The sequence below is a fragment of the Neovison vison genome, chromosome 4, assembly GCF_020171115.1.
Source record: "Neovison vison isolate M4711 chromosome 4, ASM_NN_V1, whole genome shotgun sequence".
Classification (NCBI taxonomy): Eukaryota; Metazoa; Chordata; class Mammalia; order Carnivora; family Mustelidae; genus Neogale; species Neogale vison.
Window position 1 is genome coordinate 137513124 of NC_058094.1, and position 116010 is coordinate 137629133.

Sequence of the window (116010 nt, forward strand, 5' to 3'; positions counted from 1 at the left end):
TCCTTCCGTGTATGTCTCGTGAAATTCTGAAAACGTTCCCCCTGAGAATCACCGTGAGATTCTCACTGTGACTACTCAACATTGTTTTAGGGAGTGTAGCCAGCACAAAAGAAAATGTAGGAAAAAAACAAAAGTCTAGGAAGGAAGAAATAAAATCGCCATTACTTGCAGGTGATATTATTGTGTACATGGAATATCCCCTAAAATTTTAGGCAATTTACTAGAACATGTGAAATTAGCAAGGCCTCTGACTATAATGTCAGTCTTTTGAGAAAAACTTTTTACACGTACCAGCAACAATTATAAATATGCTAAGAATTATTTACAATAATGGGGTGCCGGTCTGGCTTGGTTGGTAAGAGTGTGTAGCTCTTGATCTTGGGGTCATGAGTTCAAGCCCCATGTTCAATGTGGAGTTTACTTAAGTAAAAAAAACTGAAGAGGAATTATTTACCATACTATTTTCAAACCATCACATATCAAGTAATAAATCTAACAAAGACATGCAGAAGGTCTACACAGGAAATTAGGAACTTTACTGAGGTAAAGTGCAGTTCAGCTAAATAATGGAAGGGTACATGCCATGCTTATGGATCGGAAGACTCAGAACAGAAATAATTTTAATTCTGTATGACCTGAGCTGATTTAGTGCATACTACTTCCCCAGAATACTGGTGTGTGTGTGTGTGTGTGTGTGTGTGTGTGTCTACATGACAAGCTGATTCTGGAAGCTACCTGATATTGCAAGGGACAAAGAACAAGTAAGATGAATTGGAGGATGAGGAAGAATAAGAGCAGCTTAGTTGAAGGCCTTTGGCTGGCAGGCATCACCCAGCAAAGCCACAGTGATTCACGAGGTGGCACTGGTCCTCGGTCAAGGAGAGACAATAGACCATTGGAATGGAACCCAGACATGGCCAAAGTTGACACTTGATTATAATTGGGGGAAGAAGTGTTTTTCACAAAATTAGGAGTACATATGTGGGGAACAATTCTTGAGGCCCACTCCTACTACACGTGTGTGTGCGTACCCACACGCACACACATGCGGGCACACATCTCGTTCCTAACGGTCTTAGAAGTCAAAAGGGGGCACAAACAACAAAAAGGTAGGGAAAACACATAAGAGACCATCTTTATGACCTAGAGGGCAGACAGTAGGTCCGTAGAGAGAATATACAAGCACAGTGCCAGTGAAGAAAACATTTGTGAATTTGATCATGTTGAGATGAAGAACTTATGTATGTCAAAAGACGACCGATCGTGTGCAAGCTGGTGAAAGGGCCAACCACAGAGCTGGGAGAACCATCTGCAGTAAACACATCAGACAAAGGTCTCTTAGCCACACTATAGAAATAACTTGTACCCATCAATAAGAAAAAGGGAAATGGGTGCCTGGGTGGCCCATTAGGTGAATGTTCAACTCTTGATCTCAGTTCAGGTCTTGATCTCAGGGCCTCAAGCTGGTGTGGAGCCCACTTACAAATAAGAAAAAAAGAGAGAGAGAGAGAGAGAGAGAAACAGCCGGTAGTAACTCCACAAAAAGGCTCAAATGGTCCAAAGCCGTGAGAAGGTGTTCACCCTTGAGTTATCGGGGAAATGGAAGCTGAGACTACCATGGGACATATACTTGGCTGGATGTCCCAACCTGGCGCAGTGCCAGGGCTCATGGGTCAGGCGGTGGGGCAGCTGGGACACCCACACTGTGTTGTGGGAACATAGCCCCATGCTGCTGCTTTCTGCTGGGTCCCTGAAAGGGGAGCAGACTTGTGCCCAGTGACCCTGACATCCCACTCCCAGGTGTTTGCACACGTGTGCTCCCTAAGCCGTGAGCCACGATGTTCCCAGCAGCACGGATGGATGAGCATAGTCACACGATTGGACACTTTACACCAACAAAAACGCTGCTGCTCCTAGACGCAGAAACACGTTTGCATATCACAGCATAACTTTGAGGAGGGAAAATGCAGTTCCAACTGTTTAGCTTGGCCAGACCAGACCAGCGGGAGGAGGGTCAGTGACTTGTGCGCTTGTCTGTGGGGACTTCGACCTCAGCAAAAATACTTCCCCTTCTTTGGCCCCTATCCATTCTTTTGCTTTCTCTTCTTCCTTCTTGCCCCAAGGAAGCTGCTGTCTTCTTTTTGAAATAATCTCAAATATATAGAAAAGCTGCAAATGCAGACAAGCTTTCATATGTTCTTCCCACAACCCCACCAACTGTCAACATCTCCCCACATTTGCCCTACAAATCTTTGTCTCTATTGGTGAGCATTTCTCTGACTCGTCTAACTGATGGGCTGGGGCACAATGCCCCATTATTCTCTCATGCCCTCGTGCGGGCCAAGGGTCCCTTCCCTTATAAACACAGTACAAGTGCCGAAATCGGGAACAAATCTGGCTCTGTTCTCACCGTTGGCTCCGCAGACCCCACACCAAGATCTCTGTTGCCTTCACTGTGACCTTGACCCGCTCAGCATGCAGCCCAGGACCCTGCGCTGCCAGCGGCTGTCCTGTGAGTCAGCAGCTGTCCCGGCCTCATGGGCCTCACGGGCTTTGAGGGGTGGAGCTCAGCTGCCTAATGAATGAGTCCTGTTTCACGTCCCCTGTGTTTCCGCCTGGTCAGGTGGTGACGTCCATCTGTCCTGCTCCCAGTGGAGTTCCTTCCTACAGGTGTACCTTGAGCCAGGGCCATCCACAGTGTGGACCGCACTGCTGGGTCTGTGCCTTTCTCTTAGTTTCCTTTATGTCAGCCTTGCTTATGGGGGACATTTTTACTGGCTGAGGACTTGGGGGACACTGGGAAGATGCCATGTCGTCGCCATCTGGCCCTGGCGGCTTCTGGTGGAAAGTCAGTTCTGATTGCTACGGCTCCCCTGGGAGCGATGTGTCTGTACTCTCTGGCGGCCTCCAGGATCTTCTCTGGTTTTCGGAACTTTGTGTGACTGTTGTTCTTTTATATTTATCCTCACTGTGGCTTGTGGAGTTATTGGAAACGTAAATTCATGTTTTCCATTAAATTGGGGACGTTTTCTGGACATGATGTCTTCAAACATTTATTCTGCCTCAATTTCACACTTGGTCTGGAGACTCCAGGGTCCCATGCAAAGGACCGGGTGACCTTGTTTTTCAAGGTCAGGCTGTGTGTTGGTTCCAGTGCAGGTTGCATCATTCCCACTCTATCTGTGTGGTCACCGAGACTCCTGTCCATTCACTAAGGCTACAGCTTCTCCAGTCTTCGAATGTGTTTGTAACAGTGACCTTAAATTCAGCAAAGTCCAACATCTGGGTCATCTTGGGTTAATGTCTCAGTTTCTGTAGACGACTTTTTTCTTGCCTGGGGCTCCCATCTTCCTCTATCTTTGTATTCCTAAGTGGGTTTTTTTGTTTTTGTTTTTGTTTTAATTGAACAGTGGATGGTTGGTGTGGCTAAGATGTGAAGTTCAAGGTTCTGTTAACTTCCTCTGAAGAATGTTGACTCTTGCTCAGAACTTGAACTTGGCTTTGTGCTTTGTTAGCACAGATCCTGGAAAATCTGAGGTGCTCCCTGGGCCCTGTAATGGGGCACAACCCAGACCTGTCCCGTGTGTGGGCAGCCGAGGACCCGCGGGTCCCTACACAGCCACCCCTTCTTTGGCGTCCTGTCCCTCACATTCCAACTGCTGCCGAGGCCCCTCGTCCGGTTCACGTGACCTCTGACCTCCAGCGCTCCGAGTCACTGTCAGGGACTGCCCCCAGGTGACAGCCAAGCCTTTGTAAGTTGTACCCCCCACCTCAGGGCCCCCATTCTGGCATCGTCTAGCGTTCATGTCTGAGAGCGGGTGTCTCCTGCATTCTGTCCAGGTGGAGGTTCCCTCCTGCCAGAGGGTGGTCTGCTGCCCAGGAATCCATGTCTGTAAGCCAAAGGCACGCGTCTGCTTTGTGTCCAAGGGGGAGTGCTCCGTGTCCACCCCCTGTCCCTAAGTGCTGCACCCCAGCACCCCACTGCACGCCAGCAATGGCCCCACCGCCCGGAGACGCCTCTGCCTGGGCTCCCAGTGCGTGTCCTTGCTGCTTTCTTCATCCTCAATTTGCAGCTTCCTGTGGTTCCAGTCAGCCCTCCTGCAGCCTCCCCTGCACTCCAGCTTCCCCGAGAGCCCCCCTCTTTTCTCTCCTCCTGGTAGCACTCACCGCTGTGGCTCCTGCCCCCTGCTGTTGGTCCTGTCTGTCCCTTTGGTTCCTGTCTTCACTGCTCTCACCACCCCGCTGCGCAGAGCAGGACCCCACACTCACTGCTCACCTGCATGGCCCCCAAGGCCTGCTTCCAAAGTGCCCTTCCAGATGAATCCTTCTAGCCCCCCTCCCCGTTATTAGTCTTTTTTTTTTTTTTTTTAAAGATTTTATTTATTTATTTGACAGAGAGAGATTACAAGTAGGCAGAGAGGCAGGCAGAGAGAGAGAGGAGGAAGCAGGCTCCCTGCTGAGCAGAGAGCCCGATGCGGGACTCGATCCCAGGACCCTGAGATCATGACCTGAGCCGAAGGCAGCGGCTTAACCCACTGAGCCACCCAGGCGCCCCCGTTATTAGTCTTAATATCAACAACGTGAAGTGGGTAGTATGTGCAGTTTCCAGGCTGGGACCTCCGCCTGTCGGTTTCTCTTGGGCAGGGGAGGGTTAGGGAAGGGGGGGAGCGTTCAGGAGGCCCTGGGTCCCACAGAGGTCAACGGCCTGGCAGAGAGCCCTGGCTACAGTTACTCTGATGGGGGCCTGAGCGGTGGGGGCTGGGGCTGACCGGGCCCGCCAGGCCCAGGAGTTGGGGTGTTCCGACGGCCGCTGGCTTGCGGGTGACGACAGGTGGGGTGGCCCATAGGATGGTCACCCCTGGCTCAGGTCCTGCCCTCCAGGGAGTCCCTCTTTTTGCAGCAGTGCTGTGTGGGACCTGTGGGTTGGGGGGGTGCAGTTGGGGCAGGGCCTGGGGACTGGGACAGGAGGGCCGTGTCCATGTGGGAAGCGTCCGACAAACCCACGGGGAGGCTGACTGCAGGTAGCAGCTAGCAGAGGCTGAGACACCTTGGCAGGGGTCCTCCTGCCACCCCTTCACCACCACTGCCCTCAGGGCCCTTGGAAGGACCCAAGGGTCCAGAAGCTGGGAGTACCTGTGGGGAGATGGGCAGAGCTGGAAATCCGAGCGTGGGGAGCACCTCAGAGGAGGGGCAGTTCCAGCAGGATATGTATTGGGGGAGGACCCCCCAGGGGAGCTTCAAGTCTTACCTCCCCTCCTGCTCCTGCGGACCCGCCACCCCCATTGCCAGTGGAGGTGGCAGAGAGCTCAGAGGTGGCCGTTGCCTCCCTGGGCCAAGGCCCAAGATCTTTAAGTCTGTTTCTATCGTTTGGAGCCCTGGCCAATGGCACTCTGCACGAACGGCTTGCTGGCCTGCCCACGGGCCCTGCTGGGGGTGCCCAGGGCAGACCACCGGCCTCCCATACCCCCCCGACTCTGCGTCAGAGCTCAGTGTCCATGTTGGCCAAGCGATGAGGGGACAAGGTCCCTGCGGGCCAAGGGCTGCCCCTGGGGCTGCTCTGGCTGTTTTCCGCTCAGCCTTGGCCTGACACCTGTAAGTCAGTGCGAACCCGCAGTGTCCCGTAATTATGGTCGCTGTGTGCAAACTGCATTATATTTGGCTCCCCCCACGCATGGAGCTCCTGTCGCCACTGAGCTCCCCCTCCCCACGCGTCACGTGGCCAGTATCTCCTTCCCCTCCTCTGTGGATCTGCCAGGCCGGTCCCTGTGGGGGCGATTTGGGTTGATTCCAGTTTTCTTGGTTATAAATAGCACCTCTGTTCATGTCTTTATTACAAATCCTTCTTTCCTCTGAAACCCTGAATAACTTGAGCCCCAGTGCCCAGGACTCAGCGAGCGCGTGCAGCTGACAAGACCCAGCTTGCTTCCTGGCCCAGCTGTCCCTCCTGGCCATGCGGACCCCTCACTCTGCTGGACCGGGGGTGGGGGTTGGGGTGGGGCCAGAGTGCAGATTCATGGTAGTATGTGACCCTGAATCAACAGGGAGGGAGAAGCTCCTGGTGTGTGCTGACTCGTCCGTTCAGGAGAAGGTCACGGCCCACGGTCCCTCATCCACACTCTCCCCTTCCTACAGATATAACACGTGAAAACGTTCTCGTTGTGCAAACTTCAAAGCTTCTACATTCTTCTATGGCATTTTACTTTTTTTGAGTTGATATGAATACTTATATTTTCCTAGAAAAATGTCCATTTCCACTGTATTTTCCCCATTTATTGGGAAAATGCTGTGCATACTGTTCTTTTATAATCTTTATCTCTTTGTTTTGCTTTTTTTGCCCTTTCCTTACCTACTTTTGGGTCTGACCCGACTTGTCAAAGATCTGTCTGTTTTACTGCTAGAAACATCTCTTTTCAGGGGCGCCCGGCCGGCTCATTCAGAGGAGTGTGCAACTCTTAATCTCAGGGCCATGAGTTCAAGCCCCACATTGCAGGTGGAGATGAATTAAAAAAAAAAAAAAAAGAAGAAGAAGAAATCTTAAAAAAAAAACAAAACTTTTTTCTCCAAAGATCTAGCTTTTGTCTCACTGATTGGTTGTGCTATTTGTTATTTTTCATTTCACTAATTTCTGTTCGGTTTTATGAAACTCCTCCCTTTAGCATTTTTGGGGTCCTTTTGTTATATGTTCCCAGTTTCTTCATCTGTAAACCTTGGTTTGTTTTCAGTCGTGCTTGTTTGCTGCTAAGTGGAGCTGGCTTCTCGCCCTGAGCCGGGCGTGGCTGCGTCCCCACCGCGCATGATCCTGGTGGTCTCGCTCCGGTCCGTTCCTAAGCTACATCTGGAGAGCTTCCAAAGTTGGAAATTTAAATTTCCTGTTGAGTGGGTTCCTTTGGCTATTTATTTTTTATTTTACTGCATGGTTGTCACCAATGCCTGCTTTTGTAGGGTTTTGTGAGATTGCCTTTGTCTCCTGATGCCGGGCCAAGCTCAGAGCCTACCCCCGCGAGACTGTGGGCAGGGGTCCCCAACACTGGCTCGCGTGGTATGGAAGAGCACCCATTGTGCCTGTGGGGCGCGCTGGGGATTTGACAAACGTGTCCACCTCAGAAATATAACACATTTCCTCCCTTGTGGGGGAGTCAATCCCGGCACAGCCTGAGCCCCTGGTGGGCGCGGCCACTGCTCCCGTATCAGCAGCCATGGTTTGTCGTGGAATTCTGTGGCAGTGGGAGCCTGCAGCTTGTGGTCTTTGTGTCTGCATCCTTCGAAGGCTCACCCACGCTGTGGGGTAAGCCGGGAGCCCCTCTCTCATGTCCACATGCCGATCTGTTGAACTGCAACAGATGTTCCTGACTTCCGCGTGGAGCTATGTGATTGTTTTTATACAAATTCCTTTTTTTTTTGGATATATGTTTTTACTTCAGGTAAATTCTTTTTTTTTTCCAAAGATTTTATTTATTTGACACAGAGAGATTACAAGTAGGCAGAGTGACTCAAGCAGAGAGAGGGAGAGGAGGAAGCAGGCTCCCTGCTGAGCAGAGAGCCCGATGCAGGACTCGATCCCAGGACCCTGAGATCATGACCTGAGCTGAAGGCAGCGGCTTAACCCACTGAGCCACCCAGGTGCCCCAGGTAAATTCTTAAGAGAGGAATTAGTGGGTCTCAGGGAAGGTATTTGTTTAGTTTTCTAAGATACAAGCGAGGGGTTCCCCAGAGTGGCGTCCCATATTGATGCACTTTTCCTTACCATGTTTTATGTCTGTCCACAAGAGTCGATCCTGACAACGGGGGTCTCCTAACTCAGGTCAGGGTCAGAGCCCAGCCCACTGTGCCACCCTGCCTGTTCGATGAGAGGGCAGCATATGTGTGTCTGATCAGCATGGGGCGTCTGTGTTGGTGCTGGGACCCCCCGGCCTGTGGCCTATGTCCACAGAGCTTGAGGGGGGATGGTGAGCAGGTGGGCACAGGAGCCTCATTCATGCCTGGAGACCGTTTCCACAACAAGTCCTGGTGTTCATGGTGAGGAAAACAGTAGCTGGGGGTGACTCCCTGGCCTCTTCTGGCCATCGGGGGCACCAGTGCCATCCTGCCTGCCCCTGTTGGCCTGAGTGGCTCTGCTTGTGGGGAATAAGTGTGCAAGCCAGATGCTGGGTCAGGGTGCTGAGCAGGGAGCATGCCGGGCCTTCTGGGTCCCGGGGCCTGAATTTCCAGGAGGCTGGCAATGCCACCCACCAGAAGAAAGTTGGACAGGAAGGGCCACTTGCTGGGGGCCAACCAGAGGCCTGGGCGGGGTGCTGGGGAGTGGCAGGAGCCGGGCCAGTCCCGGGCCTGGGAGTGGGCTCAGCAGGAGCCCCCACAGGTGTCTGGCAGAGGGATGACCTCTGACCAGAGAGCGAGCCCCTCTTGGACATACAGTGCCATGCACCTTGTGCTCAGCTGCCTCTTGAGATAGGAGCTCTGCAGGCTCTGTGCTCTCCTGGCCTTGGGCAGGATATTTGCGCAGGCCCACAGGCACTGCCGGCTTGCAAGGTAGCTTTGTTTCCTTGTTTGTCAGTTGCTCAGACAGCTCACACTCCCTCGCAGAGCTCAGGTGCTGAGCAGAATGTGCAGACGGACAAATGGCGGGACGTGGGTTACCTTCGCAGCCCCCTCCTTCACCTTCTTCATTTCTGGTTCCAGCCACAGGGACTTTGCTCAGCTGCTGCTTCTGCCTGCAGTGCTCTTTCCCCTCATCCCTTCTCTGTCACTCAGATCTGAGCTGAAATGTCACCTCCTCAGAGAGCACCCCCCCGCAGCACCCACTCTGAAGTTGCTGCCCTGTCAGAATCGAGCCAATCACTTTGTTTTAAATCTATATAGAACAAAAATGACTGCTCGATGGCTTCTGGTTTATGTCTTGCTGGTCTTGGGCATAAGCCCTGCAAAGGCAGCAATTCTGTCCCCCTCCGTCCCCGGTGTCACCCAATGCCAGGGCAGTGCTGGGCACAGAGGTGCTACATGGTGGCCACACCAACAAGGCCATTGGTCACCCACGAGCAGAGCACAGTGGTTAAAGCACTGGCTATAAAGACATGTGGATCTGAATGGCCAATATTGGCTTTACAGAATCCTTTGGTGCCTCAGTTTCCTCACTTGTAAAAGGAGGATAAAAATAACCCGTATCTTGCCCGGCTGCTATGAGGTTTATATGAAGTGGTGGTGTAGAAACTTTAGAAGTTTCCAGCATGTAGTGGGTACACTGTGAATTGTAGCTATGGCTCTCATCATCACCATCACCATCACCACTATCACCATCATCATAATCACCCTCATCACCATCATCACCATCTCCCTCATCACCATCACCACCATCACCACTATCACCCTCATTACCATAATCACATCACCTCATCACCATCATCATCATCATCATCACCATCATCACTATCACCACTATCACCATCACCCTCATCACCATCATAATCATCCTCATCACCGTCATCACTATCACCATTATCACCATCATCATCATCACCCTCATCACCATCATAATCACCATCATCACCATCACCACCATCACCCTCATCACCATCATAATCATCCTCATCACCATCATCACCATCACCACTATCACCATCATCACCATCATGATCACCCTCATCACCTTCATCATCACCATCATCACTATCATTACCATCATCATCAATAACACCACCATCAGTATCATCATCACCACATTCATCATCCCTATCATTGTCACCATCATCATCACCATCTCCACCATCACCACCATCATCATCACCAACATTATCATCATCACCATCATCACCATCACCATCATCACCTTCATCACCTTCATCATCATCACCATCATCATTACCAACACCACTACTGTCATCTCTCCACGTACCTGCCTTGATGTCTTGCTGCCATGTCAAGGGCCAGGTGATTGGAGACTGATGGATTAGGGTCTTCCTGTTTTGGGGAACCACAGCCTGCTCCTCCAGGCAGATGGCTGGGTCTGGGAGAGGTGGTGGCACTGACATCCATTCTTGGAGGTGAGGGGGACAGGAAAGGCTGTGTCTTTCCTTGGGAGAATGAGCCCCACGTGCAGCACTTTTGGCTCTGCAGATGTGATGCTTGTTGCCATGGTGACTGTCCTAACAATAACCTCCCAGAACTGATATTCCCCACACCCGCCCCAGCTGCCACCTGGGAGGGAGAGCCCTCCTTGCTGATGAAAGTCAGCTAGAGAGGATAAGGTGGGAGGCAGAGATGATGTGGGGGTGCGGGTGGAAGAGGGCCCTTCCTGAAGGAGGGTTGGGGGGACGGAGCCAGATGACAGGGCTTCTGGGGCCTGGGACTCCAGAAAGAGTCATGGCTGGCAGCCCTTCTCCTTTCCAGCTTTCTACTCTGCTGGGGAGGAGTTCTCTGAGTCTGGAGGTGGAGAGTAGGTTGTTCTGTGAGTGGGGTGCAGGAACAGTCTGGGTCCCCTCAGTAGCTAAGCCTGCCCTGCTGGCCTTCCTCTGAGTCCTTCTACATCATACCTTGAACATTCCAGCCCAAACGAGGGGCTGCTTGGGCGAACCTCAGTTCCTGACAAGAGTAGAACAGGGCCTTAAATCAAACCCTTTAGTGATCCTGACTTCTTGGGGAAACTTGGTCTTAGGCAGCCTCCCCAAGCAGAGAAAAGAGGGACTTCAACACAGGCCACCCAGAATGCTGCTCTGTCCTTGCCAAGGGCTGCAGGAAGTGTGTGTGTGTGTGTGTGTGTGTGTGCGTGCCCACATGTGCATGCATGGGTGTGAAAATAAACAAGACAAGGGAGGGTCTCTGGGGCAGGGGGGTTCGAGTCCCAGCCACCTCTTGGCCGTGTGACTTTACCTCTGTCTCTCCATTGTCCCATCTAGTGAAATGGGAAGAATAATAGTATATGCCTTGTGGGGTTGAGAATTAAATGAGGTAGTATATGTAAAATGCAAGTAAGCAAATCAATGCCAGCTGTCTCCATGATTTTGATGCCACTTTATCCTGGCCTGGACTCATCCTGGCAGGAGTGTGTTTGACCTTGGAAGCACACAGGGTCTAGCGGCAGCCTCAGGAGAGGTGGACTGGCCAAGGGGTGCAATTTCGTTTTGTTTGTTTTGCTAATTGTATTCTATTGTGAGGGACTCTCAGAGGGATGTGGATGGCCCAGCAGCGCTTGTGAGGTTGAACACCCACAGCGCCTGCTGCCCCAGGAGGGGTGGCCATCTGCCTGTTACCAGGCGCCAGGCATGCTCGGTCCTGGTTTGTGGCATGTGAGGGGTCTCCCCTCTGGCCTGGCACCACTGAGGTCAAGGTCAGACCCTCCTTCCCCATGGGTGCCCTGCTCCAAACCAGCGTAGTCCTCAGCCTCTGGTCACCTCCTGGGTGCCCTTTGGTTCTGCAAAACCAGCCAGAACCAGAACTGGTTGCCACCCGCTCTGCTCCCCTGCCTGACAGCCTGGTGCCAAAGGCCCCTGGGGTTGGATAGGCCCTGGCTGCCCCACCCCAGAGTACCTTCATTTGATCTTTGACTCAAGAGGCACTTGCTATGGCTTCTGGGGTGAGCCACAGACCAAGGTGACCGAGATGCGCAGGTCAGGCCCACACCCTATGCCTGGGAGCCCACAGCACAGTAAGTAGCTCACATCAGGGCAACTGCACGACCTAAATCAGGAGCTGGCTGCTGGAAACTTCTGTCCTCAGAGCCTGCCCAGGACAGACCCCGGCTCTGTCCCCTCAGAAGAGTGTAGGTGCCAGAGCCCAGGGAGTCCTCTGCCAGCTCTCAAGTCCTGGTTCTAGACGGCAGCCTGGGTGTGGCCCTAGGGGAAGGCTCTTTTGTGGGAAATGGGGTCAGCCCAGCCTCTCCTGCTCCTCCCTCCTGCTCTCTCCTCCTCCTCTGTTCCAGGGTCACTTTCAAGATGGACCCTCTTCTAGGCCAGAGCAGGGGCAGGCAGGTGGACTAGGCCTGAGAGGAGAGAACGTGTCCCCCTAATGGGGCACAGGGCTGGGCATTTGGACTCCTGACTTACCAGAGCTGGAGCAGTCCTGTTCCCCTGACTCAAGGGCTCTCTGCCTTTCCGCCTACACCGGGACACCCCAGTGCGGAGTCTTCAGGGATCCAGGGAGAGGGCCCTGGGACCATGGGGAACAGGCCGTCCCCACACTCTCATCCTGCTACCCACTCTCCCAGTGTGTATACTGGTCTGGAAGGCCCCTGGGCAACTGCCAGGGGGGACAAGGCTGTGCAGTGTGTGTGGAGAACTAGAGACAGGACAGAAGGATCCTGGCAGCATCTCCTCCTGGTGGTGTGAGGAATGTCCTCTGAAGAGTGACAAACGTGCCCCATCCACCCATGTGTGCCTGAGTGTCCTCTTGCGGTTGGGGTGAGGTGGGCATTCAGGGGACTGGGGGCGGGGTTCATTGTGTGCAGTCTCCTGTGTCCAAGGGGTCTCCCTCAGGGAACAGAGAAATTGACTTAGGTGGCTTCTGGTGCCTGGGTGTGTGTGTGCGCGCGCGCCCAGGCACGGGTGCGGGTCCTGGCACAGCGTAAGCAGGTAGAGGACCTGGGTGCAGGACACGTGTGCGGGCGCGTTTTCTGGAGTGGTGCAGGTGATGTGACCCGTGTGTGTGTCAGCGTAGGGTGCGGGTGCGTGTGCATGTGCGGGAGAGGTGTGGGTGCGTGTGCAGGGCGAGGGCGAGGGCGCGTGTGCGGGTGCAGGGTAGGGGTGCAGGAGTCGTGCGGGTGCGTGTGCAGGGCGCGGGAGCGGTGCGGGTGCGCAGGGCGCGTGCAGGGGCGGCGGGCGCGGCGGCGGCGGCGGCGACAGCCGCGCTCGCGTTCCCCGCGCGTAGGTGTGCGGCGCGCTCCTGGCGGGGACGGAGCGCGCAGATCTCGCGTGCGCTCGCTGCCCGGCGCAGCCCAGCCCGGCCCCCGCCCGGCGCCGCGAGCCGAGGTGTCGCCCGCGCCCGCGCCCGTGTCGCCGCCGTGCCCGCGAGCGGGAGCCGGAGTCGCCGCCGCCCGAGCGCAGCAGAGCGCACGCCGAGCCCGTCTGTCGCCGCCATGGCCACCACGGTGACCTGCACCCGCTTCACCGACGAGTACCAGCTCTACGAGGATATTGGCAAGTAAGAGCCGCGGCGCGTGCGGGCCGGGCGGGGACCCGGGAGGGCGCCGCGCGCGGAGGGCTGGGACCCCGGAGACCAATACCCTCCGCGACGCTGGTTCCCGGCGCACTGCGGCCCCGCGCGCCCCCGGCTCCTCCGGGCTCGGGGCCCGAAGCGCACGGCCCCGCGCGGCCCCGACCCCCGGGCCCTGGGCCAGGCTGCTGGACCTAGGCGCGCGCAGCTCTGCCCGGCCCTGTTCAGCACCGCAGCCCGGCCAGAGGCCGTGACTCCCGGGACTCGGGGCGCGGGGCTCGGCGCCGCGGGGGCGGCAGCAGGTGTCCCCGGAGCGCCGGGCAGACGTGACGCATTTGGCGGCGGGAGGTCAGAAAGGAGCGGCGCGCGGGGGCGGCCGCGGGGCCTAGAGCGCGGGGGAGGGGGCGGTTCTGGCCTGAGGGTCGCTCCTGGCGCGGGCCGCGCTGTCCCCACCCCCACCCCAGCGGCCAGGCGCGGGGGCGGCGGGACCTGCTAGGCGCCTGCTCCTCCGCGTGGCTCCATCCGCGCCGGGGGTGCACGCTGCGCTCCCAGCCGCGTGGGAACAGCCTCTGCTGCGGGTCCCTAGTGGAATCAGGGTTTTGGAGGATTTTCCCCCAGGTTCTTCTGGAAACACGAGACAGGAGAGCTGAGGGGCTGAGGTCAGGAAGCTTGGTAGGTCCCAGGGGTGGAGATGAGGGGGTGAGGTGGGAAGCCGAATGGGCTCCTGATTTCAGGGTCATCGAAGTAGGCGGGGGAGGGGTGTGGGGGGGTGGATTTCGGAGAGTTATTGACGCGCCTGCGGGGAGGGGGGAGGGGAGAGGGTGGGAGATGAAATGGGGAGGGGCTTCAAAGGCTCCGTTCAGGTAGGGCCTCACCCCTGGGGAACAGGTGGCTCCTGGGCTCTGGTCTGCAACGTGCTCTTGTGGGGCACCCGGACTCCGAGTCTCTCAGGGGCTGCTCTCTGACCCCTGGGTGAATCAGGGTGGCTGCCCCCCGGCATCCCTTGGTCGGGCTCCAGAACTCCTGAATCCCTGGGCTCCATCCTGGCGTGGCCAGAGCCCCGCCGTCCTCACTCCTCCTCCAGCCCTCCGGCGTGGTGGGGGCGCTGGCGAGGTTTCCTCGTACACATCCAGCCGCCGAGCCTTATTTTTCTTTTTCTAAAAATCGTTTGTGGTAGTGCTTGTGTTGGTGAGATGAGTCCCAATCTGGGAAGACTGAGACGCCCTGAGGATTCCCCCTTTCTCCCTGATGTGGGGGAGGATGCGGGTCAGGCCTGAGGGCTGGGGAGCTGGGCTGGGCGGAGTGGAGGAGTCCCCTGGCCTGGGGTTCTGGGCAAGGCCGTGCCCTGCAGGCCCAGAAACTCCCTTCCATTCCTTGGGTGGGTGCTCTTTGGGTCCCTGGCTTTGAGGCTGGGGGCCTGGAGAGCTGAGCAGAGGGATGGGGAGGGTCCAGCACACCCTCTGTGTGTCCCCCTGGGGCCCTGAACACAGCCTGAAAGAAGCTGGAAGGGGTAGTGGACTGGGGTCCTCAGAGGAAGGAGGTAGTTCTCCTAGGCAGAGGGTGGCGATGGGAGGAAGTCACTGTTCTTAGGGACCTTCTTGTCCTTTCTGTGCTTGCTCAGGAGCACGCAGACCCTCAACCAGGCACCCCTTCCCTCAAGCTGATGCTGCCTCTGCTGACACCCCTACAATTTTCTGGGAGCTTCTGTGGGTCCTGTAGGGCATAGGGAGGCCCACACAACTGGGGGCCTTTGGTTCCAGCAGCGACTGTTCATCCTGGCCACTAGCACCCACATCCACACCGGGGAGTGGAGGTCTCAGCTACCCTGGGGAGGGGCTGAGAGGGGTTGGCACAGCAAAGGCCAGATTCCTCCTGGGCAGGAGGAGTGGGAGCAGCTTCCAGAAGGGAGCCACGTGTTTGCCTGCCCTGCGGTGGAGCTAGGGCCCGGAGTGGGAGTGGGGGAGACATTCGCGGTGGGCAGGGGCCTGGGAGGGGAAGGGAACACACCCCAGGACCTGGGGCCCACCCTCTGGATCCAGAAAGCTTTCTGCTAGGCCCAACACACCTTTGCGGAGCCCCCCAGGTAGTGGGTCCAGGGAATGACCTCGGGTGGCCTTTCACAGCCCTGCTGGGGTGTTCTGGGTAGGGGAGGCCGAGCAAGTGCAGGGTGAGCTGTGGCGGGGCAGGCAGCAGAAGGCCCGCACCTCTGCTCAGGGCTGGGTTCCAGGTGGCCATGGTGCCCGCTTGCCGCTTGTTGACAGCGCCTGCACGAGGCAGTGGGTGTCCCTTCCCTGGCCCCAGGTGCATGCGTCCAAGTTTATTTAAAGCTGCAGCCCCTGGCACCAGTCAGAGGACGCTGAGCTCTCTGCCCGGGAACGGCCGGGCCATGGGCCCGCAGCTGCCTGCGTGACACGGCCTCCACCGCTCCCCTCCCTGTCCGGCTTGGAATCCTTCTTTGGGGAGCAGGGTCTGAGGGCCGAGAGAGGCTCTTGTCGGGGGCTCTGCCCTTTCCGGCCTGGTGGGGCACGCCTGCCCGGAAGGCCCAGGTGCCAGGTCGGGAGCCACCCAGAGCGGGAGGGCCCCAGTCCGGCGCCCAGCAGGGGAGCGAGGCACGGCCCCACGTGCACTGGGCAGCCGTGCGCTCTCCACGGCGCTCATCGCGGATGGCTTCCAGACCTGGAGAGTGGCTCCGGAAGTAACCCTTCCGCCGAGCATTTAGAACTCCGACTCTTCCATCCTCTGGCTTCGGTTGTTTGTTCTCAGTGAGAAGAAAGCATTACAAACGGACGGTCGGTACCCCAGTGGCGGCTGGCGCCGCGGTTCTGGGGAACCGGCCCACGCGCTACACTTGGAACCTGCTAAGGGAGCGGGTCGTCGACGTTCTCACGGCGCACGCGCCGCACTGCGTACACGTACGTGCACGCGCAAGCACACACCTGCGCGCGCATTACGCATGCACGCCCGCTCGCACGCACGCACGCACGCGGCCCTGACCTCGTGAGGCGGTGAACCGGTTGGCGGTGACGGGGTCGTCATCTCTTCACGCCGCGCACCTCATGCTCCGGGTCTTGCCGCGCGTCCCCGCGAAGCGAGAGGAAGCGCTGGGGAACCCCCGCAGCCGCGGCCGCTATTTGCCGGTTCCTTCCAGACTCTCTGCTTCCTCTACCCACGGGCGCGCCCGGAGCCAGCGGGTCGGAGCCTCTGGCCAGACTCGTCATCACTTTCCAGAACGCTGGGACTGCGCGTACACGCGGCTGCAGGCCAAGCGCACCTATCACCTGTCGCGCCCTGACCTTGATGCTGTGGCTGCTGGCCTGGGCCCCGTGGTGCCGCCGCCCCCCCCCCATTCCGTGGAGGCCTGGGGGCTCTGGGTGCCACGCTCTCCGGTCGCGCGGGAGCTCGGCGCCCAGGTGCAAGGCCTTCTGCAGGGTTGGTCCCGCGCGGAGGGGCTGCTGGCAGGCCCGTGACTCCGTGTGCGTGCGGCGGCTCCCGGCGTGCTGCCCCTCGGTGTTGGCAGACCTCCGCCGCTGGACAGTCGGTTGTGTAGGGAGGTTTTCATGTTGGGCTCCCGAGCCGGCTGCTTGCGGGGCTCTTCTCTCTCCTTTAAAATGCGGGTGATGTCCCCAGAAGAAAGCTCCCACGAGGGCCGGGTTTCAGGGGTTCCAGACGTTCCTCCGGGGTAAGGTGGCCCCGTTGGAGCCACCTCTGATGTGCAGGTCACTTGATTTGAGTTGACCAGGAAGCTGCCCTCTCGTCACACTTTACAGACCCAGAACCATGGCTCAGGGAGGATGCGCCTTGGGCACCCCACCCCTGCCAGCTCCCCCTGAACTTTGCCAGGCCCAGGGCTGACCTTGGTGTGTCCTTGACTGCATCCCGTGTTCACCGGTCAGACGGGAGCAAGCCCCATCTTGGGGTGCAAGCCCTCACTGACCATGGGCTATTCCGCTGGTGAATGACCTGCTAGGAAGTTAATAGATAAACAGGATATTCAGAGCAAATTGATGGTTGAGTCTCCCCAGCGAGGCAAAGCCAGGTTGCCAGGGAAGGAAGAGAGGACTGTGGGGAGGAGTCGTCAGCTGTTTGCTCTCTCGCCCCCTCCAGCGAGCGCTTTCCTCCCCAGAGCCTTATGCCAACACTGCCTGCTGCCCGGGCTGCTCCCGCAGACGCCCCCCCATCCGCCCAGGGCCCACTCCTCCCTTGCCCCGCTTTTGGCTGGCCCTAGCGCTGGGCCCCTCCGACGTGCAGGCAGCCGCCCGCTCGCTTGCCGGCAGGGTGCAGGCCCCTTCGGGGCCCGTGGGGCTGCGCGTTCGAGGGAGGGGTGAGCAAACTGGCCCCAGAGCTGGAGTCCCATCCTTAGTGGAGGGTGTTTGGGGAAGAAGTCACACACGCCGAGGCTGCGGCAGGATGCACATGAAGGTGACGCTCCTTTAGTTACTATTGAGCGGTATTTTTATACCATAACCTACTTTGCTGGGAGCTAAGAATATACCTCGCGCTTGCTACCTGCACTCTTTCTCTCCTGGTAGCGGTCCCAGCAGTTAAGTGGTGCTTATTACATCAGCGTGCTCCATCCCTGAGATCCACACTGTGACCATTCCCAGTTCATGGCACAGGTGGATAGAGGTGCTGAGGAGCTCCATTTGGGGCCAAGGCCACGTGGACCTGGATTCAAATCCAGGTAGTGGGCTCCAACATCCACCTTCTGCTCCTCGTGGCAGCTCATGCCCCCACTCTGTTCTTTCCACCTGCTGACTCACGGCCTGCTTGTGTTCGACTCTGACCGTCGGCTTTTCGGGACCCGCCTGCCCTCAGCCGGTGGCTCACCATGCCCGCTGTGCTTCCCCGGCCCCCACCCCGTTCCTCTCCGTAAAAGCCTCGTTTCCTTTGGTTGTCCTTCCACGACAGCCAACACTCTGCCCCTGTTTGGACCAGCAAACAGGGATTTTATTGCATTAATTAAACAAAGTGCAAGGACAATATCTTCTCATAAAGGGAAGTAAATATACATGTGTGTGCAGTGAAAGTGACTCTTCGATGGGTTCCTCAGCCAGAGGAGCCCGGGCAGACCAGCATCGGCGTGAGGACACACGTGCTCATGTACACACAAGCAGTATGTGTCATGCATGTATCTGATTTTAAAAATACAGATGGAATCACCATACATGTGATTCTGTAGTTTGTTTGCTCCTGGCACCTGTTCACACCCGTATTCCTCCAGTCTGAGTGTTTTCCTACAGCTCAGGGCCCGTCCGTGCCTGTCCATCGCACACGGGGTGAGCTGGCTGCTGTTTTTAAGCCGAAGATGGAACCCATCCTCTGATAAGCATGATGAGGGATGATACGCAGGCTCCCATGCTTTCTCGGAGGGCGTGATCCCTACACAGCAAGGAGGATGGGTTTCGTCTGTTGTTGGCTGGGCACAGAGACCCCTTTCAAAAAGAACCCAAGACCAGATTCCTCCCCTCTTTTATCTCATCTAACGGAGAGAGATTTTTTTCTTACACCTAAAAAGACACTGTTCCCATGCGGGTCCCATGTTGGATCCACTGGGGTTTAACAGGTGCTGAACAGGACCCACAGGGTGGAGGTGACGGGAACGGTGTCTGCTCCTTGGGTGCATCCTGTCCCTCCCTCTGCTTTCCAAGGCCACCTCCCTGGTTCAAGGCAGGAGATGTGGCCTTTCTGGAGATTTCAAATATATTTTCAAAAAATTTAATTCCCTTTTTCTCTCCCACAAAAATGGAATCTGATTTTTAAAGCATCTTTCACAGCTGCGAGTCACTTTGTTAGTGTAGAAACATAAAAATGCATTATGTATCAACTTGGTTTTCCAAAAATTATCATATTGGCATATTACATAGAAATGTATACTTTATTCCTATAAAAGTCTGAATCTATTTAAAATAAAAACATCCTTGTATGTTAAAGTGGCAGGACTTGCTGCCCAGTCCCGGGGGCCCCTTGTCCCCTGGCATGTGGCGGGCTGCTAGCTTGGCCAGTGGCTCTGCCCCCTCCACACGTCATTCTTCTGCGCGGACATAATGATCCTGACATAACTAAGGCTGTGATTCTTTGTTAGGCCAGATACAGGCGTTCGTTGAATTCTGCAACAGATTGGCAATAGCTGGGCAAAGATTTAAGAAAATTCTATGGAGGAAGCATAAACCGCTCTGTTCCACGGGGGGCGGGGCAGGGGACTAATTTCAGAGCCACCACCTTTCCCACTTGACGAGCAGCTCGTGGGGGCCTGATCTCAAACAGCAGAGTGACCGGGTCCCCCCTGAGGTAACACTCTCCATGGGGGCCAGTTTCTTGGCTGGTGCACATTTCTAGCGGGAACCATGGGGCCGCCCCGCCTCTCCGTTCCCCAGCCCACCCTGAATTCCAGGGCTTGGAGCCAGGCACCTGGTTGGTGCCCAGCGCAGTGGCCTCGAAGGCTGCGCGTTGGCACCCTCGCCCTGTGGGTGGGGGGAGGCGGGAGGTGCTTCTGGTCCCAGGGGCGCTCAGATACCTGGCTTGCGGGGCCACCGTCTTGTTACCTGGTGAGGTGTGGCTGCAGGTTGGGCTTCTCAGAGGCGCCTGCTGTGGACTTGACTCCGAGGGTTTGCAACATTCTTTCTGTGTCTAATAAAGTTCTTCATGTAGCTCCTGTTCTTGTATGTTGAGGTGCAGCCTGGTTCTCAGTCGTTGGTTTGAGCCAGGCCATCTGTTTCTGTTTTCTTTCTTTTTTTAAAAAAAGATTTTATTTATTTATTTGACACAGACAGAGATCACAAGTAGGCAGAGAGGCAGGCAGAGAGAGAGGAAGGGAAGCAGGCTTTCTGCTGAGCAGAGAGCCAGATGTGGGACTCGATCCCAGGACCCTGAGATCATGACCTGAGCCAAAGGCCAAGGCTTAACCCACTGAGCCCCCAAGCACCCCTGTTTTCTTTTTTTTAAGTAGGGTCCACACCCAGTGTGGAGCTTAATACGGGGCTTGAACTCACGACCCCGAGATCAAGACCTGAGCTGAGATCAAGAGTCAGATGCTTAACTGACTGAGCCACCCAGGTGCCCATGCCATGCCATCTGTTAAGGGCTTTCTGGGTAAAGAGTGCTTGTCTAGTGAGGAGTGCACCTGCCAAAGAGGTGGCCAACACAGCAGTTGCCAGCCCTGGCTGCACAGTGAGGACCCCACCCCAGACCCGCTGGGTCAGACACAAGGGGCATGAGGTCTCCAGTGCTGCAGCGGGCTGCGCAGACACAGGCTCAAGGGCAGGCCCAGGCTCCTTCCCCCTCCCTGCGCTCTGTGTGAGCCTCTCCTGACCACGGGTGGGGAATTGGCCTCCTTTTTCCAAACACGCAGCCATGTCACTCCTGATCCTGTTTGCCTAGAGCAGCACTGTCCAGAAGAGACACAGATGTGAGTCACATGTGTCTTTAAAATTTTTCTACTACTTAAAGTAAATAGACACAGATGAAAGGAAGTTTAATAAGCAGATGTATTTAGTTCAGTGTATCCAGAGTATTATTTCAACTAAATCAATGCAAACGTTATTGTTAAGTATTTTATATTTTAAAAAATATTATGTATTTGAAGTCTGTTTTGCATGTTACAGCACATCTCCGTTTGGACCAATCACAGCTGCTTGTAGGCTGTGGTCACACACTGAACAGGGCATGTCTAGGGCATCAAGGCCATCATTTATTTACTTATTTATTTGGCAACTTTTCTGGTTTCTTTTGCTTTTCTGCAGACTTCCTCAACCTGTAAGTCTGCTAGCACACTTAACTGTTTACGAGACTCTCTAGGTGCAGGGGAAAAGTCGTGAAAAAAGGTACTTGCTCCCAAGGAGCTTATACTGGTTGGGGAGGCAAGTCACAGACATAAACACTAAACACATTTTATGATGTGGTAGAAGGTGATTAATATCTCTGCTCCAGGAAGAAGTACAGAGACCCGGAAGTTCCATTTAGGAGGAAGACTACAGCTGTAAAAGGGGTGGTTGGGGCATGTCAAAGGAGAGGAAACGCTGACTGCTAAAATCAGGAATGAAAAAGGGACAATACAACTGACCCTACAGAAATGAAAAGATGATAGGGAGTCTGTGCAGAAGTGTGTGCCAAGGTGGATAACTTAGATGAAACAAATTCTTGGAAGGACACAAGTAACTGAAAATGACTCAAGAAGAAACAGAAAATCTGAATAGGACTATAACAATGACAGACTCATTGATGAGCGAGAAATTTTGAAATCTCCCACAAAGAGAAGCCCAGGCTTCTGGTCAATTTTGTCAGACATTTAAAGAAGAATTAATAGCAGTCCTTCACAAAGTCATTCAAAAAAATAGAAGAGGAAGGAATTTTTTTCCAACTCATTCTGTGGAAACAGTAATACCCTAATACCAACACCAGAAAAGGACCCCATAAGAAAGAAAACTATGGACCAATATGGATATAGATGCAACATCCTCAAGAAAATATTAACAAAATGAATCTAGCAACATAGAAAAAGGTTATAGATTATGAACAAGGAAGTTTATAATGGGAAGTTGGTTCAACATACAAAATTCAGTCACCATCATAAAGTATATTAATAGAATAAGCAGAGAGATTATCTGATTATCTCAATAGATGCAGAAACATATTCGACAAGATCTGATATTTTTTTCTGGTGAAAATACTCAACAAACTAGGAATAGAAAGGAATGTTCTCAACTTGATAAGGGTCGTCTATGAAAAACCCACAGCTGACATATTGCACGATGAAAGCTGAATCCTTTCTCCCAAGGTCAATGTCAGGTCAGGACAAGACAAGGATATCTACGCTTTCCACCTCTGTTAACACGTGCAGGACATTCTAGCCAGGACAGCTGGGCAAGAAAAATGAAAGCACCCGTACTGGAAAGGAATAGGTAAACCCATCTCTGGGTTTGCAGTTGACATGGTCTTATATATAGATTATGTTAAGGAAGTCCCAGGAGGATGATTGGAACTAAAAATGAATTCAGCAAAGTTGCAAGACACAAGATGAAGATATAAAATTCCATTATATTTTATTACACTAGCAATGTTTGATCCCAAGATAAAATTAGGAATTAGGATAATTCCATTCACAATAATATCTAAAAGAATAAAATACTGAGTAATAAATCGATAAAAGGAGTGTAAGAACTTGAACACTGAAAACTACAAACTACTGTTGGAGGAAATTGAAAACATAAGGAAATGGAAAGACATCCCATGTTCATGGACTGGAAGATTGAATGTTAAGACAGCTGGACACTGCAAACTGACCTACAGATTCCATGTGATATCTGTTAAAGTTTCAGCTGCCTTTAAAAAATCAACAAGTTGATCCTAAATTTCATATAGAAATGTGAGGAGACCCAGAAAGAGCCAGAATATTCTTAAAAAGGAAGAACAACGTGGAAAGACTTACACTTGGTAATTTCAAAATAGGGGTGCCTGGCTGGCTCAGTCGGGGAAGCATGCGACTCTTGATCTCTGAGTTGTGAGTTTGAGCCCCACATTGGGGGAAGATAATACTTAAAAAAAAAAAAAACTATACAGCCACGGCAATCAAGATGGTATGGGTACTGGCATAAGGGTAAATAGAGGGGAATAGGACTGAGAGTCTGGGATAAACCCATGTATCTTATCGTTGGATTTTTGGCAAGGACAACAAGACACCTCAATGGGGAAAGATTACTGTCCATTCAACAAATGGACAGCTGGGTGTCCATGTGCAAAAGAATGAAGTTGGAACCCTACCTAACACCATAACACCATGCTCTCAAAATGGATCATAGACCTAATTGTAGGAGCTAAACCTATAACATTCTTGGAAGAAAACAGGAGTAAATTTTTGTGATCCAGGATTTGGGAATGGTTTCTTAGGTAGGACACCAGGAGCACAAGCAACAAGAAAAAGAGGACATAATCAGCATTAAAAAGTTTTGTGTTTCCAAGGACACCCTCAGGAAAGTGAGAAGACAATCTGCAGAACGGGAGAAGATATTTGCACATTACATATCAGATAAGGAGTTCGTGTTTAGACTAATCCAAGAATGTATTGTCTAACAGTAAGAAGACAACCCAATCAGAAATTGGGCAAAGGACCTAGATAGACATTTCTCCCAAGAAGATGTCCAAGTGCACGAGGAGTGCATGAAGAGAGGCATTTGGGGAAATGCCAGCGAAAACCACAAGCAGACCCCACCTCACTTTCACTCGATGGCGAGTGCCACGAAGGCTGACAGTGGCCAGCGTCGGCGATGGTGTGGGCTGGAGCCCTCACACTGCTGCTGAGGACGTGGAATGGCGCAGCTGCCCTAGAAAGCCATTCTTCCAAACGTTCCATTCCTAGACACGTACCCAAGAGCAAGGAAAGCACAGGTCCACACAGAATCCTGCTCCTTGGAGCCAGAATCCTAACAGCCAGAGAGTCGAAGCCCCCCCGAATGCCCATCGACTGATGAATGGGTGAGGAGAACAGGCCGTGTCCACGTGATTGGGAAGCCTTGGCATAAGAAGAGATGAGGTCTAGTGTGTTCAGTGCACGGCACGGCAGCACGGCCCGGGGAGTGTGGAGAGAAGCCAGTCTGGAGGCCCACGTGTCATATGGTCCCTTTATCTGACGCATCTGGGGCAGGCGGCTCGTGGGCACAGAGGGCAGCGTGGGGGCACAGCGCGTACCGGCTGATGGGAATGTGAGCTTAGCTTACGCCATCCGTGGTGACGGATGGACGGTTCTGTGCTGTAGTAACAACCATTGAATTATACACTTGAAGTGGGTGAATTGTTTGGTCCATGAATTCTATCTCAATAAAGATGTTTAAACCTAAATAAAACCAATGTAGAAAAAAAGAGAGAACTCTAGCATCTGGCTTTCAACCCCCAAATTGCCAAGAAGTGAGATTTGCAGTGAGAGCGGCTTTGGCTCGCAGCTCCCTGGCGCTGTCCCCGCCGTGCCCGTGTGGGGCCGTGGCCCAGCCGATGTGAGCCGTTCCATGGCCCTCTGCCCGCTGGGGCGCCGGTGGAGGCAGCGGAGGCCGGAGCCTCTTGTCCTCCGTGTTTCTGAAGCCAGGCCCAGCTGGCGCTGGTCCATAGCGGTCTCAGAGCAAGCAGAGCGGCGAGACTGGGGCCAAGGCCCACATGCCTTGGTTCTGGAAGGCACCGTGCTGGTGGGAGGCCTGTGCTCCTGCCTCTGGAGGGCAAGGCTCCCTGGGGAGCGGGAAGAGTGGGTCCCAGGGGGTGTGGGACCGGCCTTGGAGAGGGGATTGCTGTCAGCAAGGTTGGCCATGACGGGCCCAGGAGGGCTGGAGTGGGGGCGGCACGGAGCCCAGACCCCAGGTCCTGTTATTCCTGATGTATGGTCGCCTCTCTGGGTCCTCAGCAGGGCTTTCTCCTTTCTTTCTCCCTTCCTGTACCTCTCCTTACCTCCTCTCTACTCCCCCTGCCCATCCTCCAGGCTCCCACTGTCCCCAAGCACCTTCCGAGGTTTCCCCCAGCCTCCCCAGAGCAGGGCCTGAGCTGGGGCGCTCTTGTCTTGAGTGCAGCTGCCAGGTGGACGCACGTGTCAGGGAGGGGTCCTCTGAAATACTTTGCCTTCGGGGTTCGTCCCGGGGCTCCAGTGGCTTCTGTCCTCCCTAGCCCTGGACTGTGCCATCTGGGGCTCCCGGGCCAGGGCCTTGCTCCTCAGGGACCCTCGTCTGCACTCCCCCCCCACACCCGGCGGGTCTGCTTAGGGTCCTGTGGCAGCACTGCGACTTGTGAGGTACACAACTTCGAGGTGCCCAGCTGGGACGGCACGTTTCACTTCCTGGAGGACATGAGCAAGCGCCTGTCTTGACTGCCTGCTGGATGGTCTGCCTTGTGGGGGGTGTTCCCCTGTCTCTTTCCACAGCAGTTCAGAATGTGCCGACCAACGGACTGGCGTCCCCTCCCTGCTGGGGGCTTGGGGGCCGGGTTTGTCCCTCTGTGTCCCTCCCCCTTCCCTGCCTTTGAAGGGTCCTTCGGGGTCCCCCCTTGATGCCTTCCTAGGGACCACGGCTTCTCCTCAGAAGGGGTGTGGCGGGCTTCCTGGCCCCTGACCTCGCGCTGGGCATCAAGGGCCCTCCGTTGGGGCTGAGCTGCTGTTCCAAGTGTCAGGATGTCCGCTTCCCGGCCTCATCCGAGTCTTCTGTGATGTCCCATGTTGGGAAGATAGGGTGCCAGCCTCCACCCACATAGCAGTGTGTCCTGCCCCATATGGAGCCGGCCAGGTGCCCGGGCCCCCACTCTGCACAGCCGTGGGTGTGTGGGCCTCACGGGGCTCGCACAGGCTGGCCGTGGGGCCGTGAGTGGACAGGGATGCCTCAGAGCCCCAGTTGTCGTGAGGGTGGGTCGCACAGCATGCCAGGAGCTGGCCGTGTGGCCGCCTGTCCCAGTCCAGGCTGTGGCACGTCCCAGGTCCTGAAGCCTCTGGTGGCGGCAGCATTTCCCCGGGGGCTGGGAGGAGGAGCTGGCTCAGAGCCAGAGACCCCCGGCCCCCAATGAGTGTGGATGGCGCTGTAGACCGGCCGCTCCTCTGTGCCCAAACCGGGGAGCTGATAGGGCCCAGCCGCCACCTTGCCCGTGCCAGGCCCCCACAGATGCTTGCTGCTGTCCGTCCCCTCCTGGCCTTCTGCCCGGACCCCTACCGCCTTCTTCCGATGCGTGTGGAGGGAAGTCTTCTGAAAAACCTGGTTGTCAAGAAAGCGTTACAAGCACTAGCCTCTACCCTCCCCCTGATTGTTTCTCGGAGACCCAGCTGCGCACAGCTCGAGGACAGTCTATTGTGAGATGCTTGCGAGGTCACTCTCCCCGTCCTCACTGGCTCGAAGCGCACGCTTCAGTGGCATCGAGCACATCCACTCTGGGGGGCGGCCACCACCACGGTCCGTCCCCACAACTTTCTCCCCGGCACTGTCCCCCGCGAGGGAGACACTAGCCCCCATCCCCTGCCCCTGCGCTGCTGCCTCTGTCTGCTCTCCGGCCCGGTGGGTTGGATGCCTCCCAGCACCTCCCGGAGCTGGAACCCTACAGTGTGTCCTTCTGTGTGCGGCTCCTTCCACTCAGCGTGGCGGCCTCCGGGGTCAGCCACACGGGAGTGGGCCAGGGGGTCCTTCCTCTTCCAGGCTGGGGATGGACCACATTCTGTTCATCTGTTGCCGGATGTTCCGGTTGTCTTTGTCTCCCAGCTGCCATGAACAGGTTGTGCACAGGACATGTTTAAAAGATATTCACGTGGTCTCCTCCTTTTGGCCACAACTGTGTGACACTGGGCTGTGTGGCCCTGGGTCTCCATCGAACGTCGCTGGTTTCAGTCCCCCTCTACAAACCAAGAGGGTTGGGGCAGGGACTTTCTGGGGTCTCTTCTGACCCCGTGTGTTGGTTCTGTGGAAACCCACACCTTTGCTTCGAGACCTGCCACAAAGCTTACCTGTTAGAAGCTCAGGGCCCCTAAGCCGATCACACGGATGTTTGCACCCTTCGAGAAGAAAACTAAAGAGGGTTGACTTCTGCTTGACCTGAAACATAAAACAAAAACAAGTCCCTAAAGCTTTAATTGAAACACACCTTGCTGGAAAAAGCCCAAGTCACTGTCAGTCCCCGCACCCCTCTGGCCTCTGCTGCCGTGCAGTAGACACTGGGCAGCTCGCGGGGCTCGTGCACAGCGCGCAGTGTGTCCCCTGAGCCAGTGGAGATACTGGCCATCCCTGTTGCTGTCCGTTCTCTGGCGGCTGCTGCAGGAGTGACCTGGGCAGTCACTCGGGGCTCTCCAGGGGTCTGGCTTAGCTCTGTCCCTGTCCCTGACTGCCTGGCCCTGTGTTTTTGGGTGACTGTGTCTTGGCCCCTGCGGAGCCCCATCTAGAAGTCCCGGGTGCCGTTTTGTGGGGAGCCATCACTGTGGCGGGCCTGTTTCTTCCCGGTGGGCTTCTGCATCTGTCCTTGGTCACACTAGTGGGGCAGCGACACAGACCCCTTTCAAGGGAGGGTGCCGGGCCCATCCCAGGGCCGAGGACATGGAGCCAGGCTCAGGCACTGTTGGGGGCAGCCCCTGGGCATGCAGTGGGACATGGAGGCACAGGGTGGGCTGCAGGCCAGGGCACCCTCTCTTGAGATTTCAGTAGCTGGACGTGTTGTCATTGTCCCCATGCAGGGCAGGCAGCCTCAGCATCTGCTGCGCAGGACCCTATGCACCTGCCCCCTCGGGGCCTTTGCTGGACCCTCCTGGGCCCACCGGGCCTGATGGTCCATGGAGGCCACAGACCATGGACAGGTCCCTCGGGGTGTGCGCCTTGCCCCACTGGAGTTTTCCTTTTGGACTAGGATTCTGAGGGGGAGGACCTCTCGGGTCCTCGGGCCGTGGCCAGAGCCTACACCCCCCCCTTTCTCTGCATTTCTCACCTGTCCCATGCCTTGCAGAGTGGACATGGGGACAGGCCAGGGCGGGGTGTAGGCACCCTGAGGCAGGGCGAGGGCCTCGGTAAGGCACAGAAGGGCCGTGTGGTGGAGGCTCCAGGCCTGGCTGGGCTTACCCGTCCTGTCCCAGTGTCACTGCCTCTGTGCCTGGCCCACAGCTGATGACCAGTTTCCACAGCAAACTGGAATCCCTGCCATCTGGGGTCTGGGAGCAGACGCAGTGTCCAGGTACACTTTAAGGGACAGCCCAGAACTCACCTTGCTGCTTCCCTCCCAAACTTGTGAGGCACCTGCCCCCTTCAGGTGGAGCTGTGAAGGGGTGATGGCCCCCCACAGAGGGGCTGCTACAGCCTCCATCCCACTGACATGGGGCTGACAGTGGAAACAGACCGCTTACAGAGAAGGAGGTGCAAGCCCCTGGTGGCCCGTGGACACAAGGACGCCATCAGCCCCAGCCCTGCTGCCTCACCCTGGGTCCACTACGGGCTTCGGGCCCACAGATAATTCTTCCTGTTGGCCGAACCGCCAGCCTCCAGGCTCAGCCCTCCTGCTGCCCGGGACATGGGCCCTGGGAGCCGGCGGGGGGGGGTGGCTGGATTGGCCAAGGCCTCCCCGTGCCCACAGGAGAGGAATGCCAGAGACGAAGATCTGACCTAGCCAGCCTGGGGGGAGCAGCGGTCCTGGGTGGTGCTGGGGTTCTCCTGCCCTACCTCTGTCCTGATTTTGGTCTTGGCTTGATGCATCCCTGGCGCTTGGGTTCGGTCCGTGGCTTCTGCGAGGACCCAGTGTGGTTGTCACTGGAGAGTCCTGGAGAATGTTGGTTACTGGAGAGAAGGGGGGATGGACAGCGGGGGACAGTGAGCAGGCAGCACGCAGGGTGGCCGGACAGGCTGCACGGAGGGCAACCTCAGCAGGGCCCTCTCTCCTGTCCCCTGGGGGTGTCCCCCTGCCCTCCCTCCCTCACCCTCTGCCTCCACAGTGGCAGGGGCATGGGCAGTCCTTTGGGTAAATACCCAGTAGTGCAATTGCTGGACCCTATGGTAAGAGAGTGTTGGTGAGAAATCCCCAGTGTCCCCCAGAGCGGCGGCACCTGTCTGCACCCCACCAGCAAGGAGGGCGCTCCCGCCACTCTGCACCCAGCACTGGACATTGTCGGGGTCCTGGATCTCGGGCATCCTAATCGGGGCATAACGGAGTCTCCTTGTCATTTTAATCTGCGTTTCCCTGACAACACTGGATGTGGGGTGTCTGTCCATGTGCTTACTTTGTCTTGGACGAGGTGTCTGTGCCTGTCTTCGGCCCATTTTTAAACCGGAGTGTTTGTTTTTCTTACTGTTGCGCTTCAGTAATTCTTTGTGTATTTTTAATGCAAGTCCAGTCCCAGATGTGTGTCTGGCAGATACTTCCTTTTGTTTGTGGCTCATTTTCTCAGTGTCCTAACCTGTCCCGGAGCAGAGGTTTTATTCTGGTGAAGCCCATTTGGTCATTTGTGTCCTTCATGGAAACGTTTGTGGTACCGTATCTGAGAAAGTCATTGCCAAGGCAAGGTCACGTAGATTTTCTCCTACAATGTATTCTAGGACTTTTATAATTTTGCCTTTTACATGTAGGTCTACAATCCGTTTTGAGTTAGTTTTTTAAAAAAGATTTTATTTATTTATTTGACAGAGAGAGAGATCACAAGCAGGCAGAGAGAGAGGGGGAAGCAGGCTCCCTGCTGAGAGCCCGATGCGGGGGTGGGGTGGGGGGGCCGATCCCAGGACCCTGAGACCATGACTTGAGCTGAAGGCAGAGGCTCAACCCACTGAGCCACCCAGACGCCTGAAGTTAATTTTTGTAATAAATGTAATGTCTGTGTCTAGATTCTCTCTCTCTTTTTCTGGCATCTGGAGAGTGAGTCGTTCTAGGACTTGGTCTGTTCAGGCTACCGTGATCAAAATACCACAAGCTGCGTGGCTTATGAAAAATGATTTCTTACGGTTTGGGGGGCTGGAATTCCAAGGTCATGGTGCCCACACATGTAGCGTCTGGGGAGAGCCCACAGCCTAGACAGCTGTTGTCCCTGTGTCCTCCCGCCATGGAAGTGTGGCAAGATCTCTCCGGGGTCTCTGTTCTAAGGCGCTGGTCCCATTGGTGTGGCTCCAGCCTCCTGACCCCCTCACCTCCCAAAGACCTAAGACCTCACCTTGGGAGCTCAGATTCGAACGTGTTGATTTGGGGAAACACAAACATTCAGACCACAGCAAGCACCATCTGTTGAGGTTTCCTCCGCCGGCCTTTACTCTTCGCCAAGAGTCGGTTGACTCCGTGTGTGGGTCCCTTTCTGGACTCTCTGTTTGCTTCCATTGATGTGTTATCTCTCTTTCCACCAAACCACGCGGCCTCGATTACTGCAGCTTCTTACTAAGTCTTGAAGCCGGATGGCATCAGCCTCCGACTCCGTTCTTCTGTGGTCTTGTGTCAGCTACTCTGGGTATTTTGCCTCCAAATGGACTTTAGTAGCAGTTTCGGTTCTTTCTGGGATCTTGATCAGGACTGCGCTGAAGCTAGGCTACGTGGGGAAGAACAGACGTCCTGACAGCAGGACGGTCTTCTACCCATGGATGTGATACGTCTCTTCATTCATTTCGTTCTTGGATCTCGTTTGTGGAAATTGGGAGTTTCTCTTCTGTCGATCTCGCACCTGTTTTGTGATACCCAAGTATAGTTCATTTTTTGGTGGTGATGGAAACAGTATAGCATTTTAAATCTCAGATTCCATTGCTTGTTGCTGGTGTGTAGAAAAGCAGCTAATTTCGTATATGAATCTTATATCCTGCAACTTTTTTATAATCGCTCATTAGTTCCAGGAAGATTTGTGGTTTTTGTTTTTGTTTTTTTAACCATTTGGGAGACTTTTTACATAGGTAATCATTCATCTGCAAAGAAAGACAGCTCTATTTCTTTCTTCCCAATCTGTATACCTTTTATTTCCATTTCTTGTCTTAGTGAATCTGCTAGGATTCCCAGTACGATGTTGAAGAGGAAAGCATCTACTTTCTCCAAAAGTATGAGGTTAGTTGTAGGTTTTTTGTAGGTTCTTGCTAAGGATTAAACTGTGGCCCGCCCCTCCAGATTCATAGATTAAAGCCCTAGCCCCAAGTGGGACTGTATTTAGAGATAAGATCTTTAGGAGGTAATTAAGGTTAATTGAGGTCATAAGATTGGGTCTTTATGAGAAGAGACGCCGGAGAGTTTACTGGCTCTCTCTTCTGTGTACCCACTGAGGAAAGGCCCTGTGAGCATTCAGGGAGATGGTGGCCACTTGCCAGTCTAGAGAAGAGAGCTCACAAAAGAGCCCAGACCCTGAGGGACCTTGATCTTGGACCCCCAGCCTCCAGAAGTGTGAGAAAATAAGTTCCTGTTTTTAAGCCATCTAGACTCTGATATCTTGAGCCAATGCAGTGTTCTTCATCAAGTTACGATAGCTCTGTTCCCAGTTTGCTGAGATTTTTACTACGGATGGATGTTGGATGTTGTCAAAGGCTCTGCTGCATCTGTTGATACAATCACGTGATTTTCCTTTTAAATCAGTGGGTGTGATGGTTATGTGAGCTGGTTTTCAAATGTTGAACTAGCCAGCTTTGCCTGCTGGGGAGACATTGCTCCTTGGCCGTGGAGTGTATTGTTGGACTCTGCTAGGATTTTGTTGAGGATTTTTGCATCCGTATTCATGAGAGATGTTGGTCTGTAGTTTCCTTTTCTTATAATGTCTTTGTCTGGTTTTGGTTTTAGAGTAATGATAGCTTCACAGAATGAGTTAGGAAATAGTCCCTCTGCTTCTTTTTTTTTTTTTTTTTTTTTTTTTCTGGAAGAGATTGTAGAGAATTGGTATAACTTCTTCCTCAAGTGTTTGGTAGAATTCACCAGTGAACCCACTGGAACCCACAAGAATATCCATTTGGTGTTATGCCAAACACCACTGGGCCTGATGCCTTCTGTTTGGGAAGGTTATTAATTGTTGATTCAATTTCCTTAACAGATATAGGCCTCTTCAGATCATCTGTTTCTTCTTGTGTGAGTTTTGGCAGATTATGTCTTTCAAGGAGCTGGTCCATCTCATCTGTGTCACCAGATGAGTTGCTCATCGTATCCTTTATTATCCTTTAATTTCCGGGGGTCGGTGTTGGCCCCTTTTCATCTCTGATGTTAGTAATTTGTGCCCTCTCTCCTTTTCTCTTATCCTGGCTAAAGGCTTATCAATTTTATTGATCTTTTCAAAAGATCAGTTTTGGTTTCGTTGATTTTCTCTATTTATTTCCCGTTTTCAAGTTCATTGATTTCTGCTCTTTTATTATGTCTGCTGCTTTCTTTGTATTTATTTATTTTAAAGATGTTATTTGTTTATTTGACAGACAGAGATCACAAGTAAGCAGAGAGGCAGGCAGAGAGAGAGGAGGAAGCAGGTTCCCCGCTGAGCAGAGAGCCCAATTCGGGGCTGATCCCAGGACCTTGAGATCATGACCTGGGCCGAAGGCAGAGGCTTAACCCACTGAGCACCCCAGGCATCCCTGCTTGCTTTGTATTTAATTTGCTCTTCTTTTTCTAGTTTCCTAAGGTGGAAGCTTAGATTATTGGTTTTAAGTATTCTCTTCTACTATATACATTTGATGACTTGAATTTTCTTCTAAGCACTGATGTTAGTAAGTCCTGCAAATTTTAAGTTTTATTTTCAATTAACTAAAATAGTTAAAATTTTTTCTTGAATTTTTTTCTTTGACCCGTGTGTTTTTTGGAAGTGTGTAGTCTGACCTTCCTGTGTTAGGAGGTTTTCCAGCGGTCTTTCTGCTTTTGTTTCCAGTGTGATCCCACTGTGATCTGAGAGCACGATGTGTATGACGTCTCATCTAACAAGTGTGCTACAGTGTGTTATGGCCCAGAATGTGGTCTGGGTGCATGTGTGTGTGAGCTTGGGAACATGTTCCGCTCTTGCTGGGCGAAGGCGCTGTCGATGTCCCATAGACCTAGCTGGCGGGGGTGCCGGCGAGTGTGGCGACGGCCTTTGTGGTTTTCTGCCTGCTGGGTGCGTCCGCTTCCCACGGAGGGTGGTGACGTCTCCAACCGTGAACGTGGACTCATCGACTTCTTACAGTTCTGTCAGGTTTTCCTCATGCGGTCTGATGTACTTTCAGTGTCCACACTAAGGATTGTCGCGTGTGAGGCCCCTCTTTACCCTGATAACCCCCCTCGCTCCCTCTGCTCCCTCTGAAATCAGTGCAGCTGCTCCCGTGTTCTCCATCCCTTTGTTTTTTCTCTTGTGGTAAAATACACATAATATAAAATTTACCATTTAAACTGATTTCAAGTATCCGGCATCCGTAACCTGAGGACATGTGCGGTGTGCACAGCCATCGCCACCGTCTCTCCAGAACCTTCTCGTCTTCCCACAGTAGCTCTGTCCCAGCGTGTTCCTCCCCCTCCAGACCTCACCGCGTCCTCTGGGCTGATGCCCCTCTTGGGCCCGTCATCTCTGCTGCTTGGAGCCCTCCAGGAAGCTGCTCGAGGGTGTCTGTGGGCCGCAGGGGAGCGCAGCCGTGGCGGGGGATGGTGACGGTGTAAGCTGTGAGACTGAAACCGGACGCTGCGGACACGTGCCAAGGTCAGGCTCTTCATCTGTGTGGGACTGGCCGACCTTGGTGTGACTGCGGAAAGTCACAACGATTAGTCACCACTGTGCACACTCACACCCAGATCTCCTCAGGGCACCTGGCACAAGTGGTCGTGCGGGGCCCTGCCGGGGTCTTCCTCTGAGCTGCGCCCGCAGGACTCCTGGGGAAGCCGTTCCTCTCTCACATTCGGGTGTGTGTCTGTGGCCGGGCGGTGGACGCTGGCTGGCGGCGGCGGTGTTTCTGCCCTGCGTCGCCGTTTCCTACTTTGTAGGGGGGCTTCATTCAGCAGACATCTGTCGCTGGACTTTGGCGGGCCTCATAGGGTTTCAGAAAGGGGTCAGGATAGAGGCCTGGAGACTCGAAGTACCCTCTGCCCCCATTCCTGGCCCTCATGACACTTCTTGAGTAAATATTTCTGTGGTGAAATAATTAGGTTTCAATTAGCAATAATTGCACCTTGGATAAACCTCATTGGCTACGATACTGCCACTGCTCAAAGCTGTGGTGAAATAATTAGGGAGAAGCTGCACCTCATGACTCCCTAGATGGACACTCCTAGCACAGATGACCATATTAAAGGCTCTGAGAAGTCCTGCAATTAAAAAAAAGCAAGCAAGCAAGGAAGGAAAACACCATTTAACTTACTAATTCTCAAACTTTGCCTAAAAAGCCCCCTTTGTACCTACCATCTGTTGACTTCCTGCAGAGGTAAAGTCTGAGGAACATCATTTGGGAAATGTTTGTCTTGTGCACACAGTGGCACATCAGGTGGAGCTGAGGTGAGGGCCCGTGTGTGTTGGGGGTTGAATTGTGTCTCCTCAGAATTCATATGTTGGAGTGCTAACCCCGGGATCTCAGAATGTGACCCTTGTTAGGGTTGTGGCAGATGTAATGAGTTAAGATGAATCATCCTGGTGTAGGATGACTCCTCATCTAACATGACTGTGTCTTTCTAAAAAGGGGAAATTTGGACAGAGACAGGCACATAGGGAGAACGCCATGTGAACATGAAGGCAGAGGGCAGGGTGATGTTTCTACAGACCAAGGAGCACCAAGGATCTCCAGCCAACCCCCAGAAGCTGGGAGAGGCTGGAACAGACTCTCCCTCATGGCCTCAGGAGGAACCGGAACCTTGATCTTGGACTTCTGGCCCTTGGGCCTGGGAGACAATACCTTTCTGCTGTTTAAGCCACCAGTCTGTGGTGCTTTGCTGAAGTGGCCCCAGGACATTAGCACAGCAGGGATGGTGCAGAGCTTTAGTTTCTTACAGGGGCTCAGAGGACCGGGCTGGGAGCCACCGGGATTTCAAGGGCCTGGGAAGGGCCCGGGTTGGACACCAGGGCAGCCGAAGAACAGGTGGTTTTCATCACTGGTGGTGTGGTAAGTTGTTGTGAATCGCCCAGCTAATGTGCCTTAATAACTCTATGGAAATAACCGAGATGTTCATGGCAGGCCATTTCTGAGGAGGGACATCGGACACATCCCCAGTGCCTGTCGGCTGAGAAAGTGCTCGGCGACCCCTGGAAGGAATGCTGTCTGCTCCGAAGAGGACAAGTCGTGATCTAGGTCAGAGCGTGGGGATTGTGTGTGAGGTGACACTCGACACAGAAGGCAGTCCACAAACCAGGCTCTCGCACGCGTGGCTTGCGTGGACACTGCCAAGGCCACAGGGATACGGGTGTTCACAGATACGGTGCAGTGTTATCCACACTGGTCTCCAGTCAGGCTTCTTCAGACCTGCTTCCCCGTGTCCTCCCTGGACGGTGGTGGGACGCGGTCCCCAGAGGGAGAGCCATCCTGAAACTGGGGATTGGTGGCCCTTGTGGGCCTGGGCTCTGCACATTACTCCTACAGCAGGACCCGGAGGTCCTGCCCAGTGGGACACATTTTTGGCCAAATCCTGCTGGGGACCAGCACACTCTCCTCCCTGGCTCCAGCCCCAGGGCCGGGGAGGCCAGGAAGGCCGGGAGGCTGACATTCCCTCCTGGCGTCCCCGGGGTTGGCATCCTCTGCTGGAGCAGTTTGCAGCTGCCACACGTGGAAGGGTTGTTCAGTGTGTTCGAGAGGGAGGGGAAAACAGAGTGTAAACAGGTGCGGGTCCCCCAGCGGGTCATGAAGGTGGGGGCGCCTTCCGCGCGTTTTTCCAACTACCTTGTTGGTTCCGTTTTCTGCCAGGAGCATGGGTAATGCGTACTAAGGTCGCAGTAGTCGTAGCATAAGCAGGAAATACATAACAACAATCGTAGCCCTCCGTTTCATGTAGAAGTTAATGTTTCCTGCCCAGTTACCTAAGTCGATCGAAACCATAGAAGGACCCCTCTCTTCCTTCCCCAGAGCTAGTCTCAGTCAGAGATAGGAAAAGGGCATCCCGCTAATACACAAATAGCAGCCTGATTCAGTTTAAACGAAGGGGAGGGAACAAGTGAAGGGCGTCCCTGGCTGGTTCTACCCGAGCCTGGCCCGGACCCCCTGAGCTGAGTCTATCTGGGCCTGGCCAGTCTGGGGAGAACGGGGTACCGCTCCGGCTGGTCTCAGCACCGACTGGTGAGTGTGCAGTGGGGAGACTGGAGGAGCGGCCAGCTGCTTCTGCTGCCCGCCCAGCCTGTTCCAGAAGGATCGGTCGGCCTGCCGGTGGCGGGGCGCTCAAGAGGGCTGTTCCCATCCAGAGCAGACCTCCTCCCCCAACTCCGTCCCCAGCTGCGGGGTGCCTGGGCCAGCAGATGAACCATGGTTGGGTCCTTTGCTTTGACTCAAGGCTTTGGTTTGCTCGGCTGTGAACTCTGAGACCTGCGGGAACACAGCGGCCTCCTGCAGGCACTGCGGCGGGTCGGACCTGGGCCGCAGCCGGGCTCGCTGCGGGAAGGCCCGCCCCCGGGGCGCTGTGGGGCACCTGTGAGGTGTGGGCTGGACCCAAGGACTCCTTCCCAAACCTGGCGAGTCTGCCGCTCAGCAGAAGAGCCCCCGCGTGGAGGGCGGGGTAAGGCGGGACGTGAGCCGGGTGGGGGCGGCCGGGAGAGGGGCCGCCGCTGCCCCCCAGGGTCTGCCAGGAAACCGGGTGAGAGCCGAGCTGCCCAGCTGAGAAGCAGGGGCAGATGCGGGCTGGAGTCGCAGGGGCGAGTTGAAGGGTTGACGGGGACAGGGGGCGGGGCTGCAGGGCCGGGGGGAGGGGCGGTGTGGGATTGACAGAGGGGGCAGAGCCAGTAGAGGCGGGGAGGGCGGGGCTGCAGGGCGGGGCTGGGGGTAGGGGCGGAGCCGACAAGGACGGGCCTGCGGACGGGGCGGGGCCGGCGGGCAGGTGGGCGCGGGCGTAGAGCGGGTGGAGCAGGGAGGGGCGGGTCTTCGTGGCCAGGTGCAGCGGGGAGCGGGCGCTGCGGCGGGCGCAGGTGGTGCGCGTCAGGGGCAGGCTCCCTGTGGCGTTGGGTGGGGGGCGGCATGTGGGGGCCGTTCAGAGACTGGAGGAGAGCGCAGGGTCGGACCTTGCTGCTGCGGCCACAGGTTGGGCGGGCAGCAGCGGGAGGTGAGTGAGGACACGACCCCTGAGCCCCTGCGCTGGCTGACAGGGGCCCTCACGGCCTGCTGGCTCGCTGCGTCCGCCCCGGGGGACGAGTGGGCTTGCCTGTGCCGCTGGAGGGGAAGGGGCGGTCCCCAGAAAGAGCGAGAGACTGGGATGGGGCGGACTGCGGAGAGTAGGCCGCAGGAGGGGGTGGGGGCATCTGCCGAGGGTTGGAGGGTGTTTCCTGAGGGGCTGAGTCCGTGGGACCCCTGAGCAGAGCAGGAGGGTCGGGTTGGGGGGCGCCGACCCCCACCAGGACAGGCTATGGAGAGCCACAGACAGGCAGGGGCCGGCATGGTCTCTGGACTATACCCAGGTGAGGCTGCCCTTTGTGGCCGGAAGCTCCAGGGACCGTGGACCACGTAGGCTTGTAGGGGAGAAGCCAGGAGGGCAGCTGCAAGGGTGCAGGGAAGGGCGGGGAGGAGAGTGGGGAAGAGGGCAGGCCTGGTTGAGGGACCGCTCTGAGCCAGGAGGTCGCCCTGCTGCCTGCCTGGGTGGGGCCTTCTTGCTGGTGGAAATCACGGTTCCTGTTCGAAGTGATTAGAAATGAGTGTTCAGATTCTGAGGCCCCGGCACCAAGGACGCTGTGGGCTTTTAAGAGTCAAGTCAAGCTGATTAAAAAAAGAGAATGTCTTTTGAGTCCTTGCTGGTTTGAGACTGAGAAAATGACCCCGTCATTTACTGGGACCTCAGTAGCAGAAAAGCCGTCCTAGGGGGGTCGGAATAGAGACTCCGGCTCTTGGTCAGGTAGATGTCTCTCGATGACATATTTCTGGGGGCAGGATGGGGTGAGTCCCAAGGAAGGACGCTGCTGGCCTCACCTCTCTCCACCGTGTCCTGGATGTTGGGACCCCTGGCGGGTGGCCTGAACAGCACGTTTTTCTCAGCATACTTGCGGTTCTGGGGGACTTCCTTGCTCAGGGTCTGGCAACTGGCGGAGCTGGCGGCGAGGGGAGGAGGCGGCAGCTGCTCTGAGATGCCAGGCTGAGACCCAGTCCAGATGCAGGGAGGGCAGGTGGTCCATCTGGGAGGCACAGTTCCTGGCAGTCCTTCAGGGCCAGCCCAAGGGGAGGGGGCAGATGCCTAGTGTGGGCCATGAGATTGGGTTTGCCATGACCAGAGGCCAGAGGGGTGGTGGTTCCTGGGGGCTGCACAGCTTCCCTGTGCTTGTCCTGCCTTGCTGCCTGATGGCCGGCTTCTCCCTCTGGTGAGTCCACGTGGGGAGTTGTCTGAGTGCCTGGAGGCCTCTCCTGGTGACTCCCACAGCATCTACCATTGGAGACCCCAGCCCCCTGCCCAGCCCCTCATCCCTGGACTGGGTTTGAATGGGCATTGGGGTGCAGGTGCCCAATGGAAGACAGGGGTGGGAGCAGCCCTTTCTAGAACTTTCCTCTAGGCCAGGCAACAGGGACTACCCCAGAGGGGCTCCCAGAGGTCCCCTCCCCTCACCTGGGAGGTGGGACCTTGGGGGGAAAAAGGTCTGTGTCCGGTATTGAGTGCCTGCTGGATGCACTGTGCCTGCTGCCTTCCTTGTTCCCTCCTAGTCCAGTGTCTGGCCTCTGCCTGCCTGCCTCCGGCCTTACACAGGTTCTCACCGTCCGGGGCATAGATCTTCTGTGCCCCGGGAGGAAGCAGGCCCCCAGATGTGGGGCAGAGGGGAAGCCCCTGGCACGGTCCGCATAGCTGTCTGTCCAGAGGTCCAGGCTTCTGGCTGTAGGCTCACCATCATGTTTGCGCCCTCCCTGCTATGCGCCAGGCGGGACTCCTGCTCACTCTTATTTATCCTGTCCTTACCCTGTCTGGTGGGAGGGCCTAATGTGTCCCTCCCTGGTCCCAGAATGATCCCACCTCCGTCCCCTGGGGGCCTCCCTTGTGGCCCACCCTGCCCCAGCCATGGGCAACTTGCAGGTGGGGCTCAGGCCTAGGCCATGAGGTCAGATTCTAGCACAGGAAGTCCTGACTGTCCCCTGGAGGCTCACGGAACTTTGGGTAATCGTGGGCCAGCAGTGGGTGGGGCTGGGTTCCTCTCCAGCAGTCAGTGAGCAGGAGACCAAGGCAGTGGGGGCAGATGGTCATTCAGGCCTCGATCAGCCCTTGGGCAGCCCTGGGAGCCTCTCCTGCTCCTGCAGCCAAGGGGAGACAGGCTCAGAGAGAGCGATGCAGTGTGGACAGAGCAGCTTTCAAACCCAGATGGGCAGGAAGCTTCTGGCTTTTCCCCTCCCATGAGGGTCAAAACATCATCCTTCTCTTCACTGTCTTCTGACATAGTGAGAGGGAGCACAGGGGCTGAGGGCGTGGACGGAGCCGTGTGCGTCCCCAGCCTGCTTGCTCCCCCACAAACAGCCCCCACCTGCTTTTCCAGCTGACTTCAGGAACACAAGGACGCAGCCCCGCGCAGAGCCGTTGGTTACAAGGAGCTGCGCTGTTAGATTTAGTGCAATACTCACATTTTTTCAGGAAAGTGAATAGTATGCTTTAATAAGGTTTTTTCTCCGAAAGGATCCAGTGGTGCCCCCTCATCAGCGGGGACATGTCCCAGGGCCCGCAGTGAATGCCTGAAGCTACGTGGAGTTCTGAGCTCCGAGGGCACCATGATTTCTTCCTGTGTGCGCACGCTGGGTTTAGGCTCTGTTTATGGATTGGGTTCAGTAGGTGCTTGCGAGGGAGAGCTGTGTCACAGCAGGCCATCGGAGCAGAGGCTGTGTGAATGCTGTCTCCGTGCACTGGCTTACACGAGGGGCGAGAGAGTGACGAGCCCTCGTGAGCAGGTGACCGGCTCAGGCTGGGGACATGGCGTGAGGTGGCTGCTGACCTTCGGACCGCATGTCCAGAGATCATGACCTTCCGGTTGGGCATGGGGCCCCGACTCTGCGGGAAGCAAAGCCAGGAGGAAGGGGGGACTGTTGTAGGGCAAGTGTTCTCTGTTGGAGACGTTGCGTTCCCCGCGCCCACAGCAGCCGTGGGTTTATCAGGCTGCGTGGATGGTGGGGAGGCCTGTGCCTGCCGGGCCTTTGGGGAGGAAGACGGTGGAGGGGCCGCTGCCTGGCCTGGTGTGCTCAGCCCAACAGGGGCACTGTGCCCGCCTGTCCCCTGTGGCCTCCGAGCTGGACTGAGACCCTTCCTGAGACATTTCCTGTTCCCGGCCGACTCCCAGGAACCTGTGTGACATTATTAGGAAATCAGATTAAACTAGGGCTGGTGACAAGTGGAATACCACACGGGACCCGATGGCACCCACACGGCCTGCTTGGGGCCCTCTGTGCCGCCCCCCCCATCCCCCTGCTCTCAGAAGCACCGGCACTGCCGTGCAATTCGGGAGGGGCCCTGTCCTCCAGCTGGGCAGCTTAGTGGCATGACGCTTCTCCCTCCCTCCAGAACCTTTGATGAATTCCAGCTACACTGCCTGGAGCTGGGCTGGTTCATGGCTTTGGGGAGGACTCGCTGGGCCTCACAGTTTGGTGCAGATAGCTAGAGGAGGACACTGGGAGACCCCAGGCAGGCCCTTCATCCAGCAAGGATGGCAAGGCCACAGTCTAGCAAGAGCTGGGTTTCCCCTAGGCAGGGGGTCTCTGTCTGGCAGGCGCCCAGCACAGGGGCCAGGAGCATCTGCCCGGAACAGGTCACAGCCCAGGCTGGGCTTTGGGGTCGGGTGCTAGGTGCTCACAGGGAGGTTAATCGACTCTCCTCTGTCTCTGTCCCCCATTTCCTCCCCAGGGGGGCTTTCTCTGTGGTCCGGCGCTGTGTCAAGCTCTGCACCGGCCATGAGTATGCAGCCAAGATCATCAACACCAAGAAGCTGTCAGCCAGAGGTAGGCATGGCTGCGCCGGTGGGGGCTGGGCTCCTGTAGGCCTGGAGCGTGGCGGGACGGGGGTGGCATCTCCTCCGGCCTGGTGGGGCCAGCCGCAGGGAGAGGAACCCATATGCTCAGACTGGGGTCACTCCTTGACTCTGGTCTGGGAGCTCCTGGAGGGCTGGCAGTGGGGGCACTCGGAGGGCTGAAGACGTCTCGTGACCAATGCTGTGGGGTTACTGGACCGTGGGACCTCTCCAGGGAATGGTTTGCCAAAGTAGGGCAGGGCTCTGGGCCTGCAGGGTTGAGTGTGGTGCTGCGCAGGAGCCCGTCCACCTTGTTGTCCCTCTGGAGCCCTTGCTGGGTGGTGGCCCAGGCTGGGCACACAATAGAACCCTGCCCTCTTGGGGTCCAACAGTGATGTGTGGTGGGGTGCTGCCCTCAGCAGGTTTGTCAGAGTACACAGTTGGGGGCAAGGGGCAGGGATCCAACAGGCCCCCCGATGGACCCCAGGGCCAGTCAGGAGGAGGCCGGGGACCCCTGGGCAGAGAGAGTCAAGCTAGGCCCCAGTCTGGTGCTGTCTCGCTTGCTTGGGGACCCCCGGTTAGTGTCCAGACACAGATCTGAGCTGAGAGGCTCCTTCTCTGGTCTGAGAGGCGCTGGGCTTGGGTAGTGCTGGTTTACCTTCCCCCCGAGATGTGGGGTCCAGTCTGGTGGCCTGCAGGGCACACCTTTGAGTCCCTGTGCGAGTTCTTCAGACCTGTTTCCAGGGGTGGGCTCTCCTGTCCCAGCTCATGGTGGGGGCCTGCAGGGCCGGCTGGGGGGGGGGTCAGTCCCACGTCCTCAGAGCCTGCTGCCCCCATGCGGGCATGAGCAGTGAGATTCTGGGCAGACCCAGAAGCACAAGCTCCCGACCGTCCCTTGATGACCAGCCCACCCCCTCCCCAGGGGGACAGTGGTGGGCTCTGCTGGCCTCTGTGGGGCTGGCTGTGGTGACCGGGCTGGGAGGGGGAATGCTGTGGATCTGCTGTGACTCTGTGAGCCAAGGCAGTCCCAGAGCACGTGTGCCTGGACAAGGTGCCACCACAGAGCGTGCCATGGCACGCACATACACAGCACACACGGAACACACGTGCACACACACGCACACACACTCATGCACGCACGCAGCGCATGCACATGCACACACACACGGACACAGCACACACACACAGCATGCACCATACACGCAGCACATGCGCCTACATGCAGCACACATGCACACACAGTGCACATGCATGCACACGCAGTGCACATACAGACCAGACACACACACAAGCAGCTCACACACATGCACGCAGCTCCTGAGGTCCCCGACACCAGCTGGGGGATGCGAGTGGATGCCGTCTGTCGGTGGTTTGAGAGGATATGGCTGCAGGGGTGGAGTCCCTAAGACAGGAGGAACATAGGCTTGTTCCAGACCATGGGAGGAGGAGAGGCAGCCCCCCTCAGATGTCCCCTAGACTGTCAAAGCAGTCCCTCTCCCCACGCTTGGCACTGAGCAAACATCCTCGTAAGCCACTGCAACTCCAGGTGTGGGCATGAGCAGGGGGGAGGGCACAGAGCAGTAGGAGGGTCTTGAGGGATGCATAGGAGTTTGTGAGGTCCAAGCAGAAAGGGACATGGATATGTTTCTGTGGAATCATGCAGCTCCCCTGCAGTACCCTCCCCCCTGCCCTATGGGTGCCTTCAACATGCTCTACAGGCAGGGAGGGTCAGGACCAGCAGAAGCTTCAACTTGCAGGTGTGTTGGGAGAGTACCACTGCACCTGCTCACTCTGCCCCTGCAGGAGTGCACCTTCTCACCCCTTCCTGGCCTGACGGCCTGCTTTGTTGCCTCTGTGTCCCTGAGGCCAGGCCCTTGGAGCCCCTGCCAGCATGCGGCTGGGGAGCTATGTGGAGCCTGGGGCTCCCGTCAGCCCTGCTCCTGCCCATGTCCTCACACACGTGTCCTGGGCACAGCTTGGGATGGGTGGCGGGAGCAGGGCCACAGCAGGGCTGTGGGGAGCCAGAGTGGCTGGCCCGCCCCGTCCTACCTACCCTCGGGGCCCCTGCTACTTTGCCCCTCATGCTCAGGCCTCTGCACTGCCCAGCACTGGGGGGGGGGTCTGGGACATTTTTGTTTCCTTTGTAATTCTTTATCAGGGAAACTTTAAAACATCCCAGATAGAGAGAAGGAGACAGCATGGTTCCCCAGCTTCGACAGCTATCGACTCTCTGCCGACTCTGCTTCATCTGTAACCCCTGTCCCGCAGCCCATCCCAGATGCCCTGCTGCTCCCCACGTTGTTGCTTAGCACATCTGTCCGAGGGAGGAGCGGTCTACACAGAGGACTGGTCGCCTCCCCTGTGCGGAGGCCTCAGGGTCCTCAGGCCCTCCCCAGTCCCTCCAGACTTCCCTAGCTGAGGGGACAGGGTCTCTGTGCAGACTCTTGCCTTCGTGCTCAGCGTGGGCCAACGGTGGGCTGGGGCTTGGCACCAAGCCCTCTCCCCCCCGTCTCAGTGTCCCCAGCCATAACAGGGATGAAACTAGTGTGTACTTGTTCCGGATTGTGTGGGGAGTAAGGTGCTTAGGAGTGGCCCACAGGCACAGTGCTGCCCAACACCTCCCCTCTCTGCCTCGCTCCCTCCCCTTCCCGGCCACCCAGCCTGTAGGTTCCAGGCCCCCTCCTCTGTGAAGCTGCCCTGGGTCCTCCCTCCCAGCTTGGAAACCCCCCAAGTCTGGAGGCATCTCTCTGCCGATGGCTTGTTCCTGGAGGGCACTAGTAGCTCTGTGCCCTTCCTGCTCCCAGACCCTCTGTCAGGCTGCCGGGCAGCCTTCCGTAGGCCTCAAGTTCTCCCCTGGCCTGACGCACCGTCTGGCCCTGTCTGCTCCCTCCCACCAGCTCTCCTTAGGCCCTTGGCTTCTTCCAGTGCCTCATGCCATTGGGCCTTTGCACGTGTCTGTTCTCTCTGGAAATGATTTTCCCGAACTGTCTGTTGGTGACATTTCTTCAGTGTATCTGCTCTCTGCCTCAGTGGAATGTGGGACCCAAGCACCCTCTTTGTACTATGGCTGTCTTTGCCACCAGACTTATAGGCCCTGGGGGCAGGGCCTGGATTCGCTGGGTTCCCCACCACGTCTCCCACTCTGGCCAGAGCCCGGCGCTTCAGAAGTGGTGTGGAGGGGATGGCTACATTCCTGGAGTGAATGCATTTTGGTGAGGGGCATACACAAGAGTATGCTGGAGATGGGCTAGGCTCCCAAATAGGATGCCAGGTGGGGATGGGGTGGAGGTATCTAGAGGGTTGGGCTGCTGGGTTGGGTCTGTGGGGCATGCCCCTGATCATCTGGGACGTCCGGGCACCCGAGTGTGGTTGGGAAGCCTGGCGGCCACTCCGTAACTAAATCCCACAGGGTCACAGAACGTGTCCTGAGCGAGGGCACCCAGCCTATTCTGTGGCATGTGCCAAACCACTTCCCAGATCTGTGTCCCGCTGTCCTTCTGGGAGGAGGGATGGAGAGGGGCCCATGGATGAGGGGGAGGGACCCAGGGCAAGTGCCTTAGAAAGAGGAGTGGTGGGAAGTGGAGACGCAGAGCCCTTGTCCCTCACCGTCCTGTCCACCTGTTGCTGAGTCCAGTGCACTGTGGAGGGGGTCCCCACTTCCCCCCCACAGGGGGCAGCAGCCTGGCTCCTTTGAGGCTTCTGGTGATAGAGAAGTGGCCGGCCACACGCAGTGGCCAGGAGCACATGGGCCCTGGACACACGTCACCTGCCCTGCTCGGTCACGGGTGCTCCTGGGAGTGCCAGGACACTGCAGGTGGCCCCCACGGGTGCCGTGTGCTGTGGGGGTTGTAATGCTTCCTGTGTCTCCAAGGGGGGGTACAGTGAACACACCTGGATTGCTGGGTACTGTTCACAGAAGCAGCTCGAGGGACGTGAATCACCTGGGGTCAGGGCCTGTGGACATGCAAGTCTGCAGACCACGTCTCATCTCGGCAGCGACCCTGGGTGGTAGCTAAACTCGGGGAAGGAGGGAGTTGCCGAGGAGGGGGGCCTGCCCTGCCCTTCAGCAGCACCGTATCTGCACGAGGCTTCTCCATGACCCTCCTCACCCCCTGTGGTCAGGCTGGGCATACCTTCCTCACCCCCTGTGGTTGGGCTGGGCACCTTATTTCACAAATGAGGGAGCTGAGTCCTACAGAAGTCAGGAGAATCGCTCAGGTTCCCCCAGCGGTGCTGAGCAGAGCCTGGGGCATGGGCAGCTTTAGGGTCCACCCAGCTGGGGGGCCTGATGAGGGTCAGGCATGGGGCTGACCCCACAGAGGAGGGGCTGGTGTCACAGGTGGGGCTGACCACACAGGTGAGGTCAGGTGGGGCTCACAGGTGGGGTTCACCTCAGGGGAGGGGCTCACCTCTGGATGAGGGGACTGAGTGACAGGTGACAGGTGAGGAGATGAGGTCTCACCTGTAAGCCTACTGGGACCCGCAAGCTGATGCCTGGCTCACCCCCAGCTCCTTCCTGGGTCACTTCGGGCTACACTTTCCCTAAGGCCTGCATGGCTCCTTCTGCCCTGGGGCACCCCTGCACGACGAAAGTGTGATGGGGCGGGGCAGACCCAGCCCCCTCCCACCAGAAAGCTGAACCGGCCCCCTTGGCACAGCGAGTCCCAGGTTTCCCAGGTTTCCCTTGGGGGGGGTGCCCATGACCACAGCCCGGCAGCGGAACTGGGTTAATGGAGGACGCAGCGCCGCATTGCAGCCACGGCTGAGCATGCGCGGCCGGCGCCCCTCCCTCTCTCTCCCTCCCCTGCGCTTGGAGGTGGGGACCCTTCCCCACCGTCCCCTCTCCTCCCTCCTATCCGTTCCCTCCTCCCTCTCCCTCCCTCTCCCCTCATCCGGATCCCGCCTCCCTCTCCTCTCTTAACATCCTCTCCCCCTCCCTCCTGCCCCCTCCCCGCTCCTCCCCAGTCCCAGCCCCAGCCCCGGAGTCCTGACTGACCGACTGACCGACTGACCGGGGCACTCCGGGGCTCCTCCCTGGGCGCTCACAGCGCCCCCTGGGGCTGAGCTAGGGTCTTACAGTGTCAGTGGGTCCCAATTCCAGATAAACTATAATTTTTTAGAGTAAGCGTGTCCCAGACCCCCAACCAACTTTTAGTCCACTTGGCCCTCATATGGGGGTTCCAGGGGACCCTGGACGGTGGGAGGGGTCCTGCGGGGATTTGGAGAGCGTGGGAATGGGGGCCTCTCCCTCTGTGCCCTCCTGCTCCCCGGCCCTGGCTCTCAGGTCCTGTCTGGGGACCCTCACTCCCGGGTTGGAGGAGGGGGACCGAGGCGCCAGCAGATGGAGCAGGTACTGTGGGTTTCGGACAGACGGTGAGGGAAACCTGAGTACAAATCAGGCGCAAACGGAATAGGCCATGCATTACGCTAGAAGGGGTGTCGCGGTGTGTCTGACACAAGAAGTTTTTGTTGTGATCGGGAACCCGAATTCAGCTGGGCATTTTGTGTTGTGCTGTTGGAAGAATGGGTTCTCGTGGTTAATTCATGAACCAGATCGGCTAAGTTGAAACTTCTGAAAATGGTGGGGGTGGGTCCAGGACGAGGGCAGAGAAGAGGCAAAGGCCAGGCCAGTGGGGGTCTTGGTGGGCTCACAGGTGAGGTGCAGAGCACGACCTCTGGGGTCCGGGTGACTCTGGAGCGCAGTGGCATTTGTGAAGGCGGAGTCCGTCCCAGGGGCTGGGGTCTGAGCAGTGTTGGTGTTCCCCCTTCTGGGGCTCAGGTGGCCGTGGTGCCTCCCACCCCACTAGGTCGTGGGGGGCACCAGGGGTGAAGGGGCAGTGGTCCCCTGGAAGGTGGACTGGCCCGGGATGATTGGGAACGTCATTAGGAGGGAATGTCCGTGAACTCCTGTGCCTTGTCCTTCCCGAAATCTGAAGGGACCCTTCCCAGCACCTCTGCCCATCCCCACATGCACCCGGAGCCCCCCAGAGGTGGATGCAGGCTCAGAGGGGCAGTTCTAGGTCCGAGGACCGGGGTTCTGGCCCCAGCCCTCTGGCTCGGCCAGTCCTGGGGGTGTTGGGGGGCCAGGGTGTCATCTCTGAGTAGGACTGTGGGGGTGAGCCCTGCGCTGTCTGGGGCTGTGCCCAGACTGTAAGGAAGGCGTAGAGTCTCTGCTCAGCGCCAGGAGCATGGGCAGGCTGTGCTGCTGAGGCTGCGTCGAGGTTGCCACCGGGGGTGGGCTGGGATGGTACCTTACCCAGTAGGACCTGTGATACCAGGGCTAGAGACGAAGTGGAAGAGGAGGCAGTCCCGGGATATCCCGTCACCACACCCTCCTGTCCTGGAAGGTGGCTGTGTCCCATCTGACAGCTGACGAGACAGAGGATTCCAGAGGACAGTCACCACCAGGGAGGTTGGGAGTCCTGCCCTGTGGTTGCAGACATGACCCAGCCCAGGACCCAGATGCTGCACAGCTGAGACAGCTGCCTACGCTGCCCAGGCTCAGAGCCCGGGAAGGGCTGCATGTCACGCAGGCCTGTGGGGTGTACTTGGGGACACGGGAGCAGCCTGGGCTGTGGGAGGCAGGCATCGGAGTGACTAGAGAGTGGAGTCCCCGGTCTCCACCGTGGGATGTGGTCAGTGTCTCTGAATGATTGCTCTCTGGCACGGGGTAGGTCAGCCCTCCTGCACCTGGTGTGCCTGGGGAGAGGCTTTGGGGCCAGGGCACTTGCCCTGGGAGGCAGGTTGCCCTGGGCGAGGGGGCTGCACAGCAGGGGCCTCACATGTGGGTCCCGTTTCTGAGCTGAATTGCACCTTGTTTTGGGTGATGGCTGTGGGCCCGAGGGGGGAGCGAGGAAGGCCTCCATCCAGGGGAGGCCAGCTGAGGGCGGAGAGGGAGGGCGCTGGGGGCCCAGCTATCCCCCAGCCCCACGGGGCCTGCACACAGCTCAGAGGCCTGGGTGTGCTGTGGGGGGAGGGCCTGGTGGCTGTCTTTGTCCCTGTGGCAGCTGCAGGATGGCACAGACACCCCTGTGGGGTGGGCGCAGTAATTGCTGGTTGCCAAGTTGCCTTTTTGAAATAAAACTCACAGAAGTCCGCGCGGGGGATCTTTTCATCTTCCTTGCTCTGCCGGCACCCTGGGGTGCCCAGAGCAGGACGGGGTGCCCCACGGAAGCACCGTGGGCCGGTGGGGGCCTCCCCCCATGGCTGCCTACACGTGGGCCCGGGCTGGTGGCAGCGCAGCCCCGCTCCCCCCAGCCTCCCTGGGCCCCACCCCCCATCTCAGAGCTGGGGCGAGGGTCATCACAGCCCTACCTTGTAGGAGCCCTTGGCAACTTCGGGGCCTGTGCTGAACGCGCGGCAGGTGCTGGTCCCAGGTGACCCAGCAGGACCCCGAGCTGCCCCTGGAGTCTCCCTGTGAGCCCTATCTGCAGACTCGAGCTGTGGAAGCTCCGACTCAGGGACGTCCTTCCTGAGAGTGGTCTCTTCCCGGCGGCCAGCAGCCTTGTGCCAAAACCCGATGCTGTTTTGGCTCAGCCGGACAGAGCCAAGGTGGGATCCCCCACCTCGAATGAGTGTCTTCCCTGACCCACTCCCTCCCCAAGCCACCCCCCTCCCGCTCCTCACGACCCTGCAGGTGTAAGTGTCCAGGGCATCCTGCGGCTCAGCCACAAGGGGGCTGGCTCTGTCCCTTTCCCTGGAGGTTTTGAGAATTTGGGAATATGAGAGTTACAGGGGTGATGCTGGATGGCGCGGGCCTGGGGCGATAGGTAATGTGGATATCTGTGAGCCTCCTAGGATTCTAGAAGGCTCTCTCTTGCCATGTGATGGTTCAGGCACGTATATGGGTGGGAAGGAGGGGAGGGACCTCTGAGTGATGTCTCAGGGCCCAGTGCGGTGGGTCAGCTGAGGCAGCGGGTTCTCATCTGTGTGCGGTGCTGCTGAAAACACCCAGCGATTGGATCGAGGACACCTGCCGGGGTCTCAAGCAGCTTGTGGCATGGGGCTGGAGGAGGGAAGCAGGAAAACAGGCCAGGTGCCCAGCTCTGCAAGGCAGGCTGGGAGTGGGGAGACGGAGGTGGGGCCAGGACAAGGGGCTGGGGTCTCGCGTCTGTCGAGTCCTCTCCCTGGAATCCCCCCACCCTTTCTGCATGTGGGAAACAGACTCAGAGCGAGGCTTGGCTGCTCCAGGGTCCCCACGTCCACCGGAGGTTGGAACATGGGCAGTCCCCCAGCTCCATGATCCTGGTTCAGCTTCCCGGCTGGTTTATCTTGGAGGGAACAGGAGCCCAGGCAGCCCAGGCCCTGTGGAGCCCACAGCTGAATGCAGGATGGGACGAGGGGGCCGGCTCCCCCAAGTCCCCTGAGGCGGTCAGCACCTGGCCTTCTCCTGGGGGGTGCTCTGTCTCTGGCTGGTTGTGGCCCCCATGGCTGGGGAATGTGTCCGGCTTCCCATGGCTTTGCCCGCCCCTCTGTGCCACCAGACCCTCCAGTGCTGGTCCATGTCTGCTTCTGGGACCAGGGCACACACACACACTCCCAAATCCCGCAGCCCGAGGGCTGCCCGTCCTGTCCTGGGGCCATGGTGGGCACTCATGTACGTCCATGCGGAAGTGGATGGTGACTCTGGGCAGGGGCCTGACCTTGACACTGATCCCCACGGGCTTTGTCTGTCTGTCCAGGAGCTGCTGGACTTGGTAGGCCATGCTGGGCAGCAGCCGCCATGGCCTGTGACCTTGGCTGGCTTCCTGATGTGTCCTAGTCTCCCTGCCCCAGGCCCGAGCCCTCTGCCATCCCTGCATCTCTGGGTCATCCTGCAGACAGGGTGGGGGAGCTGATGGTGGCCCTGGTGCTGGCGGGGCTCCCCAGTGAACACAGCCTGCCTGTCCCATCCCAGGGGTCCTTGGGGGTCCAGTGGCTGCCCTCTCAGCCCCTGCTGCCTGCCAGGCTGTGTGGGCTCTTGTGTGGGATTTCATATTCCATCCAGCACGACTGCTGGTTTTCCCAAGAGGTGGCTCACTTGCCTCAGGCCAAACCTTGGCGTGTGGTGGGGGGACGGCTTGCAGCTCCTCCTGCCAGGTGGGCCGTCTCCCCCTCCCATCCCTCCTCCGCCCACACCAGTGCCTCGCGGGCGTCCTTCTGCCAGTGACAGCTCTGCTGCTGCTCCTGGCAGCTGGCGAGGGGCCAGGCGCCCACGCACGTCCCTCCTGTCCCCCTTCTCCTGGCACTGCCCCATCTCTACTCTGAGTCACCCACAGCCGGGGAGCAGGTGGGGGCGGGGGGGGGACGGGTGTCAGGGCTTTGCGGGCCACATCCCTGAGGGGCCGTGAGGAGCCCACGGTCTGGGGTCGCGTCCTGGCCTTGGGGACCAAGTACTTCTGTGCACCTGCTTCCTTTTCTGGGACTGCCAGTCACACTGAGTGCGGCAGGAGCCACAGGCATCCTCTCCCACTTGTGGGTACAGCCTCTCACCTCCCTCAGCTTCCTGGCTTGGCCTGGGGGGCCCCACCTGAAGAGGCCCTGCCTGAGGGAAACTCTGCCTGGGGGAAACCCTGCCTTGGAGGCCCTCCCTGGTGGGGCCCTGCCAGGGGAAGACCCTGCCTGGGGGAGACTCTGGCTGGGAGGCCCTGCCTGGGGGAGACCCTGCCTGGGGGCACTTGCTGTGTGGAGCTGGCCATTTCTCGGGCTGGGAGGCCCTGCCTGGGGGAGACCCTGCCTGGGGGCACTTGCTGTGTGGAGCTGGCCATTTCTCGGGGCGTTACTGGAATGAGGGTGAGGCCTGCTGTGTAGTGGAGCAGATGGCTCCCATGTGTGGCCTCGTGTGGCAGGCACCTGTCCCTTCCTGCCCCTTGGGGGCTCCTGCCCATCGCCCTCCTGGCTTGGCCCTGGAGCAGCCCCTGCCTCCTCCTGCTCACAAGGGGCTCCTGAGGTCTGGCAGCTGCTGCCCCATGGAGGGTGTGCAGGGCTCTGCTGCTGCCCCCCTTTCCTGGCCCCCAGCCTCTGAGCCTGGGGAACACCGAGGGCGCAGGGCGGACCTGGCACAGATGTGGTGATGGAAACCCAGGAGGGTTTCCTGGCGGTGCAGGCCGCGGGCTGCTGGTGGCAACCTCACGCGTGCACGCGGCTGGATCTCGCAGGTGGCAGTGGGGTCATAGCTGTGGTTTTGTTTTGCTGCGTTGGACGCACTCTGTCGTGGGTTGTAAGTGAATGCTGGTCTTATCTGTAACCCTTTCTCTCTGGTTGGAGAACAAAAATCTGGTCCTCATGGGCACAGGTGTGCAAACGTGTCACATGTGCGAGAGGCATCTCCAGTGGCCACGGGCTTGTGCAGGGTGTCTGAGCATTGAGGAGATGGTTGAACTCGGGAGTCCCCAAGCACTGTGACAGTCGTGTCTGTCCCCCGTGAGGGCATGTTCCTCCAAAACCTCTCTGGTGTGGGGGGCCCCCTTGAGGCTCCTGCAGGGCCACATGAGGCCCTCCACCTCTTCTGTCCCTGGGGCTCACAGCATGGCTGCACCTGCTCCGTGTGGCCTGGACCTGCGTGCGGGCCTGGGGTCCCTGGACACAGTCCGTGCTGGCCTCCCGCAGGTCTTCAGGAGGGAAGGGGGCAGAGGGACCTCCTCTCTATGAGCAAGTTTGCCCTCATTTCCTGGGACCCCCACTCCTGTCCCCATCCTGTCCCCTGTCACTCTCAGGCTCATCCATGGAAGGCCGCAAGGGTGCCCTCCCTGGGGCCGGTGCATGTGGAAGGAATGCAGGCTGGGCCTGACATGAGAGACTGGGGAGAGGAGGCTGCCCTATGGGGCCGGGACATGTGGGGTGTCAGGCCAGATTCTTGGGGCTCTGTCGACCTTAGCACAGGCACTATATGCGTCCTGTGACATGTGCCAGCATTCCGTACCAACACACTAACTGGGGCACTGGGGCCCCAAGCGGCAGGTGCTGGGCCAAGGGCAACTCTGGGTGCCCCAGACACATGGGGCAGCTGGCCACAGCTGCGGAAGGGCTCTTCTGAGCGTTGTGGCCATTGTCAGCTGGCCTGGTTGCTCAGACTTCGTAGCCCTCCAGCACTGGCAGGTGCCTGGTGAGGCCCCGGGGTAGCCTGCTGCCCCCCAGCCAGGATGTAATTGCACAGGACGCGGCTAGGAAGGGTGCTGGGCTGGAGGCCCTGGGGTGCTGGTGAGCCCTGGGCAGGGTGGGCAGCGTTTCAGCTGCATTCTGCCCCAGGCCTGTTCAGTGATCACTGCCATGGTGTCTGAGGTCCCGCGGCCAGAGCCCCAAGAAGGAGGTGGGTGCAGCCGTGAGTAGGTGTGGTGAGTTCCCGGGGCCGGTCAGGGGCGCTGCTGCCCGCTGGGGAATGGAATGGGCTGGGGGCACCCTTCTTGGTCCAGATGAGCGTTTAGGGCTGGGACGTGCTCCTTGTGGACCAGACTCGGTTATATTTGACTCACTTCACCGTGACCACAATGGGGTTCTTCATGCAGAAGTTAAGGAATAACTGGGGCACCGCTGTGGGAAGGGATCTAAGCCTGAGGGCAAAGTGGAGCACTGACTCCGTGTGTGGGGACAGCCTCCCGTCCCATCCTGTCCTGGCTCAGGGGTGTCAGCTTAGATGAGCTCTGACTCCGTGAGCGGGGACAGCCTCCCGACCCCGTCCTGTCCCGTCCTGGCTCAGGGGTGTCAGCTTAGATGAGTACTTCCCAGGCAGATGTCGCTGTGGCAGGTTTTTGGGACATGTCCTCATTAATCAGTGGCTTTGTGCTCGTTGGAAACGGGATCAGACCCTTTTTTTTTAAAGATTTTATTTTATTTATTTGAGAGAGAGAGACAGTGAGAGAGAGAATGAGCGAGGAGAAGGTCAGAGAGCGAAGCAGACTCCCCATGGAGCTGGGAGCCTGATGTGGGACTCGATCCCGGGACTCCAGGATCACGCCCTGAGCCGGAGGCAGTTGTTCAACCAACTGCGCCACCCAGGCGACCCTTTTTTTTAAATACAATATTTTGCCTCATCATAAAAGGAACACGAGATTGTTTGCAAGTTGGCGGGAAATGTAAAGAAAAAAGTAATATATTGTTTAATGATTCCATTCTTCTGGTTATTAGGGGGAAACGCGGTCCCGGTCTGGGGGTGGGGTGCGTGCTCTCACATGCCTGTTGTGACTTCGTGTCAGAGCCTCTCCTCACCCCATGCGGCTGGCCTGACGGCGAGGGGGACAGCCCGCCCGGAAGGTCAGTGAGCTGCTGGGGCCACAGGTGGGTACCGGCATGCGGCCCATCCGCTAGGCTCTCCTTCTCTCCCACTGCGCACTTGGGAGTCGGCCAGTCCTGGAGATGGGGCTGCGCCCTCAGGGACAGCTTTCAGGAGGAAAAGACAGTCTCTCCAGTTGCGTATTTCTGAAAAGGGGATTCCCACGTTCATTTTCCTCCTGTCTTTATATATGAAAATGACCCCGGCTCCCTCCGCCTGACCCCCCTGAGAGCTTTCCCTGCCTCCGCCCTGGTCCACACACGGGCGGGCTTCCCCGTGTCATCCACACGCTGGGGAGGCGGCTCTGACGGTCCTGGGATGGTTGACAAAATGGGAACGCGGACGGGTTGGTTCCCGTTCTGTAGCGCGTTCGATGTTCTGCACTGAGGTCATGCCCTAGAACGCCCTCGCTATCAGGATACGTTCCCGGGCTGTCGCCTGGTAGGAGGATGGGGACCTTGGGGCTTCTCTCAGACGCTCAGAAAAGTTTGTGCGTACGGAAGGGCAGATTATGCGGAAGTGCTTTTTCTGAGGACATGGTAGTGTCTGTGCAACTTTCTCTAGATTTGAAAACCGTTCAGAGTAGTCACTTAAGAGAAAGCCCTGGGAACAAAAAAGTGAGGCTGTGGTTGCCCCCATTGCACCTGCAGGGCTGGTCCTGGCCGTGGCGACAGCCCCTTCCCACGAAGATGGGAGATGAGATGTGGCCCCTCAGCCGCGTCTTGCGTCGTCTGTCCTGAGTTTCATCCTATGGGGGCTGTGTGTGTTCTGTCGCAATTGTGCTGGACTCGTCCTTCTGGACGGTGATGCTCGGACCCACCCCCAGTGCCCGCTGTCACAAACACTGCTGTATCCTTCTGCTGGGCTCAGCTCCCGCCGCAGAGGGGATGGGGTGGCATGTGGGCGTGCTGCGCCGGGGGTGCAGGGGAGGGAGCGCGGGGTGGGGTGAGGCTCAGGCCCTCTGGCCAGTGCCCACCTGCTGTCCTGCCAGAGCCCTCCCAGTGCCAGGGCGCCTGGCCACACAGGTGGGGGGCTTAGTGTTTCCGGGGGCTTCCATGCTGGGAGGTGGGAGGGCCAGCTGGACCGGAGGTATCCCAGAGAGAGTCCTGTGTGCAGGCGTGACATTCCCGCTCAGGAGAAGCACAGGTGTGTTCACAAGTCTGTCTGAGCCCAGCACTGGCATGCGGCCCCAGGAGAGCCCACCACAGATGTGGCAGCAGGCTCCCTTCCTGCAGAAGGGCCTTCTGGTGCTCGGGTCTGTTGCCCCCAAGCCCAGGCCGGGCCGGGGACCAGCAGGTGTGGGGAGGGTGCGGAGTCTCTTTGTTGTACCCGGCAAAGGCTGCTGCATACGCTGGGATGGGCCTGTGGTATGCACCTACCGGCGCAGCGCCCTGTGCCCCACACCCTTGCTCTGAGGGGCTCAGGACCCCTGGTGCCCCGCCCCGGGCGCATCCCACCCTGCAGCAGCTGCTGTCCTGAGTGGGGAACCCCCTGCCTCTCTTGACGGTCTGGCCACAGTGTGTGCCTGGCCACCTGTGTGTGCTGACCTCTGAACGAAAGCGCGTTTTGGGTCTCCCTCTGTGAGCGGCTTGTCCCCCAGCCTGTGTTGGGGGCTGCGGTGCTGCTGTTGCCAAAGGCCGCGTGCTGTTGTGCGGCCATAACCACCTTCGTTGTGCCTTCTCTAGTCAACAGAAAGGAGGGTTTTTCCAGTATTTTGCTCTTAAGGTCTCCATTAAATTTTAAAATCTTCCTGCTACCCTGATTGTCTGGAATAGACGTTTCTGGTAAGTGGTTCAGTCCTCAGAGAGCCAGCCTCTGGAACAGAAGCGCTGGCCTCGAGGGGGCGGGGATGCTAGGAGGGCTCCCGGGACCCTGCTGGCCGGGGCCCTGCCCAGCGACAGCCACGTTTTGCCGGCCCCACAGCCACTGGCGGACACGCTAGGCTTCAGCAGGAGGCTCCAGGGAGTCTGGAATCAGGACACGGTGAAGGATAGATTGGCGCCATCAGCTCTGCCATGACATGTGCAGCATTTTCTCTTCCTGAACCGCCTGGGGCTCCCCACCTCTGCCTCCGTGGGCCTCTCGAGGCGAACACTTGGCAGCCTCTTCCTGCCCTGGTGCTGCCAGCCAGGGTCTCTGGGCGGTTGGCCGGTACGTGTGGAAGGAGGCAGTGGGCACCTCCCCGGGCTGGGAGTGTGTCTGGCAACCACTGGTCTTGGAAGTGCTGGGCATGGAGGGGTTACTGGCTGCTGGGGCACAGGGGGGGTCACACTGTGTTGCTCTCTGTCCACAGATCACCAGAAACTGGAGAGAGAGGCTCGGATCTGCCGTCTTCTGAAGCATTCCAACATCGGTGAGCTGCCGTCTTGGGCGTGGGGGCAGGGATGCCATCTTTCTGCCCCCTGGCCAGCGGCCTTTCTGTCCCGGAGATTACACTACAGAGGGACACCCAGAGGCCTCCTTTGCTTTCTCCATAGAAGTGTCCCATCCTCCGGCACCTGGCAGTGGTTCTCTCTTCTGACCTCCAGGGGCCCTGGGGGTTCTGGGCAGCTGCCTGTGCATCTCTGCCTAGATGGGTCCCGGCCCATCACTCTAACTCCCAGCTGGATTCCTGGCAGAAACATTGTGTGGTTTCAGAAAAGCCGCAAGAGGGGGTATAGCTCAGTGGTAGAGCATTTGACTGCAGAAAAGCTGCAAGACAGTCCAGTTAAGAAGAAAAACGTTTGGGAACCAAAAACCTCAAAGGCCACGCCAAGCGCCATCCTGGCCTGAGGTCTGAGGGCTCGCTCTGGAGGGCTACCGTTGTCCCCTGCTGGTCATTGCCACTGTGCCCTGGGGGTATAGAGCCTGGGGAGCCTGGGGCCATGGCCTCAAGGATGGTGACCCTTTTTCTGAAAGCCCAGATCACCTCCTTGTGCACCCACAGGACCCTGGAAGTCAGCTTGGGCCTCCTGGGCCGCTCAACCTGCACTCAGCCCCGTGCCCCACCCCCCACCCTGGTGGCTCGGGGGTGGTCCCTGCCTTCTGCCCCAGGGAGCAGGTGTGTGTGTCCACCTGCCTGCCCGGCCCCCCCTCTGGCCCTGGAGGGACTTCCAAGGAGCCCCCTGTGCGAAGCAGCTGGGAAGCACAGAGGGGCCAGTGGGTTTGCTGCCCTGGGAGCACCCAGGGAGCTGGTCAGGGTGGGCTCGGGGCCCCTCCTGCCATGATTCCAGCTCCGTTGGGCCAGGACAGAGCCCGGGACTCTGTTTAAAAGGAACGACAGGTGGGGTGGCTTGGTCACTTCTGGAGCCCCTGGCCTGCGGGGAGGTACATGCCACTCCCAACTCCCAGGCTGGGGCCTCAGCCGTGGGGAGCCCAGGAAGCTGTAGGAAGCCTGGGCTGCTCCTCAGAGGCAGTCCTGGGAGCTCCGCTCTGAGGCTGTGCCCTGCAGGACCTGTGGGAGCAGCCGTGAAGACAGACCCCCACTTCCAGACAGCCCCCCGCAGGCAGCTCCAGTCCTGGGCCCGGGCCAGGCACTTGCACTTGCAGATTCTCAAGCTGTGTGTGTTGGGCCCACTGGCGTGCCGGCTCCTGACTCAGAGGCCTGGTGTGGGCCCAGGAACCGGAGCCTTCCCCAGCGAGCCTGGTGATTCTGATGTCGACGTCCACAGGATCCCAGTCACTCTTCACTGGCAGGGTGGGGGGAGCGCGTGGGTCCGCGGTGGGCTTCCGTCAGACCCTCCGCCACCCCTGCTGTTGCGCTCTGTGCGTCGGAGGCCGGTAGCAGGCACTAGCTCACCCCCACCGCCGCCCCTTGCCAGTCGCCTCCCCTGCATCATCTGAGCACCAGTCAAGAGTGGGTCAGGAATTCCCTTTCAATAGGGGAGGACCCCGGTGTTCTCTGGGTGGGTGTTTGTGACAGTCTTCAAAAGACATCTCCTTGCCCTGCCTGGAGGCCCATGTTTTTCCTGGTCAGCTGTATCAGTCCCTGAGTCTTCATAGCAGCTTGTGGGGGGCTGCAGAGAAACATTCCAGAACACGGGGGAGGGAGAGCCGAGGCGAGGGGGATGCAGAAGGAACATTCCAGAACATGGGGCAGGCAGGGCTGATGGGGGGTGCAGAAGGAACATTCTAGAACATGGGGAGGCAGAGCTGAGACAGAGGTGCAGAAGGAATATTCTCTGTATACTCAGGAGGGGCTCTCTGGGGAGTAGTGGGAGAGGTCTAGGGGAGGTGAAGGGGTCCCCTTGCTCCCAGGCCTGGGTCTTCCCAGCCCCACTGTAGACAGAAGTGTCCCCAGTGCCCCTGGGACAGGCAGTGGGATGTTGTTCATCCCACTGGTGCGGGGCAGGGGCGCCGGGAGGAGCTGTTTCTCAGAGCAACTGTGTTCAGAGCGTGGGGCGGGAAGGAACCTCCATTTCCCCATCTGTGAAGTGGGGATGGGCCCTCACAGGGAGTCCCTGGGAGGCCCTGAGAGAGGAGACAGGTGGACGGCAGGCGCAGTGAGCCCTGGCCTGCAGAGGGGACTTGGGGAGGCTCGGGGTCAGAGTCACGGCGGGGGCCCAGCCTTCCTGCGGATGGGCTGCTGCGGCTCTGAGCCCCTGCAGGGTCTGTGTGTGACGAGCGGGGCTGCACAGGCCACAGGCTTTTGTGGTTCTTAACCCATGTGAGTCACGCGTGCTGCATAACAGGCAGCAAAGCTCAGCCCATGGGTGCTGATTGTGGGTTCGATAGCTGCGGGGCTGGGGGCTCGGGCCTGGTACGCAGCCTGCGGGATCCATGCAGAATGGCTGTGCTGGGCTCGAGAAAGCAGGACGGGCCTGGGCCTGGCCCCGGGCGGCTGCTCCGGGGCTCCTGTGCAGTGTGGACACCGGCCTGAGCTGCGTCTATGAAGGTTTGCCTGCGTGTCTGGGGTTTGCTTGCAGGCTGTGGCTCACATGGTTGCCAGGGTCTCATCAGGACCACGTGCGTGTCTTTAGCACGTGGCAGGAGGTCCCCAGAGTGCGTAATGACAGGGACTCAGAGGGAGCCGGATGGGTAAGGGGGGGAGAACGAGAATTCTGACCGCCTTTGAACGTGGGGTTCGGTGGCAGTGTGTGTGTTCACAGCGTTGTGTGGTCACTGCCACTCCCTGTGTCCGCACTTCTCGTCGTCCCGGTGAGGGTCTGTGCCCGGGGAACACGACCTCCCACCGGGCCACCCAGGCCAGGGGAACTGCCCCGCGCTGCGTCTGTGGGTCGGTCCCACGAGGACCCTCACGGTGGTGGGATCACACATCGGTCCCTTCGCCATGCTCGTTCCGCTCAGCGTTGTGCCCTCAGTGTCCGTCCCTGTTGAAGCAAGTTACGGGATTTCCTTGCTTTTCCAGGCTCCGTCATAGCCGACCGTGTGGACGGAGCGCGGTTGGCCTCCGCTTACCCAACAGCGGACCCGTGGCTTCTTGTCGTCTGTCGGCCTTGCACACGGTGCTGCCGTGGACACAGCCGTGCGCGGAGGGTGGGCACCCGTGTGGCTCCCGCGCTCCCACTTTGGTGACACGCGCAGCAGTGGAACAGCTGGTCGCCGGCCGGTCGGCGGGGGTTGCTCTGCAGGCCCACCGTGCTCCTCGAGCCAGCCTGGGGGGGCCGCGCGGCAGCCCTGCTGCAGGGGAGGGGAGGGAGCGATGCTGTCCGCGCAGCGGGGGCCCAGCCCCGCTGCGGGCACCTGAGGCCTCTGTTGACCTGTCATGCTGGGAGCGGGCTCCACGGGGCCAGCCACCCATCACCAGCCACCTGTCACCCGCCGTCCGGGCAGAGCGCTCCCCAGCGGCTGCAGGTTCTCCTCAGAGACAAGGGGCTGCTGCACAGAGAACGCAGCTGTGTGGCCTGGTTTCAGCAGTGCCTTTTGTGGGGACGGGAGTAGGGATGGGTGTCTGGGATGCCTGACCCAGTGTCCCCCCAGCCTCCTCCAACCCCCCCAGCCCTCCCCACTCTCCCCCCAACCTCCCCCAGCCTCCCCCACTCTCCAGCCTCCTTCTAGCCCCTCTCCGTTCTCCCCCAACCTCCCCCAGCCTCCCCCATCTCCCTTCAACCTCCCCAGCCTCCCCTCCAGCTTCCCACAGTCTCATCCCAGCCTCTCCCCAGTCTCCCAGCAGCCTTCCCACAACCTGTACTCAGCCTGCCTTTGCAGTGACCTTTTCTCTTCAGGACCTGCCTCAGTGATGGCAAGTCTCCACCTTTGGTTTCTGGGGTGGGAACTGAGCTTCTTTGCTGGGTGGTTCACCCCTGAGCTGGGCAGGTGGGCACCATGGAGGACATGCCATGGGGGGACTTCCTGCCTGGGCAGTGGAGAAGGGTCTCCGGTCTCCCGCTGCTCAGCCCCGCAGCTGGTGAAGTTACGCATCTGGGCCGGGCCCCTCCTGCTGCAGGCAGCAAGGGCATCCCCGGGGCAGTCCTGAGGCTGCCTGGGAGAGTTGGAGGGTCTCCCCCCAAGAACGTCTTGGCCTGGGACTCAGGGACAGGCCCTGGAAGAGCTGTGGCCCCGGCAAGGGGAGCGTCCTGGGTGCACCCCTGTGCCCTCTGTGTGGCGGCCCCACAGGGCTTCCGGGCTGGCCTCTTGGGAGTGCGCGGGACTGTGTTGTAGCCACGCGCCCTACCCGGTATCACAAATGTCCTGCTTTACTTGGGCGAATTTTGCGACAAGTCACTTTCGGTAGCCTCGGCTCTGTCAGGAATCAGTCGGATATGCTAGATAGCTTTCCTTCTAAACCGTTAAAATAATGTGCGACTGCTTGTTAAATGTTAAAAATGTTTTCTTTTCTTTTTTTTTTTTTTAAAAGAAAAGGGTTCAAGTGCACACAGCCTCCATGTCCCCCAGGTGCCCCGTGTCTCCCAGGCGAGGAGGTTGGACCCGCCATCAGGCCTAAGAGCCTGACCCCCTCCCACCAGCACTGGAGGCCGGGGCCTCCCACAGCCCTCCTGGACCACTGGGGATCCCCCAGGGAAGGCGAGGAAGGCCCCCAGGAATGTCCCTCCAGGGCCCCTGGGCCTGCCTTGCTTGGTGTGCCAGGGCAGGCGGCTGGGCCGAGGAGGCAACACCTAGAGGGGGTGAGCGTCTGTTCCCCACACTGATTTCCCAGACAGTCCTGGAAGGAGGGTGCTGTGGGTGGGGCTCTGCTGGGTGCTGGGAGAATTAGGCTACCCTGAGGGCATCAGTGGGCAGGAGGGAGGTCAGTATTGGCTTTGCGCGCCCGGCAGTCTCCGTGACATCCCTGGGAGAGGGGATGGAGCCCAGGTAGCTGGCGGAGGCCGGGGACCCGGGAAGACCTCACATCACGATCATGGGGCCAGGAGGGGTGAAGCCGAATGGGACAAGGCTGGACGCCAGGCAGAGCTACAGAGCCAGGAACGGGAGGGCAGCTGCCAGAGGAGCTGGCCCCGGAGTTGGCACGTGTGCCCTTCCCTGGTGACCAGACACTCCGACTGCTTGGGCAGGAGCCCGCTCTTAGTGCCTGACTTCGGCCTGGGTCAGCCACTGCTGCTGCCAGACTGTGCTTCCAGGCATGAAGATGCTGGCGGCCGGGTTCCCGGGAAGGTTATGGTGGGAGGAAGTAGGAGGCCTACAGGGCAGGTCACGAGGGCAGCGTGGAGGGCGCGAGCAATGGGCTGTGGCCAACCCTCCTGGCGTTGGCGGCCTGCCCTGTGGGGAGAGGCCCAAGGACCCACAGCCCTGGGGGTTCCGAGCCCCACTCTGCACACGGGTGTGGTCTTCGGGGAACTGTGCCTCTCCGCTGTGTGCACAGCCCCTCGCATGCTGGTGAGCAGGCAGGGTGCTCAGGGCGGCATCTGCCGGAGGCAGGATCTGGCACAGGGGGCGGTATCCAGAGTGATCCGTTCCTAGAGATGCATGCTGTTCGGCATGGGGTGCGTCTCTGGCTCCACGGGGTGGCGGGCGCGCGCTGGCCTTGTGCGCTGTCCACTTGCTGGCTCATGGATGCTAGCCGGCACCCTTGGGCCAGGTGCTGCTCCAGGCTCAGGGACGCGCACAGCAGGCCAGCCAGGCTGGGGAGCACCTGGGTCCCGAACCCAGGGCCCGAGCTTTTGGAAGTGGTGGCACACTGGTTGGCCTTCACTTGTCCCAAGAGGCAGATGACAGGGCCCCACGGCGCTCCTGACCTGTGAGTGGCTCCTTTCCAGGGCCTGGTCCAGCGAGTTGCAACCCTAGGGCCCCACCTTGCCTGCAGCCCCCTGTCCCCTGGCTGAGGGGCTGAGAGGGGCCCAAGTCTGTCTGGCAGAGGAGAGAGGACCTTGGACACCTGGAGCCCCCTGGATGTCCGCCCAGGACCCATGGCTCTCCCGTTGGGCTCTGTCCTGCAGCGCCCCCCTCCCGTGGGGAGCCCCAGGCCCTTGTCGGGATGGGTGGGCCCCCTCCATGAAGGAGGGGTGCTGCGTGGCGAGGGCGGGTCCTGGGCTGGGCCAGCCCCTCACGGCCTCTTCTGTCCCCACAGTGCGGCTGCACGACAGCATCTCTGAGGAAGGGTTCCACTACCTGGTCTTTGATCTGTAAGTGTCTGAGCTGGGGACGCTCCACTGCATGGCTCTGGGGGTGGGCAGGGGAGGGGCGGAAAGGGGGGCATCCGAGGCTTCCACAGCCCCTGCCTCCCAGGCCTCCTCCCTTCCAGGCTCACCAGCACAGCCTCCCCACCGGCTGTGTCTGGAGTCCCACAAGCTTGGGGCTGCCCCCTGGGCCCTTTGGGCGGGGCGCAGGGGTGAGGGAGGGGAGGACCCGAGGGGTGGTTGTGGCCTTTCCTTTGCAGGTGTTCCCTGGGGTCCTCATCACAGCTGACTGGCGTGAGTGTGTGTGTCCTCGTGAGCATGTGTGGTTTCTGGGGGTGCGTGCACGTATGTGTGTCTGTGTGTCTGTGTGTCCACGCGTGTGCGTGTGTGGTGTCCGACGTGCGGGCATTGGGGCCTCTCATGCCTCTTCCTTCCTGCCTGATTCAGGAGCGGTGAGCTCATCCCCGTCGGTCCCTGGCCGCTCCCACTGTGCGGCTATATTTAGCTGCCCGTGAGTCACAGCCGCTGGGGCCCTGGAAGTGGGCGGGCAGGGTCCGCGGGCTTTGGGCGGCCCCTAGTGGCCTCTTGATGGCCACAAGGCCAGGGTGCTGTCACCTGTGTGATGGGACACCTGCCTGGGGCAGCTGCTCCTCCCTCTAGGACAGATGCCCCATAGCCACGGAGCCCTCAGCGCCCTCTGGGTCCCGTGGTCGAGAGGGGCCAGGACTGTCCCTGCAGGGGCTTGGTCCTCTCTCATTCCCCCAGTGTCCCACCAGACCGCGCTCTGAGGCAGCCCAGGCTGCGCTGGGACACAGCTGTCACTGCCAGGCTGAGGCTGTGCCTTAAAGGTCTGTCCCATGGTCCCTGCAGAGGGGGGACAAGCTTGCTGTTCCTCCACCCCGTGTGCCCCTAGACCCACCCAGTGTCACAGGGAGTGTAGCGGCCATGCAGCTAGAGGGCGGCCGTGCCTGGGCCCTGGTGGCAGACAGCTGGGTGGGTGTGATTCAGAAGACAGGAGGTAGGGAACACGGTGTGGGTGTTGTGTGCACGCTCGTGTGTTCCTGCATGCGGTGCACGTGTGTAACTGTGTGTGTGTGTGCACATGTGTGGGTTCATGTTTCTTGGCCTACATGACAGGCAAGTGTGGGGAGCCCAGAGAGGAGTACTTGGCGGTGTTTCTGGGGGGCGGGGCAGGGGAAGGGCCCAGGCCCTGCATGCCCTCCCTGAAAGCCTCTGTGGCCCATAGGCCTGCGGTGGTCCTGACCCAGCAGAGGCCTCTGTCCCGGGGCCTAAGGCAGCTGCTTCTGGGGTGGGCCGGGAGGGAGCGGGGAATGTCGGATAGGCCCTGCCCCACCACAGCCCCTCCAGCCACGCAGCATCCCCCGCTATGTGGCACTAGAACTGGGGAACCACTTCTTGCCTGGGTTGACGTCACCTTGCAGAGGCCCCGAGTTTGGGGAAAGTGTGGATTCAGGAGTTGACAGGTTTCCCCACTCCCACCCCTGGGAATGTCACAAGGACTTGGGGACGGCCGCACATGAGCCATGTTGTCCCTCTGGGGACAGGGGGAACAGGAGGAGATGTTGGCCTCTGGGTCAGGTTGCCTCTCGCCTGCATGAGACGTCACCCTCCCCCTGCCAGCAGCCAAGTCTCTGCCCTGCTGCTCTGGACTGCATGGCCCAGGTGCGGGGACCCACAGGCCTGTCCCCAGCCCAGGTGAGGTCTCGCTCCCGGGGGAGGGGGTGCTTCCTGGGTTTGGACTCAGGGTCTGCAGAGCCTCGCCTGGGAGTCCGGGTGCGGGGAGGTAAACAGTGAGTCCCCTCTCCTGGGCGGAGCCCTGACTGCGTCTTCTCGCTCCATGCACACACGGATACAGACGCGCATGTGGACACACACGCACGCGCACATGGACAGACACGGATATACACGCACACGTGGACACACACACGCACACATGGACACACGCACGTGCACATAGACACACATGGATACACACACGCACGGACACATGCACATGGACACACGCACGTGCACATGGATACACACATGGACACACGCACATGGACACATGCACGCGCACATGGACACACACGCACACACAGATATGTACACACACGGACACACACACATGCACGGATACACACGCGCACACGGACACACGTGCGCACACGGACACATGTACTCGGGCACATGCACGCACACATGGACACACTCGGGCACACACACACGTGCATGTGCACACGGGTGTGCATGCACACACCTGTGGCACAGGCCGGCACACACACACATGCCGAGGCACACGTGTGCACACGCCCGCGAGGCTCAGCCTCCATTAGGCTGTTGCCGGCTCTGAGCCTCGGGCTCTTCTGGTGGCAGGTCGGAAGCTAAGAGCTTCTTTCTCCCGAGTGCTTGGCATGTCCAGGGGCGTCAGAAGCAGGTGTGTTGCTGGAGAGGGGCATGCTGAGCCCTGACAGGTCCTGTGTGTCTTGCCGTCTGACTTTAAGGGAGCGTCGACCCACGCCAGGGGCGCCCACTCAAGCAGGCCCAGTGCCTGTCGCCCCTGCCACAAGACAGCCCGCCCAAGCAGAGGCACAGAAATGAGGCCCACACAATTTCCACCTTCGTGAACAGAAATGCAGATGGAGAGGGCGCAGCCCCTGGGGACAGCACCGGTGCAGAGGGAGGCAGCTCTCGGCCTGGCTGTCTCAGCGGTGGGAAGCCTGGCCAGAACCTGCAGAGCTGGGGGAGGGGCTGCGGAGGGTCCCGGGAGGGCTCCTCCCTGCTCCCCCTGCATCTGTGCCTCACCTCTGTTGTCTTCACCTTTTTGTCCACCCTTATTTTCTAACTCAAAGGGCCCTGGGTAGCCTGGAGTCTCTTGGGTTTCCCATAAGCCCTCCGGGCAGTTTCCTGTCTGGGCGTCCGTCCTGATTGTAAGGCCTTCACTGAGCAGGGACACATGGCAAGTGGGTGTGCAGACAGAAATCCCACCCTGCTCCTAGATGGGGCTTGGGACACCTCACAGGCTCATCTACGAGGGAGGCCAGATCTGGGCACTGGCTCTCTGGCCCCTTGCTCTGTGCGGGGACACAGCTCTGGTTCCGGGGGTCATGAGGAGGGATCCAGATCTCTTCAGGCCCAACGTTAGCATGACAAAGCCTGGGTAACACTGCAGAGGCCTGGGTCAGACTCCTGTGCTGCCCACTCTGGCCACCACCCCATCGAGAGCCCATTTTCTGAGCATGACAGTGCCGTGTCACGGAGCAGCTGTGAGAGTGGACATGTGAAATGATACCGTGTGTAAGGACTCGGTCGGTGGTTAGTCCTGGGAGAAGAGGACGGTAGGGAAATACGGTAGAGAAGGGGGAGGGGGAGGAGGAGGAGTCGATGTTGCCAGCAGTGACAACGGGGATGGAGTGATGAGGCCGATGGGGTCCTCAGAATGTGTGACCTGTGCTTTGTCTTCAGGGTCACAGGCGGGGAATTGTTCGAGGATATCGTGGCCCGAGAGTACTACAGCGAGGCGGATGCCAGGTGGGTGTACAGGCCTCTGTCCTTCCGGCTCCCTTCTCTTCCCAACCCTGCCTCATTCGGTCGCCGCCGGCCCCAGGGCCCGCATGTGCTCCTGTGGGCAGAGCGGCTCACACGGCTGAGGCAGACGGTTTGCCGGGCGGAGGCGGCTTTCCTGCTGGGAGCCTGGAGCACGTCCCAGGAGCAGCCACTTTTGTGTCCTCCCCCAGATCGGAGCCGGCTGGAGTCAGGGAGTGCCCGGGCCAGCTTTGCTTCCCTGGGGTGGGGATGGCCCAGAGAGGGGCTTTTTTGCTGGGGGTGGGCGGTGGAAGGGGGACTCATGGTGCTCCCCCCGCCCCCACCTTGGACATCTGTCTGTGGCCCACAGCAGGCACCTGGCAGGGCCTTCCTCGAGGAGATGGGCAGTTTCCAAATGCTTTTCTGAAGATGGGGCAGGGGTCCCTTTCCGTGCCATCTTTCCAGAGCCAGAGGCAGGAAGGGCAGACGGGAAGGGAGAGCCCGTCCATCGTGGGCAGGAAGCCAGAGCCCTGTGTGGAGGGATGGAGGGGCTCAGGCTCCCTCTGGCTGAGGCTCCTGTGGGGGGCCCCTGGGCAGCCCTTCCCCCTGGGGTCAGCCATCCCAGGGGATGAGGGCCCCCGGGACATCAGGGGGCTGCTGCAGCCTGCTGCTGGGGACACAGGGCCCTCCTTCCTGGAAGGGATGCCATTGGTGGGCAGCTGGCAGCTGTGGCCCATGCATCTCAGCCTGAGGACAGCTGGGCCCCAGAACCCCTCTTGTGACAAAGACAGAAGGCTGCTCTGGTCACTCTAGCTGCTGGTGTTCACTATGGATGCTTTTTATTTTTAGTTTTTCCTGTTACTTGCTCCTAAAAATTTCATTAATGAACATATATTCCTTTTCTAATCCAGAAAATGAATATTATTATTTCATTTTAATTTTTTTTACAAGACGTTATCTATTTGAGAGAGAGAATGAGCCGGGCGCGGGGGGAGCAGAGGCAGAGGGAGAGGCAGGCTTCCCTCTGAGCAAGGGGCCCATAGACACAGGGCTCGGTCCCGGGACCTTGAGATCAAGGCTGAGCCAAAGGCATTTGCTTCACTGACTGAGCCCCCAGGCGTCCCTTGAATACTATTTTTTAAAGTAGCTTTTTGTGACTTGTTTCTTTACCCACGGGTGACCGTGCCTGCTGGCAATGGCCTGATCAAGTCCCGCAGTGGCCTGGGTCCCCGTCCAGGGCCTCCTGGGTCCTCCAGGGTCGGGGCCGGGGCTGGGGGGTGTCAGGGACAGGGCACAGGGGCACGGGCTGCTTTCCCAAGGCTCCGTGAGGAAGGACCTTCGTTTCGTCCGCTCACCTGGGAGTGGCCGGTCCCCTTCGGGAGCAGATCGGTCCTCATTTCCTCCTTTAAGAAAAGTAGGGAGAGCAGCCGAGCCGCGTGCCCAGGCTCAGTGGGGCCAGGGTGGGGATGTCCGCAGAGTGGGCGCCTGCCTGCCAGGCCTGGGCTGTCCTGACCTCTGCCGGGGTGGGAGGAGCTCTGGGGAGGCCAGGTGGGCAGGGTCCTGCTGGCTGGCGCAGGGCCCGGGGCCCACCACCAGGGCAAAGCCAGCATGAGGAGGGCCTGCCTTACAGTTCTGCCACCATGGCCACGGCTGCCTGCATCCAGGCTGCGGGCCTTCACGGCCCTCTGTGTCCCCACCGGCAGCGCCCTGCCTCTGGGGCCTTTTCCTCAGCGCCCTTCACTGCCTGGAGCCTGGCCCCTTCTCTGCATTCCGCAGCAGGTGCTCCCGGCTCACGGGTGTTAAGGCCCATGGCTGCAACTCCCTCTTGGCTGGGAGCCCCTGGGTGCTGCCCCCCACCCCGGCCCACCCACGCCCAGCCGTGCACACGCCCTGTGCTCCCTTACGCTTGTGGCCTCCGAGCTCCTCCCTCACCCGCCTGCCCCTCTTGCCTGCATCTCGGCCTTGTCTCCAACACCCCCTCCAGCCCCTGGCCCTGCCGCTTGATGCCCGGGGATCCCTCTGGCCCCAGTCCTGTTGGGGACCCTGTCGTGGAGGGCCCCCTTGGTGTTAGGGGCCCTTTGGAACTGGCCCAGAGGAGACAGGGCTGGGGTTCCCCCCACGAATGCCTCATTTTCTCCCACGAAGCCTGCCTTGCTCATTGCCCAGCGCGGAGAAGGCGACAAGGGGACTCTCAGGGAGTGCCTCTGGGCACCTCTTGTCCCCGGAGCTCTGGCCCTGCGTTTGACCTTCGTGCTGGTGCTTTGTTTCCGGGCAGGAGGACCTGACTGTCTGCCGTAGACTCGCCCACGGGCATTGTCAGGAACCGTGGCGGGCGTGCCCAGGCTAACTGCCATCCTGGGAGGGCTGCCGGGCTCAGGGATCTGCCCCTGAGAGGGGTCGTTGGCCCCGTGCGGAGGCAGGGAGATCCGGCCCTGGGGCCGGCCAGGGCCAGTGCTGCTCGCAGCGGGGCGTCCTGGGGCTGCCATCATGGCGAGTCTCTGGAGGTGGCGGGAGGAAGGCAGGCGCTGCTGTTCTGAGCTCTTTCCTGATCCCACTTCAGAGAAATGTGGGGAACGTGGAGTGTCTTTTCCCAAAGCAGGGAAAGCAAAGGTCAAAATATTTAGGACCCAATTTTTAGAACCCTAGAAAGCTATGTGGGTCTTGAGAGCTGTTTCAAGGGCCCCTGAGAATCCGATTGCCCCAGCAAGGAGGAGGTGGCGGCAGGGGTGTAGCTGGGGTGACCCCAGAGCCCTGTACCAGGAGAATGGTGTCCAGGACCCAGCCAGCATCTGGAATGCTCTTGGCAACAACTCGGACCCAAAAAGGCCCCACCAGGAAGGTGGCACGGTGTGAGCAGGCGGGAAGGTGGGCAGGACTCCAGGCTGTGCTCCCAGGCTGGAGTGGGCAGGGGGCTGGTAGTGCCTGGGAGCCCCCCAGGCCAGGGCCTCCCGGAATGGGCTTCTGCAGGCTGCGGTGTCAGGCCCCCACCACCATGTGGCCAGCGGAGAGCCAGCTTAGGCAGCTCCCTCCTGGCTGCGGGGGAGAGAGTGTGAGTCTGTGCCCTGCCCACCGGTTTCTCCCTCCTGGCTCCCGTGAAGCCTCTGGAGTGGGGTCTGTCCGCGGTCCCGCAATACTCTCGGAAAGACATGCTGGCTGGGAGTGTGGGCTCACATCTCTGGTGCTGCTTTGGGCCCTGCGATCCCAGGAAGGGACAAGGAGGAAAGCGGTGGTGCAGCCCCCAGTCTGAGCCAACATTCCCAGTCTTTCCTGCAGCGCACGGACCTGTGGGTCCAGCAGACATTCTCGGAACTTCTCCCTGCTGGGCGCGGCCCTATCATGAGGAAAGAACCCTGTCGGGACTATTGCAGAGGCTGTGGGACTGTGGTGGGTGGCCCAGAGGGTGTTGTCAGGGCTCAGAGCCAAGGAAGGGTCTCGAGGGGCAGGCAGGTGGAAGGTGGGCTTGACCCAGAGCCGAAGCCGGTTGTACCGCAGGCTCAGCAGATCTGACGAGAGGCCAGGGACCCTAGGGCTCGCCAGAGCAGCCAGAGGCCCAGGCCATGTCCCCCTGTGGCCCACGAGGGCTGTTGGTGCAGGCAGGGCAGGCTCCTACGGGACAGTGGGGTACAGGCCAGCACCGAGCCACAGCAGCTTGGGAGGGGCTGGTCTGCCAGGGCTCCCCACTGCCCCGCAGTTCCCTGCCAATGCCACAGTGCGAGGTGGGCCCAGAGACTGGTGGCGGAGTGCCGGGTGTGAGCGCTGACAGCCCCGGGGCTCTGCCTGCACCCCGCGTCCTACCCCAACCTTAGAGGAGGGGCCCCGGTGGAGTGGTCCCCCCAGCGAGCTTGCCGTGGGGGTCAGCCCACAGGTGCTGAGCGCATGGCCACCGTAACGGGGGGCTGGCCCCATCAGGACGGGGATGAGGACCATGGGGGATGGTTCTAGGCAGATGAGGGCTTTGTGGGAGTCGTAAGAACGAGGCAGGTTTTGAGGGTGAGTTAGGTCAGTACATAGGGACAGGAGACCCCAGGTCCTGAGATTTAGGGCATGAGGGGGCTGTGGTTCGAGCCCGTGGTGGCGCTGACAAGAGGTGGCCTCCCCCAGGTCTGGGCCCCGCTCCTTCTGACCCCCTGCAGAGCTCAGGCACTGTTGTCATTAGGGTTCCCAGGTCCTGGCTTGTGCAGGGAGGAAGCTCGGGTTTCCTTCCTGTGCCACGGGCAGATGTCCCTCACATGTGTGCTCTCCCAGCCGTGCCCGGAGCTACCTGAGGACCCGGTCTGGTCCCTCACCCCATGCCATGTTCGAGGTTAGAACAGCTGACCCTCAGTCACCTGCCAGGTCTGGACGTGGCGGGGAGGGGTCCTGAAGCAGTCTGTCTCCCTGCCTCGCCCCCCCACCCAGGGGCTGTTAGTGCTGTCCTGGGCAGGGGGCTCCTGGCGGCCCATGGCTGGCCATGCTGCAGGGGTGGCTGGGACCCCAAGGAGGCAAGGGCTGGCTCTGGGGCAGCCAGCAACCGTGGGCACCCTCGGGGCACCTGGGGGAGGCAGGCTCGGGCCCCAGGGTGTTGTGTCCTTGGGGCCTGGGGCGTGGGTGATGAGCATGCGCGGGTGTGCGAGGAGCCCGAGGGCAGCCCTGAGCTCTCCCTGCAGCCAGGCGTGCCCGGAAGGCCTCCCTGGCTCAGGACTCGGGACAGAGGCAGGAAGCCTTCAGGACCACGGGGCTGCCCCGGGGCTGAGCAGCCAGTATGGCCGGCTGTGGGATTGCCGCTGCGCCAGGACCGCGGGGCTCTGGTGGCCACCCCGCTCCACATGGCTGGCCTGCCCGGAGGGGTGTGGGCTCAGCCCTGGTCCCCCTCCCAGAGGATGTCTGGCGTGGGGTCAGGCCTGGGTGGCCTGAGCCTGGGGAACAGGGGTGTGTCCTCTGAGTACTGCTGCTGTGGGCCTGGTCAGAGGAGAAGGTGGAGCGTGGGGGCTGGCCCTGCCCCCCGCAGGGGACCCCCTTCTAGCAGGCATCTCCTCCCCTGTGCGGCAGGCGGCACCTTGACTCTCTGCTTTCCTGCAAGCCCAGTGCCACATAGCACCCCATTCCCCACCTCTGCCTCTCGCGGCCACCCTCACTAACACGCCTGCTGTTCGCCGCAGTCACTGTATCCAGCAGATCCTGGAGGCTGTTCTGCACTGCCATCAGATGGGGGTCGTCCACAGGGACCTCAAGGTGAGTCCCCAACCCTGCTCTGGGCCAGCTGGCCACTGGCAGCTGCGTGTCCTGCAAGAAGGGCCCTCCTGCCAGAGCGCAAGGACGAGCACGTGTGGGGGCGCAGGCAGGGGTGTGTGTATATGCGCGTGTCCACTCGGGGTGTCTGGGTTGCAGGGGGGAACACAGACCCAGCAGGGGGGGCACACAGGTGACCTGCACACAGGTGGGGCAGATGCCAGGGGAGCAGGGTTGGGGAGGGCGGTCCCGCTGGCTTCTGCAGGCGTCCAGCCCGTCCTGCGAGTCTGCCGCCCTGGGCTCACTCCAGGCAGAGCGGTTTGTTCCCCTGCAGGGCACTGCGTGGCCTCAGGGGGAGCAGCACCCCCTCCACTTTCCCTGCCTCTGTCTCCAAAGTGGGCTTTCCTCTGGGCTGGGCTGTGGGGGAAGGGTCTGTCGTTCCTGCTTAGAGTCCTCAGGTGGCACTTGAGACCGACCTTCCCAGGCTGAATGGGGTTATACCTCCCTTGGGCCCCTGATCTTTGCAGGGACTGCTCTGAGGATGGTGCTGGTCTTTGCAGGGGCTGCTCTGAGGATGGTGCTGGTCTTTGCAGGGGCTGCTCTGGGGATGGTGTCGCACCAGGAGCAGGCCCAGGGTCCCCTCCCGTGCCCTTTCCATCTGTCTCTGCACGTCCCACATGGTCCTGTGTCCTTGCCTGCTTTGTGTGCCCGGGCGGTGGGCCTCATCGTCGGGCACCACGTTTGGTCTGAAGCTGCGTCCCGTGGCAGCAGGCCCCCCACCGTGGCCATGGAGCCCGTGAGGCATGAACATATGTGCGCCCCTGCACCCCGGCCCCGGCATGTCCTGGGCCACACCAGCCTGATGAAAAGAAGAAAAGGGCAGGACAGTGGACCTTCTGCCTCCTGCCGGGTGTGGAGGGCAGATGGCATCTCCTCTTCCAGAGAGGACGCCTGTCCCCTGACGGAGACAGACCCCCAAGGCCATCCCGTGGTGGGTTTGTGCTCAGCCGAGTGCTGCGTGGGGAGAGCAGAGGGATTTGGCACCGTGTTGGGGGGTTGTGAGGGAACTGGGGGGAGCAGGGGTCCCCCACTCTTCCCTGGGGCTGAGCCCTCATCCATGGCAGTCCTGCCGGCCACTTCAGACCCCTCGATGTGGGTGCGAGGGGAGGTGGGGGCCCCCCAATCCCACTCACGTTGACCAAACAAAGACGTGAGGGGGCCTCTGGGCTGTGCTGGGCAGCAGGACCCCATGTCCACAGCACATCTCACACAGATGACGTGCTGGGGACATGGGGCCCGACCAGCTGTGTGGGGCCCGGGGAAGCGCCGGTCTCTGCCACGGGGCTGGCATCCTTCGGGTTCAAGGGGCCGTGGGCACATTCTGCCGCCTCAGGGTCCCCAGCACTGTTAACAGGGTCTTTCCTGGGGCACCACCATGGCTGTACTCTCAGTGGGCCTGCCTGCTGGGACGGTGGCCTGGGGAGGGGGCTGAGGGCCCCTGGCGGTCGGGGATGAGGGAGGCTGGAGGCCAGAGCTCTGAGGGCTCTGCACTGACCGCTGAAGGCAGCCAGGCCAGGATGGGCGGCCCATGGACAGGGCACAGGGCACCCTGTGGTGCTCCTGTGGGATGGGGGACGAAGTCCCTTCAGCTTGCTCACGTGCGCTGCTCCTGAGGCGGGGGCAGGTAAGGGGCCTTTTCCCGCTGGGGGTGCTGTATGGCCCGAGGCTGAGGGATGGGGTGGTCAGATGCTCTGCGCTGCTTCCTTACTCTGGTCCTCTGGTGGGGAGGGGGGCGCCATTCCTCAGGCAGCCCCCCCACCGACTCTGAGCACCCAGATGAGGGACACGGCAAGCGCACTGCCTGCTGGGCTGGTGAGGGGCTCTCGGGTCTGCCTGCCACATTCTGAATTTTCGGCCTGGGTGTGACAGCTCCCCTCTGCCCCCTTGGGTCACAAGGAATCTGCTGGGGCAGCTCCTACCCGGCAGGGTGTCAGCCCGCAGACCGCCATCCCATCTGCTATGCCCCCTCCCCTCCGTGCCCTGTGGCGTGACCCTCACGCGTACTGGCGTGTTGCCTTCCCTGCAGCCCGAGAACCTGCTCCTGGCCAGCAAGTGCAAAGGGGCGGCCGTGAAGCTGGCGGACTTCGGCCTGGCCATCGAGGTGCAGGGGGACCAGCAGGCATGGTTTGGTGAGTGGGGACCCCCGGCCGCCTGGACTGAGGGCGGGGATCTGCTGCCCTCTTGGCCTTCACACCGCCCCTGCCCTGTCCCCAGGGTTTGCCGGCACGCCAGGCTACCTGTCCCCAGAGGTCCTGCGCAAGGAGGCCTATGGCAAGCCAGTGGACATCTGGGCATGCGGTGAGCCCTCTCTGGAGGTGGGGTGGGGCCGCGGGGCCGCAGTGGAGGGAGCCCTGCGCCCGTGCCAGGCTTGCCCCTGGGCTGACTCGAGGCTGCTGTCCACCAGGAGTCCCCCTCCCCACCCAGACTAGAATTGCTCATGTGACTCTGGTGGGGCCCACCTGGCTGAAGCCCACCACCCCAGTGCCTGCCCTGTACCCAGAAGAGAGGTCTGGGCCAGAAGGAGCACACGGCGTGGGGTGGGCGGGGGACCTCATGCAGACCACTGTGGTGGGGTCGCTGCAGGAGCTGAGCCCTGGACGTGACCCTTGTGTTCTGAGGGCCTAGGGGTGGGCTAGGGGTGGAGCCTACAAGGGTGATCCAGAGAGTGGGGGCTGGGGGTGAGGTGGGGGTCTGGGGAGGAGGCCTGGGGGAGGGGTGCAGAGAGGGGGGTGGAGGGGTGTTAGGGGGCAGGGAGTGGGGGGCTGGGGAGGAGGCTTGAGGGAGGGGTGGAGGCAGGGCAGCGCATGAGGCCAGCGCTCTGCTCTGCGCAGGGGTGATACTGTACATCCTGCTGGTGGGCTACCCACCCTTCTGGGACGAGGACCAGCACAAGCTGTACCAGCAGATCAAGGCGGGAGCCTACGACGTGAGTGCTTGACCCTTTCTGCCCCTCCTCAGCTCTGGGAGGCAGGCCCATGTGAGAGACCTCAGAGGACCGTGGCTGCTGTCTGGGGAAGGGGCTTCACACTCCCTCGTTGTCGCTTCTGTTTCTAGTTTCCATCTCCTGAGTGGGACACAGTCACTCCTGAAGCCAAAAACCTCATCAACCAGATGCTGACCATCAACCCTGCCAAGCGCATCACAGCCCACGAGGCGCTGAAGCACCCGTGGGTCTGCGTAAGTCCCTGCATGCAGACCCTGGGGTCCTCCGCCCGCTGCTGGCACATCCCAGGTCTCCTGGCTGTGCGCCTCGTGGGTCTGGGACCCACTGTGGGCTGTCACGGCCTCCGTCTCTGGTCTGGCCTGTGTGTGAGGGGACGGAGTGTCGAGGCAGACGGCCTGGGTAGGGGACACGGCCGTTGGGAGAGCCAGGAGGGTGGGGGGGTTCCAGGTAGAAAGGGGCGGTGGGCTCGGGGCTGGGCAGCTGGTGGGGGGGACAGCTGAGCTCTGGCTGCAGTGGGAGGCTGGTGGCTTTGGCACAAGGGCCGTGGCACAGCTCTGCTGTCCTGAGCCCTCTCCCTGAGGGACGAAGACCTCTCGGAGCCTTTAGCAGGGTGTGATGGCCCCTCTCCCCACAGCAACGCTCCACGGTGGCCTCCATGATGCACAGGCAGGAGACCGTGGAGTGCTTGAAAAAGTTCAACGCCCGAAGGAAGCTCAAGGTGAGACCTGGGCCCCAGTGCCCAGCCTACCTATCCCACGGCCCGCGTGCTCGTCCGCTGGGGGCTTGCCCGTGACTTGATGGCCCCAGGCCAGGAGTGGCCAGAGGGGTCCCGGCGGGCTGGGTGAGGGAAGGCACGGGGTCCTGGAGATCCTGGCACCCTCCCAGAGCAGACGGGCCAGGCAGGTCCAGCCCTGCATGGCAGCGGCGCTTGGGGACCCCCCCGGGCTATGGAGGCGCAGGTGCCCCCGGTTGCTGCCCCGTGCCCCAGCGAGAGTGGGTGGGCAGCCTTGGACCCTGGCAGGCCTGGTGTGGACAGCAGCCCGAGCCGCTGGTGGCCGGGCGGGGAGGGGGAGGAGGAGGAGGCCAGCCGCAGCAGCCCTGGGGGTCCTGAAGGCCCCTGGAAGCTGTGCTCAGCAGGCAGCCTCTGTTTTCACTCAGGAAGCGGGGGCCGGTCCCTGAGCAGCTGGAGAGCCGGTAGACTCTTGGGGTGCCAGGCCAGGACCCAGATCCTGCGGGTGCCCCCGGGGCTGAGGTCTGGGCTGCGGTAGCCTGGCCTCAGCTGCGTGTCTCTCCCCAGGGTGCGATCCTCACCACCATGCTGGCCACGAGAAATTTCTCAGGTGAGAACGGTCAGCTCGCGGAAGGGAAGGCTTCCCAGGGAGCCGCTGCTGGTAGCCCGCCCCTCTCACGCCCCCCTTCCCCCTGGCCCTTCTTCCCCACGGCGCAGCGGCCTTCTGCCTGCTCAGGACCTTGAGGCCTGGACTCTGGGCAGCACCCCAGGGTCTGCCCCCACCCCGACCCAGCCCGGCCTGGGAGGCCGCCCGGCACACGTCCCTGTCCCTGCGTGTTGGGTCTGTGTCCTCGCTGCCGTCTGGGCCGCAGCCCTGTGTGTCTGTCCAGGTGTTGGTCGCCACCCGTGGCCTTGTCCTGAGCCCTCTGAGCACCCGTTCTGTGTGTGGGAGGGGAGAGGAGGACCCGGGACTTCTCCACCGAGCTCTGGACTCGCTGGCGGCCACCCGCCTGGGGTGCTGTGGGTGGGCGGGGCTGGGGGCGTGTGGCTGCTACGGGGGCATCTGTCAGCGACCCCAAGGCCAGGGGCCCTGGCAGGCCCACTGGGCAGAGCGTCGCCCGCGGGGCAGGTGGCCCCTGGCTGTCCTGTGGTTGTGTGTCGCCCGCGTCACTGGGTGCGGGAGCGTCTGGGGTCCATCCCTGTTCGTCTGCATCTAGCTCCCCATCCTGTTCCTTTGGCTGTGGTACTGTGCTGCCGGGACCGGGGGGCGTGTGTCACACCAACACTAACGGGTCCTGTCCTGTGCACATACCCACTGGGCGCGAGAAGCCCCCGCTGGGGTTTTCTAAGGAGAAAGGAGGCAGACCCTTTCCAACTGTCCGTCAGTCCCAGTCCTGTTCCCACTCTCCTGTGAACGGGACTCTGGAACCATCCACCACCCAACTGTGGACTCTAATCTTCTTCTGCTTCCTTTGTCTCTCCCCTCCCTTCCCCTGCCCGCCCCGTCTGTGTCCGCCCCTCCCTCGTCTCTAACCCGGTGCTAACAGTGGGCAGACAGACCACCGCTCCGGCCACAATGTCCACCGCGGCCTCCGGCACCACCATGGGGCTGGTGGAACAAGGTAGATGCTCTTGCCCAGGGTCCCGCCTGTTGGCATGCAGCCCCTCGCTGCACGCAGCTGCCGGCCGGGCCTCCGGAGCTGCCCCCGAGGCCCCGGGAGCCCCTGCTCCCGCCGGAGACAGATCCCACATGGCAGCCCCCGCTGTCCCGGCAGCCTCAGACCCCATGCGCTGAAGGAGGGCTCAGGCTAGGGGACACCCGAGCCATGCCTCCCCCCAGATGCATTTCACCGGACCTTGGTCCTGGCCCCTGAGTCTGGGGGTCAGGAGACCCTTCTGGTCAGAGTCCTGTGCTCTGTGATCTCTCTCCCTCCTTGTCCATCATGACTCCCGTTCAGAGTGACCTTGACCACCTGTAGGAAGCCTCAGGGCTGCTGCTGGGTCTGAACCCTGAATGGGGGCTCTGGGGAAGAAGGCTTGGGGGCAGAGGTCCTGCACCATGAGAGCTCTCTTGCCAGCCCCCTGCACTCCCCGCCTGGCCCGCCCCCGTGCACAAGCACCTGCACCATGCTGCTCCCGTCACTCGCTTGGAGCTGGAGGTCTGTGTGGGTCCGACATGCACATGTCTGCCCTGTGAGCTCCAGGACGGGGGCCTCAGCCCCCAGAGAATGTCCTGTTGGGTCTTTCTGTGAGGCCCTAGGCCTCCTTCCAAATGTATGAGCAGAGAGGCTGCTTTTCTGGACCCTGCTCCTCCCAGGGGCCTCAGGCCAGCTCCTGCCCATCCCCCTGTGAGCTGGCCAGAGCCCTGAGGGCTAGCAGACCCCAGGACCTGCCAGGAGCCCAGCCCCAGCCAAGGCCAGTGCAGGCATAGGGCGCACAGAGCCTGTTGCAGCCAAGGGCCAACCCCAGGGCTCCCCGGACGGAGCCGCGGGGGCCAGGTTTTCTGCTGGTGCCTCGTGCTTTGGCCCCAGCCAGCCTTCCACCCCATTTCTTGCTTCAAGGTCCCACAGGGGGTGCATTCCTTAGCTGCCCCCTTCTGGGGATACTCCAGGCAGGGCCACCCTCTGGGAGGATGGTCTGTGCCTTTCTGTGAGCCCAGCAGACATGTCCGGCAGGCAAGGCCCCCGGAGGGCCATCCAGAGCGCATGGCGGGGAGGAGGGCAGGGTGCCTGGGCGCTCCTGGAGAAACGCGGCTGCCCAGTGCGGTGAGCGAGGCCGCTGGGCTACCCTCCGGCGGGGCCCCTGCCTGCGCCTGCCCGGCTGCCGTGGACCGTGGATGCGCCGCGGATGCATGCGCCGTGTGCATGCCCAGCCCTGCGGGGCGCCCGGGGCTGCTCGGTCCCCGAGGCGGTCAGTGCATGCGGACGGAGCCCAGCATGGCTGTCTGGGGCCGCCGGTGAGGGGATGAGCCAGATGCTGGGCCTTGGGCTGAGGTCAGCCCACCTCAGCCAGTGGCACTGGGCGGGGTTCTCTGTTTCAAGGCTACGGCTCCTCCATAGGGGACAGCCTCCCGGGTGATGCAGCGCCCTGGCCAGAGGAGCCTGTGGGGTCTCCGTGGAGACGGATGCTGCAGGTCGTCAGAGCTTCTCGGCCTTCCCCGAGAGGGGGTGGGCAAACTGGGGTTGTAGGGCAGCTGTGGCCGGCCTGAGGTCTCTGCTTGTCCACCACAGGTCTGGGGTACCCGCTCAGTCCGCCCCCCCCAGGGCACCTGCTGCCAACTCGCGTGTCTGACTTGAGAAAGCATGGAGGGAGTGCCCTGTGCTTTGTACTGCCAGTACAGACGGGGTCCACAGGGCCCTGGAGGCAAGGAATTTCCAGGAGCTGCTTTCAGGAGGGGCCTGTCCTGTGTCTTGTAGCCGCTGGTCCAAGGGAGTTCCTCAGGGGAGGTGTTTGGGGATCGGTTAAGGGGCTGGGTGTCCGCTGTGAGGCTTTCTGGAGCCCGGGCCCCACCGGAGCCGCCTGAGTCTGCTGGGGCGTTGTCGTCTCGGGTAGCAGGGTCTGGAGAGTCAGGGACTGAGGGGGACCCTCTTGAGATCCAGGCCTGCCCCAGGGTCTCCGTCCGCTTCTCACCAGGGCTCGGTTCGAGAGGAAGGCCAGGCAGGGCAGGCTGTGTCTCCTCGGTGCGCCGGGCCGGCTCGGACGCTCTGCATTGTTGTGCGGGTTCTGTGGGGATGCATGGCTCTGGGATGCTGAGCTGGACGCCTCTTTCCTCCGGGCCCCTGGAGGACCCTGGCCCTGCTGGTCAGCCAGCAAGGACGGGGTTCCTGGGCTGTGCGACTTCAGCATGACTCCCACGTTGGGGGAGGTGGCCTACCTGTGCGCTGGACTTGGGGAAGGGAGCAGGGGACTGAGGTCAGTGGGGATTAGGTGCAAAAGCTCCCGTGTCCACAGGTTCGGGCTGTCCCGCCATGCTGGGTTATGGGGAGGTGGGTTGGAGCCGACCTCTGGTGGTTTCCAGGGTCCCCACAAGGGGAAGTGGCCCTTTGGGAGATGGCAGTCTTGGTCCTGGGACGCTCACGGGTCTGGGCCTGCAGGCATTGGGGTGCGGTCCTGATCCAGCCTCACCAGACCGGGAGGATGTGCTGCAGGGTGGGCAGGCCTGGTGGGCCAGAGAGGGGCCCTGTCACCCCTGCACTGACTGGGATCCTGTGACACTTCTCGTGGCGGGGAAGCCTGCAGGACCAGGGCATGGGCCAAGAGGCAGGTCTCTGGTGACATGCAGCCCCATGGTTACTGGTGGGGAAGCCTTTGAGAGAGTGGACAGATTGTGGGGAGAGACCTCCCCTGGGGTGGCAATTGGACAGCCCCACAGGGCTCTCTCTGCTCAAGCACCTCACCCATGTCCCTGCACAGAGCCTGGAGGGTGGCAAAGGGACCTTCACAGAGAGAAAGATGGGCCACAGTCCAGAGGATTGGGACCCTGACGATGCTCTCAAACCAAAGCAGCATTAAAGCCCCCTAGAACAGACGCCCCACCACCCCTGGGAAGTGTGGGGGGGCCTGGGTGCTGCCGCTGAGGCTGCCAGTGGGGGGACCCCCCCCGTGGAGAACTGCGGCTCTCCCTGGGTCCCGGTGTGTACAGCGGCCCTGCGCAACGGCCTCCAGGGATGTTTCCCGTCGTCGAGAGTCCCCCCACCCCCCCGCGAACCACAGTGGGCTGCAGAGATGGCTGGCCAGCTGGAGGCTGGGGACCCACGGCGGGGTGGGGGGCTGCAGCAGCCCTGGGGGCCCACCCCCGGCCTTGGCCCCTGGTGCGGCTGCTCTGTCTTGCACAGGTGGGGCAGCGCTGGGCCCGGCGTGCTGGTGGGGCGGGCAGGGTCCTGGGCCACACGCTTGCACTCCTGCCTGACCACGTGAATCTTGTTTTCTTTCTTTCCCTACTACTACCTCCCTCCCTCCTCACCTTTCCTTCCCTGGAAGGTAAGCCGACTTCCCTTGGTTTGGCAGCTGCTCTATAAATGCTGTCCACTGCGGAGGGCCCAGATGCTGTGGGACTTGGAGGGGTGGCGGGCTGCCCTGACCTCTGTGTGGTCGTGTTGGGGCGAGCCAGGCCGTCTGCTGGGTGTCCCACAGGTGGTGGGCAGCCGGAGATGTGGGGGGGCCCTCTGGAGCCTTCCCCATGGGTGGCACCTTGTTGAGCCCATCAGAGCCCCGGGGCCTCAGGGGTGGGCCGAGGGGCTTGTGTTGGGGCCGATGCTGCCCTGGTAAGGCCAGGAAATGACTCCAAGGTCAGGACTTCCAGGATTGATTCCTGAAGAACGAGACAGCCCCTGGGTGCTGAGCCAGGGGGCCTGTGGGCAGGGCGCTGAGTCCTATTTGCCCAGGGAGTGGGGCGGGAGGCTGATGGCAGGCGGCCACCCGCACTTGGGATGAGCCCCTCCCTTCGTGGGCGGGTGGCCAGCCGCAGCCGGCCCCTGCCCGGGAACACAGGCAAGTGACAGGCAGATGGCCCAGCACCCCAGCCTGGTGCTCCATCCTGTGTTCCTGTGCAGGGCTGGGGGAGCACCTGCCTCCTCCTTGGTGGAGCCTACACACTGCCCCCAAGCCGCAGGGCCCGTGTGGGACAGGAAACCATGGTGTCCTGCAGGGTCATGGAGAACGGTGGGGGGAAGGGGCCTGTCCTGGGGTTGAGAGCTTTGGGCTGTCCTGGGTCTCCCGTGGGCCTTCTCCGGGATGGCCAGGCTCAGAACTGGGCAGACCTGCTTTAGCCCCCACCGAGGATGGATGCCACCCTGCCTTGGGACTTGGGGTCCCCTGGCTGCCCCCTAGCTCTTGGGGATCCCCAGAGCCCGGCTGGCCCCGAGTTCTGCTCACACCGAGGGGGTGGGTAGTCGGGGGCTGCAGGTGCTTTGCTCATGTCGCCCATTTCCTCCCCATGCAGCAGCCAAGAGCTTACTCAACAAGAAGGCTGACGCGGGGAAGGTGAGTGCCCTGGCCCTGGGGCCCACCTGTGGCCATGCTCCCCACCCTCCCTGGTGGGCAGGCCCTGGGAAGGGGTGTGGTTCCTTCCCCCCTGACTTCTTCCTCTCTCCACAGCCCCAGACAAATAGCACCAAGAACAGCGCTGCTGCCACCAGCCCGAAGGGGACGCTTCCTCCCGCTGCCCTGGTACTGAGCTCCTCGGCCCCCTGCCCGCCGGCCCTACCACAGCCCGGCTGTGCAGTGGCCACCTGTCAGGCTTGGGGTGCAGTGGGGTGCAGCCCCAGCTACCTCCAATGGACGGTGCCTGGCCCTCCAGCTCCCCCTTGCTCTCGGGTGTGGAATTAGGGCCGAGCCCCTTTTGGGGGGTCTTGGGGCTGCGTAGGGGCCTGGCCTGGTGTCCCATCTGTGGGTCAGCTCTGAGAGGCATTCAGGAGTGCTGCCCTGTGCAACTCTGCCCTCAGCAGGCCCACCCGGAGCGTCTGTGCCTGGCCACCCTGCAGGGGCCTGGCTGGGTGGGGAGATGCCTCCCGGCTGCTGCAGGGGCGCGCCACCCTGGAGCTGAGGGCTCTGGTGTCTCCCAGGAACCATGGGTGGGGCTGGTCTTAGCTGTGGAGCCCCCCAGTGATCTGGGGGGAGACGAGCCGCTGTGGCAGTTGGCTTGGTGATGACCCAGCAGCAGCCAGGGCAGCTTCCTGTGGGTGGCCGTACCCCGCAGGCCCCCAGCCACCGGGAGACACAGCCCCGTGGCTGTGCTGGCCTGTGGCTGCCCGGCAGGGGTGGAGGAGGCCCGGGGGCTTCTGGCTGGGCAGGCGTGGGCAGACACAAGTTCAGAGGAGCCCGCTGGCTCTGGCCCTCTCGTCGGGAGGCCAGGGGATGGCTCCTGGCCAGCCCCCCCCCCCCCGCCGCCGAGCTGGTGGCTTGTGATGGTGCAAGGGTGCTATGTGCCCATGGCGGCCTGTGTAGGGCTGGCCGCCCCGAGAGGTTGGGGTATGCCGGGGCCCAGGTTCCGAGATCCTGCGGAGCCCAGCCCTGCATGCCCACAGGAAGGCTCAGCTCGCCAGGTGGCCGTCCAGCACACGGGGGCAGCCTCAGCCCCGGAGGGGAGGGTCCCACACAGCCAGCCCCATCTCGGACCCCGTCCATTCCATATGCCACCCTCACTCCCATGACATCTTCAAAACCATGCTGGCCATCCCAGGGCAGAGAGTCAGGCGGCAAGGTGAGGGAACAGGAGGACCTCGTTCCCTGCCCAGTGCCCCCACGCTCTGTGCTGCGCTCCGTGGGCGCACGTGCTTCTCTCTGGCCTTCCTGGCCGTTGGGCCTCCCCAAATCGCTCTGCCTCCTGCCATGCACGCTCGGCTGCCTCCTCCCTCCACCTACCTTCTCCTCTCACTTCCCTCTTTCCTTCCTCTGTGCTTCCTTCTTCTGTAGGAGCCTCAAACCACCGTCATTCATAACCCCGTGGACGGGATCAAGGTACTACCACACCCACTGGCCCCCTTGGGAGCCTGTGCCCAGGCAGGAGGCAGGCCCCCAGCCAGGGGCAGGTCTGGGGCACTGACCCGGGGCAGCCCTTGTGCTGAGAGTTGGGGGGCAGGTGTATAGGGACCCTTCTTGAGGCAGGACAGAGTCCCACAGGTCCACGGCCGCCCCCTTGGAATGAGGCCCCAGGCGCTGCCGTCTTAGGCGTGGCTGTACCGAGTCACTGTTAACAGTGGGGGCCCGAGCAGGGTCCGCTTCTCAGGACCTCCGTGCTGTCCATCCAGCCTTATCTGCGGGCTGGTGCAGCAGATCCGGGAGCCAGGCATGCAGGGCTGCCTTGGTGTGCCAGGAGAGGAGAGCCGGCGTGGGCCGGGAGGAGGGAGCAGCACAGATGCCCCTGGCCACCCCCATCACTCACCTCTGCCCCCAGTGCTTCCTGCCGGGCCAGGCTGCCTCTGCCGCTGCTCCGTGACCGGCATCTCCCGCTGCATGGGCGCCTACACCCGGGGCCAGAGAAGGGGCTGGCTCTCAGGGTGGCGGGAGGGACGGAGGGCCGCCAAGCTGTGTTTCTAGGACTGGCACCTGCCCCAGCCTGCAGTCGGACTCCCCCCGAGCCCCGGGTTCCCCGAAGGGCCCCTCATATCCTGGCTGCAGGCCGGGACCAGGGGCCAGTGGCTCTCAGCACAGATGCAACGTACCAGAAGGGGCCTGGGTGTCCTCCTGCCTTGTGGCTCGGGGCAGCTATTCCTTGGGCCCCATGTCTAGGGTGAGGCTCCTGTTTGTCTTGCAAGGGGCCTCTAGACAAACTTGGGGGGTTGTGGTACGAGCCCCGATCCTACAAGCTGCAGGCCACCCCCATCGCCGGGCAGGGCCTAGCGCAGGGCGTTCACTCAGGGCTAGGAGGAGCCCTGGAGGACCTCAGGAGCAGGCAGACCTCCTGGGAAGTCCTTGACAGGTGACAGGCTGCTGGTTTTTGAGTGGGGTCGGAGGTGCTGGGACTGCTGGTCTACCCTCGCAGGCTCCCACAGCGGGGAGACTGGGCTTGGCTGGACAGTCCAGGCCTGAGGGGCAGGCGGCCCCTGCTGGGGCAGGAGCTGTGGATACGGCCAGTCTCTTGAGGCCCTCCTGGAGCCTTCCCGCCCTGTCTGCCACAGTGTACAGGCTGGGGGTGCTTTCCCGTTCCACTGGGAGTGCCAGACAGCCCGTTTTCCTCTCTTACGGAAGAGTCATAGGGAGTCTCTCCTCCAAGTGCGTCTGATCAGGAGAAGGCACGTCTGGGCCCCTGGCCATTGCGGACGTGAGCGGCTGAGGCCTGGGGCTGGGTGACCGCATGTGGGGTTCTGGGACGGGCACCTCCAGGCCCCACAGAGGCGGGCTGGGACAGAGACCTCATCCTGACCCGCTGTCTCCATGTGTCCCCCAGGAGTCATCGGACAGCACTCACACCACTATAGAGGACGAGGACACGAAAGGTACATCTGGAAGATGGCACGGTGGGGCGTCTGGGATGCGGGCAAGGGGTGTCCACGGGGCGCTGGCTCTGCTTGGCCACAGCCCCCAGGGGCCTGCCTAGTGCATGCGGGCCAAGAGACCGGTGCCCTGGTCAGCAGGGCAGCTCCCAGCCTGCAGGGGAACAAGTTCATGGTTGAATATGCTGATTTTTTTCTCTTGAACTTCCTGAAGTCGGTGACCCTGCTTGGCTGGCAGCCACTAAGGAAACAGCCAGCAAGGGGCTTTGCCTGGGTTCTGGGTGTTTCCACAGCCCATGAGGGTGGGTGGGCTGCACCCGTGTAGGGCCCCTCTGCTCCCAGCTCTGTCTACCTCCCCTGGGAGGGCAGGTGGCATGTGGGCCCGCCGGAACCTTTGGGCCACATGGTCACAGTTCGGCGCAGGGCTGTCCCAGGGCCCGATGGCCAGCCATTCTGCCAGTTTGGGGGACACAGTGGCACCCCAAAACAGAGGTGAGCACAGGCCCCTGGATGAAGGGAGAGTAGATGTTCACGTGGTTTCCGTGAACAGACGGATACAGGCCCTTGTCGTCAGCACAGAGGCCCCCCCCGAGGCCCTGTCTTTGCAGTTCAGCCCTGATCCCGGCCTTGTGGGAGGTTGTAGGAGCATTGGCCGGCCTGCTCTGGCCCAGACCCCAGTGCGCCATCGGGCTGGGAGATCAGCCTCGGGCAGCAGGGCGGGCCCAAAAGGGCCTAGGCCTGCCCCTCCTGCCGTCTCCAGTCCTCCGTGTCCGGCTCCTGGACCCAACTGTGAGCTGTGTCTCGGGTCCTCCAGCCCCACCCCACCCATCCTCGTGCTGTCCCTCTCTCCCGCATGCCCCCTCCTGTCTCCCGTTAGCGTCTCACCTGTCTGCCCCAACCCCCAGGGCCCCTGACACCCTGAGCTCTGTGAGGAGGGGCTCCTCGAGCTCTGAAGCCAACCCCCTACCTCACGCCCACCTCCCGCCAGCCCCCTGCGCACTCCGCGTCAGTGGGTTGGGGGGGCCCCGCTGTGGGCGGGGTCTGCCTAGAGGACCCTGCAGCAGCCTGTCTCTGTAGGGCTGCCTCGGCCCTTCTGCCCCCAACCCCCCATGGTGGCCTCCTCCCCTCCCCCCACCACCAGCCTGAGCATCCCCTCCCCCCAGACACTGGCCAGGGGCTGCTTGGGCGGGAGCGAGTATGGCACTGCTTCCCTGGGCCGCTCACGCTCGGCCTCCTGTCCACCCCAGCGCCCAGGGTCCCTGACATCCTGAGCTCCGTGGGGAGGGGCTTGGGAGCTCTGGACGCTGAGGGCCCCCTGCCTGCTCTGTGTAAGTAGCGCCCCGGGCCGCTGCCCTGCTGCCGAGCAGCTCCTGCGCCCGCTGTGCGTGGCCTCAGCTCCCCACCCCCCCCACCCCCCACCCCCCCCACCCCCCCACCCCCGCCGCTGGGCTGCCCAGGGCCTGAGCCTGAGTCTGGGCTGGCCGCCTGGCACTCCCCACGCAGGGTGCTCCCGGCGCCGCCCTCCCCTCCTCCTTCCTCCGCCAGCTCTGCAGGCTGCCCCAACGCTGCCGTGTCTCAGGCCTGGGCATGGGCAGGCCCTCCGGGCAGTCTACGGTGCATCTTGCCTCCCTCACACCGCCTGCCTGACCTTCCCGGTTGTAGCACCCCATGGGGCCCTACGGAGGCATAGCCTCTCCCGACTGTGGCTGCGGGCGAGAGGAGGGAGGCCTGGCCTTGCTGCCCAGCTGGGTCCTCCCTGGGCTCTGCACACGCCGGGCTGCCTCTGTCCATGGGGGGGGGTGTACCCTTTGCCACAGCGACTGAACGGCCATTGGCCGAACAGCCTGCTGCCCGCACGTTCCTGAAGCCCCTCCTCTGTGCCCCCGTCCCCCCATCCCCCTTCATCCCCCACATTCCCCATACCCCCATCCGTCCACATCCCCTCTATGCCTCCTTGTGTCCCTGTCCCCCTCTGTCCCACCCGTCCGCCCCCTCCCCCTTCTTCCCCCACATCCACCCACGTCCCCGTCCCCCACTTCCCCTGTCCCTCCCCCCACACGTCCACCTGCATCCCCCTGTGCCCCTGTACTTCTCTTGGTGCCCTCCCCCACACCCCTGTGTCCCTCACGTCCCTTTCTGGGCCTCACATTCCTCCTCGTGTCCTTGCATCCACCGTCATCCCCCCCACACTCCCTCCGTCCCCGGTGTCCCCCCAGCATCTCCCTCTGCCCTCCCTGTGCCCGTGTCCTCCTCTGCCCCTTCGTCCCTCTGGCTTAGCTCGTCTGCCCGTAGTTCTCTGTCTTGCGTGCTGCCCCCCAAGCCTCCCGTTCCTGTCTGGTCCGCTCCGCCCCAGCCCCCAGGCTCTCTGCCATCCTGAATACGGTGAGGAGGGGCTCAGCTCTGGAAGCCCAGGGCCCTGCCCCCTGCCTATCTCCAGGTCTCCCAGGCCCCCCACCCGCCCTGTGTAAGTAGCACCTTGAGGGGCCCCCTGGCTGCTCCTTGGGGGCTCACAGGTGTGGAGACCCTCGGCTGTGGTGTGCTGCCCCCTCACTCTGGGAAGGGGCCGGCTTGCGGGGCAGCGGGCGGAAAGGGGAGCACAGGGAATTCGACACGAAGGTGTCATTTGGCTTCAGAACAGGAGCTTGTGGCTAAGGAGGGCTGCGTGAACGCCTGTAGGGAGGAATCAGAAGCGGTCTGGGCGGCCGAAGGCCTTGCGCCTGTGATCTGTGGCCCGTGTGACGCAGTATTGGCTGCAGGGGCCCAGGGCGAGGGGTTGGGGGGGGAGGGGCCGGCGCTGGGCTGGGGCCCCTCCCCAGGCAGGGAGGGAGGAGCCGGTCGCGCCAGCCGGTCTGCCGACTGCCGCCAGGATCGCTTACAGGGATGGGTGACACCCCAGGGCTGCAGCGCCCCCCCAGCGCCCCCCCACCTGCCAGGAGACACCAGGCAGGGAGGCCTGTGCGGTTGGATGAGAGGCTGCGGGCCAGGGGCTGGGCATGGCTGGGGAGTGGCTGGGTGAGTGCGGGGCCTGAGGGCCTGGGCAGGGACCAGGGGGAGCGAAGCTCGCCAACAGTGGCACAGGGGCTGCGGGGAAGCTGCGCCCACCCCAATGGCCAGGAGGGCACGGGGCGGCCTCCAGATAGCAGTGGGCCCCCGCGGAAGTGCTCTGTACTCTGCCAGAGGGGCGAGGCTAGGTGCAGGTGTCTGGGCCGCCTTGGCTCAGGGACGGAGGCTGGTCACAGGGCTGGGGGGGGGGTGTCTCGTGGTGAGGGAGAGGGTGCAAATGGAGCCTGGGGAGGGGTTGGTAGCATCCGTGTGCCCGTCTCCCTGGCCCCTCTTGGCCCTGGTTTCACAGATGAGGAAACTGGAGGCTGGGATGTGGAGAGGTGCCCCTGGGGGGCTGCCCACCTGGGACTGTGAGCTGCCCTCAGTCTGCATCGCGGGCCGGGTTGGGGGCTCTGAGGACAGGGCATACCGTGAGCACTGCATCCTGGGCTGACCTTGGGGGTCTGCCCTGAACTAAGCTGTAGAGGTGAGGACCACAAGAAGGGGCCTTGAGCAGGACTGAAGGGAGGGGTGCTGGGGGGCAAGGAGTGGCAGGGGAGTGGGGAGCCCTAGGGAGCTGAGGCCCCCGGGGGACGGTGTACTTGGTCCGGCATGTGCCCCTGCCCAAGTCCCCAGCACTGCAGCCCCTTTGAGAGCAGGGGGTCTGCCGGGAGGGATGGGAGAGGGGACTTGGCTCTCTAGATCCGCAGTCATGGGTGTCAGAGCCCGGGCAACCCCCGTCTCCACCTCTGGGGCCAGGGTTATATGCCTGCCAGCTGTCGTCATGTGTAAATGGGGTCGGTGCCCACGGGCCCAGGCGGTGTTCCCCATAATCAGGGATTACACCCAATCTGCTGCTGCCTGCCTGCGGGGGTTGTGGGCTCCTGGTGCCCCTGCTGCCAAGCGACACGGATTAGGGCCAGCCTGGGGCCGCTGGGGTCCTGCCAGACCCTTTCCCAGCCTGTTAGCTTGTCCCAAGAGAGGGAATGTAGGGGCTCTGGTCCACCGCTGGGACCCCTCCCACGCCAGACCCTTGCCCACACGCCTCTGCTCAGTCTGCAGAGCTGCCCGGGCCTGGGGTGCAGGGGGAGCTGATGGCAGGTCACAGCCGGCGGCTTCACCTCCCAGGGAGCCCCTGCTCCCTCTGGAAGAGGAAGGGCTGCCCCGCAGGGCAGGGGTGGGTCCAGGCAGCAGCCCTGCTGCGATCTCCCCCTGCTTATCTGCAGATCGGCGACACCAGGTCCCAAACCCCGGACTTGGCGATATGTGCTGTGACCCCAATGCCTCCTTTTGACTTTCTACTCTCATTTTACAATTGGCTTAGAAATACGCCACACGACTTCACTAAGGGCAAGATTGGGGTGACTTACCACAGTATGGGATGCACGGGACATGAGACAGAGAACATGTCATTCCATTCTGGTCACAGGGGTGTTGGCTGAGGGCTCCCATGGGGTGCTGATGTGGAAAAGGGGCCCAACCGGTGTTGGGTGTTGGACACACAGGCACTGCCCTCCCCTACATGGGCAGGAGGGGCCTGGCTTGGGGTCCCCTGGGAAAAGCTGGACTGCAGTGGGGACAGGGACCTGGGAGAGTGGGTGAGCATCCCCAAAGCAGAGATGCTCAGGCAGAGGGTAGAGGGGTGGGCAGGCTACCGGGAGGTCACACACTGGGGATGCAGAGGGACCCAAAATGTCCAATGACATCCTGCTTCGGGTCCCAAGCCCGAGAGTAGAGTGTGGTGGGTGCAGGGACAGAGCTCTGCCGGTGGATATGGGCAGACGTGGGGTCCCCGAAGCCTGCAGCCCACTGAGCTGGGGACCAGCTTCCAGGGCCGACCGGACAGTGGGGCCTGGGCTTGCGTGAGACAGCCCGGAGCCCAGACCCTGGCACGGTCCAGACATAGAGTTGGGTGAGAAATGGAAAGGGGGCCTTTGCACAAACACAGCTGGGTCCAGAGGGAGGGGTTTCCGAGACTGGAGAAGCTCTCAGGTCCATGCCCACGGGAATCTCCACGTGCAAACAGGCACCTGCCCTCCCCTGTGACACCAGCACACACGTGCACCCGAGCCCCCGGGTGTCACAGAGCTTCTGCTGCCTGTACTCTCCAGACCCCATGCAGCACACGAGGCCCGCCTGGGCCCACATGCACTGTGTGGCGCCCACCGTTCAGGTGGGCATTGGTGGGAGGGGGCACGCAGGCAGCCAAGGGTGCCGGCGGCGGGGAGGAGCCGGTGCAGCCCCATGCCAGGGTGGTACATGCTTCCAAATGCGGAGTCCCCCTCTGGAGACCCTGCTGTGTGTGCTCTGGGACTGGAGCCCACACATCAGCATAAGGGGGTGCTGTTCCCAGGGGTGCTGGTGGCTGGAGTACAGACAGATGCCCAGTGGCAGGGACAGAGAGCCACTGGGGAGCCAGGGAAGCTGCTGGAAGCGCAGTGACCTGGCAGGGAGCCCATGGGGAGGAGCTCCTGGGATCCCACACTGGCTGGGTCTGAGGCTTACTGTGGGGAGCACAGTAAGTTCCGAGGTCCCTGGGAGCTGTGTGAGCGCACACGCGATGTGTGTGCATACTTGGGAGTGTACATGTCCTCATGGAGGTGGTTAAGCACCCACCGGAGGGCAGTCCTCCTCTGGGGAGGGGAGTGAAGCACGAGATTTAGGGGAACACAGGCACTCACAGCTCTATCTGGTTTATTTCTATGAGTGTCTCCGTGGCCGTGAAAGTGATCCAGGTTTGAATCCGCAGTGGGTTGCGGCTGTGTTATTCTCTGAAACAAGTTGTGATTAAAGAGAGAACGGGGACCGCAGGTCAGCACCCTGGGGCCAGGCCTGTCCCAGTGCAGAGGCCAAGTGGGCAGAAGCCCAGAGCCCCGGGACGGAGGGTGCTAGGTGGGCTGGTGATGCTGGGGGTGGGGGGTATGGAGGGGGGCTGGCGCCCGAGCCCTGGACTGCACACGGGTAGAGACCCAAGCAGGCGGGAGGCCAGCCAGCTGGCTGTGGGCTTCCAGGGAGAGACCCACAGACTCCGAGTCCCCCGTCCCCGTTCCCTGCCCTCTGCTCCGCCTTTGCCCCGTAGACCCTGCTCCCCGCTCTCCCCGCTTCACAGCTAGCCCTTACCAGATGTTCCTGGAGAGGGGCTGGATGTGGCAGGGGCTTGGGAGCCGAGTCTAGGTGGGCAGAGGCCAGGGGGGCCGGTCCCAGGGGACACGGCCGGAGGGACTGGGGACCACAGTCATGGCAGGCTTTGCTTCCCCTTTCTGCGTTCTCCAGACATGGTATTTCTATCACATGGAGACCTTCTATGTAAGACAGACAGGGCTCCATGGACTTGGGAATGTGGGGGCTGTGGGTGACCTTGGAGGGAGCCGTGTGAGCCAGACAATCGGGTCCCTCCTGGGGAGTTGAGTGGGTGGGGGCTGGGGACACTCTGCCCTAGGCCCTCTGCAGGGCCACCCAGGGTGGTCCTCGGTCACTGGGCGGCTGTGTCCCCACAGCACGGAAGCAGGAGGTCATCAAGATCACCGAGCAGCTCATCGAGGCGGTCAACAACGGGGACTTCGAGGCCTACGCGTGAGCGGGGCATCTGGGCTGGGTCCCGGGGGGGCCTGGGGCGGGCTGTGGGGGCTTCCCTGCAGTGAAGGGAGGGCAGGCGGCAGCAGGGGCTTCTCCTCACCTGGGTCTGCCCCCCAGGAAAATCTGCGACCCAGGCCTGACCTCGTTCGAGCCTGAAGCGCTGGGCAACTTGGTCGAAGGGATGGATTTCCACAGATTCTACTTCGAGAACCGTGAGTGCCGGGGCTGGGCATGGGGGCCGCCCCCGACAGCAGCGCGGGGCCCCCGGGCCTCCAGGTAGCCTCCCTGCCCCCCTTCCCTGGGCAGAGGTTCCCCAGGGCGCCCAGCAAGCCCCCGCCTCTGCTCACAGTGCTCGCCAAGAACAGCAAGCCCATCCACACGACCATCCTGAACCCACACGTACACGTCATCGGGGAGGACGCCGCGTGCATCGCCTACATCCGCCTGACGCAGTACATTGACGGGCAGGGCCGGCCCCGCACCAGCCAGTCTGAGGAGACGCGCGTGTGGCACCGCCGTGACGGCAAGTGGCAGAACGTGCACTTCCACTGCTCGGGCGCGCCCGTGGCGCCGCTGCAGTGAAGGTGGGTGCCGGCACAGGCCCTTTCCTGGGGTGCGCCGGGGAAGCTGGGCAGAGCCGCCCCCGCACTGTAGGCAGGCAGCACCCCATCCCTGCTCTCACCCTTCTCCCTGGGGGGAGCGGACGAGAGCTGACCCCCCACCTTTACCTCCCTGGTGGGGAGCAGTTGAGCGCTGACACCCCGCCCACCCCTTCTCCCTGGGTGGGGACAGAAGAGAGCTGACGCCCCCCCCCCGCCCTCCCCCTTGACCCGCACCCTCCCCACCTTTCAGAGCTGTGGCCGGCTTCGTGGGACAGACTCAGTGTTTGGAGCCCGGCCGCCCTCCTGCGGCCTGCCTGTCGCATGTTTGTGTCTGCCTCGTTCCTCCCCTGGTGCCTGTGTCTGCAGAAAACCAAGACTGGATGTGATTTCTTTTTAACAACAAGAGGACAACCACCACCACCAAAAAAAAAAAAAAAAATTTTGATGTTGGATGAAACAGGAGAAAAAAAGGCAAAAGCTGTACAAACCACTGGCACCTGCGGGGCCTTGAACCGCCGGGCACCCCCCACCCACGCTCCATGTGTCTGTCACTCCTGGCCCCTTGGGGAGCAGTGGGGCAGTGACCTTGTCCACAGGGGCCGGGCCGAGGAACGGTGTTTGTTAGGTCTGCATACCCCCCCCACAACCCGCCGTGCATGGCCGCCATCAGGAGTGTCGGCCACCTGGGGCCAAGGGGACCCGAGCACGGATGTTCCCCTCCCTTCCTCTCATGCCCCCAGCATGGATGAGCAGTGCAGAGGCCGGGCCGGCCCCCGGGGGCCCGATGAGCCATCTGAGAAGCCCCCGTGGGCCCAGGGCTCCCGCTCTGGCCCCTCCAGGGCCAGGGAAGTACACACTTCCCAACTGGCAGAGTCTGGCCGAGAGGATGCTGTTGGCGGCAGCCCGGTTGGGAGGGGAACCCTTGGGTTCCCACAGCACCTCCCTCCTGTTTGGGGTGGCTCCCCTCCACCCACCTCCCTCACCAGCCGGTGCGGCCACAGAGGGGCCCTAGGCTTGGTCCAGAGGCAGGAGGAGGAGAGGGGTCAAAAGGCGGTGCATGGCACCCTATACTCCCAGGCCAGGGCGGGCGCAGCAGGGGTTTGTGAACAGTGCACTTTCGGAGTCTAGGCTCAGAGCCGAGGGAGGGAGGGCTACCCTGGGCTTGAGGGGCAAGGTGTGGTGGACCCCCCAGTAGGCCTCTCCAGGCTGCTGTGGGGGGGGGCGGGGGTGACAGGGACCCTGGGATGAGAAGACAGGCTGGGCCCATCGCAGTGTGCACCTGCGAGCTGGTGGGCACTGGGGTCCGACGGCAGCAGAGTGCGCCCAGGGCAGCCAGCCAGGTGGGCTGGTCAGGGGCTGTGATCGCCAAGCTGCGGACCCTGCCACTCCAACACCTGCCCCTTAATTCACATTTTCAACAAGGATTTTCTTTATCTTCCCCCACAAATCAAGCCACGGGAGGGGCACAGAGTGGGGAACAGGACACAGGACGCTGGTCTCCAAGGGGACTGTCCCTCAGCAGACACTCCGAATGGACACTCACCTGCCCGTCCACGGCTGTGCTCAGGACAGCTGTCCCCACCCATGGACACAGGGTAAACATCTGCCAGGCTCCCTGGGCCGCGGGCAGCGGCAAGACTCACCGTGCACAGCGTGTAGCCTGGCCACCCTCACCTCCGGGGGCCTCCTCCCCTCCTCCCCTCACCTGTTATCTCCACGGAGCTGCCTGTCTGGGATAATTGGGGATTTTTCCGGGGGTAGTTCTTTTGCATGACCCCTCTCGGGCAGGCCACACCTGCTCTTCTAGCTAGATGTCAGAGGTGTGGCCGCTCTGCGGAGGGCCAGCTGCCCGCAGTGCTGGCCGGCCCCCCCCTTCTCTCTTTTTGCTGAGTTCCATTGTCTTTTCTTTCTGAGCCTTGTAAGTGTAAAAAATCATTATTTTGTTCTGTCTCGGGAAACTGCAAATAAAAGAAAAAACAGGACAAACAGCTTCACGTGCAGCTGGGGGCTCTACGCCGGGGTCCCTCCAAGCCCCAGCCCAGCCCGCTCCCCCACCGCACTGCCTCTCTGCCACTGCAGGCCGCCGCTGCCCCCACTGCCGCACGCCCCCTCTTTGGGCCCTGGACGCCCCGAAGCCCCTGCCTCTTCGGTGGCCTCTCGGGGAGGCCAGACGGCGGTTCTGTGTGGGAAGAGCCGGGACCCAGCCTCCACCGTGTCTGTGCGTCCATTCCCCGTGCGTGTGGCCGGGCTGTGCAGACTCGGCGCACAGGCCTGCACGGACGTCATGGTGCTGTGCAGCATGGGAGGGTGGTGGCTGCTGGGATGCCCACAGCAGAAACCCGGGGGACGGAGGAGAGCAAGAGCCTTCCTTCCCCTTCCCCAGGATCAAGTCCCTGCTCTTCCTGTCATCCAGCCCCCTGGCCTGTCCCTCAGCAGCTGCCCACCACACCCCTGCAACATGGGGACACTAGGCCACCTGGGGCCACCGCTGATGTAGCACTGAGCTCACAGTTGCAGGACCGCATCACCCCAGGACTACCTAAACGCACCTCCTCGTGACCACAGGGCTGTCTTGGCCGAAGGACCCCTGACCGCACAGCCGCCCGCAGCCCTTGCTCGAAGACGGGTGGCCTCCCCTCTGCACTGGCTCCCCAGGCCTTGCAGGTGCTTATCTGTGCCTCCGGCTTTGTGCTTTCCTACAGCACCATACGCCTTGATACTGAACGCTTCCAGCTCGTGTGTGTAGGTGGCTTCTGGTGCGAGGAGTGCCCCAGGGGTCACCAGGACAGGAGCCCTTGGCTACGGCTTCTTGGCGCCCCACTGGTGCGATCGGGAGGGCGGGCTGTGCCAGGAGGCACAGAGGAGCCCGGAGCAGGCACAGAGAATCTGGAGCAGGGCGCTCGCGCGGCCAGCGGTGTGGGCCCTGCGCAATATCTAGGGCTCTGCTTGCAGATCAGCTGTAATCCGAGGCGGCTATCCAGGCCAGGCCTCCCCGCGGGCGCGCAACACAGCCCTGGCCACCCCCCACCCCCAAGGATCCTGAGCCCGGCCGGGGTGGGGTGGGACCCACACGCTTGGCTGGGGGAGCAGTCACCGTGCCCGAGCCGGGCAGCAAGACAGACTGCGGCTTGTTATTGTTAAATGGCACCAGCTTTGAGCGAAGCTCTGAAAACCCCATACTCCAGTAGGTCTTCCAGGCAGGAAAAACTGGTGCCCTTGGTCCAGCCAGAAACCCCAAGCCTGCTTCTCACTTCCAAGGGCACCAATAAGTCTGAAAGTGAGGCTCGGGGCCAGCAGTGAAACAGGTGAAGCCTTCAGACCTTCTTAGGATCAGCCGGCACGCTCGCTCCCTAAACTGGGATGGGACTGGAGACTCCTCCGCTGCACGCAGACCCAGGAGGCACGTGATGCCCCCATGCCCGCAGGGCCGCCCCCCTAGCTCCCAAGGAGTTTCCATCTGTGTGGCCCAGGCTGCTGCGGCGTAGCTCCCCTGCTGGTTCCCCTGCTCCAGCGCTCCCTCCCTTGGCTCCTGCTAGAAAGGTCTGGAGGTGGAACCCAGGCGCTGCCCCAGGATGCCCTGCACCCCGCAGCTGCACACAGGGAGGGGTCCCTGAGACTCGAACAAAGCAGAAAACTATTACGGAATTTCAAAAGACAACTTTATCCAGATAAGAACCTTTCAAATAGAACAGAGAAGTCAGGCAACAGTTACCAAAACACACCCTTTGCCAAATGCTTCCACATGAGACCACGACAGGGGCTGGGGAAATGCCAGCTCAGGTGTGAGCCTGCGTCACCCTCGCCACGGTCCTCCCTACAGACCCGCGCCTCCACACCAGCTTCTCCCCAGCAGCCTCCCAAGTTGGAGGAGTCAGATACCGCATCCTTCCTAAGGGGAGGTCACAGCCCCCTGGGCACCAGTGAGCAGGCTGGGTCTGTGCACTCCAGGGAGTACCTCGGGTAGGTTACCTTCAGGGCTGGCCAACTCCTATGACCAGCACAGGGCCCAGAGCGGGATGATAACCAGTGCATGAACCTGCTGGGGTGGAGGTTCGGGGTCCTCAGAAGCATGTAGATGTCACCTTACAGTCCAAGGCAATTCTGGGCCTGGCACTTCGTGCAGAGGCAGTGGGACCTCTTGGGTAGGCCAAGAATCAGCATGATCAGGGAAGGACTCCAGAGGACGGGACCCTGCGGGGACCAGGTCCCAGGGCAAACCACGAGCTCACTCCTCAGGATGTACTGCAGGACATGGGGAGGCGATCTGTAACATGGCAGTGGGGCCCGAGGACACGGGCTCAGGGCTGGGGCTTGTGCCACTGGGTGGGGCGGGGAGGGCTCTTAGCAGTGCTCCTGTTGGGGCCAGGCTGGGGGTCAGGCCACATGTGGGGCACTGGGAATCCTCGGAATGGCTGGTACCTGGCCTTGGTGGCTAGGAACAGTGGCCACAGCAAAGGCCACTTGCTAAGGCACGTGGGCCCCAGGTGGTCACGATGAGGGTCTCGCTGCTAGAGAGGTGGGTGAACAAGGGTGGAGAGAGGCCGTACTGGTGCCTGTGACCTGGGCAGGCGAGGCTAAGCTGCGAGTTGGGGCAGACACCGCTGCCCCACCACCCACAGGCATCTCCGTGTGACGTCGGGGGTGGGCAGCGCCCTCAGCGAGCAGTCCACCCAGGCCCGGTGCAAAGGAGCCTCGAAGTCGGTGCAGCCAGGCTCCTCCCAATACGGATCTTGGCCTGCTCAGCCCCAGCCCTCGGGGCCGCTCTGCCCCTTCAGCCCTGCAGCCGGGGTGACCCCGGCTTTACTGCAGTGTGAACATAGCGCACAAACACAGCCCCCACGCGGGCTGAGGACCCACAAGGCTGGCTCCAACCTCCCCCAGGGTCTCGCCTTGGTCGCTTTCCCAGGTTAGAGACAAGCCCTGCAGCGTCTATGTGAGTCATTCGAATTTATGGTTTCATCTGGCCCAAGAACACGCCATTGGGGACCTTAAACGAGCTTTTCAAAAATCACCGGACATGTAAATTTGAATGTTCCCAAGCCCCAGGCCCTTCCACGACCCCTCAGTTCCTGCCAGGAGCTCCCAAGTGAAAATGTGTCCCCACGCGGGTCTCTCCATGGTAGCTCTGCTTCTCCAGGGACTGCGGTTCTGATGCTAACGGCCAGGCCGGCTGGGCACGGGGGCCTCCGCGGGCTGCCGTCACATGATCGCACAGCACGAGTTCTGTTTCCGAGCCTGGACAGAAACACACTGGGGCTGGAGAGGTGGACGTGACCCACGGGGGGGTACTCCAGGAGGCAGGGGCCGCGGAGCGGGCTGGGGGGACTGGGAGAACCCCCGGCAGATGGAGCATCTGACTCTGTGTCACCCCGGGTCCTGCAGCGCCACCTGCCCCCACGCACGTCGCGAGAATGCTTTGAGAGAGCAGGTCGGTGGATCCCCGAGCCCCAGTGGCCGCCTTCCTCCCAGGCTCCCAGGAAAGCACCAGTGCACACACAGCCCTACTGTGGTCCGCACCAGCGAACCACTTCTGTCCCAGGGAAACAGGTACAGGGGCCGCTGCGGGAGGCCCGGAGGCCCCACCACTCAGCAGGCAACAGGAGCAGCTGGGACTGGCCTCTGTCCCTGCCAGCGCCTGAGGGAGCGCATGCTACTGCCGGGCCCGCCCCCCCAACCCTGTGCCATGGAGCGTCCCGGGGCACGCGCACGGTAGCAAGCACACGCACGGCCAGCACTCACTGTCTTGTAGAAGGCTTTGGACTGCGTTCCCAGCACCTCGGACTTGGACACCAAGTCGTCCAGCCGCTCCCCTCGCTCCAGAAGAGACTCCATGGTGTTGTGCTGGACACAGACAAGCGGGCGCCCCACCGTTGGCGCAGCAGGCGGATGCGAGCCCCCCAGGCTCGGCCACGGGAAGTGCTTCTCCTATGGGCTCCTCCCGCCACGTGAGCATCAAGAGTCCTGACCAGCAGGACCCAGAGCCCGGCCCGGGGACCCAGCACAGGCTCAGAGCACCGTGCTCATGGCCGCGCTTCCACACACGGACTCCCGCTGAACCCGCTGCCCACCGCCCCGCTCCCCGGAGGGCCCGTGCGCAGACGCACGTCGTGCAGCACCGCGAGGCCACTGGGCTTCCTCGGAGCAAGGAGCGCAAACTGAGGCACGCGGAGAGGAACGGGCCCAGGAGAAAGGCCAGAGTTCCAGGACGCCGGATGCCGGCACAAGAAGCGAACCAGATGGAAATGCGCAAGGACAGGGCAGCACCAGCAAGCCCATTTCTGCAGACACACGGGGCCGCCACACCACACCTGCCGTCCCCGCTTGGAGTGCAGGAGCAGCCGAGGGGCGCCCAGGGCTGAGGCTCAGCAAGGAGGCAGAGAAGCCCGTGAAGAGACATGGAGACACCTCAACACGCTCACACCTCACTCCCGATCCGAAGTCCCCAAACCGTGTCATTCAGTGCACGGTATCCGCAGCACACAGCTTCCTGGGTCCCGCCCAGGCCAGCATCTGCCCCCAGGAAGCAGTAGTAAGCACGTCGCGGGGCCGGAGCCGGCAGCGGTTCCTGGGCGCCTCTGCTGGGCTTCAGTTCTACTCACTCGAGGCTTGCTGGGGCCTGGGCACAGGTGTCCCACATGCTGGGAGCGGGGTGGGTAAGGACAAGCGCCCAGTCCTGAGGGCTCACACACCCGCTGGGAGATGTGTGTGCCGGTCATGACCACGTAGTGGCATCCGGGAGGGCTGCGTGTGGGGCCCTGGCATGGGCGCCATGCAGGAAAGAGAGAGGCCCCTGGGCCGTGGGACTGTGCCAGGGAGTGTGCATCTGACTCCAGAGCTTTCCTGAGGGCTACTGGGGGACGGTAAGTGGAAGAGCCACAGATCAGTGGCTACTGTACGGACACACTGGTGCCAGGTGGGAAGCCAGGGACCAGTGATGAGGCAGAAGCCACAGGACCAAACTCAAGGCAAGAACAGACACAGTGAGTGCCAAAGAGAGCTCAAGGTTACAGGGGCAGGGGAGGGGAGGAAGAAACAGAAAAGGAGAAGGAAATGGAGAGAGAGACGGAGAGAGAGAAGAGGAGGACAGACAAGGAGAGGAGAGAGAGAGGAGGAGACGGAGAGAGATGGGGAGGAGGACAGACACGGAAAGAAGAGAGAAGGAGAGACAGAGAGAGGGGGAGATGGGGTGGAGATGGAGAGAGGGGGAGACGGAGAAGGAGAGACAGAGGGGGAGACGGGGGCGGGGAGAAGAGGAGCGGGGGAGAAGGGAAGAGAGGAGTAGACAGAGGGGGGGAGGAAAAGGGGAGTTGGAGAGGGGAAGACAGAGAGAGGGAGAAATGAAGGGGGGAAGAAGGGAGGAAATGGAGGGAGGAGGAGGGGGGAGAAGGGGGAAGACGGGGTGGGGGGGAGTGGAGCCGGAGAGGGGGTAGATGCAGAGAGAGGGGAGACAGAGAGAGAGGGTGAGGAGGAGGGGAGATGGAGGGAGGGGAGATGGGGGGGAGCCAGAGGCGGGGTAGACAGAGAGAGAGGGGGAGGAGGGAGAGGAGACAGAGAGAGAGAGGAGAGAAACTGAAGCAGCAGTTGTAGCCGAGCATAGCACAGGCAAGACGCGGGCTTCCTGCCCTTCTGACTGGGACTGAGTACCCCAGGTCTGTGTTTAGTGAACATAGGCAGCTTTTCCTGACCCCACAGCCCCCACCCTGCAAGGAGGTGCTGAGCTCAGAGACAAACGGGGGGGGCGGGGGGCGGCGGCAAGGCATCAGGACCACAACAGGTCTCGGCTGGGGTCCTCATACAACAGTGGTGTTGAACCCAGATGGGTGCAGGCAGCACAGACTCAGGGTGGCCTGAGACACTCGGGGAGAGGCGGGCAACCACCCCTTCCAGCAAAGCATCTGCATGAGGACGCCCCCAAATCCCCAAACCCAAGCCTGGACTGCGCGCCAGGCGGCTCCCACACTCGGCTCCAGGGGGTGCTCGCCCCCGCCCCCACTTACCAGAATGATCTTGGTCTCATCCAGCTCCGCCTGCACTTTAGTCATGGGGTCGGCTTCTCGCGGGTTCTAGGGAAGAGCCAAAAACATCAGGAGTAGAATGACCACCCGGAAACAAAGCTCAAACCAGGGAGCCAGACAGTTTGCCAAGGTCACAAACCGCAGGCTGCACACGCACACCCCAGAGAAGGGAAAGCCCGCGTGAGCTTGGGGTCCGGGTCTCAGAGTGGGTCCCTGTGTGTTTCATGCGGACGCCGACACCAGGGCTGCTGGGAGATCGCCCAGAGCCACAACCTGCAGGCCCACTCCTGGGGACTTCTGCCCACCTACCTGGTACCGACTCAGGTAGTCATCCAGAGCCGTGTAGTGGATGCTAGTAGGGGATCCGACTGGCCACTCTATCCTGTCCACGTGCTTGGAGAATTCGTCCAGTACCTGCACGACAAAGGAGCCCATCCCATAGCCACATGGACCTGAACAGAGAGCCCGAGAGAGGAGAAGAACAGCTCAGGGTCAAGGGCAAATATAGGCTCAAGGTTTGAAGATTTCTGGCAATTAGAAACAAAGTGTACCCAACCTCACCCCGATCTCCTCTGGAAGAAAACAAGAGCAACGGAATATTAACCTACAGACTTTACCTTCTACCAGGTTCCGCAGTTCTAAGATGAAAACTCCCTGCACTCATCTTCCAGATCAGCTCTTTGAAAAGGGAGCTAGATCCTTCAGACTTAAGCAATCAGCACATCTCATGTGCTGGTGAATGTATTGGTGCTCAGAGAGGCCGGAGGCCGGCGGCCAGCGTCCTCAAGACATTTCTGACGAGCACCACAGCACTGGGCCCCATGGTGGTGCGATACCCACATGGGGGAAAGGAGCAGCCTGGGGTGGTCACAGGACAGAGTGCAGAGTCGGCCGTGGCTGGGAGGAAACAGTCGCCAGTGGGGAAGGCAGCGGCCCTTAGAGCGGCCAGAGCAGTGGCCAGGGCTGAAGGTGCAGCCACAGCTGACCTCAGGCCCCAGCCCAGAAGGAGACTGCAATGCTGCTATAGAATGGCCAGGTCGCAGTGCCACCAGGGCCACAAGCCCAGACACTGGCAGAAACCAGTGCCAGAAAAGGAAACTGGGAAGGGATGCCTGGCCATCTCTCGGTTTAGAGCAAGAAGAAATGCTGAAAATGGGTTGATTCTGGACACATAACTCTGTCCCTTCTACCTCGGGCACCGTCCACCGTTGCCCGTCCCAGGCCAGCCCAGCCACACCGCAAACTCACCTTCTCCAGCAAGGTAAAGGCCACCCGGGATGGATACTCGCTGTCAGCGATGACCACTCCTGCGAGATTGTCGTTTCGTACATAGACGTGGCACAGGTACTCTAAGGAGAAGTTAGACGTGCGCAGGATGATGTGAGGACTTGGGACATCTTAGCAATCATGAAAGTGTCACAATGCTGAGCCCCTGCCTGGTGGCTCAGTCAGACTCAAGCAGAACAGCACAGGAGGGAGCACGGGCACCGGCATGGCCCAACACCACCTGAGTACAAGTAGGTGTCCAGAGGCCTGGTGGGCTAAGCAGGCTCTAAAGGAGCCACCGCGGGCACAGAAAGCAACCGAGGGGAGGCAGTCCCAGGTGCCTTTCTGCTACATTCCGGAGCCCCAGCGCTGGCCCACTCACAGATATTCTGGCCTGGCCCCGAGCTGGAGACCCTGGGTAAGACCAGCAGCCTCCAGCTGCTTAAAAGTCCCGAGAGTAGCCCCATGTCAGGAAATCAGCTCTCGGGGCATCAGGTCTGCTCCTGTGATGGGGTAGAGGGGGAAGGGGGGGAGAGGAGATGCAAGAGGAGGGGACAAAAGGTCCATCTACAAAAAACCTGGCCCTGCCAGCCTGAGATCATCATCAAATTATCCGAAGGTTCCGTCTGTACAAGCACTTTGGGAAACAGGTCCCATCCCTGGTATGAATTTTTCTCACTTTCAAAACTCTTCAGACAGGACACAACTGACTACACCCCCAGGGGAAAAGAAACGGAAGGGTCACAGCTGACAAAGGAGAACCTCCTTGTCCTGACGACGCTCGCACAGAACAGCTGCTGCCAACCATGGAGAACAGAGAGGAGAGAGAGAGGCTGTGAGCTCTGGAGTTGGAGGAGGGCAGCAGTACGTGAGGGCAAGGCTGAGGAGGACAAGACTGGCGCCGCCGCTGTCTGGGCTCTGCCTACATCTCCAGTAAGCAAGGGGCCAGCGTGCTGTGGGAGCGCACGCCCCAGACCGGAGCGGCCGGGCCCATGCTGGAGGACACGGCTCTCAGCCAGCCGCTGGGGAGGCAGACCCGCCCGGAGTGACCCACTACACGTCCATGTTCACGGTCCCATCTCCTGGGCAGGACAGGGAGGCCGCACAGAGCATGCACAGGGGACCCCCACTCCCCCCGGGTGTAACACACATCTCATCACTGACACGTGGCCTCTAGGACCGTGGCCCCGGTCTCTGAAGAGTGAGCTTCCCACGATCTATGTGACACAGCTGCCCTTCTTGAGTCGTCTGTGTCACAAAAGCTTCTCCAAGAAAAGCCTCACGATGCTTACAGAAAACCTGAATTATGAAGACCTGAACAACAGCCAAGAGAAAAACAATGAGTTTCTGGACTCCTGGTCCGAAACTTGGGGAGCACAGGACGCAATCCCAGCGCAACGGCGGGGAAGCCTGGTTTGCAAAGCGCCCGCCACAGGCGGAAGGAGAAGCACACCGGGAGGCCACTGATGGCTCTGAGGCGCAAGCATGAGCCGAAGCAGGAGGCTTGAGAGGAGCGCGGTCCTGGCAGCCCCCGCGTGAGGCACACCTGTGAGGGGGCCCCGGGCTGCCCAAGGCGGAAAGGGACAGGCGCAGCGCAGGCACCAGGCAGCAGGTCCTCCTACCTTGTTCTTTGACAGAAGCTCTGCTGCCTTTCGCCGAGCGCTCCACGATCAGCTGACTCGTGAAGGTCATGAATTCCTGAACGCTAAGGAACAGAACACACGTTACCTCTCCCCATCCCCATCCCCAGCAGCATGGAAGGTGACCTCTGAGCACAGACACCAAGGGGCCGCTGCTTCTGGGTTTCATTGCTTTTCCTCCCGACCTCAGGGATTAACGAGACACGGTTTAGCCACAAACCCTCGCAGCTCTTCAAGCCACGCCTGTCTGCTACCTCGCTGACCAGGACAACCCGCTTTGAGCCTCCTGGGGATTCCTACAGGCTTTACTTGAGGTAGCGCTGTGGCCAGAGCACGGAGAAGCAGAAGCCAGCGCGCACATCCAGGGCCGGCCCCGCGCACGCGACACTGTGCTGGGACAAGCGTCCACCGTGAGAGCGGGCCACAGCGGGGCACAGTCGTGGCCACACTGGCTCATCCTGGCACCCCGTCCCCGGGACGCTGAGAGGCCACCGCTTGGCCAAGAAGGAAAAGGAAGTGACTTGTGCAAAGGCTGAGAGAGAAGAGAACACTCGTGACCCAGCAGAGAGATGGCAGAATGGAAGCGCCACAGCTCGACCGGAGAAACGGGGGCTCTCAAGACTCTGCGGCAGCCCCCCTCGCTGAAGAGAGGAGACCTCCAGCCGCGCAGTGTCTGCCCGGCCGGGAGCTGTGGGACCCGCACACCCTGCCTCATGCCCCACTCACAAAACCCAAGTTCGCAGCGAGGGGCACACAGCACTTAGCACAACAGCTGGGGCCCAGCGTCACCCTGAGAGCGTGATGTGCTCAAACTCACCCCACGAACCTCCGGGTGAGGCAGGCCCCGCAGTAAAACGGAGCGAAGGCGGAGTCCCAGCACAGCAGCGCCCAGACAGGGGGCTTACATCCCTGGCAGGAGCTCGCAAACAAGCGGCGAGAAAAGCTGGGGACCCATCTGCTGGTTTGGAGCTCAGGGTCCGGCCGCCGCGAAGCAGAAGAATGGAGGCGAGAACCCTGGGCTGCTGCAGCGGTAAGAAGCGCCAGTGGGGGCACGGCCGGGTTCTGAGTGTGCCCAGCGCCCGTGGTCTGGAGCTGGCAGGGGTATCCCGGAGCAGTGAGGCGAAGGTCTCATGCTGCAACTGCCCAGCACCTTTGGGACACACGGACAGCCCAAAGGAAGAGCGGCCAGAACGGAGCAGAGGGCGTGAGAGAGAAAGCGGGGAATCCGCAGAAGACCTCCTGAAGCTCCCAAAGAACCAACCGCTTCCACGGAACAACAACAGAAACGGTTTTCCATCCCGCCAGCACCACACTGATCAAGAACTGCTGCCCAGGGGCGCCTGGGGGCCCCGTGGGGGACACGCTTGTCTTCGCCGCAGGTCATGATCCCGGGAGCCTGGGATGGAGCCGCCCGTCGGGCCCCCCGCATCCCCCTCTCTGACAAAAAGAGCAAAAGAACTGCTGCCCAGAAACAGTGAGGACGGAGCCGGAGGGCAGCGTCCCGGACTCAGACCTGCGGGGTCCCCCCGGGGCGGCGCCCAGGCGCCCCGCCCCTCCCAGCAGCAGGCCCAGCGCCCGCGGCCTTCCTCACACACAGCTTCCCTCAAGTCCGCAGGTCCCGCGCCTGCAAACCCTCAGCACGCGGCCCTCGCACCGCCAAACTCAACCGGGAAAAGCACGGGAGTCAGGGTCTGCATCCGGGCCGGCTGTGGTACAGTTTCTCGCGGCCGCACGACTTACCCCATAAAACGGGGCGCGCTAGCGCCTCCGACCCAGCTACGGGGAAAACCCCATCGGAGGACACATACTGGCCAGCGGACGCCGGGGTCAGAATCTCGGGGAAGGAGGCGCAGATTGACAACACACGCTCCCGGGCCGCCACCTGCCAGCTCACCACGGCCGCGGGCGGACCTGGGCGGTCCGCGCTTCCCTCCAAGCCCCCGGGGTGGTACGAGGAGAACGTGGGAGACACCGAGCACGAAAACGCCGTCCAGAGCAGCGTCAGCCTTCCTCGGGCCAAAGGACGAGGGTTCCCCGCAGGTCCGCTCCGCACACTGAGCAAGGAGCCAGCGCAGCGCTCCAGGGCGGGAGGGCGAACCCCTCGCCCGCCCCCCGCAGTCCGACGCCGGGCCTCCCCAGACCACCCCGACGCTCCCCCGCCCCCCGGGGCCACCCCCGCCCCCCGGGGCCCGCCCCCACCCCGCGGGCCTCGCCGCCCGGGCCCACCCACCTGGACCTCTGGAAGAAGCTGAAGGAGGACACGTCGTACGCGGCTTTGAGCAGCACCACCTTGTGCTCGCCTTTGTACAGGACGCTGAGGCTGTACAGCTTCATGGTGCCGAGCCTTCGGGCAGCCCGCCCGCCCGCGGGACCGCCTCGCAGGGAGCAGCGTAGCCACCGCCCCTGGGGACCACCGCAGGTTGCTGACGGGTCGGACGCCGGCTTCCCCCGCCTGGCCCGAGGCCGACTTCCGGTTCTGGTCGAGGCACCGCCCAAGAGCCAACGGAGGGTTTTCTCGTGCCCCGGATGCAGAAAGGAGCGGCCGGAAACACGAAGGCGGTGGGCTGGGAGGGGCGGGGAAAAGACGACGCGGCGCCGGTGCGTGTGCGTATGCCCGGCCCCGCCCCCCTACCCTGGCTGGGGCCGCCCCTCCCTCTTGCGGCCCGCAGTCGTCCCCACCGGGACCTCCTCCTTCCCCTCTGGGGTCCCTACCCAGGCCGCCCCCTCCCTGTTGGAGGGTCCCGAGTCCTCCCATCCTCACCCTCCCCCCCCTCCCTCCGGGACTGCGCGGAGCCGTCCCGGGCGGGCAGCTCCCGGGAACACGAAGAGCCGCACCTCAGGCTGGCGCTCGGGGAGCCCTCGGAGGGCTAAGTTACGGGGCCGGGCTGTCCTTCGTGAGCTCCCCACAGCGAAGCGCAGGGACGCCCCTCTGCAGGCTCTTGCAGGGACGTGAAGGCCGCTCGCTGGCTCTCCCCCCTGCCCTGGTGGGGGGCCGTCCCTGTGCACCCAGGACCCCTGGGCCCGGCCTGCGGGGGCTTCCCGGGCCGGCCACTGCCCGTGCGGCTACGAACGTAGGCGGCTGCGACATGAGCGCGGCAGCACCGACGGCGGAGGGTCCGCGCCGCGCTCCAGGAGCCGCCTGGTGTGCGGGGACTTGAAGAGGCCTCGTTCGTCCGGAGACGTTGAAATAACCCGTTGCCGATGGCCGGGGACGAACGGGGCACGTCCCCTAAGAGTTCCACGTCCTGCCCACTTCGTGTTTACTGAACGGTGTTCTGGAATGGGCGTCTCACCGGCCACACCGAGGGACCTCGGCCCTCGGAACTGCAGAGGCTTGCACAGCCTCCCCGCTGGAAGCAGCCGGCGCCTGCGGGGAGGCGTCGCACCACCCCACACAGCACTCTCAGGGGTCATGTTCAGGTGGGATGATGGGGGTTGGTACCCGATTGTTAGGGGCCATCCCACGAGGGGTAAGGAGCACCTCCGGCCTCATACCCTCTATTTGCCGGGAGCACCCCTTTCCCCATCCGGCAACCAAGAACGTCTCCAGACATGGGCAAATGTGCCCGGAGGAGCAGGGGTTTGGAGAAAAATGTTTCCATGTCTGAAGGAAGGTCCCCCCCCCCCGCCTGCCCCTCATCAGCCTTCTTCCTGGGTGTTTTCAAGTGCAGAGCGTGGAGAGGACTTTTCCACATCCCCCCTGTTTGGGTGCAAAACATAAAGCACAGACACCGGCCACTGCCAGGCCAGTCGCCCACAGACACAGGCTCACCAGCACAGCAGGCCAGACGGGTCCCAAGATGCTGCTGTCCTATAGGGGGCAGGCAACAGCCGTTGCTGGAGAAAATCCCAGAGCCCCTTTTCTCCTTTGCCACTGAACATTGTTCAAAGGGACAAGGAGGACAGTTCTTGCTCAGAATACATTTAAATGTGTTCACTTGTCGGGGCACCTGGGGGGCTCAGTGGGTTAAGCCTCTGCCTTCGGCTCAGGTCATGGTCTCGGTGCTGGGATGGAGCCCCGCATCAGGCTCTCTGCTCGGTGGGGAGCCTGCTTCCCCCTCTCTCTTTGCCTGCCTTTCTGCCTGCTCGTGATCTCTGTCTGTCAAATAAATAAAAATCTTAAAAAAAAAAAATGTGTTCACTTGCCACGTACTAATGGATACCTTACCATTGATCTTACCCCAAGCACTCCCCATGTGCTACCTCATTCAGCCCTCAGAGAAAAGAGAAAGATTGTATCATCACCTTAGAGACACACAAATAGGTTCAGGTCAAGGACATTGCAAGTCCACACCACAACACGTAACACAGCACAGCTCCACACTCCCAGAGGCTCTCCCATCCTCTCTGGCCTGGGCCCGCCTTCCCCTCCTTGGTCTATGTGGTTGCAAACTCCCCAGCCTCGTTGTCCCTCTTTCTGAGAAGTAAGCCCACCTCCAACTCCACCACCCAGCTTGGATGCAGCCCCAGCCCCGCTGCAAGCCCCCAGAGCACACACTTGAGCAAAGCACTAACCTCTCTCTCTCTCTCTTTCACCTGCAAAACTGGAAACAACCTGTTCCCTCAGTGTGTGGCTGAAATGGTAAGACGCTATATTCCAAACACTAGTCTTGGTAGATGTTCAGCAAGTAAAAACCTTGATGATTCCCTGCGTTGGTATCATTTAGGACAAAGAGGCGAGATCATCTCAGGTTGAAGGCATCGGGCATCCTGCAGGGAGCAGAGATCAGACAGGCTGAGTGAGGTCTGCAGAGTGGAAAATACTATCGTCTCTACTATAATTTCCTGGCTTTGATCACTGTGTTGTGGTTATGTAAGAGAATTCTTGGTTTCTGGGAAATCCACACAAGCAGTTGGGGGTGAAGGGACATCCTGTTTTCACCTCGCCTTTGCAGGATTCGGATGTGGGTATGATGTAATGCAAAGCGTAGCGCGCACACGATTAATCGAAGGAGTCGGGACGCAGGTATCCAGGAATGGTTCGTACTGTTCTGTAAGACTTAAAAGAGGTGGGTATGGGAAAGACCACAGGCAGGAGGCACTGATGTTATGCATGCTGCACTGGTGGGACTGGGGGTGGCCAAGCTCTCTGAAGTCCAGATTCTCCCTCGTGCACCAGGTCCTAGAGGAAGAGCTCCCTTGCAAGCTGACCCTGAGCCATGCTGTCACATCATGACACGTGGCCCAGCTCTGTGAGTTCACCCCTGCCGGGCAGGCAGATGCCCGCCCACCTTCAAGGCCTTTCTCAGCTCATAAAGGGACCTTTTTTGAGGTGCACATCAGGACCCCCACAGAGCTGGAAAAAAGCAGCTGAGGGGCATGCCAGGGGATCCTGGAGGGAACCTGGCCATGCCATGGCCTTGGCCTCCCTACCCCCTAGTCCAGTCAGCCAAGGCCAGGGCAGCAGGGCTGTTTTCACTGTGATTGTTACGTGGACCTCAGCAGCCTACCCAGGACAGGAGCCCTACCAGGGACCACAGGCGTAATCGGGCCTCCCAAGGAACCCCAGGGCCTTCCCTCCTACATGTGCCGATTAGACATACCGACTGCTTTGAGCCAGTGGCACCCAACAGACAGCAGGGCAAGAAGCCCGCTCTGACCCTCCTTTTTTTCCCTTCAAAGCAGCACATCAAACCCTCACATGAAAGGCACGCTCTGGGTAGCAGGAGGAAGACGTCCTTGCCACCAGAGATGAATGAGGCTCAGAGAAATCCTTGCAAACAACTCCATCCTGCAATGACTCCCAGCAACGTCCTCTCCCTGCCCAAACCCTCTGTCACGTCGGCTCTTCGCTGTTTCTTTGTCACCAGAGTGCTTGCCATCGTTCCTGCTCTGGTCACATCTTGGGGTCTTCATTCTCTTGTGAAGGCTCCCATGCACCTATAAAAGCTTGAGTAAAACTTGCATGCTTCTTTCCTGCTGACGGCAGCTTGGTTCTTAGGCACAGCTGGGGACCCGAAGAGGGCAGAGAATGTGTCCTCCTGGTCACCTTCTTAGTACTTCCCCAGCCTAAGGAGCACAGACTCGATGCTAGAAGCCAGCCATGGCCCCCAGGAGCACTTCTCACTACCACAACCCTCCCCACAGATTCCCCAGGCCACCACCAGCCCGGACAGAACAGGAGATGTTGGAGCAGGAGAGGAGGGGGCATACTATGAGAAGGTTCACCTGGAGGTCAGCACTGGCCAGGAAGGGACCACAGCCAGGGAAGACCAGGGGCATGTGAGTCAGGTGGGAAAGGACCCTCAGAACTGCCTCCCTTTAAGGGGCTACTAAGAAGCTCTAGTTGTACCCTGGGACCCCTCCCCAGCTCAGGCACTAGGGATGGATGTGTAGCCCAGGCTGGACATGTGGTCATGTTCAAAGGTCATGTCTAAAGGCTGGGGCCTTGACATTCTGAGGGGCTGTCCTGCACAGGAAGGAGGAGAAAAGTCTGCAGAGAAGGAAGGGGACCAAAGGGGTAGGGAGAGCCCTGCAAGACCAGAATCTGGGCCCCACAGCAGCTGGTCTCCAGGACTCCCAGTAATAAAAAATAGGATGGGAGTTACCACAAAGGAGAAGTGGTCAGGAAGGATCTGAAAAGCAGAGGGGCTGAGCTCCCCCTTCTTTGAGCTCCATAAGCTCCAACACATGCTGCCAAGGGCCCCCCTGAGGCCCTCTCCCGCCCCCCATAACCCCTGTGAACCCCACCCTCTAGCCACCCTCTGCCCCTGCGAAGCCCTCTTCCATTGAGCCCTCCAGAGACCCCATGTGAGTCCCTTGGTGAACCCCAGCACTTTCTTCTGGGTCTCCCTCCAAGCCTGCTCCCTAACCCCCCAGCCCCCTTGAGCCTCACAGTGAAAACCTCGCCTAATCCTCCTTCCCAGCCAGCCCTCCTCCCGAGCTGGGCCTAAAGCGCCCCCACCGCTGAGGGCTCCCGGGCCTTCCCCGTCCCCTTGAGCACCCCTCTGAATGCCCCCACTCTCCCCCCACACAGATCACCCCCTCCTCCTCAGCCCCCCTCTGAGTGCCCCCGCCCTACCCTCCGCTGAGCCCCTCCTCCCCCGAACCCCCCACTGTGTGCCCCAGCCCTCCCGGATGCTGGTCACCCTCTCCCCTGTGCCCCCTCGCAGCGGCCCCAGCCCGCCGCTGGCACGTGGGCACCCAGAGATCTCAGCAATTGGGTTCCAGGTTGGCACGTGACCCGAGGCTCAGCCAATCCACGCAGCCCCCGCGGTGGGCCGTCCAATCTGAGCAGAGCGGAGGACGCGGTGGCGTTCGCGCCGGGAGAAGCGCCGGGGTCCGCCGGAAGTTGGGGCAGGCGGTGGTGGCGGCTTCCGGCGGGACGTGCAGGGTCGCACCGCGTGGCCGAGTAAGCGCTGGGCAAACACTCCGCGGGCGAAGAGCCGCAGCCGCGCAGAACCAGCCAGAGATGCTGCCTAGCCCGGGAGGGGCGCGGGGAGCCCGGGAGGGCCCCCCAGCCCCGCTCCGCTCCGGCTCCTGGTGGCGCCTCCGTCTGCCTCCCAAGGGCGCGGGATCGGCGGGGGTCGGGGCAGTGGGTGGCTCCGAGGTTCCGCAGCCCGCAGGGTCCGCTGAGGGCGCGGTGCCCCCCGGAGGCCGCCCCAGGGCCTGTGCCACTCGGCCTCTGCCCGCCGGGCACGAGGGAGCAGCAGCCCGCGCAGGGGACGGCTGGGGGCTGCGAGCAGAGGCCCGCGCTGTGCCTGCTCCCTCCGGCCTGCGGCCCGTCCATCCAGCCGCCCGGCCGCAGTGACCTCCCGCGCGGGGACCAGCGCCGGCCGGCGCGCCTGCCGCCGGCCAGCTCGGCCCTGCCCACGCCCCAGCCCGCTCCTCGAGCAGCAGGCTCCGTGCCTCGCGCGGGCCGTGTAAGGACAGGCGCCCCTCGTACAGCCCGCGCCTTCCTCGGGGGCGCGTCTCATGGACGGTGTGGGATCCCGGAGAACGTTCATCTGCTCACCCGGAGGTCGGGCGGGGGACCCGGACGAGTTTCTGAGTGAGGCCGCTTGGCGCGATGGCGCCTCCCGCACTGCCACTCAGAACGCATGGCCGGTTGCACGCGGGAAGCTGAGTCCCGCCGAGTTCCCGCAGAGCAGAGGCGTGTAGTAAAGAAGGGGCGGGAGGGACACCCGTCCTGTTTGTGAGCAAGTTCCAGCCGCGCCAGCTCGCAGTGTGCATGGCTGCGGCGGAGCTGGGAGGGCAAGGAAGCCCCGGCTCTTTGGCCCAGGGAGGAAGGACAGGACGGGGAAGGAAAGGGTCGGGAAGCAGAGTGGAGTTTTACTAAAGTGAGGGGGGCGGGTCAGAAGAGACAAAGACCAGAGAGAGAAGGGCCAGCATGTGGGCTCCTGTGGCCGTTTTCCGTGCATGGGTCCCAGGGTTGCGACATTCGAGTGACAGGCCTGGATTGTATAATCATTAGCCAGCGGAGCTATGTGCTCTCTCTGGAAGCATTCGGAATGCCTGCAAGGGGCAAGAAACCACGTCGTCATTTCTGCACTGGAGACAGAGGTCAGATAAGGACAGACGGCTGCTTTCTGCACGAGCCCAGCAAGATGACAGAGGGAGCTCCCTGGCAGCACACTGTAACCACAAACTGACTGCCAGACGGGTGCACAACGGAGGTCCCTGGGTGGTCCGTGGTTGGGGCTCTCTCACAGGACCCCAGGATGTCCTAGGTTCATCCACCTGTCGCCCACGTCTACCGATGTGGGCCTCACAAATGGACAGACAGACGTCCTGCATGCCAGCAGAGCTGAGGCCAGGCAGAGTACGAGAGCCACGCTTACCTTCAGACAATTTGTTACTGATAGCAAAGAAAGAGCACCCAAAAGGGCCACCCCTTATCCTGTGCCCCGCCAAGGACAGCATCCAAGCAAAAGGGGACAGTTGCCTGCCCCCCAAAATCACAGCATCTCTGCTCACTGTGAGCTCACTCCAGACAGCAGGCACACTCCACAGAGCACGGGGAGAAAGCCTCACAGCGCAGAACTGGAGACTAGGGGAAAGCCTCCTGACTGCCTTGCAGACACATGGCGAGACAGCAGGCAGGATGTGGTCTCTGAGCTGGTCGCCAGTCTGTCCTCTGGTCCCAGAGGACCACAGTTATGTGACAGGGTCAGCTTAGCTGTGGTTCCAGACCTGACTTCATAGCCGGTGGTGACTCCTGCAAGATGACCAGAGCCAAGCCATTCCCTTACGATTAAGAACCTAAACACTGGGGGACCTGCGCTGTGCCACCAACAGTACCCGTCAGTGGAAAAATGATCACCCACCCAACAGATAGACACGCTACCTCACACCACCCATGAAAACAACTTGCAGAAGGACCAAAGTGCTGAACAGGAAAAATTTTTTAAGAAAGAAAAGAAAAATATTAGAAGGCAATGTGGGAAAGCATTTTTCCAATTGGGGATGGGAAACATTTTCCTTAATAAGACACAAGTCTCAGAACAAGAAAGCCAAGACTGAAATTCGTAAGAAGGACACATGTCTGCATGAGAAAGACCCCAGTGATCAAGTCTGAGCTTAGGATAGGCTGCGAGAGACACCACATGGATTTGACAAGGGATTAGTAGGTATTACAAATGGAACATACAGGGCGCCTGGGTGGCTCAGTGGGTTAAAGCCTCTGCCCTCGGCTCAGGTCATGATCCCAGGATCCTGGGATTGAGCCTCGCATCGGGCTATGCTCAATGGGGAGCCTGCTTCCCCCTCTCTCTCTGCCTACTTGTGATCTCTCTCTGTCATAGAAATAAATAAAATCTTAAAACAAACAAACAAATGGAACATACAAACCCGTCCTACAAATTGAAAAATAAAAGATGATTCCATAACAAAATGGTTAAAAAGTATAAACAAATCATTCTTAGAGAAAAATGTAAATAACCAGGGAGCAGTTGGAAAGGACCCAGCGCTTTGAACGACAATGAGACTACAGACAGGTCAGCCCCAAACTGTCGAGGTTTTCAGTCTCAAGGATGGGCCGGCGTGGAGCCCAGCTCCTGATGTCGGGGGGAGGGCTAATGAGTTGGAGCCATTGAGGGAGCCTATGCTCTCGGCCGCCTGAGTGTAGGGTGTGCAGAGCGCTTCATCTGGCAGTTCAGCCTCTAGGAATCATCTGGAAGAAACCTGCATGTGATGAAGAAGAGGCATGGCCCAGATGACCATCGGGAGGACACTGGCTTGAAATGGGACCGTACACACATCTGGAGAGTCTCACTGGCCACTGCTTCTCACTCCCTCTGCTGGACCCCAGGCTTTGTCCCAACCCTGCTTGGCTCTGTTCCCCCACTCTCCCCTGCAGCACACCCTGGCCAGGCCTACGCTCCCCGTGTGCCAGCGCTGAGACGTGCTGTGAGGACACAGCGTGCCAGACTTAAGAAGCTGAGGCCAGAGACTCTGGTTGAGATGGTCCTTGGTCTCCCACCATTTGCTCCGGATGGCTGATCCAGTACCTGGCCTCCGCTGGGTTCCCAGGGTGCCAGTGGGTGTGCATGTGTCCTGAGTTGAGGCCCCAGGGCCCCATGGGCTCTGTTGCGTGCAGGCCAACGTTCTGGCTCAGGTCGGCCGGGAGGGCAGCCCAGAGCTTACAGGTGGCCAAGCCACCAGTACCCTTTCCTCTAGATTCCACACTCATAGGGGCCTCTGCTCCTTAGGACGTGACTTCAGAAGACCCCGTGACCCTTCCCTGGGAACTGGACAGCTGGCGAAGTCCGTGGTGACAGGGCGATTGGGCCGTCACTATGGTGATGGGGATGGAGGCCTTTGCCATCAGCCCAGTTTTCTGCATGGCAGCTCTAATGACAGGATGGTCAGCCCTGCAGAGGCCGGAGGCCGCCAGCGCAGGGGCCCTGCTCCTGGTTGCCATGGCAGCGCAGGCCCTGTCGGGGAGCACAGAAGGCCCTGTGGGGGGACTCCCCACTCCACACCTGGTTACAGCAAGAAGTGCTGGGTGGCCCGGAGCCTGGGGAAAGCAGGTTGGGGTGTGAGGGGGACACAGTCACCAACAACCTAACTACTCAAGAATTGTCCCTGGTCACGGGAGGGGAGCAGACCTTTTCTGCTGAGTCTTTCCAGAGGACACTGTGCCCCATAGCTCAGCACAGCCCAGAGAGAAGTCTGACCGGCTCTGGCTAGCCCCAGCCTCCAGCAGTGGCCGGACGGGCCTTGGTGGGGAAGGGTCCCAGCTGTGTCCCTGAAGAGAAGCCTCACCGGCTTGCTGGTCAACAATGAAAAGGAAGAAACTCTATGCCTGAAGCTCAAGCCAGAAGCCGGCGGCGAGGTGGGCCAGAGGCTTCCTTTGGACCCTTCCTCAGCTTGGGGTCTTTCTGCTTTGGAAGCTGTCGGGGAACACCGAGGGGTCCCAGCTCACCTGAGCGGGCCACTGCACGAATGCTGGATGACAGAGCCAGGATGGACGTCACCAAGAAGGAAAAGGTAACGCACCGCTCGTGGGCTTCCTCAGAAGTACAGGCTGTGGTCTGCTCAGCATGGACGAGCCCGGGCTTCCCAGAATCAGACTCCGTGCACAAGCCCCTTAGGGAGGGCTCATGGGGGAGGGAGCCCAGGACACAGAACCTGTCTGGCAGGGAGGCCCCTTCTTCCCAGGAGACCCAGGCCTCTCCTGCTGCTCGGGCTCTGGCACAGTGACCTGGAAAGCAGGCTTCCAGAGGTCTGGTGAGCAACTGCTGGCTGGGGGGTCTGGGGAATTTGGAGCCCCAGCTTGGGGGTTGGGGACCTGGGGTCTCGGGGCAGAACCATGAGGCAGCCCTCAACGGGAACTGTGACAGGCTCGAGACACCACACTTCTTCCCAGGAATCCCTCCAGGAGGAGGAGGACCGTGGCTTCTGGTGAGGAGCAGAGAACATAGTTTTTCCATGACAAAGAAATCCACATGTCTTTTCAGCCAGCCCTGTGCCCAGGCAGTGAGCAAGGAGACAGAGCTGGTGCCAAGGGCGGGGGGAGTGGAGTGTGGGTCACGCCTGCAGCCCCGGGCCAGGACCCCAGGTAGATCTGGGGAGGTCGGGAGAGGGCTGGGATCCGGTCCCTTTGGCATGGTCTCCTCCTCACATGTCTTCACTTCTCCTTCTGTGACTTGACGAGGTCAGCACAAACACAGAGCTGGTTCTGCTCCCGGTGGGGCTGATGATGTTGGAGGAAAAACAACCTACCCGAGCCAGGGCGCCTGCAGGCAGTGGCAGCGAGATGGGCCCAGGCCTCAACCAAGTCCCACATCTGCTGGTGGGGTGGCCAGAGTCTGGAAGAGAAATCCTGCTCAAGGGAGGCCCCCAGGAGGCTACCTGGGAAGAAGGGAGGTGGCATCTGGGTGACTTTGAGTGTCAGGGCCTGGGGTCTGCTGTATGGAGCTGGCTCAGGGACCCCGTTTGCAGACACGGGGCTGGTCCTCCCCCTGCCCGTCTGAGCTGGTGGACATGGTGCCCCCCAGGTGACGGGCTGCTGGTCCCAGACCGGGAGCCCCAGGCCAAGCGGCTAGGGAAGCATCAAAAACATTGGTCATCAAGATAAGTGATATTTTCATGCAAATTCTAAAGAATCAAATTCCTGCAAAAAAGTGGGAAGAACAAAATACAAAGGTGTCAGGAGAGGCAGCATGAGTATTGGGGTTTTTCCACAAATCCCAGCCTCGTATGGGCTGTCCTCTAGCGTCATTGAGCCAGGCGGCCGCGGCCTTGCAGGGAGGCAAGGGGCTGGGCAGAAGACCCGCGTCTTGTGGGGAGACTGGCCTGGGGTCAGGTGCCACCAAAGGAGCTGAGGTGTGGCTCCAACCCTGCGTCCCTCTACCCCACCCCATGCCCATGTTTGCCCTGGAGCACACGTCCGAAGGGGACCCGAAGGGTTCAGCGTGGCTGTCTCTACCTCGGGCTCCCAGGACCAGAGCCTTCTGGTGGCTTCGCAGGGAACCTGGCTCTGCTCCCCGCAGCTTGCAGGCGGCTCTGGTGCCTGTGTAGACCTCCCAACCCTCGCGGGCAGTCACCCCTCCGCCGTCACCCCCCTCCTCATGGCCTGGCCTTCCCGGTGCCTCTGTTGGCCCCTGGGGGCAGGACTGCGTCTGCCTGAGCCCCCAGCCCAGCCCGGGACCACCTGCACCCCCCCCCCCAAGGCAGGTGCCGTCCTTTGGCCTGGAGCCGCCCCAGGAACCCCCTTGGAAGCGTCCATGCGTGACTCCCTCCCTCCTCTGTGCTGGTCCACACTCTGCGGGGCAGGAAGGAGGGGGCTCCGCAGGCACACAGGGCAGCTCTGTGGAGCACTTTCCCTGAAGAAAGCTGGCGGGGGGTCCCGTCCTGGCTGGGGGAGCCGGAATCTCATGTCATCCACTGAGGGGTTTCAACAACCCGGCTTCTTAACAGCTCCAGAGACTGGAGGCTGAGGTTGGCGCCCGCAGGGTCGGGCTCCAGTGAGGACGGCTGTCTTCCGCGGCAGAGAGACAGGAGCTCTGGTGTCCTCCTCTCAGGGCCCCACCTCGTGACCCACCCTGGTGACCCCATCCAGCCCTCGTCGCCTCCGAAAGGCTGGCCTCCTCACCGTCACGCTGCAGGGTAGGGCTTCTGACCTGAATCCGGGGACACAAAATTCAGTTCTGTGTTCTGTACAGCAGAGCCCCCAGAATTTAGGCCTTCCAGCTGCCAGGGGTCGATGTCCTGTGGAAGGAGCAGCGCAGAAGTAGGGTGAGGCTGCGCGGGGCCCCTCAGCCAGGAGTCACTGGCTATGCACGCAGCCCAGCTGTCCCCTCCAGGGTCTGGCTAGAGAGGCCCGGAGGACAAGCACCTGGCCTGTGTCCCCACCCTTTGGTCAGAGCAGCGGTGGGAGGCAGCAGTGTCTGGGGCAACTTGGGGCAGGAGCGGGCCACCGGGACCAGTACCTGGCCAGGCCCACGTCTATTCCTGTGGCAGCAGGACTGGGACAGAGAGGCACAGGACGCCTTCCCTGTGCTTCTGCAGAACTGGCCCAAAGCGGGACAGAGCCAGACAGAGGGGGACAGAGTCGGACAGAGTTGGACAGAGAGGAACAGAACTGGACAGAGCAGGACAGACCCAGATTTAGAGGCCCGGCGGTGAGTTCTTCCCTAAGTAGTGGGCCCAGAGGTGGCCCTGCAAGGGTTCCCGTGAGGCCTGCTGTGGCTGAGTGGCTCTGGTCTGGCCTGCCTGGTCTGCGAAAGGGGTCAGAGCAGCGTGTGTCTGGTAGGATGGGCGTGGAGACTTCTCAGAGGTGTGGCCAGAGATAGGTCAGCCAGGGACTCTCAGGGAACCGGGAGCTCCTGAGGTGGGTGCGGTCTGAGATGTCCCAAGACTCTGGGTGCTTCTGACACTGCCGTCCAGGAAGGGGGGGGTCCCTCCCTCCAGCTGCGGTGCTGCCAGCCTGCCCAGGCGGGTCACTGACTGCCCCACAGGGTGGGGGCGATAGCCAGGTGTCCGTGCTTCCTGCCTGGGAGGCCCAGCAGACCCCTGCTTTGTCCCAGAGAAAATTAAAGCCCGGTACTGCCCCAGAGCCGACCTGAGCCTGGAGTCTGGGGCTGAAGGACCCCCGTCCGCACATCCCATGGCCACCTTCTCCTCCCAGCCCTGCCCCGCTGCTGAGGCAGCTCCTAGGCCTCAGTCTCCAGCCTGCTTCCCCGGCTCCAGCAGGGAGGCCTTCCCCAGCCTGCAGAGCTCTCCAGACCTCAGTCCCCCCATGTAAAGGGCCCCCAGCACACCTCCTCGGGGGGCTCACAGGCCCGAGCAGGGCGGGAGCCTCGTGCCACATCATGTGCGCCCCTTCCGGAATCGCCACGCTTCCCCGACGAACAGAGGTTCCAGATGGTCCTGCCAGCATCCCGGTGAGGGAAGGCATGTGTGCCCCCACCCCCATGACACAGTCTTTTCCAGAGGACTCAGGATCCGCACACAGGGCCGGTCACCTTGCCAAGAATGACATCATTTACCCACAGACGGGCTCCCCCAGCCTGCGGAGGGCCCGGCCCGGAGCCCGCAGTGGGATGCTCGGTCTGGCACACGCATCGAGGCAGGCATGCAGGGGGCAGCGCTGGCCTCCCCCGCCCCCGCCCCATCTCTGGCCCCTGCAGCCCCCAGGTGAGCCCCGCAAGACACACTCCGGAGAACTGCTGCGAGTTGC

General features: G+C 60.8%; 2 protein-coding genes and 1 pseudogene across 4 annotated transcripts; 1 reads left to right on the plus strand and 2 right to left on the minus strand.

Annotated features, from left to right (window-relative positions):
* The first annotated feature begins 13003 nt into the window (after positions 1 to 13003).
* On the plus strand, positions 13004 to 91951 carry CAMK2B (calcium/calmodulin dependent protein kinase II beta). 3 transcript variants are annotated; one of them, XM_044245750.1, is made up of 21 exons: positions 13004 to 13125; positions 40483 to 40577; positions 55126 to 55185; positions 61297 to 61351; positions 64811 to 64876; positions 70009 to 70081; positions 72165 to 72267; positions 72353 to 72436; positions 72970 to 73064; positions 73193 to 73315; positions 73717 to 73800; positions 74380 to 74422; positions 75360 to 75434; positions 79757 to 79794; positions 79909 to 79980; positions 81226 to 81270; positions 82700 to 82748; positions 89285 to 89360; positions 89481 to 89575; positions 89713 to 89947; positions 90216 to 91951. In XM_044245750.1, exons 1-20 carry the CDS (start codon positions 13061 to 13063, stop codon positions 89943 to 89945), a joined length of 1629 nt encoding a protein of 542 aa, XP_044101685.1. In that variant the 5' UTR covers positions 13004 to 13060; the 3' UTR covers positions 89946 to 89947; positions 90216 to 91951. The 3 variants fall into 3 exon arrangements, with proteins under 3 accessions (XP_044101685.1, XP_044101686.1, XP_044101687.1); XM_044245751.1 differs by lacking the exon at positions 75360 to 75434 and having other exon boundaries at positions 79754 to 79794; XM_044245752.1 differs by lacking the exon at positions 75360 to 75434.
* LOC122905684 lies at positions 33613 to 33716 on the minus strand (annotated as a pseudogene).
* A 1651-nt stretch (positions 91952 to 93602) lies between the features above and the next one.
* Positions 93603 to 103361, minus strand: YKT6 (YKT6 v-SNARE homolog). Its single transcript, XM_044245753.1, has 7 exons — positions 103117 to 103361; positions 100869 to 100951; positions 99229 to 99329; positions 98290 to 98394; positions 97963 to 98028; positions 95705 to 95806; positions 93603 to 95200 (listed from the first exon to the last, which is right to left on the minus strand). Exons 1-7 carry the CDS (start codon positions 103218 to 103220, stop codon positions 95165 to 95167), a joined length of 597 nt encoding a protein of 198 aa, XP_044101688.1. The 5' UTR covers positions 103221 to 103361; the 3' UTR covers positions 93603 to 95164.
* Between the last annotated feature and the right edge of the window lie 12649 nt (positions 103362 to 116010).

What these genes read in the sequence shown, in the direction of transcription:
- CAMK2B (XM_044245750.1), top strand. Translation starts at nt 13,061, where the DNA reads ATGGCCACCACGGTGACCTGCACCCGCTTCACCGACGAGTACCAGCTC. An exon ending in TACAGCGAGGCGGATGCCAG is followed by an intron (nt 64,877 to 70,008) that starts GTGGGTGTACAG and finishes TGTTCGCCGCAG; the next exon opens with TCACTGTATCCAGCAGATCC. An exon ending in TGAAGCACCCGTGGGTCTGC is followed by an intron (nt 73,316 to 73,716) that starts GTAAGTCCCTGC and finishes CTCTCCCCACAG; the next exon opens with CAACGCTCCACGGTGGCCTC.
- YKT6 (XM_044245753.1), bottom strand. Translation starts at nt 103,220, where the DNA reads ATGAAGCTGTACAGCCTCAGCGTCCTGTACAAAGGCGAGCACAAGGTG. An exon ending in CCTTTACCTTGCTGGAGAAG is followed by an intron (nt 98,395 to 99,228) that starts GTGAGTTTGCGG and finishes TTTGTCGTGCAG; the next exon opens with GTACTGGACGAATTCTCCAA. An exon ending in ATGAGACCAAGATCATTCTG is followed by an intron (nt 95,807 to 97,962) that starts GTAAGTGGGGGC and finishes GTCTGTGTCCAG; the next exon opens with CACAACACCATGGAGTCTCT.